At 50.1% G+C, this 143,336-nt stretch overlaps 1 protein-coding gene across 4 annotated transcripts; it reads left to right on the plus strand.

Moving 5' to 3' along the window:
• Window positions 1-30,108: 30,108 nt before the first annotated feature.
• Window positions 30,109-117,680, plus strand: TIAL1 (TIA1 cytotoxic granule associated RNA binding protein like 1). Of its 4 annotated transcripts, none has more exons than XM_073564280.1 (12): window positions 30,110-30,319; window positions 33,182-33,278; window positions 66,473-66,622; window positions 114,099-114,153; window positions 114,586-114,673; window positions 115,901-115,976; window positions 116,044-116,152; window positions 116,222-116,335; window positions 116,499-116,583; window positions 116,699-116,822; window positions 117,053-117,192; window positions 117,276-117,680. In XM_073564280.1, exons 1-12 carry the CDS (start codon window positions 30,291-30,293, stop codon window positions 117,394-117,396), a joined length of 1,188 nt encoding a protein of 395 aa, XP_073420381.1. In that variant the 5' UTR covers window positions 30,110-30,290; the 3' UTR covers window positions 117,397-117,680. The 4 variants fall into 4 exon arrangements, with proteins under 4 accessions (XP_073420383.1, XP_073420381.1, XP_073420382.1 ...); XM_073564281.1 differs by having other exon boundaries at window positions 30,112-30,319; window positions 116,240-116,335; XM_073564282.1 differs by lacking the exon at window positions 66,473-66,622 and having other exon boundaries at window positions 30,109-30,319.
• Window positions 117,681-143,336: the final 25,656 nt, after the last annotated feature.

Here is a 143,336-nt window from a genome sequence, read left to right on the forward strand (position 1 = left end):
GTACGGCGGAGGCTCCGGTGAGGCTCAGTGCTGAGCTGTGTACGGTGGAGGGTCCAATGAGGCCGCGTCTCATCAGTGCTGAGCTGTGTACGGTGGAGGCTCCGGTGAGGCCGCGTCTCCTCAGTGCTGAGCTGTGTACGGCGGAGGCTCCGGTGAGACTCAGTGTTGAGCTGTGTACGGCGGAGGCTCCGGTGAGACTCAGTGCTGAGCTGTGTACGGCGGAGGCTCCGGTGAGACTCAGTGCTGAGCTGTGTACGGCGGAGGCTCCGGTGAGGCTCAGTGCTGAGCTGTGTACGGTGGAGGCTCCGGTGAGGCCGCGTCTCCTCAGTGCTGAGCTGTGTACGGCGGAGGGTCCAGTGAGGCCGCATCTCCTCAGTGCTGAGCTGTGTACGGTGGAGGCTCCAGTGAGGCCGCGTCTCCTCAGTGCTGAGCTGTGTACGGTGGAGGCTCCGGTGAGGCCGCGTCTGCTCAGTACTGAGCTGTGTACGGTGGAGGCTCCAGTGAGGCCGCGTCTCCTCAGTGCTGAGCTGTGTACGGCGGAGGCTCCGGTGAGGCCGCGTCTCCTCAGTACTGAGCTGTGTACGGTGGAGGCTCCGGTGAGGCCGCGTCTCCTCAGTGCTGAGCTGTGTACGGCGGAGGCTCCGGTGAGGCCGCGTCTCCTCAGTACTGAGCTGTGTACAGTGGAGGCTCCGGTGAGGCCGCGTCTCCTCAGTGCTGAGCTGTGTACGGTGGAGGCTCCGGTGAGGCCGCGTCTCCTCAGTGCTGAGCTGTGTACGGCGGAGGCTCCGGTGAGGCTCAGTACTGAGCTGTGTACGGTGGAGGCTCCAGTGAGGCCGCGTCTCCTCAGTGCTGAGCTGTGTACGGTGGAGGCTCCGGTGAGGCCGCGTCTCCTCAGTGCTGAGCTGTGTACGGTGGAGGCTCCTGTGAGGCCGCGTCTCCTCAGTGTTGAGCTGTGTACGGCGGAGGCTCCGGTGAGGCCGCGTCTCCTCAGTACTGAGCTGTGTACGGTGGAGGCTCCGGTGAGGCCGCGTCTCCTCAGTACTGAGCTGTGTACGGTGGAGGGTCCGGTGAGGCCGCGTCTCCTCAGTGTTGAGCTGTGTACGGCGGAGGCTCCGGTGAGGCCGCGTCTCCTCGTTACTTAGCTGTGTACGGTGGAGGCTCCGGTGAGGCCGCGTCTGCTCAGTACTGAGCTGTGTACGGTGGAGGCTCCAGTGAGGCCGCGTCTCCTCAGTGCTGAGCTGTGTACGGTGGAGGGTCCGGTGAGGCCGCCTCTCCTCTGTGCTGAGTTGTGTACGGTGGAGGCTCCGGTGAGGCCGCGTCTGCTCAGTGCTGAGCTGTGTACGGTGGAGGTTCCGGTGAGGCCGCGTCTGCTCAGTGCTGAGCTGTGTACGGTGGAGGCTCCGGTGAGGCCGCGTCTCCTCAGTGCTGAGCTGTGTACGGTGGAGGCTCCGGTGAGGCCGCGTCTCCTCAGTGCTGAGCTGTGTACGGTGGAGGCTCCGGTGAGGCCGCGTCTCCTCAGTAGTGAGCTGTGTACGGTGGAGGCTCCGGTGAGGCCGCGTCTCCTCAGTGCTGAGCTGTGTACGGTGGAGGCTCCGGTGAGGCAGCGTCTGCTCAGTGCTGAGCTGTGTACGGTGGAGGTTCCGGTGAGGCCGCGTCTGCTCAGTGCTGAGCTGTGTACGGTGGAGGCTCCGGTGAGGCCGCGTCTCCTCAGTGCTGAGCTGTGTACGGTGGAGGCTCCGGTGAGGCCGCGTCTCCTCAGTGCTGAGCTGTGTACGGTGGAGGCTCCGGTGAGGCCGCGTCTCCTCAGTACTGAGCTGTGTACGGTGGAGGCTCCGGTGAGGCCGCGTCTCCTCAGTGCTGAGCTGTGTATGGTGGAGGCTCCGGTGAGGCCGCGTCTGCTCAGTGCTGAGCTGTGTACGGTGGAGGCTCCGGTGAGGCTCAGTACTGAGCTGTGTAAAGTGGAGGCTCCGGTGAGGCCGCGTCTGCTCAGTACTGAGCTGTGTACGGTGGAGGCTCCGGTGAGGCTCAGTACTGAGCTGTGTACGGTGGAGGCTCCGGTGAGGCTCAGTGCTGAGCTGTGTACGGTGGAGGCTCCGGTGAGGCCACGTCTCCTCAGGGCTGAGCTGTGTACGGTGGAGGCTCCGGTGAGGCCGCGTCTCCTCAGTACTGAGCTGTGTACGGTGGAGGCTCCGGTGAGGCTCAGTACTGAGCTGTGTACGGTGGAGGCTCCGGTGAGGCTCAGTGCTGAGCTGTGTACGGTGGAGGCTCCGGTGAGGCTGCGTCTCCTCAGTGCTGAGCTGTGTACGGTGGAGGCTCCGGTGAGGCTCAGTACTGAGCTGTGTACGGTGGAGGCTCCGGTGAGGCTCAGTACTGAGCTGTGTACGGTGGAGGCTCCGGTGAGGCCGCGTCTCCTCAGTACTGAGCTGTGTACGGTGGAGGCTCCGGTGAGGCCGCGTCTCCTCAGTGCTGAGCTGTGTACGGCGGAGGCTCCGGTGAGGCCGCGTCTCCTCAGTACTGAGCTGTGTACGGTGGAGGCTCCGGTGAGGCCGCGTCTCCTCAGTCCTGAGCTGTATACGGTGGAGGCTCCGGTGAGGCCGCGTCTCCTCAGTACTGAGCTGTGTACGGTGGAGGCTCCGGTGAGGCCGCGTCTCCTCAGTGCTGAGCTGTGTACGGTGGGGGCTCTGGTGAGGCCGCGTCTCCTCAGTACTGAGCTGTGTACGGTGGAGGCTCCGGTGAGGCCGCGTCTCCTCAGTACTGAGCTGTGTACGGTGGAGGCTCCGGTGAGGCCGCGTCTCCTCAGTACTGAGCTGTGTACGGTGGAGGCTCCGGTGAGGCCGCGTCTCCTCAGTCCTGAGCTGTGTACGGTGGAGGCTCCGGTGAGGCCGCGTCTCCTCAGTACTGAGCTGTGTACGGTGGAGGCTCCGGTGAGGCCGCGTCTCCTCAGTACTGAGCTGTGTACGGTGGAGGCTCCGGTGAGGCCGCGTCTGCTCAGTGCTGAGCTGTGTACGGTGGAGGGTCCGGTGAGGCCGCGTCTCCTCAGTGCTGAGCTGTGTACGGTGGAGGCTCCGGTGAGGCCGCGTCTCCTCAGTACTGAGCTGTGTACGGTGGAGGGTCCGGTGAGGCCGCGTCTCCTCAGTGCTGAGCTGTGTACGGTGGGGGCTCCGGTGAGGCCGCGTCTCCTCAGTACTGAGCTGTGTACGGTGGAGGCTCCGGTGAGGCCGCGTCTCCTCAGTACTGAGCTGTGTACGGTGGAGGCTCCGGTGAGGCCGCGTCTCCTCAGTACTGAGCTGTGTACGGTGGAGGCTCCGGTGAGGCCGCGTCTGCTCAGTGCTGAGCTGTGTGCGGTGGAGGGTCCGGTGAGGCCGCGTCTCCTCAGTGCTTAGCTGTGTACGGTGGAGGCTCCGGTGAGGCCGCGTCTGCTCAGTGCTGAGCTGTGTACGGTGGAGGCTCCGGTGAGGCCGCGTCTGCTCAGTGCTGAGCTGTGTACGGTGGAGGCTCCGGTGAGGCCGCGTCTCCACAGTAATGAGCTGTGTACGGTGGAGGCTCCGGTGAGGCCGCGTCTCCTCAGTACTGAGCTGTGTACGGTGGAGGCTCCGGTGAGGCCGCGTCTCCTCAGTACTGAGCTGTGTACGGTGGAGGGTCCGGTGAGGCCGCGTCTCCTCAGTGCTGAGCTGTGTACGGTGGGGGCTCCGGTGAGGCCGCGTCTCCTCAGTACTGAGCTGTGTACGGTGGAGGCTCCGGTGAGGCCGCGTCTCCTCAGTACTGAGCTGTGTACGGTGGAGGCTCCGGTGAGGCCGCGTCTCCTCAGTCCTGAGCTGTGTACGGTGGAGGCTCCGGTGAGGCCGCGTCTCCTCAGTCCTGAGCTGTGTACGGTGGAGGCTCCGGTGAGGCCGCGTCTCCTCAGTACTGAGCTGTGTACGGTGGAGGCTCCGGTGAGGCCGCGTCTCCTCAGTACTGAGCTGTGTACGGTGGAGGCTCCGGTGAGGCCGCGTCTGCTCAGTGCTGAGCTGTGTACGGTGGAGGGTCCGGTGAGGCCGCGTCTCCTCAGTGCTGAGCTGTGTACGGTGGAGGCTCCGGTGAGGCCGCGTCTGCTCAGTGCTGAGCTGTGTACGGTGGAGGCTCCGGTGAGGCCGCGTCTGCTCAGTGCTGAGCTGTGTACGGTGGAGGCTCCGGTGAGGCCGCGTCTCCTCAGTACTGAGTTGTGTACGGTGGAGGCTCCGGTGAGGCCGCGTCTCCTCAGTACTGAGCTGTGTACGGTGGAGGCTCCGGTGAGGCCGCGTCTCCTCAGTACTGAGCTGTGTACGGTGGAGGCTCCGGTGAGGCCGCGTCTCCTCAGTACTGAGCTGTGTACGGTGGAGGCTCCGGTGAGGCCGCGTCTCCTCAGTCCTGAGCTGTGTACGGTGGAGGCTCCGGTGAGGCCGCGTCTCCTCAGTACTGAGCTGTGTACGGTGGAGGCTCCGGTGAGGCCGCGTCTCCTCAGTACTGAGCTGTGTACGGTGGAGGCTCCGGTGAGGCCGCGTCTGCTCAGTGCTGAGCTGTGTACGGTGGAGGGTCCGGTGAGGCCGCGTCTCCTCAGTGCTGAGCTGTGTACGGTGGAGGCTCCGGTGAGGCTGCGTCTGCTCAGTGCTGAGCTGTGTACGGTGGAGGCTCCAGTGAGGCCGCGTCTGCTCAGTGCTGAGCTGTGTACGGTGGAGGCTCCGGTGAGGCCGCGTCTCCTCAGTACTGAGTTGTGTACGGTGGAGGCTCCGGTGAGGCCGCGTCTCCTCAGTACTGAGCTGTGTACGGTGGAGGCTCCGGTGAGGCCGCGTCTGCTCAGTGCTGAGCTGTGTACGGTGGAGGCTCCGGTGAGGCCGCGTCTGCTCAGTACTGAGCTGTGTACGGTGGAGGCTCCGGTGAGGCCGCGTCTCCTCAGTACTGAGCTGTGTACGGTGGAGGCTCCGGTGAGGCCGCGTCTGCTCAGTACTGAGCTGTGTACGGTGGAGGCTCCGGTGAGGCCCCGTCTCCTCAGTGCTGAGCTGTGTACGGTGGAGGCTCCGGTGAGGCCGCGTCTCCTCAGTGCTGAGCTGTGTACGGTGGAGGCTCCGGTGAGGCAGCGTCTCCTCAGTACTGAGTTGTGTACGGTGGAGGCTCCGGTGAGGCCACGTCTCCTCAGTACTGAGCTGTGTACGGTGGAGGCTCCGGTGAGGCCGCGTCTGCTCAGTGCTGAGCTGTGTACGGTGGAGGCTCCGGTGAGGCCGCATCTGCTCAGTACTGAGCTGTGTACGGTGGAGGCTCCGGTGAGGCCGCGTCTCCTCAGTGCTGAGCTGTGTACGGTGGAGGCTCCGGTGAGGCCGCGTTTCCTCAGTACTGAGCTTTGTACGGTGGAGGCTCCGGTGAGGCCGCGTCTGCTCAGTACTGAGCTGTGTACGGTGGAGGCTCCGGTGAGGCCGCGTCTGCTCAGTACTGAGCTGTGTACGGTGGAGGCTCCGGTGAGGCCGCGTCTCCTCAGTACTGAGCTGTGTACGGTGGAGGCTCCGGTGAGGCCGCGTCTGCTCAGTACTGAGCTGTGTACGGTGGAGGCTCCGGTGAGGCCGCTTCTCCTCAGTACTGAGCTGTGTACGGTGGAGGCTCCGGTGAGGCCGCATCTCCTCAGTACTGAGTTGTGTACGGCGGAGGCTCCGGTGAGGCCGCGTCTGCTCAGTGCTGAGCTGTGTACGGTGGAGGCTCCGGTGAGGCCGCGTCTCCTCAGTGCTGAGCTGTGTACGGTGGAGGCTCCGGTGAGGCCGCGTCTGCTCAGTGCTGAACTGTGTACGGTGGAGGCTCCGGTGAGGCCGCGTCTGCTCAGTACTGAGCTGTGTACGGTGGAGGCTCCGGTGAGGCCGCGTCTCCTCAGTACTGAGCTGTGTACGGTGGAGGCTCCGGTGAGGCCGCGTCTGCTCAGTACTGAGCTGTGTACGGTGGAGTCTCCGGTGAGGCCGCGTCTCCTCAGTACTGAGCTGTGTACGGTGGAGGCTCCGGTGAGGCCGCGTCTGCTCAGTACTGAGCTGTGTACGGTGGAGGCTCCGGTGAGGCCGCTTCTCCTCAGTACTGAGCTGTGTACGGTGGAGGCTCCGGTGAGGCCGCGTCTGCTCAGTACTGAGCTGTGTACGGTGGAGGCTCCGGTGAGGCCGCGTCTCCTCAGTACTGAGCTGTGTACGGTGGAGGCTCCGGTGAGGCCGCGTCTCCTCAGTACTGAGCTGTGTACGGTGGAGGCTCCGGTGAGGCCGCGTCTCCTCAGTACTGAGCTGTGTACGGTGGAGGCTCCGGTGAGGCCGCGTCTGCTCAGTACTGAGCTGTGTACGGTGGAGGCTCCGGTGAGGCCGCGTCTCCTCAGTACTGAGCTGTGTACGGTGGAGGCTCCGGTGAGGCCGCGTCTGCTCAGTACTGAGCTGTGTACGGTGGAGGCTCCGGTGAGGCCGCGTCTCCTCAGTACTGAGCTGTGTACGGTGGAGGCTCCGGTGAGGCCGCGTCTGCTCAGTACTGAGCTGTGTACGGTGGAGGCTCCGGTGAGGCCGCGTCTGCTCAGTACTGAGCTGTGTACGGTGGAGGCTCCGGTGAGGCCGCATCTGCTCAGTACTGAGCTGTGTACGGTGGAGGCTCCGGTGAGGCTGCGTCTCCTCAGTACTGAGCTGTGTACGGTGGAGGCTCCGGTGAGGCCGCGTCTGCTCAGTACTGAGCTGTGTACGGTGGAGGCTCCGGTGAGGCCGCGTCTCCTCAGTACTGAGCTGTGTACGGTGGAGGCTCCGGTGAGGCCGCGTCTCCTCAGTACTGAGCTGTGTACGGTGGAGGCTCCGGTGAGGCCGCGTCTGCTCAGTACTGAGCTGTGTACGGTGGAGGCTCCGGTGAGGCCGCGTCTCCTCAGTACTGAGCTGTGTACGGTGGAGGCTCCGGTGAGGCCGCGTCTCCTCAGTACTGAGCTGTGTACGGTGGAGGCTCCGGTGAGGCCGTGTCTCCTCAGTACTGAGCTGTGTACGGTGGAGGCTCCGGTGAGGCCGCGTCTGCTCAGTACTGAGCTGTGTACGGTGGAGGCTCCGGTGAGGCCGCGTCTGCTCAGTACTGAGTTGTGTACGGTGGAGGCTCCGGTGAGGCAGTGTCTCCTCAGTACTGAGCTGTGTACGGTGGAGGGTCCGGTGAGGCCGCGTCTCCTCAGTACTGAGCTGTGTACGGTGGAGGCTCCGGTGAGGCCGCGTCTGCTCAGTACTGAGCTGTGTACGGTGGAGGCTCCGGTGAGGCCGCGTCTTCTCATTACTGAGCTGTGTACGGTGGAGGCTCCGGTGAGGCCGCGTCTGCTCAGTGTGATGTACAATGTCGGCAAGATATGTTTTCTGTTGCAATGTGCTAACAAATCCTCCATCCTAGGACATTGTAAACTGTCAGTAATAGGAATTCCTTCCCCCCAGGTTTTATCAACCCTGCCACTTCCTCTGGAAGAGCAGGAATGTTAATTAGCTAGACCATCTTCCTCACACCATTTGGCTTCTCTCAGCTGAAAGAGAAAAAAAAGTGCGGGAACTAAACTCTTTGTTTGAAACCAGGAGTTTGAATAAAACAATAAGGGATTGTCCCGCGAAAACCATACCCAGCAGAAATATAAAAATCATATTTCTGCGATCCGAGCAGACCCAGCTTCGCTGTGGTGCCTGTTGCAAAACTCTCGGATGTCCAGAACCTGAGATATGATTTGCGCCCAAATGGACGGTCATATCGCATAGATGTTTGATGTTTTCTTGATGGGCTCATTACGCTGGGAAACATGATACCACTGATGAGTCCATACCAGCTTCTCCCATAAAGTTATAGCTAATCTAAGTTTTGTAGCCAAAACATAACTTGGATAAGAGAGGTGGGATCAACCCAGAATGCACCTCTCTGTGATGTCACCTAGGAAAGTCTATAAGGCATTCCCTGGCAGAACCAGCTCAGAACAGCTCAAGTCGTCGTGCTAGAAGGACCCCAATGAGCGGAGAAGTGCAGCTCCGCCTCCACCCACCTTAGCCGCATGGTCTGCCTAAGGAACAATATGGAACTGTGAGTGTAATCTCTTTGTTTTCTCCACTTTTATTTTATACCTGTACTGTACATATTTTATGTCTCAATTTTATAGCAACTTTTATCTGTAATCACTGTCCTCTTTCGGAAAATAAATGAAATTATTTAGATCTGTCTCTATGCTCTAAGAATCGAACTATACGCCTTTGATAGATAATCGCTACTAATTCAAAGGGTTTGCCACGGACCCTCTTAATTTAACACTGTGAATTAAGTAACCGTGACTGGTGGCAGCGCGTTGTGCACGGCTATTACGGCTTGCTGGCAGTACAGAAGGGTCTTATATTGCTGAATAAGGGTCTGCAGCCACAGCATTGATAATTCCCTTACTGCAGAAGCCTAATTGCCGGTTCACAACAGGCAGCCCGTCCGGCGACCAATTATCCTAGGTGCAGTTCCCTGACTGACCTGAGGGTAAGGGGGGCGCCGGAGAGCTGTGAGTTCCAAAGTGGAACTGAGAAAGTGGGATATACATAAATCCCCGCAGTACTTGGAAGATTGATAGCAGTGGTGGGGCATCCAAATTAAACTCCCCCTGCGGCAAATTGTAGAGCGAGATTAGCTTGCTGGATATTTTTGGTCACATGGTGCCAGTGTTGGGATAACTAAGATAAGCCCCACTGCGCCTGTGATAGCCGTGTGCCGGCATTGTGTCACGCCCCTCCGTCCGCTGATACACCCGTGTCAGTGGTGGGACTGTGACATAGTGGTGACACAGGGTCCGCTGTCCGTCGCGTTTTGGTGGCAGCGGGACTCCCGTTAGTGTCGCCCGTAAGTGGACGAACGGCGGTGGGCTGTTCGTCACATATTGGTGGCAGCGCGGTGGGATAATCCTAGAGCATTAGTGATTTGGTTTGAGCAATCATTCCTCTCACTAAAAACCTGCACGGTTCCTGCGGGAATCCTGCATCATAGGTTTTGGAGAACAGACTCAGTGGTTACTAGTCCTGAGACATTAGTGTGTACTTGCAAGTATCCCCCTCCCGTTTCTTCGTTTTTCTTTTTCTATCTTTTATTTGGCAACCATGGCGGCAAAAGGAGAACCTTGGTACACCCGGCAGACAAAGGAAGTTCTTGCTGCGTTATGCACGTACCAAGGCCTTGACGCCACGAACAAAAACAGAGCTCAAATGATCGCGGCTCTAGTGCAGCTGGACAACGACCAGAATCCAGCGAGCGCAGAAGTTGGCCCAAGTTGCAATGGGGCTGCAGCAGAGGCTCCACTCCTGAGCGCTGGCCCCACATTCAACCAGAACGGGGTGGACCCCTATCTGCAAATGGCCTTGGACGAACTCCCCGCCGAAGACAGTGATGGGCGGGTGAGGCTGATCCAGCAAGCTCGAGAGAGAGCAGAGCAGCGAGCCGAGCGCCAGGCGGAGAGAGCTGAGCGCCAAGCTGAGGCTGAGAGAGCTGAGCGCCAGGCGCAGAGGGCCCATGAACTGGAGGTACTCCAGCGGGGTGGGAATGCCCTCACAGCCTGAAGCCGTGAGCCCAGCAGCGTCCAGACTCCTAAACCCCGGCCAGAGCATTTTCCCGTGATGGAAAAGGACGGGGACTTGGACACATTTCTGCGAGCCTTTGAGAAAGCCTGCAGACAGTACCAGCTGCCTAGAGACCAATGGGCAAGGTACTTGACCCCAGGGCTAAAAGGCAAAGCCCTGGAGGCATTTGCTTCTCTTCCGCCAGAAGCCGATGATGACTATGACGCCATAAAGCAGGCGCTGATCGCCAAATACCGGCTGACACCTGAGGTATACCGAAAGAAGTTCCGACACCTCCAACGTGGCCCACACGATAGCTACAGTGATGTGGTGCAAGGACTCAGGACCCACTTTGACCAGTGGATCCATGGACTGTCCGTTGAAACCTTTGAGCAGCTACGGGACCTGATGATCAAAGACCAGTTCCTGCATCTCTGCCCAGCTGAGGTCCGACAGTTCATCCTGGACCGCGAACCAACGAACGCGGACAAAGCGGCGCAGATCGCCGACAACCACGAGGCCAACCGGAAGCCCGAGACGCGGAGGCCAGTCGCCACCAGCTGGAAAGGGGGTAAGCCAGCAACCAACCCCAATGCCCCAGCTAGCCGTCCCTCCGGAGGCCCTGTCCCTGTTGCCAACAACAGGCCGGCTACTGACAGTCGCCTGTGTCACCACTGCCAGCGGCCTGGTCACTTCTTTTACACCTGTCCGAACAGGCCGAAGAACCCCCCAGCCAAGGCCCCCGGGCCCAATGCCTCTGTTCTTTTGGTGGGAGGTGTGGTTGGGAGGGCTGACGACAACGTTCAACCTGTTCAGGTGGGGGCCCGTCTTGCTACAGGCCTCAAGGACACCGGGGCTGAACGAACCCTCATCCGTCCTGGACTGGCGGCCCCTGAAGAGTTTGTTGAGGGGAAAACCCTGACTGTCACCGGGATTGGAGGCACCCGTTGTCCCTTGCCAGTGGCACGAGTTTTTCTTGACTGGGGTGCCGGGAGCGGGTTGAGGGAGGTGGGAGTGTCTGAAAATTTGCCCACTGATGTTTTATTGGGGACTGACTTGGGGAGGATGGTTGCATACTATGTCCCTGACACCCTTCCCCAAACTGATAATAAGGGTAACGTTAACCCTGATGATGTTGATGATGGGAAACTGAATGTGTTACCTGCTAATGCCTTGATGAGTAATGATGCAACTAACAACCATTCTTTCCCCAGGTACGATGCTGATGCTGATGTGAATGTACCAAAGCAAACTGATAACCATTCTTCTCCTAGGAAGGATGATGATGATGTTGATGTATCTGTGCCGACTGAACCCGTTAACCCTTTCTTTGAAGCGGTAGATGTGTCCACAGGTACCGAAGTGCTCAGCCCCGTCACTCTGCGGAGTGAGACGGCTGAGGAACCCCTGGCAGGAGTAAGCAACGGTGCTCAAGGAAATGGGGAGGTGCATGGGGACCATGAGGAAGGTAATGCCATGCAGCTGACCAGTGCCACCGAGGAAGGTAACTGGCCCATAAGTAGCACTGCTCCTGAAGTGTTGGGGGTGGATGGGGAGGTAGAGCCCAGGGCAGCACCAGCTGGTGGGTCTGCAGAAATCCCCAGGGAGACAGCATACATAGCAGCTGTCACACGCAGTCAGAGTGCCCAGATCGCAGGTAACGCACTGTCTTCTGGACCCTCTGCTGCTACAGGAGAGACTGAACCAGAGGTGAACCCAGAGCCGGTTCCAGAGGGTCCCAGTAAAGAGGGGACCCTGACGTCACTTCTGGCAGCCTCCAGCATGGAGTTCCAGGCTGCTCTGCACTCAGATGCCAGCCTGGAGAAATTGAGATGTCTCGCCGAGACGCCCACCTCCAAGTCTGATAAGGAGAGGGTGTTCTGGGAACGAGGAAGGTTGTACCGGGAGACAGTACCCGGAGATCCTAAAAAGGAGTGGTTGAGGGAAAGACAGCTGGTCGTCCCCTATCAGTTCAGAACTGAGTTGTTGCGGATTGCCCATGAGATTCCACTCGCTGAACACTTGGGGATCAGCAAAACAAAGGCACGGCTGTCTCAACACTTCTATTGGCCCAAGATGGGGACAGATGTAACACACTACTGCCGCTCCTGTGCCACCTGTCAAAAAGTGGGTAAGGCGGGGCCTGCTCTTAAGGCTCCCCTTATTCCTTTGCCGGTGATAGAGGAGCCTTTCCAGAGAATCGCGGTGGACATTGTAGGACCGCTGTCCGTCCCCAGCAGCTCCGGAAAGCGATACATTCTCACCGTGGTAGACTACGCTACCCGGTACCCAGAGGCAGTAGCTCTGTCTTCAACCAGGGCAGATAAGGTGGCTGACGCACTGGTGACCATCTTTTCAAGAGTAGGATTTCCCAGGGAGATGCTTACCGATCAAGGGCCCCAATTCATGTCTCGCCTAATGGAGGCTCTCTGTGAGAAAATGCAGGTGACGCAGCTGGTATCGAGTCCGTATCACCCACAGACTAATGGTTTGTGTGAACGTTTCAACGGTACCCTCAAACAGATGCTCCGCATACTGGTTGAGACCCAAGGGCGCGACTGGGAGCGGTACCTCCCACACCTGCTGTTCGCTTACAGAGAAGTTCCGCAGGCCTCGACCGGGTTCTCCCCCTTCGAGCTCCTGTATGGCAGGCGAGTCCGGGGACCCCTTGGGTTGATAAGAGAATCCTGGGAAGATGAGCCAAACCCCACAGAAGTGTCCATCGTGGATTATGTCATGCGCTTCCGTGACAAGATGCAGACCTTGACGCAGTTGGTGCATGACAACATGACGCAGGCTCAGGCTGACCAGAAGCGCTGGTACGACCAGAACGCCCGGGAGCGGACCTACCAGGTGGGTCAAAAGGTGTGGGCGCTGGTCCCTGTACCAACGGATAAGCTTCAGGCAGCCTGGGAAGGCCCGTACGTCGTCCACCAACAGCTCAACCCGGTCACCTACGTGGTCACGCTTGACCATGCTCGGGGTAGGCGCAAGGCCTTTCACGTCAACATGCTGAAGGCGCACTACGAACGTGAAGCTTGCGTCCTACCGGTCTGCAATCTGCCAGAGGATGGGGAGGAAGATTCCCTCCTGGACATGCTGGCCCAGGCCAAGGCCAATGGGTCCATGGAGGACATGGAGATAAGTGGTTCGCTCACCGTGTCCCAGCGGTTGCAGTTGATGGCCACCCTGGAACTCTTCCGGCCCGTGTTCACCAACCGTCCTGGGAGGACGGAGTTAGCGGTTCATGAGGTGGACACCGGGAATCATGCCCCATTACGGCGAACACCTTATCGGATCTCTGAAACGGTGCAACAAGTCATGCGCCAAGAGGTCGATGAGATGTTAAGGCTGGGAGTGATTCGACGGTCAAAAGGTGCGTGGGCTTCACCTGTAGTCCTCGTGCCTAAAAAGGATCGAACCACCCGGTTCTGCGTGGACTACAGGGGGCTCAACGCCATCACAACCTCTGATGCCCACCCAATGCCGCGCATCGAGGATCTGCTCGAGCGGTTGACAAACGCCAACTACATATCCATCATGGATTTGAGTCGGGGATACTGGCAGATTCCCCTGAGCCCTGAGGCGCAGGAGAAATCCGCCTTTATCACCCCCTTTGGACTGTACGAGTCCACGGTCATGCCCTTCGGCATGAAGAATGCCCCTGTCACTTTCCAGCGGATGGTCAACCACCTGCTTCGGGGACTGGAGGAGTACGCAGTGGCGTACTTAGACGATATTGCCGTCTTCAGTTCCACCTGGGAGGAACACCTTCAGCACCTCCAGGAGGTGCTCAAGCGTCTTCACCAGGCAGGCCTGACCATCAAGCCGGGGAAGTGCCAGATAGGCATGCGCGAGGTCCACTACCTGGGGCACCGGGTAGGCGGGGGTTCCATGAGTCCGGAGCCAGAAAAAGTGGACGCAATCGTGTCCTGGCCCACCCCCAGGACCAAGAAACAGGTGAAGTCCTTCTTGGGCACTGCAGGGTACTATAGGCGGTTCGTACAGGACTATAGCGCCCTTGCCAAACCCTTGACTGACCTCACCAAGCAGAGGCTACCCCAAACAGTCAACTGGACAGATGACTGTGAGGCGGCTTTCCAAGCTTTGAAGCAGCCCTGTGCAACTCTGCAGTGTTGAGAGCAGTCGACAGCAGTCGCCCGTTTCTGGTACAGACCGACGCCAGCGAGTTTGGCCTCGGTGCTGTGCTTAGCCAGGTCGACTCGGGGGACCAAGAGCACCCCGTGTTGTACCTGAGCCGGAAACTTTTGCCGAGGGAAGTGGCATACTCGACCATCGAGAAGGAGTGTCTGGCCATGGTGTGGGCACTGCAGCGTTTGCAGCCCTACCTGTACGGGCGCGCCTTCACGGTGGTAACCGACCACAACCCTCTGAGCTGGTTGCACACAGTGTCCGGAACCAATGGAAGATTGCTCCGCTGGAGCCTTGCCCTTCAACAGTACGATTTTACTGTAAAACACAGGAAGGGCAGTGAAAACGGCAATGCCGATGGGTTGTCCCGCCGGGGCGAACCCGCTGAGGTGCGCATGGCAGATTACCGAGAGGTAATGCCTCCTTAGCGCCCTCTTAAGGGGGGAGGTGTGATGTACAATGTCGGCAAGATATGTTTTCTGTTGCAATGTGCTAACAAATCCTCCATCCTAGGACATTGTAAACTGTCAGTAATAGGAATTCCTTCCCCCCAGGTTTTATCAACCCTGCCACTTCCTCTGGAAGAGCAGGAATGTTAATTAGCTAGACCATCTTCCTCACACCATTTGGCTTCTCTCAGCTGAAAGAGAAAAAAAAGTGCGGGAACTAAACTCTTTGTTTGAAACCAGGAGTTTGAATAAAACAATAAGGGATTGTCCCGCGAAAACCATACCCAGCAGAAATATAAAAATCATATTTCTGCGATCCGAGCAGACCCAGCTTCGCTGTGGTGCCTTTTGCAAAACTCTCGGATGTCCAGAACCTGAGATATGATTTGCGCCCAAATGGACGGTCATATCGCATAGATGTTTGATGTTTTCTTGATGGGCTCATTACGCTGGGAAACATGATACCACTGATGAGTCCATACCAGCTTCTCCCATAAAGTTATAGCTAATCTAAGTTTTGTAGCCAAAACATAACTTGGATAAGAGAGGTGGGATCAACCCAGAATGCACCTCTCTGTGATGTCACCTAGGAAAGTCTATAAGGCATTCCCTGGCAGAACCAGCTCAGAACAGCTCAAGTCGTCGTGCTAGAAGGACCCCAATGAGCGGAGAAGTGCAGCTCCGCCTCCACCCACCTTAGCCGCATGGTCTGCCTAAGGAACAATATGGAACTGTGAGTGTAATCTCTTTGTTTTCTCCACTTTTATTTTATACCTGTACTGTACATATTTTATGTCTCAATTTTATAGCAACTTTTATCTGTAATCACTGTCCTCTTTCGGAAAATAAATGAAATTATTTAGATCTGTCTCTATGCTCTAAGAATCGAACTATACGCCTTTGATAGATAATCGCTACTAATTCAAAGGGTTTGCCACGGACCCTCTTAATTTAACACTGTGAATTAAGTAACCGTGACTGGTGGCAGCGCGTTGTGCACGGCTATTACGGCTTGCTGGCAGTACAGAAGGGTCTTATATTGCTGAATAAGGGTCTGCAGCCACAGCATTGATAATTCCCTTACTGCAGAAGCCTAATTGCCGGTTCACAACAGGCAGCCCGTCCGGCGACCAATTATCCTAGGTGCAGTTCCCTGACTGACCTGAGGGTAAGGGGGGCGCCGGAGAGCTGTGAGTTCCAAAGTGGAACTGAGAAAGTGGGATATACATAAATCCCCGCAGTACTTGGAAGATTGATAGCAGTGGTGGGGCATCCAAATTAAACTCCCCCTGCGGCAAATTGTAGAGCGAGATTAGCTTGCTGGATATTTTTGGTCACATGGTGCCAGTGTTGGGATAACTAAGATAAGCCCCACTGCGCCTGTGATAGCCGTGTGCCGGCATTGTGTCACGCCCCTCCGTCCGCTGATACACCCGTGTCAGTGGTGGGACTGTGACATAGTGGTGACACAGGGTCCGCTGTCCGTCGCGTTTTGGTGGCAGCGGGACTCCCGTTAGTGTCGCCCGTAAGTGGACGAACGGCGGTGGGCTGTTCGTCACACTCAGTACTGAGCTGTGTACGGTGGAGGCTCCGGTGAGGCCGCGTCTGCTCAGTACTGAGCTGTGTACGGTGGAGGCTCCGGTGAGGCCGCGTCTGCTCAGTACTGAGCTGTGTACGGTGGAGGCTCCGGTGAGGCCGCGTCTGCTCAGTACTGAGCTGTGTACGGTGGAGGCTCCGGTGAGGCCGCGTCTCCTCAGAACTGAGCTGTGTACGGTGGAGGGTCCGGTGAGGCCGCGTCTGCTCAGTACTGAGCTGTGTACGGTGGAGGCTCCGGTGAGGCCGCGTCTGCTCAGTACTGAGCTGTGTACGGTGGAGGCTCCGGTGAGGCCGCGTCTCCTCAGTACTGAGCTGTGTACGGTGGAGGCTCCGGTGAGGCCGCGTCTCCTCAGTACTGAGCTGTGTACGGTGGAGGCTCCGGTTGTGCCGCGTCTGCTCAGTACTGAGCTGTGTACGGTGGAGGCTCTGGTGAGGCCGCGTCTCCTCAGTACTGAGCTGTGTACGGTGGAGGCTCCGGTGAGGCCGCGTCTGCTCAGTACTGAGCTGTGTACGGTGGAGGCTCCGGTGAGGCCGCGTCTCCTCAGTACTGAGCTGTGTACGGTGGAGGCTCCGGTGAGGCCGCGTCTGCTCAGTACTGAGCTATGTACGGTGGAGGCTCCGGTGAGGCCGCGTCTCCTCAGTACTGAGCTGTGTACGGTGGAGGCTCCGGTGAGACCGCGTCTGCTCAGTGCTGAGCTGTGTACGGTGGAGGCTCCGGTGAGGCCGCGTCTCCTCAGTACTGAGCTGTGTACGGTGGAGGCTCCGGTGAGGCCGCGTCTCCTCAGTACTGAGCTGTGTACGGTGGAGGCTCCGGTGAGGCCGCGTCTGCTCAGTACTGAGCTGTGTACGGTGGAGGCTCCGGTGAGGCCGCGTCTCCTCAGTACTGAGCTGTGTACGGTGGAGGCTCCGGTGAGGCCGCATCTCCTCAGTACTGAGCTGTGTACGGTGGAGGCTCCGGTGAGGCCGCGTCTGCTCAGTACTGAGCTGTGTACGGTGGAGGCTCCGGTGAGGCCGCGTCTGCTCAGTACTGAGCTGTGTACGGTGGAGGCTCCGGTTTGGCCGCGTCTCCTCAGTACTGAGCTGTGTACGGTGGAGGCTCCGGTGAGGCCGCGTCTGCTCAGTACTGAGCTGTGTACGGTGGAGGCTCCGGTGAGGCCGCGTCTGCTCAGTACTGAACTGTGTACGGTGGAGGCTCCGGTGAGGCCGCGTCTCCTCAGTACTGAGCTGTGTACGGTGGAGGCTCCGGTGAGGCCGCGTCTGCTCAGTACTGAGCTGTGTACGGTGGAGGCTCCGGTGAGGCCGCGTCTCCTCAGTACTGAGCTGTGTACGGTGGAGGCTCCGGTGAGGCCGCATCTGCTCAGTACTGAGCTGTGTACGGTGGAGGCTCCGGTGAGGCCGCGTCTCCTCAGTACTGAGCTGTGTATGGTGGAGGCTCCGGTGAGGCCGCGTCTGCTCAGTACTGAGCTGTGTACGGTGGAGGCTCCGGTGAGGCGGCGTCTCCTCAGTACTGAGCTGTGTACGGTGGAGGCTCCGGTGAGGCCGCGTCTGCTCAGTACTGAGCTGTGTACGGTGGAGGCTCCGGTGAGGCCGCGTCTCCTCAGTACTGAGCTGTGTACGGTGGAGGCTCCGGTGAGGCCGCGTCTCCTCAGTACTGAGCTGTGTACGGTGGAGGCTCCGGTGAGGCCGCGTCTCCTCAGTCCTGAGCTGTGTACGGTGGAGGCTCCGGTGAGGCCGCGTCTCCTCAGTACTGAGCTGTGTACGGTGGAGGCTCCGGTGAGGCCGCGTCTCCTCAGTACTGAGCTGTGTACGGTGGAGGCTCCGGTGAGGCCGCGTCTGCTCAGTGCTGAGCTGTGTACGGTGGAGGGTCCGGTGAGGCCGCGTCTCCTCAGTGCTGAGCTGTGTACGGTGGAGGCTCCGGTGAGGCTGCGTCTGCTCAGTGCTGAGCTGTGTACGGTGGAGGCTCCGGTGAGGCCGCGTCTGCTCAGTGCTGAGCTGTGTACGGTGGAGGCTCCGGTGAGGCCGCGTCTCCTCAGTACTGAGTTGTGTACGGTGGAGGCTCCGGTGAGGCCGCGTCTCCTCAGTACTGAGCTGTGTACGGTGGAGGCTCCGGTGAGGCCGCGTCTGCTCAGTGCTGAGCTGTGTACGGTGGAGGCTCCGGTGAGGCCGCGTCTGCTCAGTGCTGAGCTGTGTACGGTGGAGGCTCCGGTGAGGCCGCGTCTCCTCAGTACTGAGCTGTGTACGGTGGAGGCTCCGGTGAGGCCGCGTCTGCTCAGTACTGAGCTGTGTACGGTGGAGGCTCCGGTGAGGCCGCGTCTCCTCAGTACTGAGCTGTGTACGGTGGAGGCTCCGGTGAGGCCGCGTCTCCTCAGTCCTGAGCTGTGTACGGTGGAGGCTCCGGTGAGGCCGCGTCTCCTCAGTACTGAGCTGTGTACGGTGGAGGCTCCGGTGAGGCCGCGTCTCCTCAGTACTGAGCTGTGTACGGTGGAGGCTCCGGTGAGGCCGCGTCTGCTCAGTGCTGAGCTGTGTACGGTGGAGGGTCCGGTGAGGCCGCGTCTCCTCAGTGCTGAGCTGTGTACGGTGGAGGCTCCGGTGAGGCTGCGTCTGCTCAGTGCTGAGCTGTGTACGGTGGAGGCTCCGGTGAGGCCGCGTCTGCTCAGTGCTGAGCTGTGTACGGTGGAGGCTCCGGTGAGGCCGCGTCTCCTCAGTACTGAGTTGTGTACGGTGGAGGCTCCGGTGAGGCCGCGTCTCCTCAGTACTGAGCTGTGTACGGTGGAGGCTCCGGTGAGGCCGCGTCTCCTCAGTACTGAGCTGTGTACGGTGGAGGCTCCGGTGAGGCCGCGTCTCCTCAGTACTGAGCTGTGTACGGTGGAGGCTCCGGTGAGGCCGCGTCTGCTCAGTACTGAGCTGTGTACGGTGGAGGCTCCGGTGAGGCCGCGTCTCCTCAGTACTGAGCTGTGTACGGCGGAGGCTCCGGTGAGGCCGCGTCTCCTCAGTACTGAGTTGTGTACGGTGGAGGCTCCGGTGAGGCCGCGTCTCCTCAGTACTGAGTTGTGTACGGCGGAGGCTCCGGTGAGGCCGCGTCTCCTCAGTACTGAGCTGTGTACGGCGGAGGCTCCGGTGAGGCCGCGTCTCCTCAGTACTGAGCTGTGTACGGCGGAGGCTCCGGTGAGGCCGCGTCTCCTCAGTACTGAGCTGTGTACGGTGGAGGCTCCGGTGAGGCCGCGTCTCCTCAGTACTGAGCTGTGTACGGTGGAGGGTCCGGTGAGGCCGCGTCTGCTCAGTACTGAGCTGTGTACGGTGGAGGGTCCGGTGAGGCCGCGTCTGCTCAGTACTGAGCTGTGTACGGCGGAGGCTCCGGTGAGGCCGCGTCTCCTCAGTACTGAGCTGTGTACGGTGGAGGCTCCGGTGAGGCCGCGTCTCCTCAGTACTGAGCTGTGTACGGTGGAGGCTCCGGTGAGGCCGCGTCTGCTCAGTACTGAGCTGTGTACGGTGGAGGCTCCGGTGAGGCCGCGTCTGCTCAGTACTGAGCTGTGTACGGTGGAGGGTCCGGTGAGGCCGTGTCTCCTCAGTGCTGAGCTGTGTACGGTGGAGGCTCCGGTGAGGCCGCGTCTCCTCAGTACTGAGCTGTGTACGGTGGAGGGTCCGGTGAGGCCGCGTCTCCTCAGTACTGAGCTGTGTACGGTGGAGGCCGCGTCTCCTCAGTGCTGAGCTGTGTACGGTGGAGGCTCCGGTGAGGCCGCGTCTGCTCAGTGCTGAGCTGTGTACTGTGGAGGGTCCGGTGAGGCCGCGTCTCCTCAGTGCTGAGCTGTGTACGGTGGAGGCTCCGGTGAGGCCGCGTCTCCTCAGTACTGAGCTGTGTACGGTGGAGGCTCCGGTGAGGCTCAGTACTGAGCTGTGTACGGTGGAGGCTCCGGTGAGGCCGCGTCTCCTCAGTACTGAGCTGTGTACGGTGGAGGCCGCGTCTCCTCAGTGCTGAGCTGTGTACGGTGGAGGCTCCGGTGAGGCCGCGTCTCCTCAGTGCTGAGCTGTGTACGGTGGAGGCTCCGGTGAGGCCGCGTCTCCTCAGTACTGAGCTGTGTACGGTGGAGGCTCCGGTGAGGCTCAGTACTGAGCTGTGTACGGTGGAGGCTCCGGTGAGGCCGCGTCTCCTCAGTACTGAGCTGTGTACGGTGGAGGCTCCGGTGAGGCCGCGTCTGCTCAGTACTGAGCTGTGTACGGTGGAGGCTCCGGTGAGGCCGCGTCTCCTCAGTACTGAGCTGTGTACGGCGGAGGCTCCGGTGAGGCCGCGTCTGCTCAGTACTGAGCTGTGTACGGCGGAGGCTCCGGTGAGGCCGCGTCTCCTCAGTACTGAGTTGTGTACGGCGGAGGCTCCGGTGAGGCCGCGTCTCCTCAGTACTGAGCTGTGTACGGCGGAGGCTCCGGTGAGGCCGCGTCTCCTCAGTACTGAGCTGTGTACGGCGGAGGCTCCGGTGAGGCCGCGTCTCCTCAGTACTGAGCTGTGTACGGTGGAGGCTCCGGTGAGGCCGCGTCTCCTCAGTACTGAGCTGTGTACGGCGGAGGGTCCGGTGAGGCCGCGTCTGCTCAGTACTGAGCTGTGTACGGCGGAGGCTCCGGTGAGGCCGCGTCTCCTCAGTACTGAGCTGTGTACGGCGGAGGCTCCGGTGAGGCCGCGTCTCCTCAGTACTGAGTTGTGTACGGCGGAGGCTCCGGTGAGGCCGCGTCTCCTCAGTACTGAGTTGTGTACGGCGGAGGCTCCGGTGAGGCCGCGTCTCCTCAGTACTGAGCTGTGTACGGCGGAGGCTCCGGTGAGGCCGCGTCTCCTCAGTACTGAGCTGTGTACGGCGGAGGCTCCGGTGAGGCCGCGTCTCCTCAGTACTGAGCTGTGTACGGCGGAGGCTCCGGTGAGGCCGCGTCTCCTCAGTACTGAGCTGTGTACGGCGGAGGCTCCTGTGAGGCCGCGTCTCCTCAGTACTGAGCTGTGTACGGCGGAGGCTCCGGTGAGGCCGCGTCTCCTCAGTACTGAGCTGTGTACGGTGGAGGCTCCGGTGAGGCCGCGTCTCCTCAGTACTGAGTTGTGTACGGCGGAGGCTCCGGTGAGGCCGCGTCTCCTCAGTACTGAGCTGTGTACGGCGGAGGCTCCGGTGAGGCCGCGTCTCCTCAGTACTGAGCTGTGTACGGCGGAGGCTCCGGTGAGGCCGCGTCTCCTCAGTACTGAGCTGTGTACGGCGGAGGCTCCGGTGAGGCCGCGTCTCCTCAGTACTGAGCTGTGTACGGTGGAGGCTCCGGTGAGGCCGCGTCTCCTCAGTACTGAGCTGTGTACGGTGGAGGCTCCGGTGAGGCCGCGTCTCCTCAGTACTGAGCTGTGTACGGTGGAGGCTCCGGTGAGGCCGCGTCTCCTCAGTACTGAGTTGTGTACGGTGGAGGCTCCGGTGAGGCCGCGTCTGCTCAGTACTGAGCTGTGTACGGCGGAGGCTCCGGTGAGGCCGCGTCTGCTCAGTACTGAGCTGTGTACGGCGGAGGCTCCGGTGAGGCCGCGTCTCCTCAGTACTGAGCTGTGTACGGCGGAGGCTCCGGTGAGGCCGCGTCTCCTCAGTACTGAGCTGTGTACGGTGGAGGCTCCGGTGAGGCCGCGTCTGCTCAGTACTGAGCTGTGTACGGCGGAGGCTCCGGTGAGGCCGCGTCTGCTCAGTACTGAGCTGTGTACGGCGGAGGCTCCGGTGAGGCCGCGTCTCCTCAGTGCTGAGCTGTGTACGGTGGAGGCTCCGGTGAGGCCGCGTCTCCTCAGTGCTGAGCTGTGTACGGTGGAGGCTCCGGTGAGGCCGCGTCTCCTCAGTGCTGAGCTGTGTACGGCGGAGGCTCCGGTGAGGCCGCGTCTGCTCAGTACTGAGCTGTGTACGGCGGAGGCTCCGGTGAGGCCGCGTCTCCTCAGTACTGAGCTGTGTACGGTGGAGGCTCCGGTGAGGCCGCATCTGCTCAGTGCTGAGCTGTGTACGGTGGAGGGTCCGGTGAGGCCGCGTCTCCTCAGTGCTGAGCTGTGTACGGTGGAGGCTCCGGTGAGGCTGCGTCTGCTCAGTGCTGAGCTGTGTACGGTGGAGGCTCCGGTGAGGCCGCGTCTGCTCAGTGCTGAGCTGTGTACGGTGGAGGCTCCGGTGAGGCCGCGTCTCCTCAGTACTGAGTTGTGTACGGTGGAGGCTCCGGTGAGGCCGCGTCTCCTCAGTACTGAGCTGTGTACGGTGGAGGCTCCGGTGAGGCCGCGTCTCCTCAGTACTGAGCTGTGTACGGTGGAGGCTCCGGTGAGGCCGCGTCTCCTCAGTACTGAGCTGTGTACGGTGGAGGCTCCGGTGAGGCCGCGTCTGCTCAGTACTGAGCTGTGTACGGTGGAGGCTCCGGTGAGGCCGCGTCTCCTCAGTACTGAGCTGTGTACGGCGGAGGCTCCGGTGAGGCCGCGTCTCCTCAGTACTGAGTTGTGTACGGTGGAGGCTCCGGTGAGGCCGCGTCTCCTCAGTACTGAGTTGTGTACGGCGGAGGCTCCGGTGAGGCCGCGTCTCCTCAGTACTGAGCTGTGTACGGCGGAGGCTCCGGTGAGGCCGCGTCTCCTCAGTACTGAGCTGTGTACGGCGGAGGCTCCGGTGAGGCCGCGTCTCCTCAGTACTGAGCTGTGTACGGTGGAGGCTCCGGTGAGGCCGCGTCTCCTCAGTACTGAGCTGTGTACGGTGGAGGGTCCGGTGAGGCCGCGTCTGCTCAGTACTGAGCTGTGTACGGTGGAGGGTCCGGTGAGGCCGCGTCTGCTCAGTACTGAGCTGTGTACGGCGGAGGCTCCGGTGAGGCCGCGTCTCCTCAGTACTGAGCTGTGTACGGTGGAGGCTCCGGTGAGGCCGCGTCTCCTCAGTACTGAGCTGTGTACGGTGGAGGCTCCGGTGAGGCCGCGTCTGCTCAGTACTGAGCTGTGTACGGTGGAGGCTCCGGTGAGGCCGCGTCTGCTCAGTACTGAGCTGTGTACGGTGGAGGGTCCGGTGAGGCCGTGTCTCCTCAGTGCTGAGCTGTGTACGGTGGAGGCTCCGGTGAGGCCGCGTCTCCTCAGTACTGAGCTGTGTACGGTGGAGGGTCCGGTGAGGCCGCGTCTCCTCAGTACTGAGCTGTGTACGGTGGAGGCCGCGTCTCCTCAGTGCTGAGCTGTGTACGGTGGAGGCTCCGGTGAGGCCGCGTCTGCTCAGTGCTGAGCTGTGTACTGTGGAGGGTCCGGTGAGGCCGCGTCTCCTCAGTGCTGAGCTGTGTACGGTGGAGGCTCCGGTGAGGCCGCGTCTCCTCAGTACTGAGCTGTGTACGGTGGAGGCTCCGGTGAGGCTCAGTACTGAGCTGTGTACGGTGGAGGCTCCGGTGAGGCCGCGTCTCCTCAGTACTGAGCTGTGTACGGTGGAGGCCGCGTCTCCTCAGTGCTGAGCTGTGTACGGTGGAGGCTCCGGTGAGGCCGCGTCTCCTCAGTGCTGAGCTGTGTACGGTGGAGGCTCCGGTGAGGCCGCGTCTCCTCAGTACTGAGCTGTGTACGGTGGAGGCTCCGGTGAGGCTCAGTACTGAGCTGTGTACGGTGGAGGCTCCGGTGAGGCCGCGTCTCCTCAGTACTGAGCTGTGTACGGTGGAGGCTCCGGTGAGGCCGCGTCTGCTCAGTACTGAGCTGTGTACGGTGGAGGCTCCGGTGAGGCCGCGTCTCCTCAGTACTGAGCTGTGTACGGCGGAGGCTCCGGTGAGGCCGCGTCTGCTCAGTACTGAGCTGTGTACGGCGGAGGCTCCGGTGAGGCCGCGTCTCCTCAGTACTGAGTTGTGTACGGCGGAGGCTCCGGTGAGGCCGCGTCTCCTCAGTACTGAGCTGTGTACGGCGGAGGCTCCGGTGAGGCCGCGTCTCCTCAGTACTGAGCTGTGTACGGCGGAGGCTCCGGTGAGGCCGCGTCTCCTCAGTACTGAGCTGTGTACGGTGGAGGCTCCGGTGAGGCCGCGTCTCCTCAGTACTGAGCTGTGTACGGTGGAGGCTCCGGTGAGGCCGCGTCTCCTCAGTACTGAGCTGTGTACGGCGGAGGGTCCGGTGAGGCCGCGTCTGCTCAGTACTGAGCTGTGTACGGCGGAGGCTCCGGTGAGGCCGCGTCTCCTCAGTACTGAGCTGTGTACGGCGGAGGCTCCGGTGAGGCCGCGTCTCCTCAGTACTGAGTTGTGTACGGCGGAGGCTCCGGTGAGGCCGCGTCTCCTCAGTACTGAGTTGTGTACGGCGGAGGCTCCGGTGAGGCCGCGTCTCCTCAGTACTGAGCTGTGTACGGCGGAGGCTCCGGTGAGGCCGCGTCTCCTCAGTACTGAGCTGTGTACGGCGGAGGCTCCGGTGAGGCCGCGTCTCCTCAGTACTGAGCTGTGTACGGCGGAGGCTCCGGTGAGGCCGCGTCTCCTCAGTACTGAGCTGTGTACGGCGGAGGCTCCAGTGAGGCCGCGTCTCCTCAGTACTGAGCTGTGTACGGCGGAGGCTCCGGTGAGGCCGCGTCTCCTCAGTACTGAGCTGTGTACGGTGGAGGCTCCGGTGAGGCCGCGTCTCCTCAGTACTGAGTTGTGTACGGCGGAGGCTCCGGTGAGGCCGCGTCTCCTCAGTACTGAGCTGTGTACGGCGGAGGCTCCGGTGAGGCCGCGTCTCCTCAGTACTGAGCTGTGTACGGCGGAGGCTCCGGTGAGGCCGCGTCTCCTCAGTACTGAGCTGTGTACGGCGGAGGCTCCGGTGAGGCCGCGTCTCCTCAGTACTGAGCTGTGTACGGTGGAGGCTCCGGTGAGGCCGCGTCTCCTCAGTACTGAGCTGTGTACGGTGGAGGCTCCGGTGAGGCCGCGTCTCCTCAGTACTGAGCTGTGTACGGTGGAGGCTCCGGTGAGGCCGCGTCTCCTCAGTACTGAGTTGTGTACGGTGGAGGCTCCGGTGAGGCCGCGTCTGCTCAGTACTGAGCTGTGTACGGCGGAGGCTCCGGTGAGGCCGCGTCTGCTCAGTACTGAGCTGTGTACGGCGGAGGCTCCGGTGAGGCCGCGTCTCCTCAGTACTGAGCTGTGTACGGCGGAGGCTCCGGTGAGGCCGCGTCTCCTCAGTACTGAGCTGTGTACGGTGGAGGCTCCGGTGAGGCCGCGTCTGCTCAGTACTGAGCTGTGTACGGCGGAGGCTCCGGTGAGGCCGCGTCTGCTCAGTACTGAGCTGTGTACGGCGGAGGCTCCGGTGAGGCCGCGTCTCCTCAGTGCTGAGCTGTGTACGGTGGAGGCTCCGGTGAGGCCGCGTCTCCTCAGTGCTGAGCTGTGTACGGTGGAGGCTCCGGTGAGGCCGCGTCTCCTCAGTGCTGAGCTGTGTACGGCGGAGGCTCCGGTGAGGCCGCGTCTGCTCAGTACTGAGCTGTGTACGGCGGAGGCTCCGGTGAGGCCGCGTCTCCTCAGTACTGAGCTGTGTACGGTGGAGGCTCCGGTGAGGCCGCATCTGCTCAGTGCTGAGCTGTGTACGGTGGAGGGTCCGGTGAGGCCGCGTCTCCTCAGTGCTGAGCTGTGTACGGTGGAGGCTCCGGTGAGGCTGCGTCTGCTCAGTGCTGAGCTGTGTACGGTGGAGGCTCCGGTGAGGCCGCGTCTGCTCAGTGCTGAGCTGTGTACGGTGGAGGCTCCGGTGAGGCCGCGTCTCCTCAGTACTGAGTTGTGTACGGTGGAGGCTCCGGTGAGGCCGCGTCTCCTCAGTACTGAGCTGTGTACGGTGGAGGCTCCGGTGAGGCCGCGTCTCCTCAGTACTGAGCTGTGTACGGTGGAGGCTCCGGTGAGGCCGCGTCTCCTCAGTACTGAGCTGTGTACGGTGGAGGCTCCGGTGAGGCCGCGTCTGCTCAGTACTGAGCTGTGTACGGTGGAGGCTCCGGTGAGGCCGCGTCTCCTCAGTACTGAGCTGTGTACGGCGGAGGCTCCGGTGAGGCCGCGTCTCCTCAGTACTGAGTTGTGTACGGTGGAGGCTCCGGTGAGGCCGCGTCTCCTCAGTACTGAGTTGTGTACGGCGGAGGCTCCGGTGAGGCCGCGTCTCCTCAGTACTGAGCTGTGTACGGCGGAGGCTCCGGTGAGGCCGCGTCTCCTCAGTACTGAGCTGTGTACGGCGGAGGCTCCGGTGAGGCCGCGTCTCCTCAGTACTGAGCTGTGTACGGTGGAGGCTCCGGTGAGGCCGCGTCTCCTCAGTACTGAGCTGTGTACGGTGGAGGGTCCGGTGAGGCCGCGTCTGCTCAGTACTGAGCTGTGTACGGTGGAGGGTCCGGTGAGGCCGCGTCTGCTCAGTACTGAGCTGTGTACGGCGGAGGCTCCGGTGAGGCCGCGTCTCCTCAGTACTGAGCTGTGTACGGTGGAGGCTCCGGTGAGGCCGCGTCTCCTCAGTACTGAGCTGTGTACGGTGGAGGCTCCGGTGAGGCCGCGTCTGCTCAGTACTGAGCTGTGTACGGTGGAGGCTCCGGTGAGGCCGCGTCTGCTCAGTACTGAGCTGTGTACGGTGGAGGGTCCGGTGAGGCCGTGTCTCCTCAGTGCTGAGCTGTGTACGGTGGAGGCTCCGGTGAGGCCGCGTCTCCTCAGTACTGAGCTGTGTACGGTGGAGGGTCCGGTGAGGCCGCGTCTCCTCAGTACTGAGCTGTGTACGGTGGAGGCCGCGTCTCCTCAGTGCTGAGCTGTGTACGGTGGAGGCTCCGGTGAGGCCGCGTCTGCTCAGTGCTGAGCTGTGTACTGTGGAGGGTCCGGTGAGGCCGCGTCTCCTCAGTGCTGAGCTGTGTACGGTGGAGGCTCCGGTGAGGCCGCGTCTCCTCAGTACTGAGCTGTGTACGGTGGAGGCTCCGGTGAGGCTCAGTACTGAGCTGTGTACGGTGGAGGCTCCGGTGAGGCCGCGTCTCCTCAGTACTGAGCTGTGTACGGTGGAGGCCGCGTCTCCTCAGTGCTGAGCTGTGTACGGTGGAGGCTCCGGTGAGGCCGCGTCTCCTCAGTGCTGAGCTGTGTACGGTGGAGGCTCCGGTGAGGCCGCGTCTCCTCAGTACTGAGCTGTGTACGGTGGAGGCTCCGGTGAGGCTCAGTACTGAGCTGTGTACGGTGCAGGCTCCGGTGAGGCCGCGTCTCCTCAGTACTGAGCTGTGTACGGTGGAGGCTCCGGTGAGGCCGCGTCTGCTCAGTACTGAGCTGTGTACGGTGGAGGCTCCGGTGAGGCCGCGTCTCCTCAGTACTGAGCTGTGTACGGCGGAGGCTCCGGTGAGGCCGCGTCTGCTCAGTACTGAGCTGTGTACGGCGGAGGCTCCGGTGAGGCCGCGTCTCCTCAGTACTGAGTTGTGTACGGCGGAGGCTCCGGTGAGGCCGCGTCTCCTCAGTACTGAGCTGTGTACGGCGGAGGCTCCGGTGAGGCCGCGTCTCCTCAGTACTGAGCTGTGTACGGCGGAGGCTCCGGTGAGGCCGCGTCTCCTCAGTACTGAGCTGTGTACGGTGGAGGCTCCGGTGAGGCCGCGTCTCCTCAGTACTGAGCTGTGTACGGCGGAGGGTCCGGTGAGGCCGCGTCTGCTCAGTACTGAGCTGTGTACGGCGGAGGCTCCGGTGAGGCCGCGTCTCCTCAGTACTGAGCTGTGTACGGCGGAGGCTCCGGTGAGGCCGCGTCTCCTCAGTACTGAGTTGTGTACGGCGGAGGCTCCGGTGAGGCCGCGTCTCCTCAGTACTGAGTTGTGTACGGCGGAGGCTCCGGTGAGGCCGCGTCTCCTCAGTACTGAGCTGTGTACGGCGGAGGCTCCGGTGAGGCCGCGTCTCCTCAGTACTGAGCTGTGTACGGCGGAGGCTCCGGTGAGGCCGCGTCTCCTCAGTACTGAGCTGTGTACGGCGGAGGCTCCGGTGAGGCCGCGTCTCCTCAGTACTGAGCTGTGTACGGCGGAGGCTCCGGTGAGGCCGCGTCTCCTCAGTACTGAGCTGTGTACGGCGGAGGCTCCGGTGAGGCCGCGTCTCCTCAGTACTGAGCTGTGTACGGCGGAGGCTCCGGTGAGGCCGCGTCTCCTCAGTACTGAGTTGTGTACGGCGGAGGCTCCGGTGAGGCCGCGTCTCCTCAGTACTGAGCTGTGTACGGCGGAGGCTCCGGTGAGGCCGCGTCTCCTCAGTACTGAGCTGTGTACGGCGGAGGCTCCGGTGAGGCCGCGTCTCCTCAGTACTGAGCTGTGTACGGCGGAGGCTCCGGTGAGGCCGCGTCTCCTCAGTACTGAGCTGTGTACGGTGGAGGCTCCGGTGAGGCCGCGTCTCCTCAGTACTGAGCTGTGTACGGTGGAGGCTCCGGTGAGGCCGCGTCTCCTCAGTACTGAGCTGTGTACGGTGGAGGCTCCGGTGAGGCCGCGTCTCCTCAGTACTGAGTTGTGTACGGCGGAGGCTCCGGTGAGGCCGCGTCTGCTCAGTACTGAGCTGTGTACGGCGGAGGCTCCGGTGAGGCCGCGTCTGCTCAGTACTGAGCTGTGTACGGCGGAGGCTCCGGTGAGGCCGCGTCTCCTCAGTACTGAGCTGTGTACGGCGGAGGCTCCGGTGAGGCCGCGTCTCCTCAGTACTGAGCTGTGTACGGTGGAGGCTCCGGTGAGGCCGCGTCTGCTCAGTACTGAGCTGTGTACGGCGGAGGCTCCGGTGAGGCCGCGTCTGCTCAGTACTGAGCTGTGTACGGCGGAGGCTCCGGTGAGGCCGCGTCTCCTCAGTGCTGAGCTGTGTACGGTGGAGGCTCCGGTGAGGCCGCGTCTCCTCAGTGCTGAGCTGTGTACGGTGGAGGCTCCGGTGAGGCCGCGTCTCCTCAGTGCTGAGCTGTGTACGGCGGAGGCTCCGGTGAGGCCGCGTCTCCTCAGTACTGAGCTGTGTACGGCGGAGGCTCCGGTGAGGCCGCGTCTGCTCAGTACTGAGCTGTGTACGGCGGAGGCTCCGGTGAGGCCGCGTCTCCTCAGTACTGAGCTGTGTACGGTGGAGGCTCCGGTGAGGCCGCGTCTCCTCAGTACTGAGCTGTGTACGGTGGAGGCTCCGGTGAGGCCGCGTCTGCTCAGTCCTGAGCTGTGTACGGTGGAGGCTCCGGTGAGGCCGCGTCTCCTCAGTACTGAGCTGTGTACTGTGGAGGCTCCGGTGAGGCCGCGTCTCCTCAGTGCTGAGCTGTGTACGGTGGAGGCTCCGGTGAGGCCGCGTCTCCTCAGTACTGAGCTGTGTACGGTGGAGGCTCCGGTGAGGCCGCGTCTGCTCAGTCCTGAGCTGTGTACGGTGGAGGCTCCGGTGAGGCCGCGTCTCCTCAGTACTGAGCTGTGTACTGTGGAGGCTCCGGTGAGGCCGCGTCTCCTCAGTACTGAGCTGTGTACGGCGGAGGCTCCGGTGAGGCCGCGTCTCCTCAGTACTGAGCTGTGTACTGTGGAGGCTCCGGTGAGGCCGCGTCTCCTCAGTACTGAGCTGTGTACGGCGGAGGCTCCGGTGAGGCCGCGTCTCCTCAGTACTGAGCTGTGTACGGTGGAGGCTCCGGTGAGGCCGCGTCTCCTCAGTACTGAGCTGTGTACGGTGGAGGCTCCGGTGAGGCCGCGTCTCCTCAGTACTGAGCTGTGTACTGTGGAGGCTCCGGTGAGGCCGCGTCTCCTCAGTACTGAGCTGTGTACGGCGGAGGCTCCGGTGAGGCCGCGTCTCCTCAGTACTGAGCTGTGTACGGTGGAGGCTCCGGTGAGGCCGCGTCTCCTCAGTACTGAGCTGTGTACGGTGGAGGCTCCGGTGAGGCCGCGTCTCCTCAGTACTGAGCTGTGTACGGCGGAGGCTCCGGTGAGGCCGCGTCTCCTCAGTACTGAGCTGTGTACGGCGGAGGCTCCGGTGAGGCCGCGTCTCCTCAGTACTGAGCTGTGTACGGCGGAGGCTCCGGTGAGGCCGCGTCTCCTCAGTACTGAGCTGTGTACGGCGGAGGCTCCGGTGAGGCCGCGTCTCCTCAGTACTGAGCTGTGTACGGCGGAGGCTCCGGTGAGGCCGCGTCTCCTCAGTACTGAGCTGTGTACGGCGGAGGCTCCGGTGAGGCCGCGTCTCCTCAGTACTGAGCTGTGTACGGCGGAGGCTCCGGTGAGGCCGCGTCTCCTCAGTACTGAGCTGTGTACGGCGGAGGCTCCGGTGAGGCCGCGTCTCCTCAGTACTGAGCTGTGTACGGTGGAGGCTCCGGTGAGGCCGCGTCTCCTCAGTACTGAGCTGTGTACTGTGGAGCAGCAGCGGCCGCGCACGCGCAGAAGCCGCTCCTGCGTGGTCTCCGCTGTCACGTGACGTCACCGTATCAGTTTCCCGCCCACAGGCCAGGACGGGAACGCGGAAGCCACTGGGAGCACGCAGTGGGGACGCGCAGTAGGCGGGTCTTGCGCCTGCGCAGTGAAGTTCTCTGGCTAGTAGCTGCTGCCAGACGCCATTTTGCTGGGCACCGCACGGAGGGTTGCGGGGTTTGTGTCACCCGCGGTGTAGCCGCGTCTCCTCCCGGGACGGTTCTTCTTTGAGGAAACTTCTCATAAAACGTAGCCGGGAGCCTGGAGGAGCCATGGACGATGACGGGCAGCCGCGCACCTTGTGAGTGTCAGGCAGCTGGCGGCCTATGTGTCTGTCAGCCGAGCTGTGAGGTGTCAGCGAGGAGAGCTGCTCTGTCAGCTCCTCCTGTCACTGGGGCCTCTATCGGCTCCTCCTGTCACTGGGGCCTCTATCGGCTCCTCCTGTCACTGGGGCCTCTATCGGCTCCTCCTGTCACTGGGGCCTCTATCGGCTCCTCCTGTCACTGGGGCCTCTATCGGCTCCTCCTGTCACTGGGGCCTCTATCGGTCGGCTCCTCCTGTCACTGGGGCCTCTATCGGTCGGCTCCTCCTGTCACTGGGGCCTCTATCGGCTCCTCCTGTCACTGGGGCCTCTATCGGCTCCTCCTGTCACTGGGGCCTCTATCGATCGGCTCCTCCTGTCACTGGGGCCTCTATCGGTCGGCTCCTCCTGTCACTGGGGCCTCTATCGGCTCCTCCTGTCACTGGGGCCTCTATCGGCTCCTCCTGTCACTGGGGCCTCTATCGGCTCCTCCTGTCACTGGGGCCTCTATCGGCTCCTCCTGTCACTGGGGCCTCTATCGGCTCCTCCTGTCACTGGGGCCTCTATCGGTCGGCTCCTCTTGTCACTGGGGCCTCTATCGGTCGGCTCCTCCTGTCACTGGGGCCTCTATCGGTCGGCTCCTCCTGTCACTGGGGCCTCTATCGGTCGGCTCCTCCTGTCACTGGGGCCTCTATCGGTCGGCTCCTCCTGTCACTGGGGCCTCTATCGGTCGGCTCCTCCTGTCACTGGGGCCTCTATCGGTCGGCTCCTCCTGTCACTGGGGCCTCTATCGGCTCCTCCTGTCACTGGGGCCTCTATCGGCTCCTCCTGTCACTGGGGCCTCTATCGGCTCCTCCTGTCACTGGGGCCTCTATCGGCTCCTCCTGTCACTGGGGCCTCTATCGGCTCCTCCTGTCACTGGGGCCTCTATCGGCTCCTCCTGTCACTGGGGCCTCTATCGGCTCCTCCTGTCACTGGGGCCTCTATCGGCTCCTCCTGTCACTGGGGCCTCTATCGGCTCCTCCTGTCACTGGGGCCTCTATCGGCTCCTCCTGTCACTGGGGCCTCTATCGGCTCCTCCTGTCACTGGGGCCTCTATCGGCTCCTCCTGTCACTGGGGGAGGTGTCGGCTCCTGTCACTGGGTGAGGTGTCGGCTCCTCCTGTCACTGGGGCCTCTATCGGCTCCTCCTGTCACTGGGGGAGGTGTCGGCTCCTGTCACTGGGTGAGGTGTCGGCTCCTCCTGTCACTGGGGCCTCTATCGGCTCCTCCTGTCACTGGGGGAGGTGTGGGCTCCTCGTGTCACTGGGGGAGGTGTGGGCTCCTCGTGTCACTGGGGGAGGTGTGGGCTCCTCGTGTCACTGGGGGAGGTGTGGGCTCCTCGTGTCACTGGGGGAGGTGTGGGCTCCTCGTGTCACTGGGGGAGGTGTGGGCTCCTCGTGTCACTGGGGGAGGTGTGGGCTCCTCGTGTCACTGGGGGAGGTGTGGGCTCCTCGTGTCACTGGGGGAGGTGTGGGCGGTGTTGGCTCCTCCCGTCACTGGGGGATGTGACATCGGGGAGGTGCTGAGGTCCAGCTTTAGAGGGCCAGGTAACGTGTATGTGACATCGGGGAGGGGCTGACGTCCAGCACTAGAGGGGCAGGTAACGTGTATGTGACAATAGGGAGGAGCTCTAGAGGGGCAGGTGACGTGTATGTGACATCGGGGAGGGGCTGAGGTCCAGCTCTAGATTGGCAGGTAACGTGCATGTGACATTGGAGAGGAGCTGGCGTCCAGCTCTAGAGGGGCAGGTAACGTGTATGTGACATCGGGGAGGGGCAGGTAACGTGTATGTGACATCAGCGAGGAGTTGTGGTCCTGCTCTAGAGCGGCAGGTAACGTGTATGTGACATTAGGGGACGGGCTGAGGTCCTGCACTAGACGGGCAGGTAACGTGTATGTGACAATAGGGAGGGTCTTGGGTCCAGCTCTAGATTGGCAGGTAACGTGTATGTGACATCGGGGAGGGGCTGAGGTCCAGCTCTAGAGGGGCAGGTAACGTGTATGACTTCAGGGAGGGGCTGAGGTCCAGCTCTAGAGGGGCTTGTAACGTGTATGTGACATCGGGGAGGAGCTGTGGTCCTGCTCTAGAGGGGCAGGTAACGTGTATGTGACATCGGGGATGGGCTGAGGTCCTGCTCTAGAGGGGCAGGTAATGTGTATGTAACATCGGGGAGGGGTTGGTAACGTGTATGTGACATCGGGGAGGAGCTGTGGTCCTGCTCTAGTGGGGCAGGTAATGTGTATGTGACATCAGGGAGGGGCTGAGGTCCAGCTCTAGAGGGGCAGGTAACGTGTATGTGACTTCGGGGAGGGGCTGAGGTCCTGCTCTAGAGGGGCAGGTAATGTGTATGTAACATCGGGGAGGGGCTGGTAACGTGTATGTGACATCGGGGATGAGATATGATCCTGCTCTAGAGCGGCAGGTAATGTTTGTGCCATTAGGGAGGGGGTGAGGTCCTGCACTAGAGGGGCAGGTAACGTGTATGTGACATCGGGGAGGGGCTGAGGTCCAGCTCTAGAGGGGCAGGTAACGTGTATGTGACATTAGGGAGGGGCTGAGGTCCTGCACTAGATTGGCAGGTAACGTGTATGTGACAATAGGGAGGAGCTCTAGAGGGGCAGGTAACGTGTATGTGACATCGGGGAGGTGCTGAGGTCAAGCACTAGAGGGACGGGTAACTTGTATGTGACAATAGGGAGGAGCTCTAGAGGGTCAGGTAACGTGTATGTGACAATGGGGAGTGGCGGCGTTCCTCTCCCCTCTTTATGCCGGTGATCTTATACTGTTGCTGTCCTGAGCGGATTTCTCTCTCTTCTGCAGGTATGTGGGGAATCTCTCCAGAGACGTCACTGAAGTTCTTATCCTCCAATTATTCAGTCAAATTGGTCCTTGTAAAAGCTGTAAAATGATCACTGAGGTATGTTAGTGGCCAGTAATGTAAGCCCCCGGCTGCAGTGTCAGTGTGCAGTGCCCCAGTGTCTCAGTACCTGCTTATCCTGGCTGCTGACACTTGTAGTGCTTTCTCCGACTCCCTCATGCACAATAGTGATAGCTTAAGCATCTATGTACTCGATGGGGCAGCAGAGAAAGCCCCATTCGGACCCCTGTCTGGCAGCAGATTCGCAGCCCTGTGAAATCGTCAGATTTTTATTTCCTGTATAATGACCATCTCTCTCACCAGATCGGCGGCCAGTTACAGACTCATCTTATGTGTATAGGGCCGTCAGGTCAGACAAGCCAGAATTAGTCCTTGATCCCTCATCTCTCACCAATTGTATTTGTTATTTAGTATGTGCCCCCTGCCGGCTGCTCTCACCACAGTACAGGTGAGCTTGGGGTTCCTGTAACGTTCATTACAAACACAGCTGCTGTAATCTGCAATAAGCAGTACTTACTATATGATCTGTTTAGAAGAACGCGGTGACCCATCTGATATGGAAGGCAAACAGCGACTAGTCATCAGTATAGCAAGCAGCAGCAGGCCAAACATTTCCTTCATGGTCATCTCAGGTCTGTTCTGGTTGTGTCCTTCATGGTCATCCCGGGTCTGTTCTGGTTGTGTCCTTCATGGTCATCCCGGGTCTGTTCTGGTTGTGTCCTTCATGGTCATCCCGGGTCTGTTCTGGTTGTGTCCTTCATGGTCATCCCGGGTCTGTTCTGGTTGTGTCCTTCATGGTCATCCCGGGTCTGTTCTGGTTGTGTCCTTCATGGTCATCCCGGGTCTGTTCTGGTTGTGTCCTTCATGGTCATCCCGGGTCTGTTCTGGTTGTGTCCTTCATGGTCATCCCGGGTCTGTTCTGGTTGTGTCCTTCATGGTCATCCCGGGTCTGTTCTGGTTGTGTCCTTCATGGTCATCCCGGGTCTGTTCTGGTTGTGTCCTTCATGGTCATCCCGGGTCTGTTCTGGTTGTGTCCTTCATGGTCATCCCGGGTCTGTTCTGGTTGTGTCCTTCATGGTCATCCCGGGTCTGTTCTGGTTGTGTCCTTCATGGTCATCACGGGTCTGTTCTGGTTGTGTCCTTCATGGTCATCACGGGTCTGTTCTGGTTGTGTCCTTCATGGTCATCACGGGTCTGTTCTGGTTGTGTCCTTCATGGTCATCACGGGTCTGTTCTGGTAGTGTCCTTCATGGTCATCACGGGTCTGTTCTGGTAGTGTCCTTCATGGTCATCACGGGTCTGTTCTGGTAGTGTCCTTCATGGTCCTCACGGGTCTGTTCTGGTAGTGTCCTTCATGGTCCTCACGGGTCTGTTCTGGTTGTGTCCTTCATGGTCCTCACGGGTCTGTTCTGGTTGTGTCCTTCATGGTCCTCACGGGTCTGTTCTGGTAGTGTCCTTCATGGTCATCACGGGTCTGTTCTGGTAGCGTCCTTCATGGTCCTCACGGGTCTGTTCTGGTAGTGTCCTTCATGGTCATCACGGGTCTGTTCTGGTAGTGTCCTTCATGGTCCTCACGGGTCTGTTCTGTAGTGTCCTTCATGGCAGGGCTGTGGAGTCGGAGTCGTGGAGTCGGAGTCGGTGCTCATTTTGTTGGAGTCGGTATAAAATCGACCGACTCCTAAAATATATAATAAATTGGGTACAGTAATTCAATGCAGAATGTGCTGAATATTTTTTCATAGGAATTTGTGAAAGTTATGAAATGTCCTATAAATGACTGTCCTATTCCTGATCTAAGGCTACGTTCACACACAGCGTTTTTGCTGTGTTTTTTGTGGATACGTTTTTCAGCTGCAAAAGCCGATCAGATTTTTAAAAAACCGCATCCCCTGAAAGGTTTTTGAGCTCATAGCTAATGTTTTCAATATCAAAAGCGGATTAGAAATCTGCGCTATCTATCCATTTGTCCATATGTCTCCATATCTTATCTCTACCAAAAAGAATGAAAGCGGGTAGCACACAGACTAAAGGTACTGTCACACTTAGCGATGTACCAGCGATCCCGACCAGCGATATGACGCGGTCAGGATCGCTGGTACATCGCTAAGTGGTCGCTAGTGAGCTGCCACACAGGCAGATCTCACTAGCGACATCGCTGGGGACGGGGATCGCTACTTACCTGTCACACCAGGCGATCCTGCGTCCTCCCGCCCGGCTCCACGCGTCGCTCGTCCTCACAGCAGGAAGCGCCACAGGAAGCTGACGACGAGAAACAGTCCTGAACGTTCTCGCGCGATCAGCGATAAGCAGCGGGGGAGCCGGTCGCTGGTAAGTATCAGACACAGAGATATCGCTAGCAATATCGCTATAACGTCACTAGTTATAGCGATATTGCTAGCGATATCTCTTAGTGTGACATGCCCTTAACACTTCCTGCCAGGCAAAGGAGGAGGAAAGAGCGTCTCAAACATCATTAACAAGATATTTTGTAAGTGACAAAGTTACTGTAACAATGACAGCAGATGTGTCTAAAAAACAGCTCATGCAGCTTGTTGTGAAGGACGGTGTACCATTATCACTATTGGTACGACCTGCTTTTACAGCTCTTAATGGAGAAATGGCCGCAAACTTGGTGTTTCTCTGGAGAGAGAAAGTATTAGAAAATTAGTGATTGAAGAAGCCCTTAAACAAAAGGAAGATCTTAAAAAGACGCTTCATGTTTCTTAAAATGGATGCCTGCACACGTCACAGAGTGAACTATTTTGCCATCAATGTTCGATATGTTTGTGACAAAAATTGTTACCAACACGCTGGCAGTAAAAGATACTAAAGCTCCTCACAGCAGCCAGTTTCTCCAGGCCTTAGTGGAAAAAGTTCTGCAAGTTTACGAACTCAAAAAAGAACAGGTTCTTTCTATTGTAACGGACAATGCTTCAAACATAAGTACAATTACACTGATGAATGAGAGTAATGAACAACAGCTAGAAGAACATTTAGGATTCAGTATGTTGGAGATGGAAGGCCACAGTGCTGTTCATGTAACTGAGGAACAAACATATTACTACAGAAGAACAGCAACATTATACAGTAGAAATAGATGATCTTGTTGAAGCTGCTTCACACCTCTTTCCTATTCATCACATGCGCTGTGTTGTGCACACGCTGCAGCTGGCAATAAGAGAGAGTCTGCAAGAGGGACATGTTGGAAATCTGACTGGAAAAGTAAGGAAATTGGTTATTGCGGCCAGAACCCCTAAAATTGATTCCATCTTGAAGAGACGTGCTGGAAAAGGGCAATTGTTGATCAACTAAAACCGTTTCTTATCGATATGGCGAACCCTCAGGTAACCCTAAATGAAGGTCAATGGACACAGGTGGCTGAATTGAAGGAATTGCTTAATCACCCATTTACTGTGACTAAAAAATTACAAGCTGAGGATTTAACTCCTGGCATTTTCATGAGGGAGCGGAAGAACTTGTTATTTTGCTGTTTAATCGCAGATGGCATTTCTGCTTCAATGAAACGGAGAGAGACACAGCTATTGGAAAATACAATTTTTCTGGCAGCTGTTTATGTGGACCCAAGTCATCGTATATTGCTTGATGATCAACAGCTTACTAAAGGAAAAGAAGCTCTGACTGAGGTAGCAGTTAAGATGAGTGGCCTACAGGAGGACTGCCAGGCGCAAGAGGACTTGGGTCCTGACAGTGCTACTGCTGCCATATCTTCATCCTCATCAGATGAGGAGTTTGACTTTGACAAGTATTTGTATGACATGGAGCAGGCAAAGCGTTGCCGCAAGGAAAAAGATTTCACTGTCTCCTATAGCAAGCAGATTGACCATATTTCAGCAAAATGTTTCACTTGTTCTCAGAGAAATAGAAAAATTCAACCGTTCATCAAAACTGACTGTGCATGAGCAATTCCTTTATACCCAGAAATTGTTAGAGATGTTGTCCATGTGGTTACGGCTTTGCCTCCAACCCAAGTTACTGTAGAGAGGTTGTTCTCTGGCCTTAAAATTTAGGTCAGTTTTGAGGTCATCTATGAAGGAGGATCTGATGGAGGCAATTCTATTTCTTAGAACAAATTCATAGACTGCACAAATGTTATTTAGTATGTTTTTGTTGAAAACTGTTTTTTGCCACTTATAGTTTATTACATATCTTGATTATTGTATCATAAAAGTGATTTAATGTCTGATGTTCACATTGTACTAGAATACATTTTTCACTTAAATATAAGCAATATATGTCAGAGTCGGTGTAAGGGAAATTGAGGAGTCGGAGTCGCAGGTTTGGCTTACCGACTCCACAGCCCTGCTTCATGGTCGTCCCAGGTCTGTTGTTCTGGTAGTGTCCTTCATGGTCATCCCAGGTCTGCTCTGGTTGTGTCCTTCATAGTCATTCCAGGTCTGCTTTAGTTGTCCTTCATGGTGAGCCCAGGTCTGCTCTGGTTGTGTCTTTCATAGTCATCCCAGGTCTGCTTTAGTTGTGTCCTTCATGGTGAGCCCAGGTCTGCTCTGGTTGTGTCCTTCATAGTCATCCCAGGTCTGTTCTAGTTGTGTCCTTCATGGTCAGCCCAGGTCTGCTCTGGTTGTGTCCTTCATAATCATCCTAGGTCTGTTCTGGTTGTGTCCATCATGGTCATCCCAGGTCTGTTCTGGTTGTATCCTTCATGGTCAGCCCATGTCTGCTTTGGTTGTGTCCTTCATGGTCAGCCTAAGTCTGCTCTGGTTGTGTCCTTCGTGATGAGCCCAAGTCTGCTCTGGTTGTGTCCTTCATTGTTAGCCCAGGTCTGTTCTGGTAGTGTTCTTCATGATCAGCCCAGGTCTGCTCTGATCAGGTTCTTCTTGATCAGCCCAGGTCTGCTCTGATCAGGTCCTTCATGATCAGCCCAGGTCTGCCCTGATCGGGTCCTTCATGATCAGCCCAGGTCTGCTCTGATCGGGTCCTTCATGATCAGCCCAGGTCTGCTCTGATCGGGTCCTTCATGATCAGCCCAGGTCTGCTCTGATCGGGTTCTTCATGATCAGCCCAGGTCTGCTCTGATCGGGTCCTTCATGATCAGCCCAGGTCTGCTCTGATCGGGTTCTTCATGATCAGCCCAGGTCTGCTCTGGTCGGGTCCTTCATGGTCAGCCCAGGTCTGCTCTGGTCGGGTCCTTCATGGTCAGACCAGGTCTGCTCTGGTCGGGTCCTTCATGGTCAGACCAGGTCTGCTCTGGTCGGGTCCTTCATGGTCAGACCAGGTCTGCTCTGGTCGGGTCCTTCATGGTCAGACCAGGTCTGCTCTGGTCGGGTCCTTCATGGTCAGACCAGGTCTGCTCTGGTCGGGTCCTTCATGGTCAGACCAGGTCTGCTCTGGTCGGGTCCTTCATGGTCAGACCAGGTCTGCTCTGGTCGGGTCCTTCATGGTCAGACCAGGTCTGCTCTGGTCGGGTCCTTCATGGTCAGACCAGGTCTGCTCTGGTCGGGTCCTTCATGGTCAGACCAGGTCTGCTCTGGTCGGGTCCTTCATGGTCAGACCAGGTCTGCTCTGGTCGGGTCCTTCATGGTCAGACCAGGTCTGCTCTGGTCGGGTCCTTCATGGTCAGACCAGGTCTGCTCTGGTCGGGTCCTTCATGGTCAGACCAGGTCTGCTCTGGTCGGGTCCTTCATGGTCAGACCAGGTCTGCTCTGGTCGGGTCCTTCATGGTCAGACCAGGTCTGCTCTGGTCGGGTCCTTCATGGTCAGACCAGGTCTGCTCTGGTCGGGTCCTTCATGGTCAGACCAGGTCTGCTCTGGTCGGGTCCTTCATGGTCAGACCAGGTCTGCTCTGGTCGGGTCCTTCATGGTCAGACCAGGTCTGCTCTGGTCGGGTCCTTCATGGTCAGACCAGGTCTGCTCTGGTCGGGTCCTTCATGGTCAGACCAGGTCTGCTCTGGTCGGGTCCTTCATGGTCAGACCAGGTCTGCTCTGGTCGGGTCCTTCATGGTCAGACCAGGTCTGCTCTGGTCGGGTCCTTCATGGTCAGACCAGGTCTGCTCTGGTCGGGTCCTTCATGGTCAGACCAGGTCTGCTCTGGTCGGGTCCTTCATGGTCAGACCAGGTCTGCTCTGGTCGGGTCCTTCATGGTCAGACCAGGTCTGCTCTGGTCGGGTCCTTCATGGTCAGACCAGGTCTGCTCTGGTCGGGTCCTTCATGGTCAGACCAGGTCTGCTCTGGTCGGGTCCTTCATGGTCAGACCAGGTCTGCTCTGGTCGGGTCCTTCATGGTCAGACCAGGTCTGCTCTGGTCGGGTCCTTCATGGTCAGACCAGGTCTGCTCTGGTCGGGTCCTTCATGGTCAGACCAGGTCTGCTCTGGTCGGGTCCTTCATGGTCAGACCAGGTCTGCTCTGGTCGGGTCCTTCATGGTCAGACCAGGTCTGCTCTGGTCGGGTCCTTCATGGTCAGACCAGGTCTGCTCTGGTCGGGTCCTTCATGGTCAGACCAGGTCTGCTCTGGTCGGGTCCTTCATGGTCAGACCAGGTCTGCTCTGGTCGGGTCCTTCATGGTCAGACCAGGTCTGCTCTGGTCGGGTCCTTCATGGTCAGACCAGGTCTGCTCTGGTCGGGTCCTTCATGGTCAGACCAGGTCTGCTCTGGTCGGGTCCTTCATGGTCAGACCAGGTCTGCTCTGGTCGGGTCCTTCATGGTCAGACCAGGTCTGCTCTGGTCGGGTCCTTCATGGTCAGACCAGGTCTGCTCTGGTCGGGTCCTTCATGGTCAGACCAGGTCTGCTCTGGTCGGGTCCTTCATGGTCAGACCAGGTCTGCTCTGGTCGGGTCCTTCATGGTCAGACCAGGTCTGCTCTGGTCGGGTCCTTCATGGTCAGACCAGGTCTGCTCTGGTCGGGTCCTTCATGGTCAGACCAGGTCTGCTCTGGTCGGGTCCTTCATGGTCAGACCAGGTCTGCTCTGGTCGGGTCCTTCATGGTCAGACCAGGTCTGCTCTGGTCGGGTCCTTCATGGTCAGACCAGGTCTGCTCTGGTCGGGTCCTTCATGGTCAGACCAGGTCTGCTCTGGTCGGGTCCTTCATGGTCAGACCAGGTCTGCTCTGGTCGGGTCCTTCATGGTCAGACCAGGTCTGCTCTGGTCGGGTCCTTCATGGTCAGACCAGGTCTGCTCTGGTCGGGTCCTTCATGGTCAGACCAGGTCTGCTCTGGTCGGGTCCTTCATGGTCAGACCAGGTCTGCTCTGGTCGGGTCCTTCATGGTCAGACCAGGTCTGCTCTGGTCGGGTCCTTCATGGTCAGACCAGGTCTGCTCTGGTCGGGTCCTTCATGGTCAGACCAGGTCTGCTCTGGTCGGGTCCTTCATGGTCAGACCAGGTCTGCTCTGGTCGGGTCCTTCATGGTCAGACCAGGTCTGCTCTGGTCGGGTCCTTCATGGTCAGACCAGGTCTGCTCTGGTCGGGTCCTTCATGGTCAGACCAGGTCTGCTCTGGTCGGGTCCTTCATGGTCAGACCAGGTCTGCTCTGGTCGGGTCCTTCATGGTCAGACCAGGTCTGCTCTGGTCGGGTCCTTCATGGTCAGACCAGGTCTGCTCTGGTCGGGTCCTTCATGGTCAGACCAGGTCTGCTCTGGTCGGGTCCTTCATGGTCAGACCAGGTCTGCTCTGGTCGGGTCCTTCATGGTCAGACCAGGTCTGCTCTGGTCGGGTCCTTCATGGTCAGACCAGGTCTGCTCTGGTCGGGTCCTTCATGGTCAGACCAGGTCTGCTCTGGTCGGGTCCTTCATGGTCAGACCAGGTCTGCTCTGGTCGGGTCCTTCATGGTCAGACCAGGTCTGCTCTGGTCGGGTCCTTCATGGTCAGACCAGGTCTGCTCTGGTCGGGTCCTTCATGGTCAGACCAGGTCTGCTCTGGTCGGGTCCTTCATGGTCAGACCAGGTCTGCTCTGGTCGGGTCCTTCATGGTCAGACCAGGTCTGCTCTGGTCGGGTCCTTCATGGTCAGACCAGGTCTGCTCTGGTCGGGTCCTTCATGGTCAGACCAGGTCTGCTCTGGTCGGGTCCTTCATGGTCAGACCAGGTCTGCTCTGGTCGGGTCCTTCATGGTCAGACCAGGTCTGCTCTGGTCGGGTCCTTCATGGTCAGACCAGGTCTGCTCTGGTCGGGTCCTTCATGGTCAGACCAGGTCTGCTCTGGTCGGGTCCTTCATGGTCAGACCAGGTCTGCTCTGGTCGGGTCCTTCATGGTCAGACCAGGTCTGCTCTGGTCGGGTCCTTCATGGTCAGACCAGGTCTGCTCTGGTCGGGTCCTTCATGGTCAGACCAGGTCTGCTCTGGTCGGGTCCTTCATGGTCAGACCAGGTCTGCTCTGGTCGGGTCCTTCATGGTCAGACCAGGTCTGCTCTGGTCGGGTCCTTCATGGTCAGACCAGGTCTGCTCTGGTCGGGTCCTTCATGGTCAGACCAGGTCTGCTCTGGTCGGGTCCTTCATGGTCAGACCAGGTCTGCTCTGGTCGGGTCCTTCATGGTCAGACCAGGTCTGCTCTGGTCGGGTCCTTCATGGTCAGACCAGGTCTGCTCTGGTCGGGTCCTTCATGGTCAGACCAGGTCTGCTCTGGTCGGGTCCTTCATGGTCAGACCAGGTCTGCTCTGGTCGGGTCCTTCATGGTCAGACCAGGTCTGCTCTGGTCGGGTCCTTCATGGTCAGACCAGGTCTGCTCTGGTCGGGTCCTTCATGGTCAGACCAGGTCTGCTCTGGTCGGGTCCTTCATGGTCAGACCAGGTCTGCTCTGGTCGGGTCCTTCATGGTCAGACCAGGTCTGCTCTGGTCGGGTCCTTCATGGTCAGACCAGGTCTGCTCTGGTCGGGTCCTTCATGGTCAGACCAGGTCTGCTCTGGTCGGGTCCTTCATGGTCAGACCAGGTCTGCTCTGGTCGGGTCCTTCATGGTCAGACCAGGTCTGCTCTGGTCGGGTCCTTCATGGTCAGACCAGGTCTGCTCTGGTCGGGTCCTTCATGGTCAGACCAGGTCTGCTCTGGTCGGGTCCTTCATGGTCAGACCAGGTCTGCTCTGGTCGGGTCCTTCATGGTCAGACCAGGTCTGCTCTGGTCGGGTCCTTCATGGTCAGACCAGGTCTGCTCTGGTCGGGTCCTTCATGGTCAGACCAGGTCTGCTCTGGTCGGGTCCTTCATGGTCAGACCAGGTCTGCTCTGGTCGGGTCCTTCATGGTCAGACCAGGTCTGCTCTGGTCGGGTCCTTCATGGTCAGACCAGGTCTGCTCTGGTCGGGTCCTTCATGGTCAGACCAGGTCTGCTCTGGTCGGGTCCTTCATGGTCAGACCAGGTCTGCTCTGGTCGGGTCCTTCATGGTCAGACCAGGTCTGCTCTGGTCGGGTCCTTCATGGTCAGACCAGGTCTGCTCTGGTCGGGTCCTTCATGGTCAGACCAGGTCTGCTCTGGTCGGGTCCTTCATGGTCAGACCAGGTCTGTTCTGGATGGGTCCTTCATGGTCAGACCAGGTCTGTTCTGGATGGGTCCTTCATGGTCAGACCAGGTCTGTTCTGGATGGGTCCTTCATGGTCAGACCAGGTCTGTTCTGGATGGGTCCTTCATGGTCAGACCAGGTCTGCTCTGGTTGTGGTCATGGTTAGCCCCGCTCTGCGGACCGTCAGACTAGGTGATACTACATAGCTTATCCTAGTACGAGATCATTCTCTGTATAATTTAGACCCCCGTACTGCGGACCCCCATACTGGACTGTACTGCAGAGCTTGTCTTAGTTTTTACTGATCAGCCCAGGTGTAATGTAGACCCCCATACTGCAGACCCTCATACTAGACTGTGCTGCAGCGCTTGTCCTAGTCCTCACAGATCAGCTCCTGTGTAATGTAGACCCACATACTACAGACCCTCATACTAGACTGTACTGCAGAGCTTGTCCTAGTCCTCACAGATCAGCTCCTGTGTAATGTAGACCCCCATACTGCAGACCCTCCTACTAGACTGTACTGCAGAGCTTGTCCTAGTCCTCACAGATCAGCTCCTGTGTAATGTAGACCCCCATACTGCAGACCCTCCTACTAGACTGTACTGCAGAGCTTGTCCTAGTCCTCACAGATCAGCTCCTGTGTAATGTAGACCCCCATACTGCAGACCCTCCTACTAGACTGTACTGCACAGCTTGTCCTAGTCCTCACAGATCAGCTCCTGTGTATTGTAGACCCTCATACTAGACTGTACTGCAGAGCTTGTCCTAGTCCTCACAGATCAGCTCCTGTGTATTGTAGACCCTCATACTAGACTGTACTGCAGAGCTTGTCCTAGTTCTCACAGATCAGCTCCTGTGTAATTTAGAACCCCCGTACTGCGGACCCTCATACTAGACTGTACTGCTGGGCTTCCCCTAGTTCTCACAACTTATTATTTATTATTATAGCGCCATTTAGTCCATGGCGCTTTCCATGTGAGGAGGGGTGTACATAATACATACAAGTACAGTAATCTTAAACAATACAAGTCACGACTGGTACAGGAGGAGAGAGGACCCTGCCAGCGAGGGCCCACAATCTACAAAGGATGGGTGAGGATACAGTTAGTGAGGGTCGTGCAGCAGTTTGGTGGATTGGTGGTTACTGGAGGTTGTAGGCTTGTCGGAAGAGGTAGGTCTTCAGAGTGGGCAGCCGTTTACTTTAATGAATAGGTCCGTTGGGGGGGTCGAGTGAGATGGGGGAAAGATGAATTCTGTTTTGTCCATATTAAGCTTTAGAAATCTAGCGGAGAAGAAGGATGAAATAGCAGACAGACATTGAGGGATTCTGTTCAGTAGGGAGGTGATATCTCGTCCAGAGATGTAGATCTGTGTGTCTTCTGCATAGAGATGATACTGAAAGCCATGAGATTCTATGAGATGTCCGAGGCCGAAGGTGTAAATGGAGAAGAGCAGGGGCCCTAGGACTGAACCTTGCGAGACTCCGACAGATAGGGGGCTCGGTGAGGAGGTGGTGTGCGAGTGGGAGACGCTGAATATCCGGTCTGTTAGGTATGATGCGATCCAAGATAGGGCCAAGAGATGAGAGGGTCTGTAGTAATAGGGAATGGCCCACTGTGTCAAAGGCAGAGGACAGGTCCAGGAGGAGGAGGACAGAGTAGTGCCTCTTGGCCTTGTCGGTTAATAGGTCATTGGTGACCTTAGGTCAGATTCAGTGGAGTGGTGCGCTGGAAACCAGATTGTAAGTGGTCAAAGAGGGAGCAAGAAGAGAGATGGGAGGACAGTTCTAGATGGATGTGGTGTTCCAGTAGTTTTGAGGCATAGGGGAGAAGTGATATGGGACGATAGCTAGATACAGAGGATGGGTCAAAAGAGGGCTATGTGAGGATAGATGTGAATGAGGCATGTTTAAAGCTTGAGGGGAAAACACCAGTTGTTAGTGATAGGTTGAAGAGATGGGTTAGGTTTGGGATGAAGTGGGATGGGATCTGGTCAAGTGCACAGGTAGTGAGATGTGATCTTGAGAGTAGAGTGGAGAGTCGATCTTCTGTAATAGTGGAGAAGTTGGTTTTGGAGGAGGAGGGCAGGGCCATTAGGAGAAAGGGCTTTGGGGGTTGTCGACCAAAACTGTCTCTGTTATCAATCTTCTCCTTGAAAAATGAGGCAAAGTCTTCAGCTGAGATGAGTGGGGAGGGAGGAGGTGCTGGGGGGCGGAGGAGAGAATTGAAGGTGTTGAATAACTGTTTAGGGTTGTGAGACAGGGAGGATATGAGAGATGAGCAGTCGGTTTGTTTTGCTGCAGCGAGTGTGGCCTTGAAAGCAGTGAGGGACTGTTTGAATGTGATGAAGTCCTCATTGGAGTGGGATATTTTCCATCTCCGCTCAGCAACCCTGGAAGCCTGCCTCAGTTCTTTGGTCAGGCTGGTGTGCCAAGGCTGTCTTTTGATTTTGCGAGCTTTGGTATGTGTGAGAGGGGCAACTGATTCCAAAGCTGCAGCTATTGTGGTGTTATATAGAGCGGCAGCGGCATCCGCATTGTGTAGGGAACTTATGTCTGTAAGAGGGATTCAGACAGTGAGTGTAGATTGAGGTGTTGAAGTTTTCTGCAAGGGTGTGCAAGTTTGTGGGGTGGGGATTGTGGACCTGGAGAGGAGAGGGAAGAGAATGTAAGTAGGCTGCGGTCAAAAAGAGGTAGAGGTGGGTTAGAGAGGTTAGATAGGGAGCAAAGGCAGGTGAAAATGAGGTCTAGTGTGTGGCCATCTTTGTGAGTAGCTGCAGAAGACCATTGAGTGAGGATGTTGAAGTCACCCAAGATGATAGTGGGGATGTCAGTGGAAAGGAAATGAAGTAGCCAGGTGGTGAAGTGGTCAAAGAATGTGGTGGCTGGCCCTGGAGGGCGGTAAATGACAGCAAGTTGGAGGGGGAGTAGATGCGCACTGAGTGCACCTCAAAGGAAGGGAGGGTAACAGAGGGTGGCAGTTGGATTGGGGGTGAAGGAGCAATTATTGGACAGGAGAAAACCAACTCCTCCTCCATGCTTGCTGCTGGGGCAGGGGGTGTTGGAAAGGTGGAATCCACAATACAAAAGTGCAGCAGTAGAGGCTGTGTCAGATGGGGTGAGCCAGGTTTCGGTGATGGCAAGGAAGGAAAGTTTGTTAGTAATAAAAAGATCATGGATGTAGGAAAGTTTGTTGCAGACAGAGCGAGCGTTCCACAGAGCCTCCTGTTAGTGGGACTGGGGAAGCGGGGGCCGGGCGAATGGGTATAAGGTTAGAGAGGTTACGGAAAGTTGTGTTAGAGCGTGGAAGGGAGGTAAAAATGTAGACCCCCCCCCCCCTCGTACTAAGGACCCCCATACTGGACTGTAGTGCAGAGCTTGTCTTAGCCCTCACAGATCAGCCCCTGTGTAATGTAGACCCCCCTCATACTAAGGACCCCCATACTGGACTGTAGTGCAGAGCTTTTCTTAGCCCTCACAGATCAGCCCCTGTGTAATGTAGACCCCCCCTCGTACTAAGGACCCCCGTACCGGACTGTAGTACAGAGCTTGTCTTAGCCCTCACAGATCAGCCCCTGTGTAATGTAGACCCCCCCCCTCGTACTAAGGACCCCCATACTGGACTGTAGTGTAGAGCTTGTCTTAGCCCTCACAGATCAGCTCCTGTGTAATGTAGACCCCCCCCCCTTCGTACTAAGGACCCCCATACTGGACTGTAGTGTAGAGCTTGTCTTAGCCCTCACAGATCAGCCCCTGTGTAATGTAGACCCCCCCCCCCCCCCTCGTACTAAGGACCCCCGTACCGGACTGTAGTACAGAGCTTGTCTTAGCCCTCACAGATCAGCCCCTGTGTAATGTAGACCCCCCCCTCGTACTAAGGACCCCCGTACCGTACTGTAGTACAGAGCTTGTCTTAGCCCTCACAGATCAGCCCCTGTGTAATGTAGACCCCCCTCGTACTAAGGACCCCCGTACCGGACTGTAGTACAGAGCTTGTCTTAGCCCTCACAGATCAGCCCCTGTGTAATGTAGACCCCCCCCTCGTACTAAGGACCCCCATACTGGACTGTAGTGTAGAGCTTGTCTTAGCCCTCACAGATCAGCTCCTGTGTAATGTAGACACCCCCCCCCCCCTCGTACTAAGGACCCCCATACTGGACTGTAGTGTAGAGCTTGTCTTAGCCCTCACAGATCAGCCCCTGTGTAATGTAGACCCCCCCCCCTCGTACTAAGGACCCCCGTACCGGACTGTAGTACAGAGCTTGTCTTGGCCCTCACAGATAAGCCCCTGTGTAATGTAGACCCCCCCCCCCCCTCGTACTAAGGACCCCCGTACTGGACTGTAGTACAGAGCTTGCCTTAGCCCTCACGGATCAGCTCCTGTGTAATGTAGACCCCCCCCTCGTACTAAGGACCCCCATACTGGACTGTAGTACAGAGCTTGTCTCAGCCCTCACAGATCAGCTCCTGTGTAATGTAGACCCCCCTCATACTAAGGACCCCCGTGCTGGACTGTAGTTCAGAGCTTGTCTCAGCCCTCACAGATCAGCCCCTGTGTAATGTAGACCCCCCCCCCCTCGTACTAAGGACCCCCATACTGGACTGTAGTGCAGAGCTTGTCTTAGCCCTCACAGATCAGCTCCTGTGTAATGTAGGTGTTTATTATGTGTAGATACATCACATGGCACAACTACGCTACATTACAAAACATAAGAACAAAGCTTCAATCAGAGAAGATGATAAAATCTGACACGAATCACAAAGAAATAAACCAGTAATGGAAACAATATGAAGGAAAGTTCTCGACCTACAAAAAGGGAAAAAAGAAAAATTGAGAATAAAATTAAAGAAACAAAATAATAAAGAAAATAAAACTTAAAAGGAAAATAACCATAACTACATGAATACCTCTATAAAATAATGAATAGTATAAAATCATGTAAAATCACCGGCCCATCTTCATTCTTACTACTATATACAACCCCGACTACATTCACACCGTCCTATATACAATATAAAACATTACACTAAACCGAGTATTATAGAAGACACCGAAACACAACAAATACCTACTGGTCTCACTGCTTTACCTTACAGCCACCCCCTTACATCACCACATTCACACTACAACATACCTCAATATAACACAATATACATAATTAAGAAAAATTCTTTATATATAGTAAATAAAAAAATAAAATAAACACATTTACACTAACTATTAGTGATGAGCGAGTATACTCATTGCTCGGGTGACCTCCCGAGTATTTTGGCGTGCTCTGAGATTTAGTTTCTGTCGATGCAGCTGCATGATTTACAGCTGCTAGCCAGCCTGAATACATGCGAGGAATGCCTGTTTGTTAGGGAATTCCCACATATATTCAGGCTGGCAAGCAGCCATAAATCATGCAGCTGAAGCGACAGAAACTAAATCTCCGAGCACGCCAAAATACTCAATCACCCGAGTAACGAGTATACTCGCTCATCACTACCAATTATCCTGCCACCCCGCGATCCAGCTCTGGCCACAAAGTTCAGGAATTCTCCAAGCTAGGATCAGGCCCCAAAGTTTTTCTCCAGTTGGGGCCTGGGCCAGACCAGATCAGATCAGTCTCTTATCACCGCTGTTGAACCCCCAATCCCCCCACTCAACCTAAGACCCTTTTATTATACACAATATATACAAATACATAAAGCCAACGTCCCAGAACACAACCTACGTACTCACCACCCAAGGCTCAAGTTCGATGCCTGCAAACCTCCTATTTCAGGAGACAGAAACACAAAACAAAAATCTATGGTGGAAAGACATCAGCCCACCACCAGGATATGAGTTCTAACGGACTAAGGCACCCCGAAGGAGCAACCTCTCCAGAAATGGGGCCCCCCTTAGCAAAAGGCTAAGAGGGCAGCCCTGGCAGACACCAGATCCTACCCAGAAAGGTTGCCAATCCACCCGTTAACCAGAGGGAAAGTTTCAGCCCCTGCGTACAAGGTCTTAAGCCAGTCCATAAACCCCCCAGGCAGACCATACCTCAAGAGTGGACCAGAGGTACTTGTGGTCGACCCGATCAAAGGTTTTTGCCTGATCCAGGGTCAGCAAGAACCCCTTCCAAAGGCCCGCCCTGCCTTGCTCCAAGGCCTCTCGGACACCTAGAACAGCACTGAAAGTGCTACGGTCAGGAACGCAACAGTCCTGACCCTCTGAAAGGAGCCGCGGTGTAAACTTCACCAGCCTGTGGAAAAGTATCTTAGCCAAAACCTTCCTGTCCACATTGAGATGTGCTATGGGACGCCAATTCTCAATGCGTGACGGATCCTTACCCTTTGACATATTGATCAAAGCTGACCTCAATGATCTCTGCAGTGTGCCTGGGGAGAGACACTCATTAAACACCTGAGTCAAGAGGGGGACCAGGGAGTCCCTAAAGGACCTACATAACTCGGATGTTAAATCATCGGGACCTGGCGATTTTTTTTTTTTTTTTTTTTTTTTTTTTGAGGGGGGCCTGAGGCTATATATCACCAGTCTCACTTCCTCTTCTTTGATAGTTTCTGTTAAAACGTCCAGCTAGAGGTCAGCCCCTGGCTCAGGAAGCACTTCAGCCAGGAAAGCTGACATCCTGTCATGATCCGATTCCCTCCTTCCCAAGAGGTGCGAGTAGTGTGAACAGGCGACCTCCAAGATGCCTCATCTGGACCTTCTCAGGGATCCCGTACTGTCTATCAGCCCTGTCACTATATTACAATTCACTGACATCTTGCAGCTTCTGTAAGGGTCGGGCGAGTAGTACTTCCCTTAGTCCCTCTCAAAAACCAAAGATGTATGCCTATCGTACTGACACCTCTTCATCAAGGACTTCACACCAGAGATCTCCTCACGGCTACCTCCAGTCGAGACAAGATGCTCGAGTTCCCTCCTCAGGCTCTGATACAGGCGATCCATGTTCAGGCTTCTGAGATTCGAGAGTTACCGGAAGAATCTCTCCACCCGATGTTTGAACATCTCCCACCACTCTGACTTAGTGTTACTTAGGCCCAGAAGCGGTACCTGGCTTTGAAAAAATTCCTCAAAGGACCATCTCACAGCTTCTTCCTCAAAGAGTGACGAATTCAGCTTCCAATAACCTCTTCCCATCTGAGGAGTCTCTGTAACGTTAAGAGAAAACATAATCAAACAGTGATCGTAGAACTCCACAACCGACAACTATCTACTCCTTTCAATAAAACTTGTCTATCCTAGACCTGCACTGACTAACTCTAAAGAAGGTGAATCCCATGTGGCCTGTGTTGTCGGATGTGGACATCCACCAGGCTTACTATCCTATCCCATGTGGCCTGTGTTGTGTCGGATGTGGACATCCACCAGGCGTGCTTCACTTACTACCCTATCCCATGTGGCCTGTGTTGTCGGATGTGGACATCCACCAGGCGTGCTTCGCTTACTATCCTGTTTAGCACAATGCAATCGTAAGCCAGCTGGTCTCCGGAACCTCCTATCACAGGGTCCCGTGACATTGTTGAAATCCCCTCCAAAGATCACCTGCCGACTTGAAAATAAGAAAGGTTTGATCTTCCTTAAGAGACATCTGCGGTCCCACTTGGACTGGGGACCGTAGATGTTAATGAGCCGAAGCTCCTGTTCCCCATGGAGACATCTAGGATCAAGCAACTCCCCACTTCTAATTCGATTAATCGTCTGCATTCAACCGCTGCAGTCTTAAAAAGGAGCGCCAACCCGCTATACGGCTCGGCCGCAAGAGACCAGTAAGGCGGAACCATGCCTCGACTTCCGCCTTGCTTTATGCATGGTTGATAGGTCAGTCAACCTGGTCTCCTGCAAAAACAAAATGTTGGCGTCAAGTTGGCCGACAAAAATGAAAGGCTGTGTGTACCTTGCCGCTTCTGACTTTATGCTGGCAAAATTAATGGTTGCCATTGTCAGTGGGGTGGGTGCTGCCATCATGATTGAGTTAGATAGCCTTTTTCTTCCCACCCCCCCCAACAGTTTCACCCTCTCCCTCTGACAATGATGAGCTTTTAGTGCGCTTAAGACAGACTCCTCCATTCTCTCCTTACATACACTCTGGCCCTTGTCTGGTGGTCCTGAGGTAGTCGCCCCCCCCCCCCCCCCCCTCAGAGGGCCCCCTGGGAAGAAGACTCAGCGACCTCCTGAGCCCCAACAACCTTGTTTGCAACCTCCGGCTTCGGGTTCCCGTCCTCCCCCTCTGGAGGGGAGTTTTGGAGTGCCCGGAACCGGTTGGAGAGATCCACCAGGGGGGTGGCTGGACTTTCCAATGGCACCTGGATCAGGGCTAGAGAGTCAGAGGGGTCGCACTCCAAGGAGGAGGCTCGAGCCCCGGACCACTTCCTATCCTTGATTGTTTTCCTGTTACCCCTTTTCTTTTCCTGTGACCATTCCCCCTGTCCCTCATCCAGACTGTCACCAGATGAAGGTTCCTGGGAAGACATGGCGTCCGCCTGCTCCTCCCTTTCAAGTCTCTTGACTTCCTCGCTCAATTCGCTGTCGTTAGGATCCTCAGCTGCAAGTGAAATAACCAGGTCAGGGTTTAGGGTCATTACTCCCTGCCCCCCTGTTCCCATGGCGCTGCTCCTGCCGCCTGATATTGGTTCCATACCTCCTCCACCCCTACTGTTCCCTTCACCAACAAGATTAGTCCCGGCTTTCACCTGTCCCGCACTCGCCGCTTTCAGAACCGCATTGGCAAAGGAACGCGGACAGCGGCTAAATGGGTAACCGAGGTCACCACACAAGTTACACCTAATCCTGCTACAGGTAGCAGCAAGATGGCCGAGGTCCCCACATAGTGCGCATTTCTGGGTGGTACACTGCGCACTAAAGTGTGTGGGTCTGCCGCATCTGTGACAAACCTTAGGCTGCCCCTGGTAGAAAATCAAGATCGTGTCCCTCCCCAAAAATGTTGAGGAAGGGATGTGGGTAACTGTCTTCCTGAAACCTTCAATTTCACCATGAGGGTCCAGGCCCCTGACCAGATGCCATGGTCGTCGCGGGTCTTCTCGGGAAGACCAATGATATCACCGTATCGACCAACCCAGGTGGAGATGTCCATGCAGGAAAGTGATTCATTACTGGTGAAACTGGTCACCTTTCTGACTGTGTTCTGGCAGGATATTGTGACAAAGTAAACCTTGCCATTTGGGGCGACCCCCGAGCCAGCTCATGGCGAGACCAGAAAAGCACAAGGCCCTCCGGTCTCAAGAAGCTGACATCGAAGTAGGAGGTCCCATAGGGGCGGTTCAAGGCAAAGATGTCATATGCCAGAAAGCCCATCCCCATCAGGAGCTCGGCAACCTTCGACCAATCAGGACAGGCATACTTGCTTACGTACTGGAGACGGGCCACTTTCCTACGCTTATTCCTGTGCCCCGGTGTTGGCAGAGACCAGACAGTCTCTGGCCCTTTATCTCAGAAGGCGGAAAGACTATCCAGAAATGAAAAGAAAAAGTGGTCTTTAAAGGGAACCTGTCCCCCCTGCAGACGTTTTTAAGTAAAAGAGCCACCTTGTGCAGCACTAATGCTGCATTCTGTCAAGGTGGGTCTTTTATTTAGCATCCCTTCCACCGCAGAAATAATCGTTTTTAAAATTGGTCAGACATACCTGATATTTGTCAGGTGGGCAGGACTTTCCCCCTCTGACAGACGCCTCCCATACATCAGTCATGTCCTGCTTTTGAATCTGGCGCCGCCTCCTCAGCATTCATTTCTTCTTGTGCCTGCTGCACCGCTGCCCTGCTTAGCTTCGCCCCTACTGGTCACATGGTGCTGATATCACAGGCCCTGCTGGCACCACTGCTTGCTGAGCTCCGCCCCTACTGGTCACATGGTGCTGACGTCATCACAGGTCCTGCTGCACCACTGCTTGCTGAGCTCCGCCCCTACTGGTCACATGGTGCTGATGTCATCACAGGTCCTGCTGCACCACTGCTTGCTGAGCTCCGCCCCTACTGGTCACATGGTGCTGACGTCATCACAGGTCCTGCTGCACCACTGCTTGCTGAGCTCCGCCCCTACTGGTCACATGGTGCTGACATCATCACAGGTCCTGCTGCACCACTGAAAGAATATTACAGCGCAGGTGCAGCATTCATTTCTTTTTCTTGCACCTGCGCTGTAATAATCTTTCAGTGGTGCAGCAGGACCTGTGATGACAACAGCACCATGTGACCAGTAGGGGCGGAGCTAAGCAGGGCAGCAGGCACAAGAAGAAATGAACGCTGAGGAGGCGGCGAAGCTCACCAGAGCAGTGGGTGCAAGCAGGACCTGTGATGACGTCACACCATGTGACCAGTAGGGGCGGAGCTAAGCAGGGCAGCGGTGCAGCAGGCACCAGAAAAAGAAATGAACGCTAAGGAGGCGGCGCCAAATTCAAAAGCTGGACATGACTGACGTATGTGAGGCGTCTGTCAGAGGGGGAAAGCCCTGCCCTCCTGACAAATATCAGGTATGTCTGACCAATTTTAAACGATTATTTCTGCGGTGGAAGGGACGCTAAATAAAAGAGCCACCTTGACAGAATGCAGCATTAGTGCTGCACAAGGTGGCTCTTTTACTTAAAAACGCCTGCAGGGGGGGACAGGTTCCCTTTAAGGAGCGCTAAAATGGAAATGGAGGAGGCAATTGTAGGTTAAAAAGGTGCAAACCTTTATTAAGGAGGTAATATCCACAGCGTGTTTGAACGGCAATCTGCCATCTTCATCAAGTGTCACCTGATCAAGACGGCACGCTCCCCCCTTGTTTTTTCTCTATCCAGAAAGACCCATCAACCTCCCTCCCCTCTACATTGATGGAGCTCTCCCCTTTCCTCAGGGTGTCCAGTTAGCGCTTCTGCAAGTCGCCGTCCGCAGGGCCACCAGACAAGGGCACACTACTACCCCCAGCAGTGACAGCTGCTGAATAGCTTGGGCTGAAGCCATCGCTGGGGGGGCAGTGGGACCACTACCTACTTCCCCTCCACCAACACCAGTGCTGCTTAACTCATTCACTCCACCCCTACTCCCATCATTTGCTGCACAACTCCCATCATTCGCTCCACTACTACCCCATCATTTTCTGCCCAGCTCCTTTCACTCCCATCCTGTCACCCCACTGCCACTATTCTCACCACTATTTGTTCCACTGTTCTCTGTACCTTCCACAGTAACATCCATTTCTTCTTCCCTTGTGTCTCTGTACTCACACCTGCTGGACTGGGGGAGGGGTGCAGCACCACATCCGGTTTCCCTTGATTAGTGTTGTCTCTCTTGTGTCCCTGGAGTGCTGCCTCCTACTACAGCGGTTTGCACTTTATTATCCTGGGCCCGCTGCTTGTCAGGCACCGTCGCCTGCCATGTACCCATAGACTTCGGGGTTCTGGTGACACATTTAGGTGGTGGGACACACTGTCCCCCCCCCCCCCCCCCCCCAATCACGGCAGAACGCCTAGTGTTCCTTGCAGATGATTTTCCCTGCTTTTTCTGTGTATTCTTGACACGCGGCTCTGTCCCAGCCACGTGCCTCTTCTCTGTTGCCCACTGCGCCCCTGTCACGACAGTGCGCCTCCCTTTTGCCGCAACATGCTCCTTGGCCCTGCCCCCCCACAATGTCGGCCGGCTCAGCTGCAGTGAGCAGGGATAGAGTCTGCCCACACCTTCCCCCTTTCGCAACGGCGTGGACATCCCTCTCTCCTTCCTTGACCTCAGTGATAACCGGCCTAGCCACCGAAGGCAGGGCGGAAAACTCCACAGGGTCCCCTATGTACAGCGCCATGAGTACCTCCACAGCCTCGCCCCCTGCCCTGTTCTCCCCGCACACTCTCCCTACCTTGTTCATGTCCCGGACCCACTGCAGAGCCTGTGCCTGTGACGCTAGTCACTTTTCACGGCCAATCCGTGAGTCGGAGTGGTCAAGGAGTCCAAGGTCAGAAGTCGGGAGGATATGTCATAAACAGCAGGAAGAGACAAAAGCGTAGTCCGGTAACATTCCGAGGTCAGAGTACCGGGAGGTTAACTGATCAGAGCTGAAGGGGCTAAACAGGCGGATGGTCAGAACAAAATCCAAAGTCAGGCAACAAATGTCCATCAAAGTACAGCTTCAGCACGTTCCTGTATCAGATTGGATGGCTTTGCTGTCCATCAGACTACTGACATCTTCAGCACGCCCCTGTACCGGATTGGACGGCCGAGCTGTTAGTAGCTGTATCCCAAACACCCAGAGGGCTGGAACTGTGACAGTACCCCCTCTTCTAGGGGGCGCCACCGGGCCCCCAGGCTTTCCAGGAAATTTTTTTTTTTTTTTTTAATTCTTTATAAATTTTAAACATACAATGAAGGTAAACTCACAGCTCGATAGATCACAGAGAATGTTGTCTCCAGTATAAACATAGTTATACACGTGAGCTTGTACAAATAAGGGGAATGTAAAACAATAATAAACAGAATAAAAGGAACAATGCATATACCAGGTGTATCCATAAACTTACAGACGGCGTATATTCATCGAGTAAACAATTATTTGTGATTAATATGTTAATAGAATCAAACTTGGAATCCTGAAAGAGATATTGTGGCTAAAATCAAGAGTCGAGTAAACTATAGAAGGAAAAACAAGGGAGGGGGTGCAGACATAGGGCTTTACCTGGTATAAATCAATGAAAATGAAAAAAGTACTCTGAAGTACTCACCCTTTATGGGTTGTGTTCAGACACAACCACTCACAACATTTTTTGCAGTTCTATAGCTGCTGCAGACCTCGTGCAGGTGGAAACGTCCACTAAGAATCACAAGTTGAGGATCAACTGTAGCAGCGCGGTTGCTCAGAAGTGCTTTTCTTGATCCTCAACTTGTGAGTAAACTATAGAGGGAACACCGGCTCACCCGAAGGGGCCCTTCCCTCAAGGGAGCTCGACCAGTGCGGCATCCAGGAAGAAACTAGTGACCCCAATCTTTTCCGGACCATCCAGTCCAGGGAGCCCAGATCTTAAGACAATGGTCGTGAGAGAAGGTCTCCCAACTCGAGAGTTCCTCCAGTCTGTAGATATCTTTAATCTTCTCTAAACATTCCCTTATAGTTGGTTGGGTTTGTTGTTTCCATTTTAAGGCAATTAGATGTTTTGCGGCTCTTAACATTAAAGGGAGAAGGTCATGTTTTTTGGGTTTGAAATTATGTGTGGGGAGGGACAGAAGTACTTCTGGGGCAGTAAGTTCCGATTTCGTCACCCCTAGGGCTTTCAAGGTATCATTATCTTTAGACCAGAAATGTTGAAGTTTCTGACATGTCCAGAATATGTGAGTTAATGTGCCTCTTGATGTCCCTCATCTCGGTAGAGAGATTGGGGCCATGTTCATTACAAAAAATATTTTGGGAAGGATATACGATTTGATTACGTTAACCCTACCTAACCAGGACAAAAAGGGAAGGTTGAAGGAATTTAGGAGGTTCCTGATTTACCCCAAAAGGGGAACAAAGTTATGCTGGAAAAGGGAGCACGGATCATCAGTGATAAAAATCCCCAAATATTTAATTTTCCCACTGGGCCATTTGAAAGGAGTAGAGGCTTTAAGTGTCCAAATGTCCTTCATGTCGGCTGAAACGTTAAGGGCTTCGGACTTGTCAAGGTTTATTTTAAAATTGGAAAGCTCCCCAAATAGAGAAAAGATCTCTATCAGCTTTGGGATGGCAGTCCCTGGGTTGGAGATCAACAGCAAGAGATCGTCTGCAAAAGCGGCGGCCTTCACTTCCAACTGATTAACCCTAATTCCCTTAATGTCTCTATTTTGCCTTATGGCTTGTATCCGGGTCTCTATAACCAAGACGAACAAGGATGGGGAGAGAGGGCAGCATCCCTGCCTGGTACCGTTGCAAATCTTAAAGGACTCCGATAGGATTCCATTCACCCTGACTCTGGGCCTAGGGTTTCCCAGGAAATTTTAGATGGAAGGCCCTGACTAACCGATTGGCCTTCACATCTCGAGCAGGGACCCAGGATCTCTCTTCTGGTCCGTATCCACTCCAGTGGATGAGGTACTGGAGGGAATTACCGACCCTCCGAGAATCCACAAGCCTCTGAACCTTGTACTCCGGGCCACAGTCTACGGAAAGCGGAGGAGGCGGGGATGAAGGAGACAATGCGGAAGGGACATACTCCTTTAATAGGGACTTATCAATCAATCAAATTTATTATCGCCAAGTACATATTACATATATACAAGGAATTCTTTGTGGCAAAGAGGCAACATAATATATAACAACAGATACAGCAAGTAACATCTAACAAGACAGATACAGTATATAGTCTACACATGACGATTTAATTGTTGAACAGAGAGTGGATAGAAGCTGTTCATATGGCGGTTGGTGCTGCATTTGGGGACTCTGAAGCGACGTCCTGAAGGGAGTAGTTGGAATGAGGAGTGTCCCGGGTGAGAGGGATCGGATGAAATTTTCAATTCGTGGGATCGAATACTCTTATCATAAAGATCCTGGATTTTAGGCAGGGGGGAACCTATAATTCTCTCTGCTGTTCTGAAAGTCCTTTGTAAGCGGAGTTTGTCATGCGCAGTAGCTCCCCCATACCAGACTATCAGAGAGGAACAAATTACAGATCTGATGACAGCATTAAAGAATAAGATCAGCAGATTCTTAGACAAACCATATCTTTTCAGCCGACGCAGGAAGAACATCCTCTGTTGTGCTTTTCTTATAACAGCATCCACGTGTTTCCCCCATTTAAGATCATGAGAGATGATAACACCAAGGAATTTGGTCTCTGTGACCCTAAGAACCACTTCGTCATGGATGTAGATTGGAAGTATCTCATGTTGATCTTTCCTAAAATCCACAACCATCTCAGCAGTTTTTTTAGTGTTGAGTACAAGATTATTGGCTTTACACCAGTCACATATTCTTTTCACCTCACTCCGATACAAGTCTTCAGCCCCTGATGAGACCAATTAGTGTCATATCTGGCAAATTTCAAGATTTTTACTGAGTCTGCTGAAGAGATGCAGTTATTCGTATAGAGTGAAAACCGTAACGGGGACAAAACACCTCTGAGGTGCCCCGATGTTTGTGACCAAGGTGTTCGAAGTGAATGGTCCAACTTTTACACTTTGTATCCTGGCTGTCAGGAAGTTATAAATCCACAAGCATAAGTTGAGAGGGACTCCAAGAGCTACCATTTTCTTATGAAGTAAATTCGGATCGATGGTATTGAACGCTGAGCTAAAGTCCATGAAAAGAATCCGGACACATGAGTTCGTCAGGGATGCGAAGGGACGGAAGAAGCTTTAATCTAAATGACACAAGATTGACCACCTCTAGGATCTCATATGGACCAATAAACTTTGGACCTAACTTCGCTGACGGCACTTTAAGTTTAATGTTCGTAGATGTCAACCAAACCTTATCCCCAATCTTAAAAACAGGATCCACCGAACGTCTTCTATCGGCCTTTTCGTTTTTGGTGAATCTGAGCAGTCCCAATATTCTTCTGAACCTCCCTCCCTCCAGACATCCCCATGTCTCTGCACAGTGACCTCCACCCCAGGGCATTTAGAACTGATCCTGGAAAATTCACCAAAATGGGGATGAAAACCATAATTACAGAAGAATGGTGAGGCTCCGGTAGATTGATTTACTCCACTATTAAAAGCAAACTCAGCTAGAGGTAAAAACGAAGACCAGTCCTCTTGTCTCGCTGCCACAAAGCACCTTAAAATTTGTTCCAAAGATTGATTTGTCCTCTCAGTCTGACCATTGGTTTCAGGGTGATAAGCAGATGAAAATGACAAGTTAATCCCTAGTTTATTGCAAAAAGCTCTCCAAAATTTAAAGACAAAATTGTACTCCCCTATCAGACACAATGTTCAGGGGGATCACATGTAGGCTTACAATATGAGAAACAACCTGAAGAGTGTCTCCTGCATTAGGTAATCCTGACAAAGGAACAAAATGAGTATGTTTGCTGAATTGATCAACTACCACCCAAATAGCAATTTTCCTATCAGACAGAGACAAATCTAATGAAATCCTTGGACACATGAGTCCATGGTCTTTCAGGAATAGGCAATGGAGCCAATTCCCCTGCCGGCCGACTATGACTGACTTTGGCATGTGCCAGACTTCACAAGCAGATACAAAATTTTTAATATCATTATGCACGGGCGGCCACAAAAAAAGTCTAGCAATGACTTTCCTTGTGGCATTAACCCCAGGATGACCACTTAAAACAGAATCATGAATTTCCTGTAACACTTGCAATCTTAGGTACACAGGCACAAATAATTTGGACTCCGGGGAAGTGAAAGGAACCAATGACTGGACTTTACGAATCTCCTCTTCCAGTTCCGAGGTTACCATAGACACCACAATACCCTGAGGAATAATGGAGGTTCTGGAGGAGAAATGGAATCTAGACTACGAGAGAAAGCATCAGCTTTCACATTCTTAGACGCAGGCCTAAATGTAATAGAAAAATTAAATCGAGAGAAAAATAAGGGCCATTTGGCCTGTTTAGGAGTTAACCTTTCAGCCGATTCATTGTAAGCTAAATTCTTTTGATCTGTGATCACCGTAACTGGATGAACCGCCCCCTCCAAAAAATGCCTCCATTCCTCAAAGTAATTCCTGTTTACCAAGATCATAATTTCTCTCAGCCGGTGAATTTTTTTTTTTTTTTTTTTTAGAAAGAAAAGCACATGGATGCAGTTTAGTCAGAGTTTTTGGCCCATGGAATAAGACTGCCCCCACCCCGATCTCCGAAGCATTCACCTCCACAATGAATGGTTCTTGAAGATCAGGCTGGATCAGAATGGGTGCGAACATACAACACTCTTTTAATCTTTCAAAAGCCCTGATAGCACCTGGCGACCAAACCTTGAGATTCTCCCCCTTACGTGTAAAGTCAGTAAGTGGTTTAGCAATCTGTGAAAACTCCTTGATAAATTTTCTATAATAGTTGACAAATCCCAGAAAGCGCTGCAAAGCCTTAAGATCACAAGGTTGAACCCAATCAATTATGGCCTGCACCTTCCCAGAGTCCATCTTAAACCGTTCTGCTGACAAGATAAACCCCAAGAAATATTTCTGGCACAGACAAAACATGTTTCTCTAATTTAGCAAACGGAGAGTTCTCCCTTAGCCTCTGTAACACCACATGGACATGTTCCTGGTGAGTGTCCAAGTCTGGCTAGAAAATTAAAATGTCATCGAGGTAAATCACAACAAATCTTCCAATGCAATCAGAGAAAATATCTTTCATAAAATTTTGAGACACAGCAGGTGCATTAGATAATCCAAAATGCGTGACAAGGTTTTCAAAAAGACGCTCGGATGTTAAAAACGCCATTTTCCACTCATGATCCTTCCGTATGCGTATCAAATTGTAAGCCCCTCTAAGATCTAGTCCTGGTCTCCAGAAGCTGATTGTATAGGTCGTGGATGAGTGGAAGTGAGTAAATATTTTTAACCGTGATCTTGTTTAGTCCTCGGAAATCAATGCAAGGACGGAGACGCCAATCTTTTTTTTTTTTTTTTTTTTTTTTTTTTTTTTAACAAAGAAAAATCCAGCAGCTACAGGGGAGGAGGAAGGACTGATATGACCCTTCCGTAAACTTTCGTTAACATATGGCAGCTCGTTCAGGCCTCGACAAATTGTAAAGGTGAGCTTTTGGCAACTTGGTGCTAGGAATAAGATCATTAGCACAATCATACGGACGATGAGGAGGTAGTATCTCCTCCTCTTTTTCCGAGAACATATCTCCTTCAGGTACTCCAGAATACCCTCCAGACTAGTAGCGGAGCATATTTGTACATTTTTTAAACACTTGGGGCTCCATTTCACTATCTCCTTTTGACACCAATTAAAAACTCGATTGTGAATCTGCAGCTATGGAAACCCCAGTACCAATCCAGCAGGTAAATTATCCAACACAAAACAGGACATGGATTTAGAGTGGAGAGCTCCCATTTGGAGAGTGAAATCCACCGTTGCTCTCTCGACCATTGTGAGCTAACGGTGTCTTGTCAAGGGTGATGACTTGAATGGGTCTTTTCAATCGCCTAACTTCAGAACCAGTCCCGAATCAATACAGTTAGCAGACCCACAGTCTATGAACGTCAATGTTGATAACACCTGGTTCTCGAAGGAAATCATCAAATTTATCAGTACCTTATCAGAGGAAGAAAAAGGTTACCTGGGAGTCTGGGTGACCACCTCGGCCGTCACCGACTCAGACGTTCTCCTGATGGTTTGATAGCTTGAGGACGAGTTGTGCAATTCTTAGGCTGTGTTCACACACAGCGTTTTTTTCGCGTTTTTTCCCATGGATTTGCCAAAAAATCCGCGGGAAAAACGCGAAAAAGCTTCCCATTAATTTCTATACTTTAAGCACTTTTTGTGCACATTGATGCGTTTTTTACAGAGAAAAACGCATCGCGGTAAAAAAACACAGCATGCTCATTAATTTCGCAGCTTTTTCCACGTTTCTGACTAGTTCAATGCGTTTTGAAAACGCGCCGGAAAAACCGCGCAAAAACCGTGACGAAAATGCGAAGACAAAGGCGCGGTTTCTGGGAAGGGAGTCAGGTTTTTGAGCAGAAATTTTCTGCTATGTGTGCACTTAGCCTAAAGAAAATGTCCAGAGAGACCACAGTATAGACAAAGTGCAAGATCTTGCCTCCGTCTTCTCTCTGCAGATCTCGAAGACTGGCAACTCTAACCTTGGGTAAATGGACCTGCTTCTGGGGGAGTAGTACATGCGGCCTGCAGTTCACCATGTCTCTCAAGGATTCTGCGGTCCATTCGTATTGCATGAGTCATGGCCTCCATCAGGGAATAAAAGACGTCATGGAGGACCAGAGCATCCTTGAGTCTCTCAAAAAGGCCTCTTTAGAACTGGCACCTGAGAGCAGCATCGTTCCATAGAACTTCGGCGTACCACTGCCGGAACTCAGTACTGTAATCCTCAGCTGTGCGACCCCCTCCTGTGCCAGGTATATGATCTTCGCCTCTGCGACCTGGATTGTCGGGTTCATCATATATCAGACATAAACTGTCGAAAAAACCGGAAAACTGTTCTGGGGCTTGTGGAGATAAAGAAAATGCTCAGGTCTGAGGACTCCCTCGCAGTAAGGACATGATTATTCCCACCCGCTGGAACTCCTCCTCTGACAACTGGGGGAGCAGGGTAAAAAATAACTTACAGCTTTCCCGGAATACCCTCAACTGGTCTTTCTCTCCCGAAAACTTATCAGGGAGGCATATATCAGGTTCGGTAGAGAAGAACTGTACGTCAGCGGGTACTGACGTCACAGCCACTGCCGGCAGTGGGGGGGCTATGGGAGGTCTTCATCAAGTTATTTATCTGACCCTGCAACTGATATTGAAAAGACTCTAAGCTCTGGCAATCCTTCGCCAGATCCTGAGTCATCTTCAAATACACCACCTGGTCACAAAGCGTGTGAACAGGATCCATACTGGCGAAAAAGAAAAAGGTAGCGGCTAGGCATAATGTGACGCTAGTCATTTCTCATGGCCAAGCCGTGAGTCAGACTGGTCAAGGAGTCCAAAGTCAGAAGCCGGGAGGATATTTCATAAACAGAAGGAAGAGACAAAAGCGTAGTCCGGTAACGTTCCGACGTCAGAGTACCGGGAGGTTAACGGATCAGAGCTGAAAGGGTTAAACAGGCGGATGGTCATCACAAAGTCAGGCAACAGATCAAGCATACAGAACACAAGGCACAGGGATCACAAAGCACAAACCTCACAAGATTGTACGTCTGGCAGTGGTCTGCGAGAAGCTGCTGAGTTAAGTAGGCATGGCAATTACCTGGGATAGTGAACACCTGAGACAGCCGACGCCTCCCTGTCACAGATTCGCTAGTCGAGCTGTCAATCAACAGACTGACAGCTCAGCACGACCCTGTGCCAGACTGAATGGCCATGCTGTCCATCAAAGTACTGACCGCTTCATCACGCCCCTGTACCGGATTGGACGGCCGAACTGTCAGTAACTCCATCCCAGACACCCTGAGGGGTGGAACCGTGACAGTGCTTTAGGTTTGGTGGGGTTTACACAGGAGGTGGTAGGTGTAACATCAGACATTGGTACGTATTTGTAACTCCCCACCTCCCCGTGCAGTCTCCTTCATCTTCCTCTTTTTGGTCTCCGCTTGGTCGTCCACGCCAAAAGAAAAACTATTCAGGTCAACAGGAGACTCCAGCTCTCTGATATCCCTCAGCAGACCCACGCTCCTCCGCTGATACTCTAGCCTGTGCTGTCGGAGTTCTCTGCCATGCTGGGTGGCCGCTTCCTTGTTGTCGGCCCTGTGACTCTCCCCTGTGTAATGTAGACCCCCGTACTGCGAACCCTCATAGTGTAATACACAGTTTGTCCTAGTCCTCGCAGTTCAGTTCCCGTGTAATGTAAACCCCCGTACTGCGGACCCTCATAGTGTCATACACAGCTTGTCCTAGTAGTCACAGATCAGTTCCTGTGTAATGTAGACCCCCGTACTAACATAGTAACAAAGTTTTGAAGGCTGAAGGAAGACCTTATGTCCATCTAGTTCAGCCTATTTTTAGTGCAGCTGTTCTGCATTGTTGATCCTGGGGAAGGCAAAAAACCCACAGAGTAGAAGCCAATTTTCTCCATAGGGAAAAAAATTCCTTCCCCTAAGCTGGGTCAACCATCTGCCTATAATATTCTGTTATTCGTAACCTTCTATACTGTTACAAGAAAAGCCTCCATTCCTTTCTTACATTCATTCAGTGAGTTGGCCATCATCACTTCCTCAGGAAGAGAATTCCAGAGCCTCACTGCTCTTACAAAGAAGAACCCTCTTCTATGCTGGTGCAGAAACTGTCTTTCCTCCAAACGAAGAGAATGCCCCCTTGTTCTTGTCACAGTCCTTGGTACAAACAGTTCACTGGAGAGATCTCTGTATTGCCCTCTGATATACTTGTACATATATATTAAGTCTCCCCTAAGTCTTCTCTTTTCTAGAGTAAATGGACCTTATTTTGATAACCTTTCTGGGTATTGTAGTGAACCAACTCCATTTATCATTTTAGTAGCCCGCCTTTGAACCCTTTCAAGTTCAGTAATGTCTTTCTTGAGCATCGGCGTCCAAAATTGCACACAATCCTCCAAGTGTGGTCTGACGAGTGATTTGTACAGAGGGAGAATTATGTTTTCATCTCGTGTCCCCAGACCTCTTCTAATGCATCCCATGACCCTATTTGCTTTGGTGGCAGCTGCCTGACACTGGGCACTCCAATTTAGCTTCTTATTGACTAAGATGCCAAAGTCTTTTTCCATGTCTGATTTCCCCAGCAGTTTCCCATTTAGTAAGTAATTGTAGCATCTGTTTCTCCTTCCCATGTGCATAACCTTACACTTATCTGTGTTAAACCTCATTTGCCATTTTTCAGCCCAATTCTCTCAAATCTGTCTGTAGTTGCAAACTGTCCTTTGTGTTAACTACCTTACATAGTTTTGTATCATCTGCAAATACTGATATTTTACTGTGTAAGCCATCCACTAGATCATTAATAAATATATTAAATAGTAGGGGGCCCAATACAGAACCCTGTGGTACCCCACTAGTAACCCTGGCCAAATCTGAGGATGCCCCCATTAATAACCACTCTTTGTTTTCCATCACTAAGCCAGCTACCTACCCATCTACACACATTTTCCCCAAGCTTTCTCATCTTACTTACCAATCTTTTATGTGGGACAGTGTCACATGCTTTAGAGAAGTCGAGATAAATGACATCCAATGATTCTCCTTGGTCCATTTGAGAGCTTACATCCTCATACTGCGGACCCTCATACTGGACTGTACTACAGATCTTGTCCTAGCCCTCACAGATCATCCCCTGGTAAATTTGCCCCCCGACCCCCCCCCCCCCCCCCCCCGTACTGCGGGCCCCCATACAGGTTTGTATTACAGAGCTTGTCCTAGTCCTCACAGATCAGCTCCTGTGCAGTGTAGACCACTGTACTGCGGACCCCCATTCTGGACTGTAGATTTTCCTATGTCTCACAGATCAGCTCCTGTGTAATGTAGACCCCCGCACTGTGGACCCTCATATTGGGCTGTACTGCACAGCTTATCCTAGTCCTCACAGATCAGTTCCTGTGTAATGTAGACCCCCCCCCATACTGTGGACCCCCAGACAGGACTGTAGTACAGAGCCTGTCCTAGTCCTCACAGATCAGCCCCTGTGTAATGTAGACCCCCCCCCCCCATACAGGTCTGTACTACAGAGCTTGTCCTATTCCTCGCAGATCAGCTCCTGTGCAGTGTAGACCCCCGTACTGCTGACCCCCATACTGGGCTGTACTGCACAGCTTGTCCTAGTCCTCACAGATCAGCCTCTGTGTAATGTAGACCCCCTTACTGCGGACCCTCATAATGGACTGTACTGCAGAACTTGTCCTAGTCTTCACAGATCAGCCTCTGTGTAATGTAGACCCCCGTACTGTGGACCCTCATACTGGACTGGACTGTAGAGCTTGTCCTAGTCTTCTCTGATCAGCTCCTGTGTAGTGTAGACCCCCGTATTGCGGACCCTCATATTGGGCTGTACATAGCTTGTCCTCGTCCTCGCAGATCAGCCGCTGGGTAATGTAGACCTCTGTACTGCGGACCCTCATATTGGGCTGTACATAGCTTGTCCTAGTCCTTGCAGATCAGCCGCTGGGTAATATAGATCTCCGTACTGCGGACCCTCATATTGGGCTGTACATAGCTTGTCCTAGTCCTCGCAGATCAGCCGCTGGGTAATGTAGACCTGCGTACTGCGGACCCTCATATTGGGCTGTACATAGCTTGTCCTAGTCCTTGCAGATCAGCCGCTGGGTAATGTAGACCTCCGTACTGCGGACCCTCATATTGGGCTGTACATAGCTTGTCCTAGTCCTCGCAGATCAGCCCCTGGGTAATGTAGACCTCCGTACTGCGGACCCTCATATTGGGTTGTACATAGCTTGTCCTAGTCCTCGCAGATCAGCCGCTGGGTAATGTAGACCTGCGTACTGCGGACCCTCATATTGGCCTGTACATAGCTTGTCCTAGTCCTCGCAGATCAGCCGCTGGGTAATGTAGACCTCCGTACTGCGGACCCTCATATTGAGCTGTACATAGCTTGTCCTGGTCCTCACAGATCAGCCCCTGGGTAATGTAGACCCCCCGTATTGCGGACCCTTATACTTGACTCTACATATGAAAGCCTTAGGACTTATGTAATATTGTGAAGCACCACAAGTATACACTTAGGTAGGAAGGAAGGATCATCCCGCGCTGCCGCAAGAAGAATTCCAAAAATTGTAGAAGTTTCAACGTGGTTTATTCTACGCGTTTCAGGGTTCAGGTGACCCCTTCATCAGGACATACCACAAATATTGTATGTATTGTACAATATTTGTGGTATGTCCTGATGAAGGGGCACCTGAACCCTGAAATGCGTACAATAAACCATGTTGAAACTTCTACAATTTTTGGAATTCTTCTTGCGGCAGCGCGGGATGATCCTTCCTTCCTACCTAAGTGTATGTTTCAACCAGGTCCTGCACTGACCTGTAGATCTGCAGCAGCTGCCATTAAAATGTCTTTCCTTCTCTCTCATCAGGTGAATGGTTCTCTTGGTGGGCAACTCTGTGTAATGTGTGATAAGACCCTATTTGCGCTTTTGTGTCTCCCTCTTTTCTCTGAAGCACCACAAGTAGCAGAATTACCTTTTCTCCTTCCACAGCAAACTGAGAGCAGGAGAGTGGCCTCGTCTGTCGGGTTCCCCGTCCTGCCCAATGCCAGCAATGATCCCTACTGTTTTGTGGAGTTTTTTGAACATCGAGATGCCGCAGCTGCGCTGGCCGCCATGAATGGAAGAAAGATTTTGGGGAAGGTAAGTGCAAAAAGGGGTCTGGGAGACAGAGATCCGTATATGAACCGACCATGCTGCTCCTTCATCTGCCTCCACTCGCACTTCATGATGTAGTGAAGAGATTTTGTTTCACACACAATAAAGAGAAAAGTATTGTGCCCCAAGTCTGAATTAAGGAATTTGGGTTTGGTTGGGTTGTATCACACACTGCCTCTCACTCCCCCTCCCCCAGGGTGTAACATCCTTCCCCTGTTACCGTCCTCTGGGGTACAATATCCAGCCCCTTGGTGCCCCCATGGGGTTACAACCTCCATCTCCTTACTACCCTCCCCCAGGGGGTATAACATCTGGCCCCTTGTACCCCAGTGTATACACTCCGTGTAATGCCGCCAGCCCCTCGTAGCCCAGTGTATAACCTTCTGCCTCTCCTCCGTGCAGTCTCTCCAGTCCCCAGTGTGTATACCCTCCGGCCCCCCACATGCCATCACCTTTACTACCATGTGACAGAGCTCCTGTTACCAGCGTGGTCCTGTAATAGGGGCCACCAGGGTAACAAGTCCGTCCATGACATTTCTTCCCCATCACCTGTGAGTGATATTATTGAGACGTGGAAGGAACCGCAACAACTCAGCCATGAAGTTACAGGTCAGGGACGGAGTACTGAGGAGCAGAAAAGTCACCACCTCTATGCTGACCCCATAACTACAGAGTCCAGACCTCCTCTGGTATCAGCACAAACACTGCACCCCCACCGGGAGCGTCATGGCTTAGCAGCTGCATTCAGCCGTATATCAGCAAGCACAATGCCGAGCGTCGGATGCAGTGGTGTAAAGCCGCCACCACTGGACTCCTGAGGAGTCCTGACGCATCGCATTTTTCTATCTGGGTCTGATGGAGGTGTCTGGGTGTGGTGATTACCCTTTGACTGCGTTGTGCCCCCTGTATAGCTGGTGGAGGGGGATAATGCTATGGCAGTGGTGTACCTACAGTTGTGGCCAAAAGTATCGACACCCCTGCAATTCTGTCAGATAATACTCAGTTTCTTCCTGAAAATGATTGCAAACACAAATTCTTTGGTATTATCATCTTCATTTAATTTGTCTTAAATGAAAAAAACACAAAAAGAATTGTCCTAAAGCCAAATTGGATATAATTCCACACCAAACATAAAAAAAAACAACCACATTGAGCACGGAGAAAAGAAAGAAGACCAAAGAGCTGTCTTGAGGACTTGAGAAACCAAATTGTGAGGAAGCATGAGCAATCTCAAGGCTACAAGTCCATCTCCAAAGACCTGAATGTTCCTGTGTCTACCGTGCGCAGTTTCATCAAGAAGTGTAAAGCCCATGGCACTGTGGCTAACCTCCCTAGATGTGGACGGAAAAGAAAAATTGACAAGAGATTTCAACGCAAGATTGTGCGGATGTTGGATAAAGAACCTCGACTAACATCCAAACAAGTTCAAGCTGCCCTGCAGTCCGAGGGTACAACAGTGTCAACCCGTACTATCCGTTGGCGTCTGAATGAAAAGGGACTGTATGGTAGGAGACCCAGGAAGACCCCACTTCTTACCCTGAGACATAAAAAAGCCAGACTGGAGTTTGCTAAAACTTACCTGAAAATGCCTAAAACGTTTTGGAAGAATGTTCTCTGGTCAGATGAGACAAAAGTAGAGCTTTTTGGGCAAAGGCATCAACATAGAGTTTACAGGAGAAATAAAGAGGCATTCAAAGTAAAGAACACGGTCCCTACAGTCAAACATGGCGGAGGTTCCCTGATGTTTTGAGGTTGCTTTGTTACCTCTGGCACTGGACTGCTTGACCATGTGCATGGCTTTATGAAGTCTGAAGACTACCAACAAATTTTGCAGCATAATGTAGGCCCCAGTGTGAGAAAGCTGGGTCTCCCTCAGAGGTCATGGGTCTTCCAGCAGGACAATGACCCAAAACACACTTCAAAAAGCACTAGAAAATGGTTTGAGAGAAAGCACTGGAGACTTCTAAGGTGGCCAGCAATGAGTCCAGACCTGAATCCCATAGAACACCTGTGGAGAGATCTAAAAATGGCAGTTTGGAGAAGGCACCCTTCAAATATCAGGGACCTGGAGCAGTTTGCCAAAGAAGAATGGTCTAAAATTCCAGCAGAGCATTGTAAGAAACTCATTGATGGTTACCGGAAGCGGTTGGTCGCAGTTATTTTGGCTAAAGGTTGTGCAACCAAGTATTAGGCTGAGGGTGCCAATACTTTTGTCTGGCCCATTTCTGGAGTTTTCATAGAATCGTAGAATTGGAAGGGACCTCCTGGGCCATCTGGTCCAACCCCCTGCTCAAAGCAGGATTCGCTAAATCATCCCAGTCAGATGTCTGTCCAGCCTCTGTTTAAAGACTTCCATTGAAGGAGAACTCAACACTTCTCGTGGCAGCCTGTTCAACTCATTGATCACTCTAACTGTCAAAAAGTTTTTTTCTAATACCTAATCTGTGTCTCCTCCCATTCAGTTTCATCCCATTGCTTCTACTCTTTCCTTGTGCAAATGAGAATAAAGTTGATCCTTCTACAATGTGACAGCCTTTGAGATATTTGTAGACAGCTATTAAGTCTCCTCTCAGTCTTCTCTTTTGCAAGCTAAAAATTCCCAAATTCCTCATAAGACAGGGATTGCAGACCGGTCGCCATTCTGGTCGCTCTTTTCTGAACTTGCTCCAGTTTGTTGATGTCTTTTTTAAAATGTGGTGCCCAAAACTGGACACAATATTCCAGATGAGGTCTGACCAAAGAGTAGAGGGAAATAACGACTTCACGTGATCTAGACTGTATGCTTCTGTTAATACATCCTAGAATTGCATTTGCCTTTTTTGCTGCTGCATCACACTGTTGACTCATATTCAGTCTGTGATCTATTAGTATACACAAGTCTTTTTCACATGTGCTGTTGCTTAGCCCTATTCCTCCCATTCTATATATGCTTTTTTCATTTTTATTGCCCAGATGTAGTACTTTGCATTCTTCCCTGTTAAAAACCATTCTGTTAGTTGCTGCCCACTTCTCCAGTTTATTTATATCTTTTTGAATCCTCTCTCTCTCTTCTCTAGTATTAGCTATCCCTCCTAGCTTTGTGTCATCAGCAAATTTAATCAGTTTACCCTCAATTCCTTCATCTAAATCGTTGATAAAGATGTTGAACAATACAGGGCCCAGGACAGAGCCCTGTGGTACCCCACTTGAGACATTCTTCCAACTGGATGTGCAGCCATTTACGACCACTCTTTGGGTCCGATCACTAAGCCAGTTATGAATCCACCTAACAGTTGCCTTGTCCATTCCATACTTAGTCATTTTTTCAATAGGGATTGTATGAGAGACTTTGTCAAATGCTTTGCTGAAGTCAAGATATACTATACCTACAGCATTTCCTTGATCCACCCAATCAGTGATTCCGTCATAGAAGGAAATTAAGTTAGTCTGACATGACTTATTTTTGTGTGAAATGATCAATGTTTTGCTTTTTGCTTCATTCTCTTTTGTATTTTTTCATTTAAGACAAATTAAATGAAGATAATACCAAAGAATTTGCGTTTGCAATCATTTTCAGGAAGCAACTGAGTATTATCTGACAGAATTGCAGGGGTGTCAATACTTTTGGCCACAACTGTAGAATCTGATAGGTTCCGATACAAGATTTGGACCTGCTCCACACCTTCGCATGTTGGTCAGATGTGTGGGCCTTTGTAGCAATCTAAATCCTATAAGGACAAAGAAGCTGCACCCTATTTAGTATTGTCCCCCATTCTGGGACCATCCTAGTATGTATGTCTCTCCTGCTGGTATAGATGACCCCCATCTTGGTATATACAGTGTGGAAAATAAGTATTTTTGATACGCTGATGATTTTGCATGTTTTCCCACTTACAAAGAATGGAGAGGTCTGTAATTTTTATCGTAGGTACACTTCACCTGTGAGAGAAAATCCAGAAAATCACATTGTAGAATTGTTACATAATTTGCCTTTTATTACGTGAAATAAGTATTTGATACAGTAAAAAAGCAGAACTTAATATTTGGTGCAGAAACCTTTGCAATTGCAGAGTTCAGACCTTTCCTGTAGTTCTTCACCAGGTTTGCACACACTGCAGCAGGGATTTTGGCCCCCTCCTCCATTTCAGCTCCCTCCAAAGATTTTCTATTGGGTTCAGGTCTGGAGACTGACTAGGCCACTTCAGGACCTTGAAATGCTACTTACGGAGCCACTGCTTAGTTGCACTGGCTGTGTGTTGCTGGTCATTGTCATGCTGGAAGATGCAGCCACGACCCATATTCAGTGCTCTTATTGAGGGAAGAGATTTTTGTCAAAAATATCACGGTACATGATCCAATCCATCCTCCATTCAATACGGGTGCACTCACCCTGTCCCCTTAACCGAAAGGCACCCTCAAAGTATGATTTCCACCCCCCCCCCCCCCATGCTTCACGGCTGGGACTGTGTTCTTGGGGTTATACTCATCCTTCTTCCTCCAAATACAGCGAGTCTTATCTGACCACATGACCTTCTCCCACCGAAGCCTCCTCTGGATCATCCAGATGGTTATTGGTGAACTTCAAATAGGCCTGGACAAGTGGTAGTGTGAGCAGGGGGACATTGGTAATGTTTGAGACTGTGGCCCCTAGCCTCTCTTCAGGTCATTGACCGAATCCTACCGTCTAGTTCTGGGCTGATTCCCGACCTTTCTCAGTCATCCTTACCCCACAAGGCGAGAACTTGCATTGAACCACCCTGGTGTATGTGTGTGTCCTACCCTGGTGTGCAGGGCTGTGGTGTCAGTAAGCCAAACCTCCAACTCCGACTCCCCTATTCCCATGAACTCCCTCATACATGGCTCATGTTTAAGTGATAAATGTACTGTAGTAAAATGGTAGCATCAGGCTTTTAATCGTTATTATGATACCATAATCAAGCCATTTAGAACATAAAATACATTTATTGGAATACATCTTTAGAACAAAAACACTTTGCATATTTACAATTACACACTGCAGTAAATGGGGAAAAAAAACAGTTTTTAACAAAACCGTACTGAGTAGCGTGTGTGCAGTCTATGAATGTGTTCTGAGAAATAGTATTGCCTCCATCAGACCCTCCCTCATAGATGACCTCACATCTGACCTCATCATTATTCTAAGGTTAGAGAACAACCTCTCTACAGTAACTTGGGCTGGTGGCAAAGTAGTAACCACGTGGGCAGCATCTCTAACAATGTCAGGGTGGGATGGAATTGCCTCGTGCACAGTCAGGTTTCATGAACGATTGAAATCTTCTACTTCTTTGCTGAAATCTGGTCACTGTTTTCTATGGCAGTGGAATCTTTTTCCTGCAGCAACGCTTTCCCTGCTCCATGTCGTCCAAATACTTTTCGAAATCAAACTCCTCATCTGATGAGGATGAAGGAACGGCAGCAGCAGCATTGGCAGGACCCGAGTCCTCTTGCTCTTGGCCGTCCTGTAACCCTGGGTTCCCCAACTCCAGTCCTCAAGGCCCACCAACAGATCATGTTTTCAGGATTTCCTTAGTATTTCTCTGGTGATAATTGCTTCACCTGTGCAATACAAAGGAAATCCTGAAAACATGATCTGTTGGTGGGCCTTGAGGACTGGAGTTGGGGAGCTCTGCTGTAACCCACTCATCCTAACTGCTACCTCAGTCAGAGCTTCTTTTCCTTTAGTAAGCTGTTGATCATCCAGCAGTATACGATGACTCGGGTCCACATAAACAGCTGCCAGAAGAATTTTATTTTCTAATAGCAGTGTCTCTCTCCGTTTCATTGAAGCAGCAATGCCATCTGCGATTAATCCCCTTTGGGACAGACAAAACAACAAGTTCTTCCACTCCTTTATAAAAATGCCAGGAGTTAAATCCTCAGCTTGTAACTTTTTAGTCACTGTAAATGGGTGATGAAACAATTCCTTCAATTCAGCCACCTGTGTCCATTGACCTTCATGTAGTGTTACCTGAGGGATGTCCATATCTACAAGGAAGGGTTTCAGCTCAAGCAAATGGCTCAATCATTAAATAGGTGCTGCCCCACTGAGTGGCTTGATCCACAATTGCCCCTTTTCCAGCACGTCTCTTCAAGATAGTATCAATTTTAGGGGTTCTGGCAGCAATAGCCAATTTCCTCACGTTGCTATTCAGAGTTCCAGCATGTCCCTCTTGCAAACTGTCTCTTATTGCCAGCTGCTGCATGTGCACAACCCAGCACATGTGATGTATAGGAAAGAGGTGTGAAGCAGCTTCAACAAGTTCATCTAACTGTAAAGAATCATTTTGCTGTTCTCCTGTAGTAATATCTGTTTGTACTAAATGTGAAATGTTCTTCTAGCTGCTGTTCACCTTCATTCTTCTCATTCATCAGTGTAATTGTACTTATATTTGAAGCATTATCATTTACAATAACAAGAACCTGTTCTTTTTGGAGTTCGTAATCTTACAGAATTTTTTCTACTAAGGCCTGGAGAAACTGGCTGCTGTGATGAGCTTTAGTATCTTTTACTGCCAGTGTCTTGGTAACAATTTCTTTGTTGTCACCAGGGCTGTGGAGTCGGTAAGCCAAACCTGCGACTCCGACTCCTCAATTTCCCTTACACCGACTCCGACTCCCACACATATTGCTTATATTTAAGTGAAAAATTTATTGTAGTACAATGTGAATCTCAGACATTTAATCATTTTTATGATCCAATAATCAAGATATTTAGAACAGAATATATATTGGTGTACTACCCGGCTTTCATTCTTTTTGGTACAGATACGATATGGATAGACAGATATGGATAAATGGATAGATAGAGCAGATTTCTAATCTGCTTTTGCTATTGAAAACATTATCTATGAGCTCAAAAACCTTTCAGGTGATGCAGTTTTTTAAAAAGATGATCTGCTTTTGCAGCTGAAAAACGTATCCTCAAAAAACACAGGAAAAACGCTGTGTGTGAATGTAGCGTTAGATCAGGAATATAACAGCCATTTATAGGACATTTCATAACTTTCCCAAACTCCTATGAAAAAATATTCAGCACATCCTGCATTGAATTACTGTACCCAATTTATTATATATTTTAGGAGTCGGTCCATTTTATACCGACTCCAACTCCGACTCCACCAAAATGAGCACCGACTCCACGACTCCGACTCCACAGCCCTGGTTGTCACAAACTTATCGAACATTGAAGGCAAAATGGTTCACTCTGACGTGTGCAGGCGTCCATTTTAACACTAGAACTACCGCATGTTTCATAATACCTATAACTACCATTAGGGGTCATTTTGACCCCCATTCAAAAGTACTGACTCTGGAGTAAAAATAACTTTTTTGTTGCCAACAAATTAAAGAACATTTATTTTAACGTAGTAGAAACAGTGTTAAAGGGAATGTGCCACCCTAAAAAAAATTTTTCACCAATTGAAAAAATGTAAAGAATTAATGTTTACATTTTCTTAAAAAATATCATTTGTTTTTAATTTTGAAAAATAATTTTAAAAAGTTTGGCATTTCCACTTGTTAACACTAGGGGGAGCAGCTACTGAAATTTGGCACAAAAACCTAGTGTATAACTAGCTCAGATTACTGCCCTGCAGTAATTATGGGCGGATCTGCTGACATGGGTGTGATGTCACTCCTCTCCTCCCCTTCTGGGTGTTTGCTAAGGGAAAAGAGAGGATGACATCTAGGAACACAGTGAGCAGCCATTTTGATGGGGCCTGCAATGTTACTGGCTGTCTTTGCATGTAAAGTCTGGATCCGAACAGGTCATCAATCAGAAGAAATGTTTCCTGGATTTCTGTGCAGCAGACAAGAAGACGGTCCATCCATGTGTATATAACACAGCGCTCTATGTACAATCCCTGGCACCGAACAGGGCGCCCCCCATAGTCCAGCACACTGCTCTCCTGAAATACTCTGCTCCTTCCACCATATATCAGGCCCGTCGCCTCACTTTCACACATCGCCAGGACAGGATCTGAGGCGAGGAATGGGGTCTTCGATCACTGAGGATGGCAGGCAGCAAGGATTCTGGGAGCAGTGACAGCAGCACAGAGTATTTCAGGAGAGCAGTGTGCTGGCCTATGGGGGGCACAGAGGGAGGTATATGGTGGAGGGAGCAGGGTGACAGCACAGAGTATTTCAGGAGAGCAGTGTGCTGGCCTATGGGGGGCACAGAGGGAGGTATATGGTGGAGGGAGCAGGGTGACTGCAGCACAGTATTTCAGGAGAGCAGTGTGCTGGCCTATGGGGGGGCACAGAGGGAGATATATGGTGGAGGGAGCAGGGTGACAGCATCACAGAGTATTTCAGGAGAGCAGTGTGCTGGTCTATGGGGGGCACAGAGGGAGATATATGGTGGAGGGAGCAGGGTGACAGCATCACAGAGTATTTCAGGAGAGCAGTGTGCTGGTCTATGGGGGGCACAGAGGGAGATATATGGGGGAGGAGCAGGGAGACAGCAGCACAGAAATCCAGGAAACATCTCTGCTGATTGATGGCCTGTTCTGATCCAGACTTTGCATGCAAAGACCCCATTCCCCTCCTCAGATCCTGTCCTGGCGATGTGTGACAGCGAGGCGACAGGCGCAGTCCGGAGTGACACTGGGAAGCAGGCTGGGGGGGAATGGAGCCATACAGTAACGATAAAAATGAGACCCCTCTCTTCAGCTGCCTCCCCAGCCCTCCCCTAACTGCACCTATTACCCCTGACCCGTGTGCAGGTGCTCAGCCAGAACCTCCCCAAAATGGGTCCCCTTTTAGCAGATAATACTGCCATGGTGTTCTCACATAATGCCGCCATATACTTCACACATCATACCGCCATATAGATCATACACAATACCACCATGTAGATCACACATAAAACCAGCAGGGTGACAGCAGCACAGAGTATTTCAGGAGCGCAGTATCACACGGGATAGGATTAGATACACAGCTCAGCAATCAGTATCACACGGGATAGAATTAGATACACAGCTCAGCAGACAGTATCACACAGGATAGGATTAGATACACGAATCAGCAGTCAGTATCATACGGGATAGGATTAGATACACGGATCAGCAGACTATCACACAGGATAGGATTAGATACACGGCTCAGCAGTCAGTATCATACGGGATAGGATTAGATACACGGATCAGCAGACTATCACACAGGATAGGATTAGATACACAGCTCAGCAGTCCGTATCACACAGGAGAGGATTAGATACATGGCTCAGCAGTCAGTATCACACAGGAGAGGATTAGATACAGCTCAGCAGTCAGTATCACACAGGATAGGATTAGATACACAGCTCAGCAATCAGTATCACACAGGATAGGATTAGATACACAGCTCTGCAATCAGTATCACACAGGATAGGATTAGATACACAGCTCAGCAGACAGTGTCACACAGGAGAGGATTAGATACATGGCTCAGCAGTCAGTGTCACACAGGAGAGGATTAGATACACGGCTCAGCAGTCAGTATCACACAGGAGAGGATTAGATACACGGCTCAGCAGTCAGTATCACACAGGAGAGGATTAGATACACGGCTCAGCAGTCAGTATCACACAGGAGAGGATTAGATACACGGCTCAGCAGTCAGTATCACACAGGAGAGGATTAGATACACGGCTCAGCAGTCAGTATCACACAGGAGAGGATTAGATACACGGCTCAGCAGTCAGTATCACACAGGAGAGGATTAGATACACGGCTCAGCAGTCAGTATCACACAGGAGAGGATTAGATACACGGCTCAGCAGTCAGTATCACACAGGAGAGGATTAGATACACGGCTCAGCAGTCAGTATCACACAGGATAAGATTAGATACACGGCTCAGCAGTCAGTATCGCACAGGATAGGATTAGATACACGGCTCAGCAGTCAGTATCGCACAGGAGAGGATTAGATACAGGGCTCAGCAATCAGTATCACACAGGTTAGGATTAGATGTCCAGCAGATTGCCAAGTGTTTTGAAACAGCAGGAAGCAGCTCCTCCTATGTTTTGCAGGGGCTGCAGCTGGTCGGGTGTTTTGGAAAGAGCAGCTCGGTCTTCAGCAGCTCGTCCAGGTTCCTCTCCGGCAGCTGTATGTGCAGAGTGAACATCCAAGCCCTGTTATGCTGGAACAGTACAGCATCCAGGGCTTGCAATAGTGTACATGGAGCTAAGAGGAAGCACGGGGCTCTAATAAGATGGCGTCTGGCCACACCTACAGCTGTGAATTGAGCCTCCCACAGAGGCGGGCCCAGTTCACTCCTGATGCTGCTGCAATGATACAGATAGGGTCGGGAGCCGACCGTTATGTCTTATGTCCAGGGACTGCCGTAAATGAGCATGGAAAGTGTCGTTCAGCAGCCAGAGAGGTAAGATGGCAGCCCCCAGTGGCTGCATTAATACAGTAAAAAAACCAAACCATACACACCACGGAGTCAAGCTTAGGGGACAATATCTTTTTATACTGTTTTCTTTTTTGCATTAAATTATGAAAAAACACGGCACCTTCCCTTTAAGGTCAAGTACAGCACGCAGTTTCCTTTTACATGGTCATAGCAGGCTGTTGTGAACTCATTTTCTGGTTTACCTCTGGCTTCTGGTGAGGGTGGTGGAGCTGGCTGTGTTGACAGGAGTCGTGAGTTCTCCATCCGGGCTCCCTCTAGTGGTGACAGGAGGTAATGAAGCTGATCTAAATGGCAGAGACCTGCCACCTGAGGAGGAGGACTGTGAGTGGACATCAGGAGTCTCTGACTGGATTTAAGACAGCCGACTCCCTAATTTTGTGCTGGTGATTTTTTTCCTGCCCTGAGGTTCTGGTTTCCAGTTCTGTTCCTGCCTTCTCAAGCTAAGTGTGCGCTGTTATTTTTTCACATGAGATTTGGTCTGGTTTACTCAGTGCTTGTGGTCAGCCAGCCCCTGCTGGGGCTGTGCTGAATTTCTGTTCTTATGTCTGTTTATGCCAGTTTGCTTTTTGTCCCTGATCAGATTGGTCTCTTTTTGCTCTGTCTTCAGAATATACCAGAGTGCTGATATAGGGAATTGAAGTCTAGCGACTTCAGGGTTTTTTGTTATCAGAAAGTGTTGGACACTTTTGGTAGGGTTTTTTGCGTGATTGCATACAGCATCTTTCCTTTCCTGTCCTTTGTAGTTAGTGTGGGCCCCATCGTTTGCTCAGCCTATTTTTCTATCTGTGTTTGTGTTTTCATCTTGTCTCACCGACAATACATGTTGAGGGTTGTCTATTGCTTTGGGGTCTGCTCTGGGGCAGTTCAGATTTCCCCTTTTCTTGCTTTAGGCTTATTTAGTTCTCCGGCTGTGACAAGGCGTCAAGGATCATCGTAGGTACGCTCCACGGCTACTGCTAGTTGTGTGGATAGGATCAGGGGTCTGAAATCCGCTTAGTTCCAACCTCTCTGGTTTTCTGTGGCTTAGCTTGTTTTTGTTTTTCCTCCTCGGTGACTCATACATAACATCAGGCGGTGTCCAACAGTTAACACAAACAGTACTTTCTTCCACTTTCCCAGTGCATTTTCCACAAACTGGTTTGTTACAGCTTGCGCAAGTTTTAGTAGTTTTGCTTTCGTTGCATCTTCCAACTCCACGTTTTCGACGCTTGCGGATTTCTTGTCCTTTTGTTTGTGGTTCAGACATTGCGGATGATGGGCCACGTCTTCTGACTCATTTTCAGATAAATTCTGAAGACATTTCAAAATTTCATCACTTGTCAGACCCCTCTGCTTACTCATGCTTCAAATATACGTCACAAAAAGGGACTTGTAAGATCGCAGAAGTAATAAAACGACACTGTACAAACATGCAGAGTTGTAGCTTCAACTGTAATGTTTGCTACTGAAGTGCAGACAGAAATCGCTGCAAGAGACATGGATCAAACATGTTCAGACAAAACAAAATGCTGAATCATCCCTGATATGCAAAGATACAATTACACTCTACAACTAGGGAGAAGCACTGTGATTTTCTGTACTCTGTAATATTAGGTGACTTGCTTACTACTACTTTTATGTATGGGGTCAAATTGACCCCTTCAGTACTTATAGGTATGAATTGTAAAATCCAGGCCCCTGAAAAAGTTACAATTCATTTTTGTGTCCTAAAATATACACTACCATGAATAAATAAGTCACAAAGTCATAACTCATTTGTTAAAATTTTAGAAATTATAGGAAAAAGAAATAGCAAAAGGGTCAAAATGACCCCTCCGGTAGTTCTAGTGTTAAGAAACACAAAGCGTCTCTTGAGAGTCTTTTTAAGATCTTCCTTCTGGTTAAGGGCTTCTTCAATCACTAATTTTCTAATACTTTCTCTCTCCAGAGAAACACCAAGTTTGCTGCCATTTCTCCATTAAGAGCTGTAAAAGCTGGTCGTGCAAATAATGTTAATGGTACACCATCCTTCACAACAAGCTCGATGAGCTGTCTTTTGCACACATCTGCTGTCATTGTTACAATAACTTTGTCACTTACAACATATCTTGTAACTGATGTTTGAGACAATCTTTCCTCCTCCTTTGCCTGGCAGGAAGTGCTGGGCTCTGGGTGCTGCTGTGATCTTTTTCAGTCACAGCTTTGTAAACTTCTGGGTGGCAGCGTTGTAAATGTCTTTTTAGATCTTGAAGGAGCACTTTTACCACTGCCTGAGTATGCACTGATTTTGGCATCACAGCATTTGTTTTCATCTGGGTCACTTGTACACTGAGACACAAAATGTTGATTATCTTGAGTCACTGTGAAATGCCCAAATACAGCTGACTTCATAAGATGCTTCTTAGACATTTTGTAATTATGTAAATTGGCTCTCAAAATTTTGTCCTGTAAATAAAAAAGTATATTGTAATTCTTGAAAGAATAGGGAATTATGCACTGTATAATTTGGGATAGAAATAAAACTTTGCATAAATCAATAGGACAGATAAGTATAAAGTTTGTAAAATGTGTTAGATAGCTTTACTCTGAACTTTCAATGTCAGGCTTGTCTCGGGATACAGCTCACTAAATCCTTCACATCATATTTCTTCACAGTCTATGAAGAGGGGAGGAGGGAGGGAGCATGTTGGTGCTGAGTCACATTCCAGAAGACACACAAATATATATGCCCTCATTGATCCTGTTACTTAGTGTATTTCTGAATTTGAGATGTTAGAAAATAATTTTTCCTCTTATATTCTATGTATAGTGTATATAAGTCATCAGAGCAGCTAATTTCTGCAAACATGAACTAAGCGGAAAAACAAACTAAAACATCAAATATACAGAGATAACAAATACTGGACTATTGATTTATGCACAGTTTATTGAAAGTTTAGATACGCTTTAAGCAGTGCTTACCTTAATCCTGCTTTCCTGTTCACTCCAGAAGTTCTGAGATGAATACAGGCATTCCTTCCCTGTGTGTGTTATTTTTTTCCCCCGTATCTGTAGAGGAGGAGCTTCACTACTTATCATGAACAGAAATTGCAGCAGATTCATCTCAGCTAAGTCTACACCATAGATCAGGAATAGGACAGACATTTCTAGGACATTTGATAACTTTACCAAATTTTTATGAAAAAAATATTCTCCATAAACTGCATTGAACTACTGTACCAAATTTATTATATATTTTAGGAGTCGGTCCATTTTATTCCAACTCCGATACAACCAAAATGGACTCTGACTCCACAGCTCTACTGGTGTGTGTGTGTCCCACCCTGGTGTGTGTGTGTGCGTGTGTGTGTGTGTCCCACCCTGGTGTGCGTGTGTGTGTCCCACCCTGGTGTGCGTGTGTGTGTGTGTCCCACCCTGGTGTGCGTGTGTGTGTGTGTCCCACCCTGGTGTGTGTGTGTGTGTGTGTGTCCCACCCTGGTGTGTGTGTGTGTGTGTGTGTCCCACCCTGGTGTGTGTGTGTGTGTGTGTGTCCCACCCTGGTGTGTGTGTGTGTGTGTGTGTCCCACCCTGGTGTGTGTGTGTGTGTGTGTGTCCCACCCTGGTGTGTGTGTGTGTGTGTGTCCCACCCTGGTGTGTGTGTGTGTGTGTGTGTCCCACCCTGGTGTGTGTGTGTGTGTGTGTGTGTGTCCCACCCTGGTGTGTGTGTGTGTGTGTGTCCCACCCTGGTGTGTGTGTGTGTGTGTGTCCCACCCTGGTGTGTGTGTGTGTGTGTCCCACCCTGGTGTGTGTGTGTCCCACCCTGGTGTGTGTGTGTGTGTGTGTGTGTGTGTGTGTGTGTGTGTCCCACCCTGGTGTGTGTGTGTGTGTGTGTGTGTCCCACCCTGGTGTGTGTGTGTGTGTGTCCCACCCTGGTGTGTGTGTGTGTCCCACCCTGGTGTGTGTGTGTCCCACCCTGGTGTGTGTGTGTGTGTCCCACCCTGGTGTGTGTGTGTGTGTCCCACCCTGGTGTGTGTGTGTGTGTGTGTGTGTCCCACCCTGGTGTGTGTGTGTGTGTGTCCCACCCTGGTGTGTGTGTGTGTGTGTGTGTGTCCCACCCTGGTGTGTGTGTGTGTGTGTGTGTGTCCCACCCTGGTGTGTGTGTGTGTGTGTGTGTGTCCCACCCTGGTGTGTGTGTGTGTGTGTGTGTGTGTGTGTGTGTGTCCCACCCTGGTGTGTGTGTGTGTGTGTGTGTCCCACCCTGGTGTGTGTGTGTGTCCCACCCTGGTGTGTGTGTGTGTCCCACCCTGGTGTGTGTGTGTGTCCCACCCTGGTGTGTGTGTGTGTGTGTGTGTCCCACCCTGGTGTGTGTGTGTGTGTGTGTGTCCCACCCTGGTGTGTGTGTGTGTGTGTGTGTCCCACCCTGGTGTGTGTGTGTGTGTGTGTCCCACCCTGGTGTGTGTGTGTGTGTGTCCCACCCTGGTGTGTGTGTGTGTGTGTGTCCCACCCTGGTGTGTGTGTGTGTGTGTGTCCCACCCTGGTGTGTGTGTGTGTGTGTGTGTGTCCCACCCTGGTGTGTGTGTGTGTGTGTGTGTCCCACCCTGGTGTGTGTGTGTCCCACCCTGGTGTGTGTGTGTGTGTGTGTGTCCCACCCTGGTGTGTGTGTGTGTGTGTGTGTGTCCCACCCTGGTGTGTGTGTGTGTCCCACCCTGGTGTGTGTGTGTGTGTGTGTGTCCCACCCTGGTGTGTGTGTGTGTGTGTCCCACCCTGGTGTGTGTGTGTGTGTGTCCCACCCTGGTGTGTGTGTGTGTGTGTCCCACCCTGGTGTGTGTGTGTGTGTGTGTGTGTCCCACCCTGGTGTGTGTGTGTGTGTGTGTGTGTGTCCCACCCTGGTGTGTGTGTGTGTGTGTGTGTGTCCCACCCTGGTGTGTGTGTGTGTGTCCCACCCTGGTGTGTGTGTGTGTGTCCCACCCTGGTGTGTGTGTGTGTGTCCCACCCTGGTGTGTGTGTGTGTGTCCCACCCTGGTGTGTGTGTGTCCCACCCTGGTGTGTGTGTGTGTGTGTGTCCCACCCTGGTGTGTGTGTGTGTGTGTGTCCCACCCTGGTGTGTGTGTGTGTGTGTGTCCCACCCTGGTGTGTGTGTGTGTGTGTGTCCCACCCTGGTGTGTGTGTGTGTGTGTGTGTCCCACCCTGGTGTGTGTGTGTGTGTGTCCCACCCTGGTGTGTGTGTGTGTGTGTCCCACCCTGGTGTGTGTGTGTGTGTGTCCCACCCTGGTGTGTGTGTGTGTGTCCCACCCTGGTGTGTGTGTGTGTGTGTGTGTGTCCCACCCTGGTGTGTGTGTGTGTGTGTGTGTCCCACCCTGGTGTGTGTGTGTGTGTGTGTGTCCCACCCTGGTGTGTGTGTGTGTGTGTGTGTGTGTCCCACCCTGGTGTGTGTGTGTGTGTGTGTGTCCCACCCTGGTGTGTGTGTGTGTGTGTGTGTCCCACCCTGGTGTGTGTGTGTCCCACCCTGGTGTGTGTGTGTGTGTGTGTCCCACCCTGGTGTGTGTGTGTGTGTCCCACCCTGGTGTGTGTGTGTGTGTCCCACCCTGGTGTGTGTGTGTGTGTGTGTGTCCCACCCTGGTGTGTGTGTGTGTGTGTGTCCCACCCTGGTGTGTGTGTGTGTGTGTGTCCCACCCTGGTGTGTGTGTGTGTCCCACCCTGGTGTGTGTGTGTGTGTGTGTCCCACCCTGGTGTGTGTGTGTGTGTGTGTCCCACCCTGGTGTGTGTGTGTGTGTCCCACCCTGGTGTGTGTGTGTGTGTCCCACCCTGGTGTGTGTGTGTGTGTGTCCCACCCTGGTGTGTGTGTGTGTGTGTCCCACCCTGGTGTGTGTGTGTGTGTGTCCCACCCTGGTGTGTGTGTGTGTGTGTGTGTCCCACCCTGGTGTGTGTGTGTGTGTGTGTGTGTCCCACCCTGGTGTGTGTGTGTGTGTGTGTCCCACCCTGGTGTGTGTGTGTGTGTGTGTGTGTCCCACCCTGGTGTGTGTGTGTGTGTGTGTGTCCCACCCTGGTGTGTGTGTGTGTCCCACCCTGGTGTGTGTGTGTGTCCCACCCTGGTGTGTGTGTGTGTGTGTGTGTGTGTCCCACCCTGGTGTGTGTGTGTGTGTCCCACCCTGGTGTGTGTGTGTGTGTCCCACCCTGGTGTGTGTGTGTGTGTCCCACCCTGGTGTGGGTGTGTGGGTGTCCCACCCTGGTGTGGGTGTGTGGGTGTGTGTCCCACCCTGGTGGGTGTGTGTGTGTGTGTCCCACCCTGGTGTGGGTGTGTGTGTGTGTGTCCCACCCTGGTGTGGGTGTGTGTGTGTGTGTCCCACCCTGGTGGGTGTGTGTCCCACCCTGGTGTGAATGTCCCTTATCCTTAGCCCCATGCCTGTGTACAGTTATGGCCGAAAGTGTTTTCACCCTCTAAATTGTTTCAAAAAATAAATTATTTTACCCGAAAAGTATTGCAGTTACACATGTTTTGTTATACACATGCTTGTTTTCTTTGTGTGTATTAGAAAACTCAAAAAGCAGAGGAAAGAAAGGCAAATTGGACATAATTTTCGCACAAAAAACAAAAATGGTCCGGATGATATTGTTGGCATCTTCATCTAAATTTTTGACTGCACACCCTTTGGAATAAATAATTGCAATCAATCTTTTCCTAAACTATGAATAAGGTTCTTACACCTCTCAGCTGGAATTTTGGACCACTCATTGTTTGCAACGTTTTAGGTTATTGTCCTGCTGGTAGACACATGACCTAGGATACAAACCTCTGACATTGGGCACTATATTGCCACCCACAACCTTTGGTAAGCTTCAGATTTCATGATGCCTTGCACACAGTCAAGACACCCGGTGCCAGAGGCAGCAAAACAACCCCAAAATATCTTTGAACCTCGACCATATTTGACTTTAGGTAGTGTGTACTTTTCTTTGTAGGACTCATTCCATTGTCGTTAAATAGTAGAATTATGTGTTTTACCAAAAAGCTCCATATTGGTCTCCTCTGTCGACAAGATGCTTTCTCAGAAGGATTTCGGCTTACTCACGTACAACTTAGTAAACTGCAGTCTTGCTTTTGTATGTCTTGTGTCAGCAGTGAGGTCCTCCAGGGTCTCCTGCCATAGCGTTTCACTTCATTCACATGTGAATTGACACTGAGGCCCCCTGAGCTAGCATGACAGCTTTGATTTATTTGTAACTTGTTTGGGGCTGCTTATTCACTCCCAGCATTACAACCGTTTATCAATTTTTCTGTCGTCCACGTCCATAGAGATTATCTACAATGCCATGGGGTGTAAACTTCTTGATTATGTTGCTTCCCATGGACAACAGAATACTTTTCTCCATATTAATGTCTATGGATGTAGATGACGACAGTGAAGCCCCCGGAGGTGGATGTGGGGGGCACACACTTTCTTCATATTAATGTCTATGGATGTAGATGAGGACAGTGAAGCCCCCAGACGTGGATGTGGGGGACACATACTTTCTCCATATTAATGTCTATGGATGTAGATGAGGACCGTGAAGCCCCCGGAGGTGGATGTGGGGGGCACATACTTTCTCCATATTAATGTCTATGTATGTAGATGAGGACAGTGAAGCCCCCGGAGGTGGATGTGGGGGGCACACACTTTCTTCATATTAATGTCTATGGATGTAGATGAGGACAGTGAAGCCCCCGGAGGTGGATGTGGGGGGCACATACTTTCTCCATATTAATGTCTATGGATGTAGATGAGGACAGAGAAGTCCCTGGAGGTGGATGTGGGGGACACATACTTTCTTCATATTAATGTCTATGGATGTAGATGAGGACAGTGAAGCCCCCGGAGGTGGATGTGGGGGACACATACTTTCTTCATATTAATGTCTATGGATGTAGATGAGGACAGTGAAGCCTCCGGAGGTGGATGTGGGGGGCACATACTTTCTTTATATTAATGTCTATGGATGTAGATGAGGACAGTGAAGCCCCCGGAGGTGGATGTGGGGGGCACATACTTTCTCCATATTAATGTCTATGGATGTAGATGAGGACAGTGAAGCCCCCGGAGGTGGATGTGGGGGACACATACTTTCTTCATATTAATGTCTATGGATGTAGATGAGGACAGTGAAAGCCCCTGGAGGTGGATGTGGGGGGCACATACTTTCTCCATATTAATGTCTATGGATGTAGATGAGGACAGTGAAAGCCCCTGGAGGTGGATGTGGGGGACACATACTTTCTTCATATTAATGTCTATGGATGTAGATGAGGACAGTGAAAGCCCCTGGAGGTGGATGTGGGGGGCACATACTTTCTTCATATTAATGTCTATGGATGTAGATGAGGACAGAGAAGTCCCCGGAGGTGGATGTGGGGGGCACATACTTTCTTCATATTAATGTCTATGGATGTAGATGAGGACAGTGAAAGCCCCTGGAGGTGGATGTGGGGGACACATACTTTCTTCATATTAATGTCTATGGATGTAGATGAGGACAGTGAAAGCCCCTGGAGGTGGATGTGGGGGACACATACTTTCTCCATATTAATGTCTATGGATGTAGATGAGGACAGAGAAGCCGCCCCCGGAGGTGGATGTGGGGGGCACATACTTTCTTCATATTAATGTCTATGGATGTAGATGAGGACAGAGAAGTCCCTGGAGGTGGATGTGGGGGGCACATACTTTCCTCCATATTAATGTCTATGTATGTAGATGAGGACAGAGAAGTCCCTGGAGGTGGATGTGGGGGGCACATACTTTCCTCCATATTAATGTCTATGTATGTAGATGAGGACAGAGAAGCCCCCGGAGGTGGATGTGGGGGACACATACTTTCTCCATATTAATGTCTATGGATGTAGATGAGGACAGAGAAGCCCCCGGAGGTGGATGTGGGGGACACATACTTTCTTCATATTAATGTCTATGGATGTAGATGAGAACAGTGAAGCCCCCGGAGGTGGATGTGGGGGACACATACTTTCTCCATATTAATGTCTATGGATGTAGATGAGGACAGTGAAGCCCCCGGAGGTGGATGTGGGGGACACATACTTTCTTCATATTAATGTCTATGGATGTAGATGAGAACAGTGAAGCCCCCGGAGGTGGATGTGGGGGACACATACTTTCTCCATATTAATGTCTATGGATGTAGATGAGGACAGAGAAGTCCCTGGAGGTGGATGTGGGGGGCACATACTTTCCTCCATATTAATGTCTATGTATGTAGATGAGGACAGAGAAGTCCCTGGAGGTGGATGTGGGGGGCACATACTTTCCTCCATATTAATGTCTATGTATGTAGATGAGGACAGAGAAGCCCCCGGAGGTGGATGTGGGGGACACATACTTTCTCCATATTAATGTCTATGGATGTAGATGAGGACAGAGAAGCCCCCGGAGGTGGATGTGGGGGACACATACTTTCTTCATATTAATGTCTATGGATGTAGATGAGAACAGTGAAGCCCCCGGAGGTGGATGTGGGGGACACATACTTTCTTCATATTAATGTCTATGGATGTAGATGAGGACAGTGAAAGCCCCCGGAGGTGGATGTGGGGGACACATACTTTCTTCATATTAATGTCTATGGATGTAGATGAGGACAGTGAAAGCCCCTGGAGGTGGATGTGGGGGACACATACTTTCTTCATATTAATGTCTATGGATGTAGATGAGGACAGTGAAAGCCCCTGGAGGTGGATGTGGGGGGCACATACTTTCTTCATATTAATGTCTATGGATGTAGATGAGGACAGAGAAGTCCCCGGAGGTGGATGTGGGGGGCACATACTTTCTTCATATTAATGTCTATGGATGTAGATGAGGACAGTGAAAGCCCCTGGAGGTGGATGTGGGGGACACATACTTTCTTCATATTAATGTCTATGGATGTAGATGAGGACAGTGAAAGCCCCTGGAGGTGGATGTGGGGGGCACATACTTTCTCCATATTAATGTCTATGGATGTAGATGAGGACAGAGAAGCCGCCCCCGGAGGTGGATGTGGGGGGCACATACTTTCTTCATATTAATGTCTATGGATGTAGATGAGGACAGAGAAGTCCCTGGAGGTGGATGTGGGGGGCACATACTTTCCTCCATATTAATGTCTATGTATGTAGATGAGGACAGAGAAGTCCCTGGAGGTGGATGTGGGGGGCACATACTTTCCTCCATATTAATGTCTATGTATGTAGATGAGGACAGAGAAGCCCCCGGAGGTGGATGTGGGGGACACATACTTTCTCCATATTAATGTCTATGGATGTAGATGAGGACAGAGAAGCCCCCGGAGGTGGATGTGGGGGACACATACTTTCTTCATATTAATGTCTATGGATGTAGATGAGAACAGTGAAGCCCCCGGAGGTGGATGTGGGGGACACATACTTTCTCCATATTAATGTCTATGGATGTAGATGAGGACAGTGAAGCCCCCGGAGGTGGATGTGGGGGACACATACTTTCTTCATATTAATGTCTATGGATGTAGATGAGAACAGTGAAGCCCCCGGAGGTGGATGTGGGGGACACATACTTTCTCCATATTAATGTCTATGGATGTAGATGAGGACAGAGAAGTCCCTGGAGGTGGATGTGGGGGGCACATACTTTCCTCCATATTAATGTCTATGTATGTAGATGAGGACAGAGAAGTCCCTGGAGGTGACATACTTTCCTCCATATTAATGTCTATGTATGTAGATGAGAACAGAGAAGCCCCCGGAGGTGGATGTGGGGGACACATACTTTCTCCATATTAATGTCTATGGATGTAGATGAGGACAGAGAAGCCCCCGGAGGTGGATGTGGGGGACACATACTTTCTTCATATTAATGTCTATGGATGTAGATGAGAACAGTGAAGCCCCCGGAGGTGGATGTGGGGGACACATACTTTCTCCATATTAATGTCTATGGATGTAGATGAGGACAGTGAAGCCCCCGGAGGTGGATGTGGGGGACACATACTTTCTTCATATTAATGTCTATGGATGTAGATGAGAACAGTGAAGCCCCCGGAGGTGGATGTGGGGGACACATACTTTCTCCATATTAATGTCTATGGATGTAGATGAGGACAGAGAAGTCCCTGGAGGTGGATGTGGGGGGCACATACTTTCCTCCATATTAATGTCTATGTATGTAGATGAGGACAGAGCAGCCCCCGGAGGTGGATGTGGGGGACACATACTTTCCTCCATATTAATGTCTATGTATGTAGATGAGGACAGAGCAGCCCCCGGAGGTGGATGTGGGGGACACATACTTTCTCCATATTAATGTCTATGGATGTAGATGAGGACAGAGAAGTCCCTGGAGGTGGATGTGGGGGGCACATACTTTCCTCCATATTAATGTCTATGTATGTAGATGAGGACAGAGCAGCCCCTGGAGGTGGATGTGGGGGGCACATACTTTCCTCCATATTAATGTCTATGTATGTAGATGAGGACAGAGCAGCCCCTGGAGGTGGATGTGGGGGCACACACTTTCTCCATATTAATGTCTATGGATGTAGATGAGGACAGTGAAGCCCCCGGAGGTGGATGTGGGGGGCACATACTTTCTCCATATTAATGTCTATGGATGTAGATGAGGACAGAGAAGACCCCGGAGGTGGATGTGGGGGGCACATACGTTCTCCATATTAATGTCTAGAGGGTCACATACTTTTGAAGTTTGAAGGGAAATAAATTGCGTGTTCCTGGTGCATTCTGGAAAAAGTGAAGCGTTGCCACGAGTCTGAGGATCTTTGGGTGTAGCTTGATTTGAGCTGCTTGGAGGAAATCGTTAGATCTTCACTGTGATTCCACAGACATTCATTTTGTTCCACATGAAGATGATGACTCATGGTGTGCTGCAGTGTGTGCTCTATGGTTACAGACTTGCCAGAGGAAAAGACAAACTTTACGTGCCAGAAATGCAAGCTTGTGACTGTCAGATGAAAAGGAGGAACGGGAAGAGGAAGAATGATCTCCAGCGTGAAGACTTGGATAAAAGTTCAAATTTATGGGACTCTGCCCATTTGCTGTATCACTATGGATGTCTATTTTTAATATATTTTTTGAATAAATTTGAACTTTTATCCAAGTCTTCACGCTGGAGATCATTCTTCCTCTTCCCGCTTCTCCTTGTTGTGGACAACGCCTCTGATCAAGGCACCTCTGTGCGTTTATTACTTTTACACTTCTCTGGGACTGACGCCCTGTGCGTGTTATGAGGTTGGATTCCTGCTGAAATTGGTGAGCTGAGTTTTTCCCTTTTCCCTTTCCTTGTTTGCAATGTCAGATGAAAAGTTGCAAAAACTTCAGGAGAGAATAGCATCTCTGAAGCTCATCAAAGAAGATGAGGAATTCCTTGACAGAAGAATCTCTTTGGAATGTTCCAATAGAAGAGCTTTTCAGTGTTCCTGCAGAAAATGATGACAGCAGAAATCACTATTCAGAGTGTTCGAAGAGAAGCATCTTTCAATGTACCTGCAGTAAAAGTGAATTGGAAGCATGTGACCCAAAGAATGAGGAGGCAGTCAGCACCCATACCGCTGAAGAACCGCTACCAGGCTCTCACGCAGGACAACTATGAAGATGTTCATCAAAAAAAATGCTTTGCCCACAAAGAACACTCCTGTAAGAAGTCAGAAGCCTCTTGAAGGGAGAATAAGAAACGCTATGGTGAAAAGAAAAGCAGAGTGGTGGTCGTGGTGGATTTCCTACTGAGAGGAACAGAAGCCGCTATCTGCTGACTGGACACGAAGTCTGCTGTCCTCCAGGTGCCCAAATCAAAGATGCCTGATAGGGTATCAAGACTCTTCAATGTTACAGACGACTATAGATGTCCACTAATACACGTAGGAACAAATTAAACAGCAAAAAAAGACCTGGGAACTATATGCAGAGACTTTGAAGACCTAGGCTGGAAAGTGAAGGAACTGGGAGCGCCGGTCGTGTTCTCATCCATCCTCCCAGTGGATGGACATCTGGACCAAGAAGATTGAACAGGATTCTATAGGTGAGCAACTGTCTACAGTCTCCATCAATGGTGCAGTGAGCCACGTTTTTGGTTTCTTAACCAGGGAGTTTATTACAGTGGGGAAAAAAAGTATTTAGTCAGCCACCAATTGTGCAAGTTCTCCCACTTAAAAAGATGAGAGAGGCCTCTAACTGACATCATAGGTAGACCACAACTATGAGTCACAATGAGAAAAACAAATTCAGAAAATCACCTTGTCTGATTTGGCAAGATTTATTTTGCAAATTATGCTGGAAAATAAGTATTTGGTCACCTAAAATCATGCAAGATTTCTCACTCTCACAGACCTGTAACTTCTTTAAGAGGCTCCTCTGTCCTCCACTCATTACCTGTAATGGCTCCTGTTTGAACTTATCAGTATAAAAGACACCTGTCCACAACCACAAACAGTCACACTCCAAACTCCACTATGGTGAAGACCATAGAGCTGTCGAAGGACACCAGAAACAAAATTGTAGCCCTGCACCAGGCTGGGAAGACTGAATCTGCAATAGGCAAGCAGCTTGGTGTGGTGAAATCCACTGTGGGAGCAATAATAAGAAAATAAAAACAAGACCACTGATAATCTCCCTCAAACTGGGGCTCCACTCAAGATCTCACCCCGTGGGGTCAAAATGATCACAAGAACTGTGAGCAAAAATCCCAGAACCACACGGGGGGACCTAGTGAATGACCTGCATAGAGCTGGGACCACCGTAACAAAGGCTGCCATCAGTAACCCACTATTCCGCTAGGGACTCAAATCCTGTAGTGCCAGGCATGTCCCCCTGCTTAAGCCAGTACATGTCCAGACCGGTCTGAAGTTTGCTAGAGAGCATTTGGATTATCCAGAAGAGTATTGGAAGCATGTCATATGGTCTGATGAAACAAAGTAGAGCTGTTTTGGTAGAAACAAAACTTGTCGTGTTTGGATGAGACAGAATGCTGAGTTGCTTCCAAAGAACACCATTCCTACAGTAAATCATGGGGGTGGCCACATGCTTTGGGACAGGGGCTAAGATGACTGATCCGTGTACATAAAAGAATGATTGAATTGGGCCATGTATAGTGAGATTTTGAATGCAAACCTTCCATCAGAAGAGCATTGAAGATGAAATATGGATGTGTCTTTCAGCATAATGATCCCAAGCACACCACCAGGGTAACAAAGGAGTGACTTCGTAAGAAGCATGTGAAGGTCCTGGAGTGGCCTAGCCAGGCTCCAGATTTCAACCTCATAGAAAACCTTTGGAGGGATTTGAAAATCCGTGTTGCCCAGCGACAGGCCCAAAACATCACTGCTCTAGAGGAGATCTGCATGGAGGAATGTGCCATCATTGTGAAGACTTACATAAAACGTTTGACCTCTGTCATTGCCAACAAATGAACTTTTGTTAATGACCAAATACTTATTTTCCACCATAATTTGCCAAATAAATCTTTCCAAATCAGACAAGGTGACTTTCTGGATTTGTTTTCTCATTTTGACTCTCAGTTGTGGTCTACCTGTGGTGTCAATTACCGGCCTCTCTCATCTTTTCAAGTGGAAGAACTTGCACAATTGGTGGTTGAATAAATACTTTTTTTCCCCACTGTACCTGTATGATGGACTCCTTGCTAAATGTAAGATTGCATCTTATGAAAACAGGGAAACGCATATTTGGTAGACACCTTGCTACACATCAGGAGAGCTTTAAACGAGCAGGATGGGATGGGAAATATGTGGCCAGGAAGAAATATGCAGCTAATGAATTATTTTGAGAACCCTGTTATTAGACGTGGAAAGGAAGAACAAAAACAACAAACTATATGAATGAAAATAAGGAGCAAGGGCAGCCGACTACAAACTAAAATGTATGTATAGAAATGCACAGAGCATGGGACACAAACAATGAGAAATGGACCTGCTAACACAAGAGATATGATGTCATAGGCATCACTGAAACTTGGTGGGATGATGCACAGGATTGGAATACAAACCTTGAAGGCTACAACTTATTTATGAGAAATAGGATTAACAAGAAGGGAGGAGGAGTTGCATTGTATATTAGGAAAACATATGACTCCACAGAGCTCCAAGCTTCAGAGAGTGGTAGCTCTGTAGAAACTGTTTGGGTAAGAATACAAAGAGAGAATAACATAAAGGACACTATTGTAGGTGTTTACTATAGGCCACCTGAACAGACTGAAGATATGGATGAACTCATTTTACGTCAGATGTCTCTGTTCTCAAAGTATGACAGTGATCATGGGAGATTTTAACTATCCAGATATTGGTAGAGGATCTGTCAGGCAAACGTACTGGGTCCAGAAAATACACATCTCTTGCTGACAGCTTTATCTTTCAAAAGGTAGAAGCAAGAGGATTTGCAATCTTGGACCCAATTCTTACCAACAGGGAAGAAATGGCTGAGGATGGCGGTAGCGATCATGCTATCCTTGAATTTTGGATTGCAAGAGGAGGAAGACCACCGAGGACTCAGACTTTTAGGTTGGACTTTAGAAAGGCAGATTTTAACCCCTTCATGACCGGAGGTATTTTAGGTTTTGCTTTTGTTTCTCGCTCCCCTTCTCATAGCCATAACTTTTTTATTGTTCCATCAATATGGCCAAGTGAGGGCTTATTTTTTGCAGGATGAGTTGTACTTTTGAACGACACCATTGGTTTTACCATATTGTGTACCAGAAAACGGGAAAAAAAATTTCCAAGTGTGGTGAAATTGCAAAAAAAAAGTGCAATCCCACGCTTTATTTTTTGTTTGGCTTTTTTACTAGGTTCACTAAATGCGAAATCTGACCTGCCATTATGATTCTCCAGGTCATTACGAGTTCATAGACACCAAACATGTTTAGGTTTGTTTGTTTTTTTATCTAAGTGGTGAAAAAAAATCCAAACTTTGTTTAAAAAAAGAGGAAAAATTGGGCCATTTTCCAATACTCATAGCGTCTCCATTTTTCATGATCTTGGGTTGGGTGTTGGCTTATATTTTGTGTGCCGTGCTGACATTTTTAATGATACCATTTTGGTGCAGATACTATCTTTTTATCGCCCGTTACTGCATTTTAATGCCATGTCGCAGTGACCAAAGAAACATAATTCTGGTGTTTTGACTTTTTTTCTCGCTACGCCGTTTAGCGATCAGATTAATCCTTTTGTTTTATTTATAGATCTGGCGATTATTGATATTCTTTGCACTTGGAAAGACTAGAAGCAATGGGATGAAACTGAATGGGAGGAGACACAGATTAGATATTAGAAAAAACTTTGACAGTGAGGGTGATCAATGAGTGGAACAGGCTGCCATGAGAGGTGGCGAGTTCTCCTCCAATAGAAGTCTTCAAACAGAGGCTGCGCAGACATCTGTCGGGGATGATTTGGTGAATCTTGCTTTGAGCAGGGGTTTGGACCAGATGGCCCAGGAGGTCCCTTCCAATTCTACCATTCTATGATTCGGAACGCGGCGATACCAAGTATTTGTGATTTTTTTTTTTAATGGGGCGAAGGGGGGGGGTGTGATTTGAATATATATAATTTTTTTGTTTTTTTTCTCTAGTCACCTTCCACGACAGCTACATCGGTGGATGTCTTCCCCGCCCTAATAGGGGACAGGAAGAGGTTAAATACCCCTCCCCTTCCTGCAACCACTAGTGTTTTCCTGTCCCCTATGGAGCATGAAGAGGTCTACGATGGTGCTGCCGTGGCCGGCGATCGGGAGCACCCCACGCCCAGTATCAGCTGGGATACCTGTCGGATGCCGGGCAGCCGAGGTCGGGGGCCTTGCTCTCCTCCGGTGGCTGCTCCCGTCTCCGCCTGCATGGTGGGGCTCGGGACTCTCCTGCGCCTCCTTCGGGGGTAAAGCGAGGCGGTGATATGCGCGCCGGGGTCCTTCAGATAGCTCCCCGGCTTCCTCCGAGCTGCCGGTTCCCGGGGGCTCACGCTGGCCCGGGGTGACGTTCCTCCACTCCGGGCATTACTGGGCTTTCCACTGGGGCACGCGTCACTTCCGGTCTGTCCCTATGCGTTCCACGGTGGAGCGCGCGCCGAGGGGCGCGCTACTCCTGGGACTGGCGGTCACATTCTGGGGCGTCCTCATGTGGTTCCCTCCATTGGGCCAAAGGGAGGAGGAGGTGCACAAACAACGCTGGACCCTCGATCTTTCAAGGTCCGGGTGAGGAGACCACCAGGTAAGACCTGTCTGACACTGACTGTAGACGGCATGGACGGTGACAAGCCCTCTCTGCGTCGGCAGAGCCCAGCGTACCCCCTCCTACTGTAAGTGGCAGGCGTCGGCCCTCTCTATCCAGCATTATTTACTAAAATGGCGTAGCATACATCTCCCTCTCTAATATGGGGAGAAAAGGTCTCTGACCCTATGAGACCAGCCACAAGTGTAAAATGTGTGCTGCCAAACTTCCTCGACATACGGGGAAAGCTCTGCCTGTCCTGTACGGAGAGGTTCTTTGCGCTGAGCAGCCCTCTCTCCTGGATAGCATCAAATCCCTCATAATACAGGAGGTTCACTCCTCCATGGCTGCCTTCTCCCAGACCGCCTCCCTCTAGGAGGAGGAAGAAAGCTCTGATAGAATCAGACTCAGACGAATTCAGTCTTCGGATTCAGAGGATGCTTGGGAGATTGAGGGTTCCTCTTCCACGTCCACCCCTAAAACCAGGGAACAAGAAATAACACTTGGTTCCGAGAATGTGGGTGAGCTAATCAGTATGGTTAAGAGCACCAGAGGGGTGGAGGAGGAAGGAGTTAAATACACTGTACAGGATGAGATGTTGGGCTGCAGCCCAAAGAAGGTGTCCTGTACACGAGAACGTACAGAATCTGATCCTCCATAAAAGGAGGCCTCCATATAAAAAAAAAAAAAAAAGCCTATCCCTTTGAGGGCTCCTCCCAGCTCAAAGATCCAATGGATCGAGGAAAAATATATATATATTTGAGAGCTTATCAAGGAAGTCCTGGGACACCTCTACAAATCTGCTAGAAGCTAATATGGCTTTCACATGCCCTGTTTCTGTGATTACGCACAGACTCAGGGTACCTTAGGGGGAAAGATACCTGACGCCCTACCCCTACTACAGAAAGCAACGAGGTTCCTAGCCGATGCTTCCGCTGGCCGTCACTAGGCAACTTGAGACCAGGCCGGGACCAGGAAGACCAGCCTGTAATTCGCAGGTCTCTGGTAATTCTTTAATGCATCGGCTCTTCTAGGCTGAGCGTGACTGCTCTCACCAGGTCTGGGTAGCCGCAAAAGCGGCCGTCCTTTCTAACTCCTCTAGAGGAGTGCCCTGGTTAAAATCCTAAGGGAGGCGACATATCTCCAAATGGTGCGCCATCCCCTTCCAGGGCCACTATGGGTTCAAGCCTGTCCTGGACACAGCTTCAGACAAAAGGATCTCTAACAAAACATAGAAATCCTAGGAGACGGATTTTTCGTCCCTCCCGTGACCAAACCTCTGTCAACAGCTAATCTAAGTTGAATTTGTATGCCCTCATCAGATCACAGCCGCTAAGCAGCTTGAGGCTGGGCCAGTACCGGCATGAGAGTCTGGCTGGGAATCTCTGGTCCTGTTGACATACTCAAGAAGAGTATAGGGGGGCAAGGGCAGGAACCTCCTTATCCCTAACCATCAACAGACCCCAGATAAGCAAGAACGCCCGGTTGGGGGTCGTCTCTCGCTCTTTTTTTTTACCCGCTGGCAGTCCATCTCCACAAATCAGTGGGTCCATCGTACCATATGAGATGGACTAAAAAATTGGGTTCGAGAGTCCTTCCCCGTAATGCTTAGGGGTAACCTCCCTACAGCCTCCACTCCTTCAGTGCTCCTTACCAAAGATCTGCTCTGGTAAAACGCGCGGGTGCCAAAGCGGGAGAAGGACACGGCCATTACGCACGTCCCTTCCTGGTGAGGAAGCCATCAGAGAAGAACCGAATCATCATAAACCTGAAGCCATTAAACAAATCGTTCCGGTACAGGCAATTCAAAATGGAGCCAATCAGGGGCAGTCCCGCTCATCGGACAGAGCTGGGTAATGGCAACGGTAGAGCTGAAGGGTACATATTACTATGTGTCAATCCATCCGACCACGTATCTCTCCAAGATCATGGCGGAAGCAGTGATTTTCATCCGGTGCCAGGGGATAGGCATTATCCCATATCTGGACGACTTCCTCTTCTCTATACCATCTATACCATGTCAGAAGATGGACATAGGAAAGACCCCGGGGATATTAAGATCCCTGGGTTTGATACCGAACCTGGTCTATCCCTCCACGAGAAGGAAGCTTCTGGGAGTTCTCTCGGACTCAAGGGGAAAGACATCCTTCCTACCTATGGTTTGTCAGGTCAACCTTGTCCACCAAGGACCTGGTTCAGGACTAGCGGGCCCTGACCCTCAGTCAATGTATGCTCTAGGATCTCGGACCACATGCACCCAGGCGGTTTCTTGGGCTCAGGCCCACAAAGCCACGTGCTTTTACATTCCAGGATCTGCCTGGCCTACGCGGCTACAAATTCCATTGTCCTGAAGGATTCCCCCTCCCTGGTCAGGTTAAACCGGCCCTGAGGTGGTGGTTGAACTACCGAAATATTCAGAAGGGAGTCAGCCGGATTCAGCTTCCCCTGAAAATACTTCGCTCAGATGCCAGCCAACGAGGCTGGGGCGCAGTAGTAGAGAGATCCTATTTTCAGGGGCGATGGCTGCCGAGCATCAGCACCAGTTCCTCAAATCTGAGAGAACTGAAAACGGTAAAAGACGTCATTATCACTAATCCAAAATCGCCACGTCTGCATCTGCTCAGACAACATGACCACAGTGGCCTATCGCCGGCCTGAAGGCAATAGCAGCAAGGATCTTCTCCTGGTCAGTGCGTCTGAAAGGATCAGACAACACCCACGCAGATTGCCTCAGTCGAGAAGATGTTCATCCGGAGGAGTGGCGCCTGGACCAGACGGTATTCGTGTCCCTAGCCTCAAGATGGGGCGGAGGTGGACAAAGTCGCCAACAGGCAAAATGCGAAGACAGGGGTATTCGTCTCCCTCAACCACATGGACGGAGTGCAAGGAATAGGTGCCCTTCACCCAATGGTGGGATTCAATACTCGCATGTACCTGCCCACCCATATTGATGCGGGCAAAAAAAATTAAAAAAAAAAAAAAAAAATCTCAGGAAATCCAGACGGACCGAATTCCCACAATACTAATCGCCCCGCTGTGGCCCGGAAGAAGTGGTACAGTGCCATACCTGCCATGGCCCAGGAAGGTCCTGGCTTCTGCACCAAAAAGGGCGACCTCCTTCACCAAGGTCCTCTGCTACACCCAGGCAAAGGGAACCTGGCAGCATGGTTATTGAGGCCGAATTCCTAAGAGCCAAATGGCTCGCGGATAGGGTAATCCAAACCTTTCAGGAAAGCCAAAAACCAATAACCAAGCCAATCTATGCCAAGGTCTGGGAAAGGTTTACGCCCTGGTGCTCTCCAGGCACCCCTGACCCCTTCCATCTCAGTGCAGCACAGACCCTAGACGTTTACAAAAGGTCTGGAACAGAGCCTTATCTCCAGCACACTAAAGGTATAAATATCAGCTCTTGGCACTTTTTTGATCTTGACCTGGCCAGCCACCGCTGGATCCTACGGTTTATGGTTTCGGTAGCCGGGATTCGTCCTATACTCCCCAGTCAGGGGCCTCCTTGGGATCTCAACACCATGCTCAAACCTAAGATCCATTTGAGCCTCTAGATTCCTTGACCACGGAAACCTAACCCTTTAACCGTCCTCTTAGTCGCAATTACTGCGGCTAGACGTACAGGAGAATTGCAGGCCCTGTCAATTCAAGAAGCTTACCTTGCAATCATTATAGATATTAAATTGAGATTAGATCAAGCCTTTCTACTCAAAATTTCATAGGGATCAGGACATTGTACTGTCCTCATTCGGCCCAAGCTCTTCCAACCCTAAGCAAGAGACCCTCCACACTCTCGACATTTGCAGAGTGGTCCTGTCTACCGACAATATAGTGGAGCCTAGCGGATTCACCAGAATTTATTCATCCAGTTCTCAGGACGAAATAAGGCAGGAAGGCGTCAAAGAACACGATCGCGAATTGGATCACACAATCTATCTGCCTGACTTACGCATCACAGGAGCTGGCTCCACCCGCCTCACTGAGGGCATATTCTACCCATGCGGTAGCACCATCATGAGCAAAAAAGGAGAATGCTTCGTCAGAGCAGATATTCAGAACCGCCCCTGGTCGTCCATCCGCACGTTCATCAGGCGTTACAGGCTAAATTTCAATGGGGATTTAACGTTTGGCAGACGAGTGCTGCAGGCCGTGATTGCTCCCCTAGAGAAATTAGCTGTTGGTATTACTCCGATGTAGCTGTCATGGAAGGTGACTAGAGAAAGTAGAATTACCGGTAATTCGGTTTCTAGGAACCTTCCATGACAGCACTAATTTCCCCCCTATCTGATATTCTTATTGGATGATTCCTGCACTTTGATGGTAACTATTCATACTGGTGGTTGCAGGAAGGGGAGGGGTATTTAACCTCTTCCTGTTCCTGTCCCCTATTAGGGCAGGGAAGACATTCTCCAATGTAGCTGTCGTGGAAGGTTCCTAGAAACCGAATTACCGGTAAGTCTAATTCTATATTTTTATTTTTTACTTTTGGCATGCTTCTTTAGTCTCCTTTTGAGACTAGAAGCTTCCATAACCCGATGGGCTCTGCTACATACAGGCGATGATCAGTTCACCTGTATGTAGGTAAATTAATCACTTGCAATCCAGCACTGACAGCCATAGAGGTCTCTAGAGACCTCTGGTTGTCATGCCAATCCACCAGTGCCCCACGATCACGTGACGGGGCTCACCGGTGGGCAGATTTCTGGAGCGATTGCCGAAAGCACATGTGACAGCAGCATTTAACTGTTTAATAGTTTAATAGCCGCGGGTGGACCGCAATTCCACACGTGGCTATTACAGGTACATGTCAGCTGTTCAAAACAGCTACATGTACCAGGAAAGATGTGGGCTCACCACCGGAGCCCACATCAAAGGGAGGGGAGTCCGATATTAGCGTAAATGTCTGCCCGATGTAGGAAAGAGGTCAATGGGCTTAGAAGGTAGGGAAGGTCCAATAACTGAATGTTCTAAAGGACAGAAATGTCCAAGAAGGATGGGAGATTACTAAATGAAATTCTCACTGCACAATCGTTAACTATCAGTAAGTGAAAGAATTGGAAGCATTTAAAGAGGCCAGGATGAATGAACACAGAACTTAATCACTTGTTAAAAAGGGAAATGGAAAGAGGGGGCATATCTAAAGAAGAATATAATGCTGTCTGCAGGGAATGTAGGGCAAGAGTTAGAAGAGATAAAGCCAGTAATGAAGTGAGGCTTGCAAGGGAGACCAAAAGTAGCAAAAAAGGATTTGGGGATATGTCAAAAGCAAACGAAAATTCATAGATGCTATAGGATTTTTACAGGATGAAAGTGATGAAATCATAGAGTTGGAAGGGATCTCCTGGGTCATCTGGTCCAACCCCCTGCTCAAAGCAGGATTTGCTAAATAATCCCAGACAGATATCTATCCAGCCTCTGTTTGAAGACTTCTATTGGAAGAGAACTCACCACATCTCGTGGCAGCCTGTTCCACTCATTGATCACTCTGTCAAAAAGTTTTTTCTAATATCTAATCTGTGTCTCCTCCCATTCAGTGGTAAGACAGGATGTTGAGAAGGCAAACTTTTACATTCCTATTTTGCATCTATATTCTCTAATAAAGCAGTAGCATTGAAGGAATAAACTATACATAAACAGAAAGATGATGAGGGAACACTTAGCTAATTTACCTGAATTTACCGTATTTTTCGGACTATAAGACGCACCCCAATCTTCAGAAGGAAAATAGGGAAAAAAATAATGTGTCAAATGGGGGTCCGTCTTACAGTCCGAATTCAGCTTACCTGGGAAGGGATCTGGCACAGGTGGAGGAGTAGTCACAGGGGTCATTCAGTGGTCCAGGCTCGTGCGGTGGCGGCTCTGTGCTGGGGCAGCTGGGCAGGGGCAGGTGGGCTCTGCGGGGCGAGGGTGGCGGCGGGCTGTGCTCCGGTGCAGGGGCGGCGGCTCCGCCGGCATTTCCTCGCAGCCCGGAGGCCCCCGCACATCCCTTGCTGGCCGCCGCCATTTTGCGGTGGCCTCCGGGAACATGGGCGCCGGAAAGATGGCCGCCGGTCCGGGGACTGCGCATGCGCGGGTTCAGATCTCGTCCCGAGATCTCGGGGGGCGAGATTCAAATCTCGGCAACAAGATCTCGTGCAGGGGCCTCCGGGCTGCGAGGAAGCCCGCTGCCACCACTGCACCGCAGAGCCCCGCCCGCTGCAACCACCGCACCGCAGGTTAGTATATTGCGACCATAAGACGCACCCCCCTCTTTCCCCAAAAAATTTTTGGGGAAAAAAGTGCATCTTATGGTCGGAAAATGGTCAGAAAAATACGGTACATCTCCTCGTCCAGATGATTTACATCCTAGGGTACTGAAAGGAAATTGCAGAGCCACTAGCCAGAATCTTGGAAAAGTCCTGGCAAACAGGAGAAGTCCCAGAAAAAGGGTAAATGTTATCCCTATCTTCAAACAGTGAAAAAAGATGGAGCCAGGAATATTCCAGGCCAGTGAGCCTTACTCCTATACAAGGAAAGATCTTTGAACAAATTATTAAACAGCATGTACAGCTCTACCAAAAATTAAGAGACCACTGCAAAATTTTCAGTTTGTCTGATTTTTTTTCTCTTTATAGGTATATGAGTAAAATGTAAATTGCTCTTTTATTCTATAAACTACTAACAACATGTCTCTGAATTTCCAAGCACTAAATTTTGTATTTATTTTCAGAAAGAGAAATGGTCAAAATAACAAAAAAGGCAGAGTGCTTGCAGACCTCAAATAATGCTAAGAAACAAGGTCATAATCATTTAGAAACAACAATTCTAATGTTTTACCTCAGGAAGAGTTCAGAAATCAATATTGTGTGGAATCCCCATGATTGTTAATCCCAGCTATCCTGCGTCTTGGCTGCTTTCCACCAGTCTCTCACATGGCTTTTGGGTGACCTTATGCCACTCCTGGTACACATATGTAAGCAGTTCTTCTTTGATGGCTTGTGATTATCCATCTTCCTCCTGATTACATTCCAGAGGTTTTCAGTGGGGTTCAGGTCTGGAGATTGGGCTGGCCACGACAGGGATTTGATGTGGTGGTCCTTCATCCACACATTCATTGACCTAGCTGTGTGGCATGGTGCATTGTCCTGCTGGAAAAATCAGTCCTCCAGAGTTGGGGAACATTGCCTGAGCAGAAGAAATCAACTGTTTTTCCAGGATAAGCTTGTATGCGGCTTGATTCATACTTCCTTCACAAAGATTAACCTGTCCAATTCCAGCCTTGCTGAAGCCTCCCCAGATCATCAGCGATCCTCCACCAAATTTCACAGTGGGTGCAAGACACTGTGGCTTGTATGCCTCTCCAGGTCTCCGCCTAACCATTAGACGACCAGGTGTTGGGCAAAGGATGAGAGATGATCTTGGTGCAATAACTGGGACGATATCATGAGCAATAAAAGTACACAAGGAAAAGGGGAGACGTTTATTATCCTCCTGAATAGGACCTGTGCACAATATATACCGTATGTGAATACTAGAAATAGGAGGAAACCACTATGGCTAAATAGAGCTGTAAGGGGCGCAATAAGGGACAAAAAGAAAACATTTAGAGAATTAAAGCAAGTAGGTAGTGATGAGGCATTAACTAAATACAGAAGATTAAATAAATTCTGTAAAAAGCAAATCAAGGCAGCAAAGATTGAGGCAGAGAGACTCATTGGCAAAGTAAAAATAATCCCAAAATATTCTATACTACAAAAATAGTAAGATACTAAAAAAAATGATGGTGTTGGTCCCCTTAAAAAATAGTCTGGGTGAAATGGTGGATGAGGACGAGGAAAAAGAAAATATGCTAAATGACTTTTTTCAACTGTATTTACACAAGAAAATCCCATGACGGATACCATGATCAGGGATAAAAATTCTCCATTAAATGTCACCTGCTTAACCCAGCAGGAAGTACGGCGGCGTCTAAAAATCACTAAGAAAATGTGAAAAATGAGGATGGATGACCTCATGGAGATCAACATCCAACACTGCGGGGACACCATCACATGTTTCTCAACGCAGTGATGCTAGAGCAATGCCCCCATCCCTTATGGGAAATATGCAAAAACATGTAAATCAACTGCCGCGGAGACACCATCACATGTTTCTCAACACAAGCAATGACTAGCCAGGCATGAGGATGAATGACCTATTTCCCATAAGGGATGGGGGCAATGCTCTAGCATCACTGCGTTTAGAAACATGTGATGGTGTCTCCGCAGTGTTGGATGTTGATCTCCATGAGGTCATTCATCCTCATTTTTCAGTCTTTACTAGGCATTGCTCCTACTAGCCAGTTTCCTACTCCACACTGATGAGGGGCAATACCCTGAAATAGCTGTCTGTGGATGGATACCATGTTTTGGCATAGGTGGTTTCCTTCATTGGAGACTGCCCTTCCCGTGGTTGTTCCTTCCCAGTGAAAGACCTGGCTAGTCATTGCTTGCATTGAGAAACATGTGATGGTGTCTCCGCGGCTGTTGATTTACATAAAAATCACTAAGATTGACAAATCCCCGGGCCCTGATTGGATTCACCCCCGAGGACTGCAGGAATTAAGTACAGTCATAGACCATTATTCTTAATCTTTAAAGATTCCATAATAACAGGGTCTTTACCACAGGACTGGCGTATAGCAAATGTGGGGCCAATATTCAAAAAGGGGACAAAAACTGAACTAGGAAATTATAGGCCAGTGAGCTTAACCTCAACTGTGGGTAAAATCCTGGAGGGTTTTCTAAAAGACGCTATACTGGAGTATCTGAAGAAGAAGAACCTCATGACCCAATATCAACATGTGTTTATGAGGGACCGTTCCTGTGAGACCAATCTGATAAGCTTTTATGAAGAGGTAAGTTCCAGACTGGACCAAGGAAATGCAGTGGCCGTGGTGTACATGGACTTTTCAAAAGCTTTTGATACTGTGCCACTCAAAAGGTTGATACATAAAATGAGAACAATGGGGATAGGGGAAAATGTGTAAGTGGGTTAAGAGCTGGCTCAGGGATCGGAAACAAAGGGTGGTTATTAATGGAGCACACTCGGACTGGGTCACGGTTAGCATTGGTTTACCACAGGGGTCAGTATTTGGTACCACAGGGGTCAGTATTGGGCCCGCTTCTTTTTAACATATTTATTAATGACCTTGTAGGGGGCATAGAGTAGAAATTCAATATTTGCAGATGACACTAAACTCTACAGGGTGATCAATACAGAGGAGGACAATTTTATATTACAGGAGGGTTTATGTAAACTAGAAGCTTGGGCTGATAAATGACAAATGAGCTTTAATGGGGATAAATGTAAGGTCATGCACTTGGGTAGAACGAACAAGATGTATAATTATGTGCTTAATTGTAAAACACTGGGCAAAACTGTCACTGAAAAAGACCTGGGGGTATGGGTGGACGACAAACTCACATTTAGTGGCCGGTGTCAGGCAGCTGCTGCAAAGGCAAATAAAATAATGGGATGCATTAAAAGAGGCATAGATGCTCATGAGGAGAAGATAATTTTACCTCTATACAAGTCACTAGTGCGACCACACTTAGAATACTGTGTACAGTTCTGGTCTCCGATGTATAAGAAAGACATAGCTGAACTGGAGCGGGTGCAGAGAAGAGCGACCAAGGTTATTGGGGAACTGGGGGGGTCTGCAATACCAAGACAGGTTATTACACCTGGGGTTATTTAGTTTGGAAAATCGAAGGCTTAGGGGTGATCTTATTGCAATGTATAAATATATGCGGGGACAATAGAGACCTTTCTAATGATCTTTTTACTCCTAGACCTGAGACGGGGACAAGGGGGCATCCTCTACGTCTGGAGGAAAGAAGGTTTAAGCATAATCAACGACACGGATTCTTTCCTGTAAGAGCAGTGAGACTATGGAACTCTCTGCCGTATGATGTTCTAATGAGTGATTCCCTACTAAAATTTAAGAAGGGCCTGGATGCCTTTCTTGGAAAGTATAATATTACAGGGTATATAAATTAGTCTCCTTGATATTGCGTTGATCCAGGGAGCTAGTCTGATTGCCGTATGTGGAGTCGGGAAGGAATTTTCTCCCCCAATGTGAAGCTTACTGTTTGCCACATGGGGTTTTTTTTTTTTGCCTTCCTCTGGATCAATATGTTAGGGCAAGTTAGGATAGGATATGGGTTGAACTAGATGGACTTAGTCTTCCTTCAACCTTAATTACTATGTTACTAAAGTTGAAAACTCAACTCATCAGAGAAGATTTCCTTACTCCACTCCTCTATGGTCCAATCGTTATGGTCTTTGGCAAACTTCAGCCTGGCTCTCCTTTGCTTCTCATTGAGGAACGGCTTTTTTCTAGCTTTACATGACTTGAGTCCTGCCTCTAGGAGCCGATTACGAACTGTTCTTGCCGTGCACTTCACCCCAGCTGCCATTCCTTTTGTAGGTCACTTGATGTCATCCTGCAGTTGCTGAGTGATATTTGAATAAGATGAGTCATCCAGTCAGTGGAGAGTCGTTTTCGCCCTCTGCCAGTCTGTAGCTTTGTTGTCCCCAATGTCTACTGCTTGACCTTCTTGTAATGGACTGCCATCTTAGAAATGTTAAGGATGGGAGGTAACATGACGCTCACTGTATGCTTCTGCTAGTAAAGCCAGAATTGAGCCGCCCTTTTCCTCACTCAAGACTTTTCAATTCCTTTGACATGGTTAAAAGTTATCTTTTCATTCCTATCACTTTTGGGATATTACTAGTACTTGTTTTGCCATCCAGCTTGTCCTACTGCAGGAGGACTGTGAACACCACAGCAGGGTTTTTTATTCTTTCCTTCTTTAAATAAGATTTGGTTCAGGTGATCACCTGATCAGAAGCACAGTAAGTAGAATGAGGTGTACTCTGGTTGGAATTCAGCTGACACTGCAATAGAATGGCTGTCAGACCTGGAGAGAAGCGGATTCTTATGAAATTGTGCAGTGCGCTCTTAATTCTTGCCTGAGCTGTGTGTACAGGTGTAACTCACACGATTAGAATATCATCAAAAAGTTAATTTATTTCAGTTCTTCAATACAAAATGTGACACTCCTATACTCTAGAGAGTCATTACACACAGAGTGATGTATTTCAAGTGTTTGTTTCTGTTAAAGTTGATGTTTATGGCTTACAGCCAATGAAGAACAGAAAAAATTGTAGGATCCAGCAGGAACAAAGTTCCATGATTAAGACGTTTTTTCGAAACGCTGTTCTATGTGCATAATGCTGTAACGTAATCAAAATTTTAATAATGTGGTTTACCTAAAGTTATATTTTTTAATATGATGAATAAACAATGGAATTTTTAGCATCCTTGGTTCCTGCTGGATCCTACACTTTTTTCTGTTCTTGGACTGGTTGCTCAACTTCTTATCCGTGCGGGAACAGATGAGGAAAAAGCCCGCATATAGGTGAGCTGACTCTGGTTCTTTATTACAGCCAATGAAAACCGAAAAGTCACTCAGTAAATTACAATACTTTATAACACCAGCTTGAAAAAGTGATTGTAAAATCTGAAATGTTGGCCTACTGAAATGTATGTTCAGTAAATGCACTCAATACTTGGTCGGGGCTCCTTTTGCATTAATTTGCATCAATGCGGCATGGCATTGAAGGCGATCAGCCTGTGGCATTGTTGAGGGGTTATGGAAGCCCAGGTTGCTTTGATAACAGCCTTCAGCTCGTCTGCAATAGCCCATATATTCTCTATGGGGTAAGGTCAGGTAAGTTTGCTCGCAAATGAAGCACAGTGATGTTTTTACACCAGGTATTGGTACTTTTGGCAGTGTGGACAGGGGCCAAGTCCTGCTGGAGAATGACATTTCCATCTCCAGAAAGCTTGTCGGCAGAGGGAAGCATGAAGAGCTCTAAAATGTCCAGGTAGACGGCTGCACTGACTTTGGTCTTGATAAAACACAGTGGACCTACACCAGCAGATGACATGGCTCCCCAAACCATCACTGGTGGTGGAGACTTCACACTAGACCTCCAGCAGCTTGGATTGTGGTCTCCACACTCTTCCTCCAGACTCTGGGACCTTGAGTCAATACATCACCCTGTTTTTAATGACTGTCTAATATGAGTTTCATTTTTTGTATTGAAGAACTGAAATAAATTAACTTTTTGATGATATTCTAATTTTGTGAGATGCACCTGTAAGTACTTGGATAAGAATACTGTAATTAACCAGAGCCAGCATGGGTTTGTAGCAAAGAAGACATGCCAGACTAATCTAATTTCCTTCTATGATGGAATCACTGACTGGGTGGATATAGTATAGCTAGACTTCAGCCAACCAAGCATACTATCCTTATTGAAGAAATGACAAAGGATAAGGCTATGGTTTGGTGGATTCCTAACTGACTCAGTGATTGTACAGTGTGTATGGAAAGTATTCAGACCCCTTTAAATTTTTTACTTTTTGTTTCATTGCGGCCATTTGGTAAATTCAAAAAAGTTATTTTTTTTTTCTCATTAATGTACACTCTGCACCCCATCTTAATAGAAAGAAACAGAAATGCAGAAATTGCAAAGGTATTAAAAAATAAAAACTGAAATATCACATGGTCATAAGTATTCAGACCCTTTGCTCAGTGTTGAATAGAAGCACCTTTTGAGCTAGTACATCCATGAGTCGTCTTGGGAATGATGCCACGAGTTTTTCACCCCTGGATTTGGGGATCCTCTGCCATTCTTCCATGCAGATCCTCTCCAGTTCCGTCAGTTTGGATGGTGAACATTGGTGGACAGCCATTTTCAGGTCTCTCCAGAGATGCTCAACTCGGTTTAGGTCAGGGCTCCGGCTGGGCCAGCCAAGAATGGTCAGAGTTGTTCTGAAGCCACTTCTTTGTTATCTTAGCTGTGTGCTTGGGGTCATTGCCTTGTTGAAAGGTGAACCTTCAGTCAAGTCTGAGGTCCAGAGCTCTCTGGAAGAGTATTTCATCCAGGATATCTCTGTACTTGGCTTCATTCATGTTTACTTCAATTGCAAGCAGTCGTCCTGTCCCTGCAGCGGAAAAACACCCCCATAGCATGATGCTGCCACCACCATGTTTCACTGTTGGGATTGTATTGGGCAGGTGATGAGCAATGTTTTCTCCACACATACCGCTTAGAGTTATCACCAAAAAGGTGTATTTTCGTCTTATCAGTCCAGAGAATCTCATTTCTCATAGTCTGGGATTCCTTCATGTGTTTTTTTTTTTTTGTTTTTTTTTTTTTAGCAAACTCAATGCAGGCTTTCATGTGTCTGGCACTGAGGAGAGGCTTCCATCAGTTCACTCTGCCATAAAGGCCCAACTGGTAGTTGGCTTTGTGGAACTTTCTCTCATCTCCCTACTGCATCTCTGGAGATCAGCCACAGTGATCTTGGGGATCTTTTTTTACCTCTCACCATTGCTCTTCTCCCACAATTGCTCAGTTTGGCTGGATGGCCAGGTCAAGGAAGACTTCTGGTGGTCCCAAACTTCTTCCATGTAAGGATTATGGAGGCCACTGTGCTCTTAGGAACCTTGAGTACTGCAGAAATTCTTTTGTAACCTTGGCCAGATCTGTCCCTTGCCACAATTCTGTCTCTGAGCTCCTTGGCCACTTCCTTTGACCTCATGATTCTCATTTGGTCTGACATGCTGTGAGGTCTTATATAGACAGGTGTGCGCCTTTACAAATCAAGTCCTATCAGTTTAATTACACACAGCTGGACTCCAATGAAGGAGTAGAACCATCTCAAGGAGGATCACAAGCAAATGGACTGCATTTGATCTCAAGGAGGATCTCGAGTAAAGGGACAGCATGTGACTTACATATGAGTGTCTGAGCAATACTTGGGACCATGTGATATTTTGGTTTTTCTTTTTTAATACATTTTGAAAAATTTCTACATTTCGGTTTTTTCTTCTGTCAAGATGGGGTGCAGTGTGTACATTAATGAGAAAAAAAATGAACTTTTTTGAATTTATCAAATGGCTGCAATGAAACAGTGAAAAATTTGAAGGGGTTTGAATACTTTCCGTACGCACGGGACTCAGAGTGGTACTAAATAGTTGCACATCCAATTGGAAGTGTTTCAAGTGGGGTACCACAAGGGTCTGTCCTGGCCCCAGTAGTGTTCAACATTTTTATAAATGATCTAGGTTGACAGATTACTGGGAGGGGCTGGTGAGGATCCAGCGGTCATGGTGCACATTGGCACAAATGACAAAGTTAGAGATAGGTGGAAGGTCCTTAAAGATGATTTCAGGGAATTAGGCTGTAAGCTTAAAGCAAGGACCTCCAAGGTGGTATTTTCGGAAATACTTCCTGTTCCACGCCAGAGAGGCAACGGGAGATTAGGGAGGTTAATAAGTGGCTCAGGAATTGGTGTAGGAAGGAGGGTTTGGGTTCCTGCAGAACTGGGTCGACTTCTCGTGTGGCTACAGGTTCTACGCTAGGGACGGGCTGCACTTCAATGGGGAGGGTGCAGCTGAGCTGGGGGAGAAAATGGCTAGAAGGTGGGAGGAGTGTTTAAACTAGGGACGGGGGGGAGGGTATTCCTTTTATAGGAGGGGAAGACAGTGCAGATAGAGACCTGGGCACAAATGATGACATTGGAGGTGGAGGTGGCATGGGGGGTGGGGTTATAACAGTTAATAATTTAAGAATGAATAGAGGTACAGAGAGATGCATAAAGTGCATGTATACTAATGCCAGAAGTCTCGCCAACAAGATGGAGGAATTGGAGTTAATGTTGTTGGAACATGATTCTGACATGGTGGGGATATCTGAGACATGGCTGGATGAGAGCCGTGACCGGGCGGTTAATTTACAGGGCTATAGTCTGTTCAGAAATGACCGTACAAATAAGCGAGGGCGAGGCGTGTGTTTATATGTAAAATCATCCTTAAAACCCATCCTTCGTGATAATATATATGAATCTAATGAGAATGTAGAGTCCCTGTGGGGGGAGATAAGGGGAGGGGGGAAAAATAATAAATTACTGATAGGGGTTTGTTATAAGTCTCCAAAAATAATGGAAGCAACAGATAATATCCTCATAAAGCAAATAGATGAAGCAGCGACTCAAGGAGAAGTCATTATTATGGGGGACTTCAACTACCCTGAAATACATTGGGGAACCGAAACCTGCAGTTCAGCAAAGGTAATAGATGTCTGACCACAATTACCTTTCACCACTGGTTCAGGACCCAACAAGAGGGGGGGCACTGCTAGACCTAATATTAACCAACAGGCCAGACCGCAGATCAGATATAAGGGTTGAGGGTCACTTGGGTAATAGTGATCACAAATTAATAAGTTTTCATGTATCCTTTAATAAGATGTGTAGTAGAGGGGCTACAAGGACACTAAACTTCAGGAAGGCAAATTTCCAACGGATGAGAGATGATCTTGGTGCAATAACTGGGACGATATCCTGAGACATAAAAATACACAAAGAAAATGGGAGACGTTTATTAGCATCCTGAATAGGAGCTGTGCACAATATATATTGTATGGGAATAAACATGCTAGAAATAGGAGGAGACCACTATGGCTAAATAGAGCTATAAGGGGCGCAATAAGAGATAAAAATAAAGCATTTAAAGAATTAAAGCAAGTAGGTAGTGATGAGGCATTAACTACAGAAGATTAAATAAATTCTGTAAAAAGCAAATCAAGACAGCAAAGATTGAGACAGAGAGACTCATTGCCAGAGAAAGTAAAAATAATCCCAAAATATTCTTTAACTACATAAATAGTAAGAAACTAAAAAATGATCGTGTTGTCCCCTTAAAAATAGTCTGGGTGAAATGGTGGATGAGGATGAGGAAAAAGCCAATATGCTAAATGACACTTTTTCAACAGTATTTACACAAGAAAATCCCATGACGGATAACATGATCAGTGATAAAAATTCTCCATTAAATGTCACCTGCTTAACCCAGCAGGAAGTACGGCGGCGTCTAAAAATCACTAAAATTGACAAATCCCCGGGCCCGGATGGGATACACCCCCCGAGTACTGCAGGAATAGATAGACCATTATTTTTAATCTTTAAAGATTCCATAATAACAGGGTCTGTACCACAGGACTGGCGTATAGCAAATGTGGTGCCAATATTCAAAAAGGGGACAAAAACTGAACTTGGAAATTATAGGCCTGTAAGTTTAACCTCAACTGTGGGTAAAATCCTGGAGGGTTTGCTAAGAGATACTATACTGGAGTATCTGGAGAAGAATAAACTCATGACCCAATATCAACATGGGTTTACGAGGGACCGTTCCTGTCAGACTAATCTGATAAGCTTTTATGAAGAGGTAAGTTCCGGACTGGACCAAGGGAATGCAGTGGACGTGGTGTACATGGACTTTTCAAAAGCTTTTGATACGGTGCCACACAAAAGGTTGATACATAAAATGAGAACAATGGGGATAGGGGAAAATTTGTGTAGGTGGGTTAAGAGCTGGCTCAGGGATAGGAAACAAAGGGTGGTTATTAATGGAGCACACTCGGACTGGGTCACGGTTAGCAGTGGGGTACCACAGGGGTCAGTTTTGGGCCTGCTTCTTTTTAACATATTTATTAATGACCTTGTAGGGGGCATAGAGAGTAGAATTTCAATATTTGCAGATGACACTAAACTCTGCAGGGTAATCAATACAGAGGAGGACAATTTTATATTACAGGAGGATTTATGTAAACTAGAAGCTTGGGCTGATAAATGGCAAATGAGCTTTAATGGGGATAAATGTAAAGTCATGCACTTGGGTAGAACGAACAAGATGTATAATTATGTGCTTAATTGTAAAACATTGGGCAAAACAGTCACTGAAAAAGACCTGGGTGTATGGGTGGACGACAAACTCACATTTAGCGGCCAGTGTCAGGCAGCTGCTGCAAAGGCAAATAAAATAATGGGATGCATTAAAAGAGGCATAGATGCTCATGAGGAGAACATAATTTTACCTCTATATAAGTCACTAGTGCGACCACACTTAGAATACTGTGTACAGTTCTGGTCTCCGGTGTATAAGAAAGACAAAGCTGAACTGGAACGGGTGCAGAGAAGAGCGACCAAGGTTATGAGGGAACTAGGGGGTCTGCAATACCAAGACAGGTTATTACACTTGGGGTTATTTAGTTTGGAGAATCGAAGGCTTAGGGGTGATCTTATTACAATGTATAAATATATGAGGGGACAGTACAGAGACCTTTCTAATGATCTTTTTACTCTTAGACCTGTGGCGGGGACAAGGGGGCATCCTCTACGTCTGGAGGAAAGAAGGTTTAAGCATAATCACAGACGCGGATTCTTTACTGTAAGAGCAGTGAGATTATGGAACTCTGCCATATGATGTTGTAATGAGTGATTCCCTACTAAAATTTAAGAAGGGCCTGGATGCCTTTCTTGAAAAGTATAACATTACAGGGTATATACACTAGTATCCTTAATATTGCGTTGATCCAGGGAGCTAGTCTGTATGCCGTATGTGGAGTCGGGAAGGAATTTTTTTCCCCAATGTGAAGCTTACTGTTGCCACATGGGTTTTTTTTGCCTTCCTCTGGATCAACATGTTAGGGCAAGTTAGGATAGGATATGGGTTGAACTAGATGGACTTAATGTCTCCCTTCAACCTTAATAACTATGTTACTATGTTAGATAAGTGAACTGACGGTAAACTCATCACATTTGCAGACGATGCAAAGCTAGGAGGGATGGCTAAGAGAAGACAGAGAAAGGATTCAGAAGGATCTAGATAAGCTTGAACAATGGACAGCGACTAATAGAATGGTATTTAACAGGGAGAAATGCAAGATTCTACATCTGGGCAAGAAAAACGAAAATTACATCTACAGAATGGGAGGAAAAGAACTAGGCAACAGCATGTGTGAAAAAGACTTGAGTATACTAATAGATCAGACTGCACTTGTGTCAACAGTGTGATGCAGCAGCAACAAAGGGAAACACTGTTCTAGGATGTATTAAGAAAAGCATAGAGTCTAGATCACGTGAAGTAATTATCCCCCTCTACTCCTCGGTCAGGCCTCATCTGAAATACTGTGTCCAGTTCTGGGCACCACATTTAAAAAGAAATAAAACATTAAAAAAATTGAAGCAAGTTCCGAGAAGAGCTACCAGGATAATTATCAGACTGCAAAGTATGTCCTACGAGGAACGGTTAAAGGATCTGGGAATTTTTTGTGTAAGGCAGCGGTGACACCGTACGCAGTAAAGAGGCAGTGACCCACAAAGTTCAAACTTAAAAGTCCCTTTAATTTGTTTCCTCACAGCATTAAAGTCCAATTCACACAAGTGCAAATAATATTACTGTTCAATTCACACCAGTCAATAGCACTTCATAGTACATGGCTTTGTATCTCAGTACCTAAACATGCCGGACTTCACCTTGTCCAGTTTCCATGGGCGACTGCACGCCCTGCCAATGTCTTTCACTTACAGCCTCCTTTAGTCTGCAGTCACGACACACACGCTAGTCCTCTTCTGACTAGTTCCCGTGGGTGTCCTGCACCGCTGTATCAGTCTCTCATCACAGCCGTACACAGACCTTGACATCCTCCTGTCTGCAGCTGTGACACACACCAGTCCTTCCTTCGGGCACAAGACCTGTCCATATCCGATACCAGTCACCGTGGACGGCATCACCACTGTGTGGGTTGCCAGGCCTCACTCTGGCCCTGAGACTCACTAAGCACTCACTACCCTTTCCTGCAGAGTTTAGCATGGCAACCTGTGGCTTTCAGCCACGTGGAAAACCTGGGTCTGGAATGGAACAAACTGCAACACTATTATACTTCATTCTGTTTCATACACACATCCAGAGCAGCTTTTCCGCACATCCGCCTTGGACACTAACATGTCCAAGACTAACACTTCTATTATCAGTCTGCATTGCAGTCACAGCTACGCCCGTGACTGCCATGCACACCTATGGTCTTCATGCACCTCCGTGCATATCCTGGGGAGACTACACAGCGACACCTACCTGTGACGTCAGTCACTGCTTCACCATTGCAAACCCAACTACGCCTGTGACCGCAATGCATTCCCATAGCCTCAATTTGCCTCTGTGCGTATCCTGGGGAGAACACAGTGTCAGTGTAGAAGGATCATCATTGTTATTTGCACACGGAAAGCAATGGAATGAAACTGAATGGGAGGAGACACAGATTAGATATTAGAAAAAACTTTTTGACAGAGTGATCAATGAGTGGAACAGGCTGCCACGAGAGGTGGTGAGTTCTCTTTCAATAGAAGTCTTCAAACAGAGGCTGGACAGACATCTGACTGGGATGATTTAGTGAATCCTGCTTTGAGCAGGGGGTTGGACCAGATGGCCCAGGAGGTCCCTTCCAACTCTACCATTCTATGAGGACAGAGAAGCCTCTGGAGGTGGATGGGGGGCACATAATGTAGAGAAAAGTAATGTCTACTGTCAGCGTCAATTAGTGGCGATGTTATGAGATGTAGTACCTGTTCCAAATACTTGCACGTAATAAGCCACGCTGGTATCACAGCAGATCTGTTTATTACATCGTCGGTCACTCATCTATATAGACATTATAGCTGACATTAGCAGACCTACATCTCATTGGCTAAAGGTAAGATCAATTACACCCACCTTAAGGGTCTTGGGTTTCACTTTTCTTTCACTTTCATGTGGAAAGAGAAGCCGTTGGAGGTGGATGTGGGGGGGCACATACTTTCCTCCATATTAATGTCTATGGATGTAGATGAGGACAGAGAAGCCCCCAGAGGTGGATGTGGGGGGCACATACTTTCCTGAGTAGTCTGTGTTTTTCTGTGTTTTCGGCCAGTCTCTGATAAGTCTTATGTTCCTGCAGGAAGTGAAGGTGAATTGGGCCACGACTCCGAGCAGCCAGAAGAAGGACACATCCAGTAAGTAGTGGCGCCCCCTGCTGACCCTGCATGCGCGCTCTCCACTATCTTGTCTGCCACGTGACTGTGCGATGCTGCTATTAATCCCTTTTTGTTGCAGGCCCCTCCAGCAGAGAAGGGGTTAAGAGGCTGGGCGCTAGCATTTTCACATCCGGTGCTGGTTAGGCGGCCTCTCTTGGTATTCTCTCTCATTTATCTAAATTTTACGCAGTTCTCTTTGTTACTGGTGGTTTCTGCGGGGGCTGGAGTTCGGCTCCTCTCTTCTTGCCCTCAGACTCTTGTTTCTGAAGTTGGACATTAAGCCCCCATGTGTGTCACGTGGCACCACGTCCTGTGTAGACCCCGCATTGTTCTGGGGACCCCACATTGTGGTGGAGAGCTGTGTGAGGCGGGATGTCTGCAGACCACTAACGTGATGCGCTTTCCTTGCAGATCACTTTCATGTTTTTGTTGGAGATCTGAGCCCAGAAATCACCACAGAAGACATAAAATCTGCTTTTGCTCCATTTGGTAAAATATCGTAAGTATTTTGTGGGCCGCCATGTGGATGCGGTTTCGATGCTTCTCTGCGTGTCGTCCTTTCATGATTTGATGCCTTTCTCGTGACCGGTCATTGGAGACTTCTATGGTGCCCGATGTGCTTGTCCTCCCTGCGGGGCACACTGGACGTGTCCTAGCCGATGCTCTGCTCCTACTGGCGGCTCTGGGCCTTTTTCCCACCACATTTTGTGTTGCAATCTTTAACCACCATTCATTGCTCATAGTCGTGAAGTATTGGGGGGTTGGTGGGTTCTCCATGACGCTGTGTATAGGATGTAAATGGCCGACTTTGCTGTCTGCGGTGCTTGGGATCTCTGGTGGTGGCCGCTCGCACTGAGGCCGCTCACCGGTGCTCAGCTGCCGCCCTTCTGTTCTGTCCATGTGTTGGAGACAGCAAGTATCTGGGAAATGCTGCTTGGTAAGTCGGACCGATTAGCGGGTGTAAGTCTTTCCTCACTCCCACTCGCCATTAAACTGAATAGCATTCTGATTATTTTGCAGAATTGCTGGTAGATGGACAGAATCTTGAAGGCTTTCAGCAAGGATCTGTGCACACTGGACTCAGTTGTAGATTTTTTTATTCTCCTTTCTATTTATCTCCGTTTCTATCTCTCACATTCTCTATTCAGTGCAGATTGATTTTACACATACATCTCTGTGTACGTTTTGCTGTTTTGTACTGGTGTGCTGAAGTTATTGTTCTATAGTATTATTCACCTTTCTTAAATTTTCTGAAAATGTCAATTTTTCAAAATTTACAGCTGCCCAAACTCCAAAATGGTGGTAAAGAATTGAGCAAGAAAAATAAAGAGATCTGTTAACAGGCCATGTATGCCTTTTAATTCCTACTTTTTCCTCTTTTTTCAATTTTGATATTTGATATATTCTGCAGCCATTGATATTAGTGAGTGCATGGTGACCAGGACTGAGTGCTGCTTAGTGTAGACAGAGCGTTTCTGATGTCGCGTAACTGCTAGGATGCATGTCTATTCCTGTTATTATTAGAGCTGTGTGCTGTAGCCAGAATGTAGACCGTGTCTGGCCGGCCGGCCAGGGAGCTAGCCATGGTAGATGGAGGCTAGCCATGAAGCCGCAGGGCCATCTCCACCAGACAGTGTGTGTGATCCTTCTAGATCTGCATTGATGATTTACACCATGGTCTCTCTCTGCTTCCTTCATCTCATCAGTCCATGCTCTCTTCTTTCAGAGACGCCAGAGTCGTAAAGGATATGGCAACGGGAAAGTCCAAGGGCTACGGCTTTGTGTCCTTCTACAACAAGCTGGTAAGTAGAGGTTCTTCACACGGCTCTTCTCTCCTAATTATGTGAGCTCATCCATACTCTCTCTCAGGATGCAGAAAATGCCATCGTCCACATGGGAGGTCAGTGGTTGGGAGGGCGGCAAATAAGAACCAACTGGGCAACGCGCAAACCCCCAGCACCAAAAAGCACACAGGAAAGTGAGTGTCACGGTCCTACCTCCGTCAGCCTTATTAGCTAGACACGTAAAGCTGACCATTAATATGCAGACTTTTCTCTCACATCAGATACATCAAAACAGTTACGCTTCGAAGATGTCGTCAATCAATCCAGCCCAAAAAACTGCACGGTGTATTGTGGCGGCATCGGCTCCGGTCTAACAGGCGAGTCCACGCGTGTGGCAGTCCTGACGTTTGGGGTGCAGCATGAATCGGTGGCTCTTTCTGGGTTTTTAGACCTTTCCCTTTTCTTCTTGTGTTGCTGGAAATGTCCACAGTTTGTTACTTCATGATGATTGGGTTATCGTTCTGCTCATGTCTCTTATAGATCAGCTCATGCGACAGACGTTTGGGGTGTTTGGTCAGATAATGGAAATTCGAGTTTTCCCTGATAAAGGCTATTCCTTCATTAGGTGAGTTTACTAGGAAGCCTCTTCTGTGCCGCAGCCATCCCCTGACGTCAGCCGCCCTGAGGTCACCACACATTTCTCAGGCTCCAGTAATCGCTATACTCTTCCTGGTCTTTAGGTTTTCCAGCCATGACAGTGCTGCACACGCCATTGTATCTGTGAATGGAACAACCATAGAGGGTCATGTGGTGAAGTGTTACTGGGGCAAAGAGACGCCGGACATGACAAAAAACTTCCAGCAAGTAAGAAACAAATTCCGGCCGTAGTGTTGTGGGGACCGTTCTTCTGACATTGGTTACATGATGACTGAACACATGGTGGAAGAAGGGACCATGTTCTTTTTTGGCTTTTCTTGATGTTCTTGTTTCACTTTCCCACTCTCTGCAAATTTGAGTTCCTGAGACTTGTGTATGTGTCTGGTGCTCAGTCCTGATACCGTCTCTGGCTTTAGAATATCTTACATCTCTTCTAGGTGGATTATGGTCAGTGGGGTCAGTGGAGCCACATGTACGGGAGTCCTCCGCAGTACGGGCAGTATGTCACCAATGGTTGGCAAGTACCGTCATACGGCATGTACGGACAAGCATGGAATCAGCAAAGCTTTGGAGTAGAGTAAGTGATGTGCCACGGTGATCATGGGTGACACTACACTAGATGGCTTTTGTCAGTACTCATTGGCTAATCTTCTATTACAGACAATCCCAATCGGCTACATGGATGGGAGGCTTCAATGCTCAACCCCCTCCTCCCACACAGGGGCCACCAGTGATACAGAACCCACCAGGGTACAGTATGGCCAGTTACCAAACACAGTGAAAGAACTCTTCCTAATACGTGTAATCCACAACGCTGGTGACCTGGAGGATATGAACTGGGGTTTGATGGAAGGAGAGGATTCCATAGATACAATATTTATTTCCAGCCGCATCCGTTGTGGAGTTGCCAGCACTGCTCACATGTAATTGGACTCGTCTTCAGAGATTTTTTTTTGTTTGTTTGTTTTTTTTTTTTTGCTTTTTATGAAATATTTTTACCCTGAAGTTCAGGACTGGTCTTAAATTCAGTTTTCTTTCTGTACACAATAAAAGCCATTTCCAACATCTGGCTGGAGGAGTATAAGTCATGGGTGCAGCGGCCGAGAGCACAGCTCAATTTCTCATTGCTTGTAGTCCAGCCTCTGAGGTCTGGTAAGGTGGAGACTACCAGCATGTCGCTGGTCCTCATCCACAATATGGTATTTGTAAAGTCACTTATCTAAGGAGAAGCCTGAAAGGGTGGTTGTACAAACTACATTTATTACCTACGTATTGGATCGAATCCCCATGGTCACTAGACCCCAGCCTAAGTGAAGTGCCGCTTGAGCAGTGAGTGCTGGACCGCCAAGCAGTGCAAGCTTCTCCCTGCTGCTCTTGAGTACCAGGACCGCCACACAGTGCAAGGTCCTCCCTGCTGCTCTTGATTATCAGGACCGCCACACAATGTAAGCTCTTCCCTGCTGCTCTTGAGTATCAGGACCGCCACGCAGTGCAAGCTCCTCCCTGCTGCTCTTGAGTATGAGGACCGCCACGCAGTGCAAGCTCCTCCCTGCTGCTCTTGAGTACCAGGACCGCCACACAGTGCAAGCTCCTCCCTGCTGCTCTTGATTATCAGGACCGCCACACAATGTAAGCTCTTCCCTGCTGCTCTTGAGTATCAGGACCGCCACGCAGTGCAAGCTCCTCCCTGCTCTTGAGTATGAGGACCGCCACGCAGTGCAAGCTCCTCCCTGCTGCTCTTGAGTATGAGGACCGCCACGCACTGCAAGCTCCTCCCTGCTGCTGTCAAGGAGTGAAGAGGAACAGAGGGCATAGTGACCAGTGTGGGGTCATCGGTGATCATCAGACGCTTATAATCTTATCCATTGGTAGGGGGGTGAGGAATGGCCTTTATAGACGGCTTTTTGTCTCAATATTGTGCTGCCCATTATGTAAATGGTTATTGTTTATTGGGGTTAATAGGAAGTAGAGCTTTTTTTTTTTTTTTTTTTTTTTTTTACCAACATCACGAAACAATCACTGACCTCAGGGAGACCAGTCAAAGAAAACACTGCGGCAGCCGGCAAAGGCGCTCAATCAGTGAAATCCTAGGTGCATTGCTCCCTGGGAAATACGAATATGCAAATAAAGTCCGTGGAGCCTCATTTAAGAGTCTGAAACACGGGACTAGCCAGATCTTCCTCCAGGGAAGGACCCAGCCAAGGAGTGTCTCCTTTCGGAAACTACCATACCACCTGAGGTCAGTGATTGTTTCGTGATGTTGGTCTACTAGGCATTGCTCCCGCCTCGCCAGAATCCTACTCCACACTCATGAGGGGCAACACCCCGAAACAGCGGTCTGTGGATGGATACCTGGCCTTGGTTATTTTCCTTGTCATATCTGTAAACTCGTAAAGAGCTGGATATTGACTTAACCCCTTCACCCCCAAGGGTGGTTTGCACGTTCATGACCGGGCCAATTTTTACAATTCTGACCACTGTACCTTTATGAGGTCATAACTCTGGAACGCTTCCATGGATCCCGGTGATTCTGACATTGTTTTCTCGTGACATATTGTACTTCATGTTAGTGGTAAAATTTCATTCAAATAACTTGCGTTTATTTGTGAGAAAAACGGAAATTTGGCGAAAATTTTGAAAATTTCGCAATTTTCCAACTTTGAATTTTTATGCCCTTAAATCACAGAGATACGGCACACAAAAAACTTGATAACTAACATTTCCCACATGTTTACTTTACATCAGCACAATTTTGGAACCAAAATTTTTTTTTGTTTAGAAGTTATAAGGGTTAAAAGTTGACCAGCGATTTCTCATTTTTACAACACCATTTTATTTTTAGGACCACATCACATTTGAAGCCACTTTGAGGGGTCTATATGATAGAAAATACCCAAAAGTGACACCATTCTAAAAACTGCACCCCTTAAAGTGCTCAAAACCACATTCAAGAAGTTTATTAACCCTTTAGGTGCGTCACAGGAATTTTTTTGAATATTTAAAAAAAAATGAACATCTAACTTTTTTTCATAAAAAAAATACTTCAGGTTCAAATTTTTTTATTTTACCAAGGGTAACAGGAGAAATTGGACTGCAAAAGTTATTGTGCAATTTGTCCTGAGTACGCAGATACCTGATATGTGGGGGGAACCACTGTTTCGGTGCATGGCACAGCTCAGAATGGAAGGAGCGCCGTTTGACTTTTTCAATGCAAAATTGGCTGGAATTCAGATTGGACGCCATGTCACGTTTGGAGAGTCCCTGATGTACCTAAACAGTGGAAACCCCCTACAAGTGACCCCATTTTGGAAACTAGACCCCCCAAGGAACTTATCTAGATATGTGGTGAGAACTTTGAACCCACAAGGGCTTCACAGAAGTTTATAACATAAAGCCATACAATTAAAAAATCATATTTTTTCCACAAAAATGATCTTTTCACCCTCAATTCTTATTTTTCCAAGGGTAACAGGACCCTAAAAGTTATTGTGCAATTTGTCCTGAGTACGCTGATACCCCACATGTGGGGGTAAACCACTATTTGGGCGCATGGCAGAGCTCGGAAGGGAAGCAGCGCTATTTGACGTTTTTGGCTGGAATTGAGATCGGACACCATGTCGCGTTTGGAAAACTCCTGATGTACCAAAACAGTGGAAACCCCCCACAAATGACACCATTATGGAAACTAGACCCCCTAAGGAACTTATCTAGATGTGTGGTGAGCACTTTGACCCCCCCAGTGCTTCACAGAAGTTTATATTGCCCGGGCGTGAAAATAAAAAATTCGTATTTTTTCCACAAACATGATCTTTTAGTCACCATTTTTTTTATTTTCCCAAGGGTACCAGGAGAAATTGGACCCCAAAAGTTGTTGTCCAATTTGTCCTGAGTATGCTGATACCTCATATGTGGGAGAAAACTACTGTATGGGCACACGTCGGGGCTCGGAAGGGAAGTAGTGACGTTTTGGAATGCAGACTTTGATGGAATGGTCTGCGGGTGTCATGTGTGTTTGGAGAGCCCCTGATGTACCTAAACTATTGAAACTCCCCACAAGTGACCCCATTTTGGACACTAGACCCCCCACGGAACTTATCTAGATGTGTGGTGAGCACTTTGAACCCCCAAGTGCTTCACAGAAGTTTATAACACTCGGACGTGAAAATAAAAAAATCATTTTTTTCCACAAAAATGATATTTTTGCCCCCAATTTTTTATTTTCCTAAGGGTAACAGGAGAAATTGGACCCCAAAAATTGTTTTGCAATTTGTCCTGAGTAGGCTGATACCCTACATGTGGGGGTAAAACACTGTTTGGGCGCATGGCAGAGCTTGGAAGGGAAGGAGCACCATTTGACTTTTTCAACTCAGAATTGGCTGGAATTGAGATCAGACGCCATGTTGCATTTGGAGAGCACCTGATGTGCCCAAACAGTGGAAACCCCCAATTATAACTCCAACTCTAACCCCAACACACCCCTAACCCTAATCTGAGCCCTAACCCTAATGGGAAAATGGAAATAAATACATTTTCTTTTAGTTTTATTATTTTTCCCTACCTAAGGGGGTGATAACGGGGGGTTTGATTTACTATTTATGGCGGTTTTTATGTTTGGCGGCTGTCACACGCTAAAAGACGCTTTTTATTGTAAAAATAGTTTTTGCATCACCACATTTTGAGAGCTATAATTTTTCCGTATTTTGACCCACCGAGTCATGTGAGGTCTTATTTTTTGCGGGACGAGTTGACGTTTTTATTGGTACCATTTTCGGGCATGTGACATTTTTTGATCGCTTTTTATTCCGATTTTTGGGACGCAGAATGAACAAAAACCAGCGTTTCATGAATTTCTTTTGGGGGGTGTGTTTACACCGTTCCGCGTGCGGTAAAATTGATAAAGCGGTTTTATTCTTCGGGTCAGTACGGTTACAGCGATACCTCATTTATGTCATTTTTTTTTGTTTTTGTCGGTTTTATGCAATGAAAACTATTTTATATAAAAAATAATTATTTTTGCATCGCTTTATTCTGCGAGCTATAACTTTTTTATTTTTTCGCTGATGATGCTGTGTGGCGGCTCGTTTTTTGCGGGACAAGATGACGTTTTCAGCGGTACCATGGATATTTATATGCGTCTTTTTGATCGCGCGTTATTACACTTTTTGTTTGGCGGTATGATAATAAATCATTATTTTTTGCTTGTTTTTTTATTTTTTAAGGGGTTCGCTAAAGGGGTTAACTAATGGGACAGTTTTATAGGGCGGGTCGTTACGGACGCGGCGATACCTAATATGTGTACTTTTATTGTTTTTGTTTTTTTTTATTATTTCCAAAAAATGGATTTATTGGGGGAATATTTTTTTTTTTTTTTCTAATTTATTTGGCGATTTTTTTTTTTTATTTTTTTTTTTTTTTTATTTTTTTTTTTTATTATTTTAACACTTTTTTTAACTTTTTTTTTTACTTTATTAAATAGTCCCAGGTGGGACATCACTGTCCTGTGACAGATCGCTGATCTGTCACATCACAGATCACTGTGACAGATCAGCGATCTGACACAGGCACTGCAGAAGGCTTCCTCATGCCTGTGCTTTGCAGGCACTGAGGAAGCCAGCTTCCTCAGGCCCCCGTCGCCATCTTGGATTCGGGGGCCTGGAGGAAAGGAGCCCCCCGCAGCAGCGCTGCACATTGCGCTGCCGTGGGGGGCTCAGGGAAGCACGGAGGGAGCCCCCTCCCTGCCGATGCTTCCCTTGAACCCCCGGTACACCGCAATCATGTTTGATCGCGGTGTGCAAGTGGTTAACGTGTCGGGGGCGGTCCGTGACCGCCCCTGACACACTGTGCTGGGTGTCAGCTATGATAATTAGCTGACACTCGGCCGCGATCAGCGGCGCTCACCACGTGGGCGCCGCTGATCGCGCTAGACGTACTATCCTGTCCATGGGCATAGGGGCCCAGGTCCCATGGACGGGATAGTACGTCGGATGGCAGAAAGGGGTTAAAGGGCCACTTAATATGGTGGTTTCCGAAAGGAGCCACTCCTTGACTGGGTCCTTCCCTGGAGGAAGATCTGGCTAGTTCCGTGTTTGAGACTCTTAAATGAGGCTCCACGGACTTCATTTGCATATTCGTATTTCCCAGGGAGCAATGCACCTAGGATTTCACTGATTGAGCGCTTTTGCCGGCTGCCGCAGTGTTTTCTTTGACTGGTCTCCCTGAGGTCAGTGATTGTTTCGTGACATTGGTCTACCAGGCATTGCTCCCGCCTAGCCAGAATCCTACTCCACACTGATGAGGGGCAACACCCCGAAACAGCTGTCTGTGGATGGATACCTGGCCTTGGTATTTCCTTTGTCATATCTGTAAACTCGTAAAGAGCTGGATATTGACTTAACCCCTTAAGCCCCAAGGGTGGTTTGCACGTTCATGACCGGGCCAATTTTTACAATTCTGACCACTGTCCCTTTGAGGTTATAACTCTGAAACGCTTTCATGGATCCCGGTGATTCTGACATTTTCTCGTGACATATTGTACTTCATCTTAGTGGTAAAATTTCATTCATATAACTTGCGTTTATTTGTGAAAAAAAAAAAGGAAATTTGGCGAAAATGTTGAAAATTTCGCAATTTTCCAAATTTGAATTTTTATGCCCTTAAATCACAGAGATACGGCACACAAAAAACTTAATAAATAAGATATCCCACATGTTTACTTTACATCAGCACAATTTTGGAACCAAAATTTTTTTTTTTGTTAGGAAGTTATAAGGGTTAAAAATTCACCAGCGATTTCTCATTTTTGCTACACCATTTTATTTTTACGGACCACATCACATTTGAAGCCACTTTGAGGGGTCTATCTGATAGAAAATACCCAAAAGTGACACCATTCTAAAAACTGCACCCCTTAAGGTGCTCAAAACCACATTCAAGAAGTTTATTAACCCTTTAGGTGCGTCACAGGAATTTTTTGAATATTTAAAAAAAAAAATGAACATTTAACTTTTTTTCACAAAAAAAATACTTCAGGTTCAATTTTTTTTATTTTACCAAGGGTAACAGGAGAAATTGGACTGCAAAAGTTATTGTGCAATTTGTCCTGAGTACGCTGATACCTGATATGTGGGGGGGGAACCTCTGTTTCGGCGCATGGCAGACCTCAGAAGGGAAGGAGCGCCGATGGACTTTTTCAATGCAAAATTGGCTGGAATTCAGATCGGACGCCATGTCGCGTTTGGAGAGTCCCTGATGTACCTAAACAGTGGAAACCCCCCCACAAGTGACCCCATTTTGGAAAATAGACCCCCCAAGGAAATTATATATGTGGTGAGAACTTTGAACCCACAAGGGCTTCACAGAAGTTTATAACGTACAGCGGTACAATTAAAAAATCATATTTTTTCCACAAAAATGATCTTTTCACCCCCAATTTTTATTTTTCCAAGGGTAACAGGACCCTAAAAGTTATTGTGCAATTTGTCCTGAGTACGCTGATACCCCATATGTGGGGGTAAACCACTATTTGGGCGCATGGCAGAGCTCGGAAGGGAAGCGGCGCCATTTGACGTTTTTGGCTGGAATTGAGATCGGACACCATGTCGCGTTTGGAAAGCCCCTGATGTACCAAAACAGTAGAAACCCCCCACAAATGACACCATTTTGGAAACTAGACCCCCCCAATGAACTTATCTAGATGTGTGGTGAGCACTTTGAACCCCCCAGTGCTTCACAGAAGTTTATAACGCCCGGGCGTGAAAATAAAAAAATCGTATTTTTTCCACAAACATGATCTTTAGTCACCAATTTTTTTATTTTCCCAAGGGTACCAGGAGAAATTTGACCTCAAAAGTTGTTGTCCAATTTGTCATGAGCACGCTGATACCTCATATGTGGGAGAAAACTACTGTATGGGGGCACGTCGGGGCTCGGAAGGGAAGTAGTGACGTTTTGGAATGCAGACTTTGATGGATTGGTCTGCGGGTGTCGTGTGTTTGGAGAGCCCCTGATGTACCTAAACTATTGAAACTCCCCACAAGTGACCCCATTTTGGAAACTAGACCCCCCCGACGGAACTTATCTAGATGTGTGGTGAGCACTTTGAACCCCCAAGTGATTCACAGAAGTTTATAACGCTCGGACGTGATAATTAAAAAAAAAATTTTCCACAAAAATATTTTTGCCCCCAATTTTTTATTTTCCTAAGGGTAACAGGAGAAATTGGACCCCAAAAGTTGTTTTGCAATTTGTCCTGAGTAGGCTGATACCCCATATGTGGGGGTAAAACAATGTTTGGGCGAATGGCAGAGCTTGGAAGGGAAGGAGCACCATTTGACTTTTTCAACTCAGAATTAGCTGGAATTGAGATCAGACGCCATGTTGCATTTGGAGAACCCCTGATGTGCCCAAACAGTGGAAACCCCCCAATTATAACTCCAACCCGAACCCCAACACACCCCTAACCCTAATCTCAGCCCTAACCCTAATGGGAAAATAGAAATAAATACATTTTCTTTTAGTTTTATTATTTTTCCCTACCTAAGGGGGTGATATCGGGGGGTTTGATTTACTATTTATGGCTGTTTTTATGTTTGGCAGCTGTCACACGCTAAAAGACGCTTTTTATTGTAAAAATAGTTTTTGCATCACCACATATTGAGAGCTATAATTTTTCCGTATTTTGACCCACCGAGTCATGTGAGATCTTATTTTTTGCGGGACTAGTTGACGTTTTTATTGGTACCATTTTCGGGCACGTGACATTTTTTGATCGCTTTTTATTCCGATTTTTGGGACGCAGAATGAACAAAAACCAGCGTTTCATGAATTTCTTTTGGGGGGGTGCGTTTACACCGTTCCGCGTGCGGTAAAATTGCTAAAGCGGTTTCTTCGGGTCAGTATGGTTACAGCGATACCTCATTTATGTCTTTTTTTTTTTTATGTTTTGGCGGTTTTATGCAATGAAAACTATTTTATATAAAAAATATTTATTTTTGCATCGCTTTATTCTGCGAGCTATAACTTTATTTTTTTGCGGATGATGCTGTATGGCAGCTCGTTTTTTGCGGGACAAGATGACGTTTTCAGCGGTACCATGGTTATTTATATGCGCCTTTTTGATCGCGCGTTATTGCAATTTTTGTTCGGTGGTATGATAATAAAGCATTATTTTTTGCTTCGTTTTTTATTTTTTAAGGGGTTCACTAAAGGGGTTAACTAATGGGACAGTTTTATAGGGCGGGTTGTTACGGACCCGGCGATACCAAATATGTGTACTTTTATTGTTTTTTTTTTTTTTTAAAAATGAATTTATTGGGGAGTTTTTTTTTTTTGCTAATTTATTTGGCAATATTTTTTAAAAATTATTTTTACTTTTTTTTTTAACTTTATTACATAGTCCCAGTTGGGACATCACTGTCCTGTGACAGATCGCTTATCTGTCACATCACAGATCACTGTGACAGATCAGCGATCTGTCACAGGCATAGACGCAGACTTCCTCATGCCTGCGCTTTGCCGGCAGTGAGGAAGCCAGCTCCCTACAGGCCCCCGTCGCCATCTTGGATCCGGGGGCCTGTAGGGAAAGAGCCCCCCGCAGCAGCGCTGCACATTGCGCTGCCTAGGGGGGCTCAGGAAAGCACGGAGGGAGCCCCCTCCCTGCCGATGCTTCCCTTTAACCCCCGGTACACCGCGATCGTGTTTGATCGTGGTGTACAAGGGGTTAACGTGTCGGGGGTGGTCCGTGACCGCCCCTGACACATTGTGCTGGGTGTCAGCTGTGATAATCAGCTGACACCCGGCCGCGATCAGCGGCGCTCACCATGACGTACTATCCCGTCCCTGGGAATTAAGTCCCAGGGCACATGGACAGGATAGTACGTCATATGGCAGAAAGGGGTTAAAGGGCCATGTGATGAAGGAGCGGCTGCCATCTTAGATGTGGGGCCACATATCTGAGCTTGGCATCCATTTTGGTCTAAGTTCAGAAATTACAGGCAGCTAAAGGCTTCTATACCCCCAGGCGCTGTGTACTTAGTGAATACAAGCAGGATTTAGTGTTCCAATGCTAAATAGCCAGGGCATTGGTGTGATAATGAGGATAGGCCCAAAACAGAGCTTCAAAGCCCAGGTACGGAGCCGTGCCAGCAGGGGGCCAGATGAAGCCTGAGGGCTTCAATTAGAATGTGCCTGCTAGCAGACGCAGGAATATGCATCCTTTGTGTGTCCCAGACACTGTGGCTCCATCCTATGAACACGAATTATGAACTCATCTTTCGAGTTATGGACGCATGAAAATATCCGAGTGACCCTGAGGGAATCGTGCAACTGGCAGTGTGACTCCCGAGTCGATGAGAGCACTGATTCCTGAGAGATAGAGATTGGCCCTCTACAGTGACCCAATGGGGCCATGTTTGCACTCCACACGACCGGCAAAGCAAACCGCATTCACTGGTACCTCTCATGTTCTGATCCGATCATGCTGTAGAAAGTTATCCCCTTTCTTAGATATTGGAATTAAGTTCTGCAAAGAGCTAAAGGGTGGAGATTATTAGCCCACCCTCTGACACAGGGGGAGGAACCCAGCGTGTTTAAGGGCTGGCAGCCCCTGGCATTCAGTGATTCACAAAGAAGATCCAGACGATGATGATCGAAGAAGGACCTGGGGACAGACCTGCCGAGGGGAGCAGCGGCCCATGCTTTGGGGGTCTGTCCAGCAACTAAGATTATTGTACCTGTGGACTGCAGAGCTCCCCGGCAACCGCATGCACCCTACAATACAATCTGGTAAATTGACCTCCAGCTTAATATCTCTAAGCCTTGTACCCTATTGTTATATCTTTTCTCTGACTGCAAATTTACTGTATATTTCTGTAATTATCTAGTGCGCCCTTAAGGCAATTAAACTATAAACTTAATCTTGGGCTGATGCTTTTACTCTGATCACGAATCTTAGAACCCCCAGCGGGTAACAGGACCTCCTTCCCGGCGACCATTTGCTCTAGGTGCAGTTCCCTTACTGACCTGAGAGACAAAGGGGGCGCCGGAGAGCTGTGCCTGTGTAGTTACGTCACGGTGGTGACGTGGGAGGAACGGGTCCGCGTGTGTGTTCCTCCACAGGCCACGTAATATGGTGGTAATGGTGTTTTCCGAAAGGAGCCACTCCTTGGCTGGGGCCTTCCCTGGAGGAAGATCTGGCTAGTCCCGTGTTTGAGACTCTTAAATGAGGCTCCACGGACTTTATTAGCTTTTTTTTTTATATGCTCACGGCTAATTTTTTAACTTTTTTATTGTGGGGATTTTTAACCTATAATGGGAAAAGGGAAAAACATAATAAACACTAATAATGATGTAAATTGTCACCCTAACTTTTTAACCCCTTAACTACCGCCGATACGTCTTTTAACGGCGGTAATTAAGGGTACTTAAACCACAGCGCCGTGAATTCACGGCGCTGTGGAGTAAGTAAATAGCGCCCCCCAGTGTCTGATTTTCTCCGGGGTCTCGGCTGCAGGGGGTAGCCGAGACCCCAGAGAACACGAATTGGGTCGTTTTTTACCGACCCCGCTTTTGCGATCGCCGTTATTAACCCTATATCGGCGATCGCAAAAAAAAGCCGTGATTTTGCATTTAATTTCTCTTTCCTCTGATGTGATCGCACATCAGAGGAGAGAGAAATGGGGTCCTCCGATCCCTCCACCCCGGTACCTCTCCGTGGTCCGGGGTCCCCTCCCAGTGGTCCTGCGTCCCGCCGATGTCCTCCGGTGGGAGCCGCCATCTTGGATCCGGGGAAAATGGCGGGCGCATGCGCAGTGCTCCCACCGGGAATCTGCAGGCTTCGGCTGGCAGATTCAATTAATTCATTTTGATCACTATCATAAACTATCATAGTGATAAAAATAAAAAAAATAGTGAATAACCTCCTTAGATAGGCAAACATAATGAAATAAAGAAAATATTTTTTTTTCCATTAGGGTTAGGGCTAGGGTGAATTAGGAGTTGGAATTAGGGTTAGGGGTGTGTTGGGGTTAGGGTTGGAGCAATAATTGAGGGGTTTCCACTATTTACCAACTTTGGGGGTCTAAAAATTGGGGGCTAAAAAAATCACTTTTGTGGAAATAAAAAAGACTTTTTATTTTCACGGCTCTACGTTTATAAACTGTGAAGCACTTGGGGGTTCAAAGTGCTCACCACACATCTAGATAAGTTCTTTAAGGGGTCTAGTTTCCAAAATGGGGTCACTTGTGGGGGGTTTATACTGTTTAGTCACATCAGGGGCTCTGCAAACGCAACATGATGCCCGTAGACCATTCCATCAGTCTGCATTCCAAAACCGCGCTCCTTCCCTTCCGAGCTCTGCCATGCACCCAAACAGTGGTTCCCCCCACATATGGGGTGTCAGCGTACTCAGGACAAATTGCACAAAAACTTTTATGGTCCAATTTCTCCTGTTAGCCTTGTGAAAATAAAAAATCATTTTTGAGTAAAAAAAATTTTTTTAATTTTCATGGCTCTACGTTATAAACTTCGGTGAAGCACTTGAAGGTTCAAAGTGCTCACCACACATCTAGATAAGTTCCTTGGGGGGGTCTAGTTTCCAAAATGGTGTTGTTGGAGGTTTCCACTGTTTAAGCACATCAGGGGCTCTCCAAACGCAACATGGCATCCGATCTCAATTCCAGCCAATTCTGAGTTGAAAAAGTCAAACGGCGCTCCATCCCTTGCGAGCTCTGCCGAGCGCTGAAAAAGTGGTTTACCCCCACATATGGGGTATCGTCGTATTCAGGAGAAATTGCAAAACAAATTTTGTGGTTGATTTTCTCTTTTAACACTTGTGAAAATAAAAAAAAATTGGTTCTGAAGTAAATTTTTTGCAAAAAAAAAGTTAAATGTTAATTTTTTCCTTCTACATTGCTTTAGTTCCTGTGAAGCACGTAAAGGGTTAATAAACTTCTTGAATGTGGTTTTGAGCACCTTGAGGGGTCTAGTTTTTAAAATGGTGCCACTTTTGGGTATTTTCTGTCATGTACACCCCTCAAAATGACTTTAAATATCATGTGGTCCCTAAAAAAATGGTTTTGTAAATTTTCTTGTAAAAATGAGAAATTGCTGGTCAACTTTTAACCCTTATAACTTCCTTACAAAAAAAAAATTTTGCATCCAAAATTGTGCTGATGTAAAGTAAACATGAGGGAAATGTTATTTATTAAGAAATGTGTGTGCCGTATCTCTCTGATTTAAGGGCATAAAAATTTAAATTTTTAAAATTTCAATATTTTCGCCATATTTCCATTTTTTTCATAAATAAACAAGACATATCGAAGAAATTTTATCACTAACATGAAGTAAAATATGTCACGAAAAAACAATCTCAGAATCAGAGGATCCGTTAAAGCGTTCCAGAGTTCTAACCTCATAAATTGAGTGGTCAGAATTGTAAAAATTGGCCCGGTCATTAAGCTGCAAACTGGCTCTGTCACTAAGGGGTTAAGGGAGGGGAAAAACAAGGAAAAAAAGTGAGGAGTAAAGAGGGAGGAAAAAAGGAGAGAAAAGAGGAAGAAATGAACAAGGAAAAAAGGGAAGAATAAAAATAAACTGGAAAAGAGGGAAAGGGAAAACGGAAAAGGTTCATCTGAAAAAAAAACTGAATAAGGCTAGTTTCACACTAGCGTTTATGAGCGCAGCGACGGCCTGCGCACGGCCGCCACTAAGCCCCGCCCCCTGCCGCGCCTCCGCCGGTAGCTCGGCCTACCGGCGCATGACGCTGCATGCGTCCTGCGTCCCCTATCTATCACAGGGGGCGCAGGCCGTGCGCAGTATGCGTTTGGCGGCGCATGCGCCTTTTTGACGGTGCGCCAAGCGCAACCAAACTGCAGCAGGTTGCGTTTGGCGCAGGTCGGCGCACTGTCAAAAAGGCGCATGCGCCGCCAAACGCATATTGCGCACGGCCTGCGCCCCCAGTGATAAAGATAGGGGACGCAGAACGCATGCAGCGTCATGTGCCGGTAGGCGGAGCTACCGGCGGAGGCGCGGCAGGGGGCGGGGCTTAGCGGCAGCCGTGCGCAGGCCGTCGCTGCGCTCAAACGCTAGTGTGAAACTAGCCTAAAACATTCCTCATATGGGAAGTTTGGAAAATGTATTCCAAAAAATCCTACTGGCTAACAATTGAGTTTTATCAAGAACATGGTAATCCGCATTTAAAGGAAAGGTTCCATGAAGACCGCTGTTCAGCCTCTGCCTGCCTGATCAGGACATCACGGATAATAACAATCTTTATTTCTATAGCGCCAACATATTCCGCAGCGCTTTACAGTTGAACAGTTTCAAAACACAAGTCATAAGTAACAACGTTAACAATACAGTAATTAAAGCAAAATTAGACGACCCTGCTGGTGAGAGCGTACAATCTACAATGAGGTGGGGGAGATACAAAGTACAGGTGTGTATTTACAATTGTATATTTACAATGAAGGTCCAGCCATCTTGAGGGAGTGAGGGATGGATGGAGATAGTGAATGGGCTACACACGCACACTTGCACATAAAATAACTTTGATTAGTGAACGTGATAGGCCGCTCTGAACAGATGTGTTTTGAGGGAGCGCCTGAAACTATGCAAATTGTGGCTAGTCCTAATTTCTTGGGTTAGAGCATTTCAGAGGATTGCCGCAGCGTGGGAGAAGTCTTGGAGTCGGGAGTGGGAGGTACGGATTAGTGCAGAGGTTAGTCGAAAGTCTTTTGCAGAGCGCAGCGGTCGGTTAGGCCGATAGACTGAAATAAGGGGGGAGATGTAGGGGGGTGCCGCACTGTGGAGAGCTTTGTGGGTGAGAACAAGTACTTTGAATTGGATCCTATAATGAATGGGCAGCCAATGTAAGGACTGATGAAGAGCGGACGCGTCCGAGTACCGATTAGCCAGATGGATGATCCTGGCTGCTGCATTAAGTATGGATTGGAGAGGGGATAGTCGAGTGACGGGGAGGCTAATTAATAGAATGTTGCAGTAGTCCAGGCGGGAGTAGAACAGTGCTACAGTGAGGGTTTTTGTTGTTTCCATGGTGAGAAAAGGGCGGATTCTAGAGATGTTCTTTAGGTGTAAGCGGCAAGAGCGGGCAAGAGATTGTATATGGGATGTGAAGGAGAGATTGGTGTCAAACATAATACCCAGACAGCGCACCTGCTGCCGGGGTGTTATGGTGCCACCCACGGAGAGGGAGATGTCAGATTTAGGGAGGTTAGTATACGGCGGGAGCAGAAGAAGTTCAGTTTTGGAAAGGGTGAGTTTCAGATAGAGAGTGGACGTGATGTTGGAGACTGCAGACAGACAGTCACTGACGTTCTGTAGTACAGCGGGGGTAAGGTCAGGGGATGATGTGTATAGTTGTGTGTCATCAGCATAAAGATGGTACTGAAAGCCAAATCTGCTGATGGTCTGTCCAATTGGGGCCATGTAGAGAGAGAAGAGAAGGGGGCAAAGGACTGAGCCCTGAGGTACCCCGACAGCGAGAGGAAGAGGAGATGACGTAGAGCCAAAGAACAAAACACTGAAGGAGCGGTCAGTGAGATAGGAAGAGAACCAGGAGAGAGCAGTGTCCTTAATGCCTAGTGACTGTAGCCTAGAGAGTAGGAGATGGTGGTCTACAGTGTCGAAAGCTGCAGAAAGGTCGACAAGAATGAGCAGAGAGTGTTCACCATTACGTTTTGCTGTCAGAAGGTCATTGGTAACTTTGATGACAGACATCTGTCTGGGATGATTTAGCGAATCCTGCTTTGAGCAGGGGGTTGGACCAGATGGCCCAGGAGGTCCCTTCCAACTCTACGATTCTATGACTCTATGATGAGTGGTTTCAGTCGAATGTAAGGGTCCGAATTTGGACTTTGAAGGGTCTAGAAGAGAGTGAGTGGAGAGGTAACGGGTAAGGCGGGAGTAGACCAGGCGCTCCAAAAGTTTAGAGATGAAGGGGAGATTGGAGACTGGTCTGTAGTTGTTTGTGCTGGATGGGTTGAGAGCGGGTTTCTTTAATAATGGAGTAACGATAGTGTTTGAAGGAGGATGGGAACATGCCCGAGGAGAGGGAGAGATTAAAGATTGTAGTTAGGTGAGTTGTGATGACTGGAGAGAGAGACTGGAGGAGATGTGAGGGGATGGGGTCAGTAGTGCATGTAGTCTTACGAGAAGGAGAGAGGAGTCTGGAGACTTCTGTGATGGGATCAAATGTGGAAAGTGAGCCAGGGGAGATGCAGGAAGGGATGGGAGTCACAGCACTTGGTGGTTGGGAGCAGATTTCCTGACTGATAATGTCTATTTTCTCTATAAGGTCATCTGCACAAATGTTTGAGATAGGGGCTTGTGCTTTTGGCCTGAGGAGGGAGTGAAAGGTGTCAAAAAGTTTCTTGGGGTTGTTGGCTAGTGAGATCAGGTTGGTGTAGTAGGTCTGTTTGGCGAGGTGAAGGGCAGAGTTATACGTTCTTAACATAAATTTGAAGTGGATGAAGTCTTCTGGTGTGCGGGTTTTTCTCCATAGGCGTTCAGCACACCTAGAGCATCGCTGGAGAAGTCGAGTTTGCGATGTGAGCCAGGGCTGTTTTACTCTGCTTGGAGGTTTTGAGGGTGAGGGGAGCTACTTGGTCAAGGGTGCTGCTAAGAGTGTCATTGTAGTGATGAACAGCCAGATCAGGACAGGAAAAAGGGGAGATTGGGGACAGTGATGAGTGTAGGGAGTCTGAAAGTGTCTGAGGGTTCAGGGAATCGGGTGGGCTGCCCACAGTGGGAAGGTAAGCGGGATTTTACCCACTACAACCGGGTCGGTACCGCATGTAATGGTACAAGGCAAGGCAGATCTGCAGCAGGTCGCCCAGCGGTGGGTCGGTCAGTGCTGTAGATTGGTTTCCTTTGGCCTCAGTTGTAATGGTGACTTCATTCATCTTCTGCTGTTTGGTGAGCAGATCTAGCTGGGGGATCACCTTGATTAACCCCTTATTATCCATCTCAGGCAGGTAAATGGGCTGTGTGTTCTCCCCACCTCTGTTGTATATTGCTGGGATTGCAATGATCGGTGCAGATCTCGGGAGCCCATTGACTCCTATGGGGGGCAGCTCCTGTACAGGAGCTAATTTCCCCTTTTTGTACGTGGAGGATAAAAACATAATGCCTGCACCTGTCTTTTACACTTTTCTAATGCAATTTCTTGATATTTGGTTACTAAAATCACACAATGCTCCAGGAGTGTGCGGTAATCCATTAACCCCTGATGTACCCCATCTGGCAGGGTGGAGATATATCTTACAGTAGATGTAAGGCCCCTTGGTTCTGAAATGTCACCAGTTTCTGGGACACCCGCTGATCCTGTGATGTAATCCGGAGGTCTGGCCGGCAGCCTGTATTTTGGTGTGTAGTGAAAAGACAAAACTCGTCAATGACGGGTCAGAGACCGCTCATCGGGGGCGCGGGAAACACATCCGTCATAGCCTAAGCAATCCATAGACAAAGTCGTCATGATGTTAGAAAACTTTCAGATTTTTTTTCTCCCCATCTTTCAAGAGCCATAACTTTTTTTTTCATGAACATGAAGGAGGGATTGTTTCATTTTATTTTTTTCTGAGAAGGATAGTTGTTTTGAATGAGATCATCCATTTTATCATGCACGATACTGAAGATGGGGAAGCCAAGTGGGGTGAAAGGTCACTGTCTTTTTTTGTGGTTTGCTTTTGCGGTATTCATTGTGTAGTGGCAACTATGTGGTAACGTGATAATCCAGGTCTGTGGATTACAGCAATCCCAAACCTGCGTGAGATATATATATATATTTATGCATGTATACTTTTTTTTTCCTTTGGAATTTAGGAATTGGCAACAAACCAAGCATTTCTCTTGTATTGTATGGGAATTCTGCCTGCAGTTGGATTTTTTGCAGGGTCATTGTTTGGTCTCGGCCATCCTGGCCACACCGTGGGGTCCTGTAGCTTTCATGCCTTGGGCCTTGTTGAATGCCGTTCATGTGCAGATGTCCCACTCTCTGACCATGTATACAGACGTGATTAGAGGCTTGTGTTGTTTGGCGCATTTGTTTCCCGTCCACCAGAATACAATTGTCACTTGTTTTCAAAACTTTATATCTCTAGTGGGGATGTTGCTTCAGGGTTTGTGTCTTAAAGGGCTAGTGCTGTCTGGAAGGAGAAGTCTGCCGTTACTTTGACTGCAGACTTGCGAATCCTCCCAGGGCAAGAAATGCACGTTGTAGGGATTCACTACTGTCGGCGCTGGGAACGGCGGTCACATGATCGCTAGTATGCGATATGCAAACTGCCTCCCAGAATCTGACGAGACTGCTTCCAGTGAGGCCAGCGACAGTTGTTATGATGAGTCACCGAAGGAGGAAAAAACAAAATACCAGCTAAGTCCAGAAAAACCAGAGAGGTTGGCAGCTATCGGATTGCAGACCCCTGAACCTATCCACAACAACTAGCAGTAGCCGTGGGGGGTTCCTACGGTGCCCTAGACCCCTCGATCACAGCCGGAGAACTACATAGCCTAAAGACAGGGAAAAACTAAACTGCCCCAGAGCAGACCCCAAAGCAATAGGCAGCCCCCAACATATAATGACGGTGAAGCAAGATGAAAACACACAGATAGAAAGATAGGTTGAGCAAATGATGGGGCCCAAGCTAACTACATAGGACAGGATAGGAAAGCTGCTGTCTGCCATCCGCAAAAACCCTATCAAAATGAGCCAACCGACTGATAGGAAAAACAGGCCCTGAAGTCGCTAGGCTTCAAAAGACTATATCAGCACTCAGGTATATTCTGAAGACAGAGCAAAAGATCAACAGATCAGAGACAAAAATGGAATTCAGCTCACCCCCGGCCGGGGATGGCAGAACTCCCAAAAAACAAGGCAAAACAAAAACAAAACTGAAGAGTACAAAGCAGAGCAGAAAAACTTAGCTTTGAGATGCAGGAATCAGACTGGTCTCCAAGAATCCAGCAGGAAAATCACCAGCCAGGAAGAAGGGCGTCGGCAGCCTTATATCCAGTCCTCAATTCCAGCCACCCAGTCATGATCTAGCTGCCCAGGTGTTTGGTAATCAGTCTCACTACCTTCCTTCACTAGAGGAGGGAGTTCATCAGACCTCAATGGTGAAGGGAAAAATGAACTCACAACAGACAGTCTAGTCAGGTTTTGGCCAGGAATATGCGTGTTGCATGCTTGCGGACACGCGACCGCTGTTTCGGCACTGACACCGGCTAGTCCTCACAGTGTGCACTGGGGGATTCCCAAGTCTACAGTCACAGTTTCTGCAGACTTGTCATTTTAGACAGGACTTCCCCTTTAAGGTCGTATTAGAGTAACGTTATCCCAAACTCTCCATCAACAAATGATGTTTGTGGAGAGAAGGATCCAGCATGTACGAGTTTTGATGGGCGATCCCTTTGCTCTCTGAGTGGTAAGTCTGGCATCAGCTCTGTCTTAGAGAATATAGGCGCGCTTAGCGTATGTTCACACTACGTCTTTTTTTTTTTTTCATTCCCCCTGAAATATGCCAAAAACAATTAACATATTTACAGCAAGGTCACAATAACCTGCTGTGCGCATGCTCTGTCTTCTCACTTCTTTTAACCACTTCAGGCTTCGAAAGCCGCATAATGACTAAGTGACCGCTCGTTTCTGTATGTGGCTTATATGAAATTAAAAAAGTACACTTGAGGAAAGCCCCGGCCAGCGTTTCCTGAGGCATTTTCAGCTTCAAAAACGATACGGATCCCCCATGTAAAAGACGTTGTGTGCACATACCCTTGGCTGACCTTCTCGAGAGCGTCAGCCATGTAATGTGCATGGGGGCTCTAATCTGCCCATAAACATGAGGTAAAAGGCAGCTGAGACTGGTAATTGTGACCCACTCGGCCGACCGTCGTTTTAGGAGTATTGTCTGACAAAAAGTGATCTGCAATTCAGAATTTTTTTGTCGTTAGCTGAAAATACTGACGGCGTCCTTTCCCTCTGCGTGCAGGCCTACTGTGATGCCTTTTTCTTCCCTTTTGTCCCCCATGCGGTCAGGTATTTGGTGGACAGACCATTCGTATGGCCGCTGTGAGGAAGTATCGGATTCTTTGGTGCATGGTGAGCACCAGGCTCGGGCCACACGGTGACACAGTGTCACATTGCGATCTGTGACATCATAAATCGACCTCCTCTCCTCCACACTTATACGCTCCTCACCCAACCACCTCCAACACTTCTCCTGAATAGCCCCCATCCTCTGGGATTCTTTACCCCAACTCGTCCGGCTATGAACCACACTCGGATCCTTCAGATGGAACCTGAAAACCCACCTCTTCAGGAAAGCCTACAGCCTGCAGTGATCCCCACTGCCTCCTCACCACTACTGGAGATACCGCCTCAACCAACACCGGAACTGCTGCAACCCCCCGACCTACTGTGTCCTTCCCCACCATCCTGTAGCATGTAAGCCCCCAAGGGCAGGGTCCTCTCTCTCCTGTGTATCAGTCTGTGATTGTTACCTTACTGTAAGTGATATCTGTAATTTGTATGTAACCCCTTCTCGTGCAGCACCATGGAACCAATGGGGCTATAGAAATAATAATGATGATGAAGACCATCTGACCTCCTATTTGGAGAGTTGCTTTCAAGAGCAAATGTGAATTCAAAATTTTGAACAGCGATTGTCGATGCCAACTATCGTAGGGAGAACAGATGATTTCCATTTGGCTACAATCAGCATTTTGGTAACTGCAAAATTATATACAATGATGTCACTATTTTCTCTAGGAAGCAAATCTGCATGAAGAGAAAGAAGGTGAATTGGGGGAGAAGGGGACACTTTGCCTTTCTCTACCTTATTCGATAATGCATTTATCACTTTTCAGAGAGGTTTTAATGTCAGGAAAGCCCAGAAGATCTGAATGGTGCGGCCTCGCTGTCCAGAGAGCTCTGAGAAGGCTTCCTAAGGCCTAACAGGTGTAAAATGCCATCATCAAATATTTTAACCCCCTTCAAGACGGAGCCCCTTTCGGTTTTGCGTTTGTATTTTGCTCCTTCTTTCCAGAGCCATAACTTTTCTATTTTTCCGTCAATATGGCCATGTGAGGGCTTATTTTTTGCGGGACGAGTTGTACTTTTGAACAACACCATTGGTTTTACCATGTCGTGTACTAGAAAATGGGAAAAAAATTCCAAGTGCTGTGAAATTGCAAAAAAGTGCAATCCCACACTTGTTTTTTGCTTGGCTTTTTTGCTAGGTTCAGTAAATGCTACAATTGCCCTGCCACTATGATTCTCCAGGTCATTACGAGTTCATAGACACCAAACAAGTCTAGGTTTCTTTATCTAAGTGCTGAAAAAAATTTCCAAACTTTGTTAAAAAAAACAAAAAAACAATTGCGCCATTTTCCAATACCCGTAGCGTCTCCATTTTTTGTGATCTGGGGTTGGGTGGGGGCTTATATTTTGTGTGCCGAGCTGATGTTTTTAATGATACCATTTTGGTGCAGATAAGATCTTTTGATCGCCCATTATTGCATTTTAATACAATGTCGCTGCGACCAAAAAAGCGTAATTCTGCCATTTTTTCTCACTACGCCGTTAAGTGACCGGGTTAATCCTTTTTTTAATTGATAGAGCGGGCGATTCTGAATGCGGCGGTACCAAATATGTGTATGTGTGATTTTTTTTTTAATTTTATTTTGAATGGAGCGAAAGGGGAGTGATTTGAACGTATATTTTTTTTATGTTTTTAAAAACTTTTTTTTTTTTTTTTTACTTTTGGCATGCTTCAATATCCTCCATGGGAGACTTGAAGCTGCCATCACCCAATCGGCTCTGCTTCATACAGATGATGAGCAGATCGCCTCTATGTAGCTGAATTACTGACTTGCTATGAATGCCAACCACTGTGTGGCGCTCACAACAATCTGGCAGTGACAACCATAGAGGTCTGCAGGAGACCTCCGGTTGTTATGACAACACACCAGTGACTCACGATCACGTGACGGGGTCACCGGTGTGCGTTTTTCTGGCCCTATAGCTGGAAGCACATGTTAAATGCCGCTGTCAGCTGCATTTAACTGGTTAATAGCTGCGGGCGGATCGCGATTCCACACGTGGCTATTGCAGGCACATATCAGCTGCACATGTCCCGTGAAAGATGTGGCTCACCGCTGGAGCCCACATCAAAGGAGGGGACACAACATGCGCTGTACTAGTACGGTACATGTCGTAAAGGGGTTAAAATGGATCTCGTGAATGTTGGTGTTTATATTAAATCAATATGTGATTCCGAGCCCTTGTTGCCAGTTCTTGAAGGAAAATTTTTGATTGAACTCTGATTTCCATTTAATCATGGGTTTAGATTTGCTAGATTCCAGATGTTCAGGAACATGCATATATTGTTCATACTCCAGATTGAATCTGTTGTAATATTGACCAATAGGGTAATGGATTTCGGTAGGGACAGTGTAATGTAAACTTGCTCCTTATGTATTTTCTGAGACCAGATAAATTTAGTAGTTCCACATCGGGGAGACCATGAGAGATTTTTAGAGCTTGAAAGTTTATAATATCCTTATTTGTTCCCAGAAATAAAAAGGAGAAGTTTTTGATCCCAATTTCATCCATTTTTCAAATGGAAAATTGGGAAAAACATGAAAGATGTTGATAGGAATCTTTTCCAATGGATATGTGTGGAGAAACGGGGTCAGTGGGTGCTCTCGTCCGCTGGCTCGACTGCCTTTAGAAAGACTGCATGGACCAGGCCTCATACCACTGAACACCCGCTCTATCTCCCCATGGGTAACATACTACACAGACAACACAAGGTTAGGGTAAAACAGTGTGGCAATGCTTTATTGAACCACAACACCCAATAGCAAACAACAATCCCAGCAATTACCCCCAACATGGTGCACATTACCGTGTCTAACCCTTCCGCTGACTCGCCTGGATAATGGTAGATGTTACGTTAGAGCTCCCAGCGTCGATATTCCACCTGTGATATACACACAGAGAGGAGATAACAAAAAGCGTAGAGAGGTGACTGTCCATACAAGGTCCAAAGCCAGTTGACACGAGAGTCACCACCTGGCTTAACTGACCACCTCCAAGGAACCAGTTGACCAGCAGGTCCCAAAACCTGGCTTTCTCCAAACATATCCATGGTTCAGAGATGGTCACTGGATCAGATCTGTGTCCTTCCAACCGGAGCCGATCACTCCTAGGTTGTTTCCCTTAGAATCATAGATCCGTGTCCCTCGTGATGGTGCCATGATGAATTGGCTGCAGTCCTCTCTTTCGTCCGTTGAGTGTTGTGCAGACTGGTAGCTCTTCATGTGATGAGATGAGATTTGGTCTCTCCATCTCAGGGTCTTTTTATACCCCAGAAAGGTAAGCTATTTTTAGAATTACCCAGTGTCCTTCAGTACACCCTCACATTCTGTTCCCTCTTTACTTTAGAAGTCAACAAACTAGTTTCATAATACAATGCACAATTAGCATATCAGTACCCATCAACAGACAAAGATAAACACAATGTACAGTCACTATTACAGACTTAAGAAGGGCCTGGCACACTAAGCGATATCGCTAGCAATATCGCTATAACGTCACTGGTTTTTGTGACGTAGCAGCGATATTGCTAGCGATATCGCTATGTCTGATACTTACCTCCGACTGCTCCCCCGCTGGTTATTGCTGATTGCGCGAGAACGTCCTGAACCGTTTCTCATCGTCAGCTTCCTGCTGAGCTTCCTGCTGTGGAGACGAGTGACGCGTGGACGCGGGCGGACGTCAGGATCGCCTCGTCTGACAGGTAAGTAGCGACCGCCGACCCCTGCAATGTCGCTGGTGAGATCTGCCTATGTGGCAGCGACCACTTAGCGATGCACCAGCGATCCTGACCGGGTCATATTGCTGTATGATATGCAAGTCTGTCTTCTTGACCCACCAGACATAAACACTTAAATCCACAAGCCAATATACAGATAAAAAAACAACAACTCCACTTGGCCTGCAAAAACACAGTCGTCTGGGTAATTAAGATATAATCTGGTTTCTTCACAATATGTTCCTATTATTCGATGTCATTGTGTACAGTTTTCTCCATTGACTGTAGATTTCAAGGTTAGTTGCTCAGGGAGAAGTAAAATCAATATAAGAAATATCAGAGAAGAGTTTCTGAACATTTCTTCTTCCAAGGAAACCCAATTTGGTTTATTGTTGGTTAAAAACCAATTTCTACTTTGAACGATAATGTTAGATTGATAGTAGGCCTGGATATTGGGGACACTTGGCCTCTGAAGAGGAGACATCTGGATGTTCTGGGAGGTTTGTTTTGCCAAATATAATTGGAGTGTTGCTTATGAGTCCAGGAAAGTGGCGTCTTTAGAAGGATAAGACCCAGAAACGTATAATAATGTACGCAGCACCGGCATCTTACAGATAATAACTACCTAACCAGGAAGTATTGACTTTGTGGAAGTTGCCTAAAAAAGATTGGATTTATTTGAGGATAGCCAAGAAGTTCACTTCTACAATGTGTTTTAACCCATTTACCCCCGAGGGTGCCCGTTGATGACCGTGCCAATTTTTACAATTCTGACCACTGTCACTTTATGAGGTCATAACTCTTTAGCGCTTCCATGTATCCCGCTGTGACGGGGTATACGGCAGAGCAGGAAGGGACAACAGGCCTGGGAACGATCCAACAGATTTATTGACCAGAAAACAGGAACAACACGAAGGTAATTTGCAGAGTCCCAAAATAAGTCCACAGGAAACTGATTCAGGGGCACCTCCCGACAATCTTTGTGCCAGATCACAAAACCATAGTCCTTTAAGAGTCCCAGAAATCCACCACGATCACACAGAGGCCGAGGCTTCCTCAGACAGCCTCGTCCTTCTCTTTCAGCATCCAACTCACATCTGACTTGAGTTGCACAGGGATCTAGTGTCTCTGCTCCTGGATCAACCCATGTGTGTAGTGGAGGAGGGTTCCACTCCTCCTATGCAATGGTTTGGCCCACAGCAAGGCACCTCTGTGTCTATGAGGATGTGCACTGAAAGCAGTCCTCTGCTTACTAAACAATAGCTAATCTCTCCCAATCTGTTGACCAAGTTAATTACATTATAGTCTCAGGAATGAAGTCAGGTTAGTTACAGCTAATAGAACCAGAGAACAATTACGTGGCATATTATACAAATACAGGACAGGGAAAAATATATACATCATGACATTCCCTTCCCCCTGCAATTGGTGTACGTACTAGGGACCTCTACAGGTCACTGGTTAAGTACACACAGGCATGGCTGACAGGACTCAGGGCTCCTCCTGCCTGGACAGTCCATCTGCATTTTGGTGTTGGCTGCCTCTTCTATACTGTATGGTAAAGTTATAGGGCTGCAGAGCCAGGCTCCATCGTAGTAAGCGTCCATTGTCCCCAGAGACTCTGTTCAGCCAGGTGAGGGGATTGTGATCAGTAACCACAGTGAATTCTCGTCCATACAGATACGGCCTTAGTTTCCTAAGGGCCCACACTACAGCCAGACATTCTTTTTCAACAGTTGCATAGGCCACTTCTCGGTCCAGCAGTTTCCGGCTGAGGTAGGCAATGGGGTGCTCGTCCCCAGCTGCATTCACCTGGCTGAGTACAGCTCCCAGTCCATAAGCAGAGGCGTCCGTCTGCACAATGAATCTCCTCTTGTAGTCAGGAGCAGCCAGAACAGGGTCACAGACCAGAGCGTCCTTCAGCTGGTTAAAAGCCTCATCACAGGCTGGAGTCCAGATCACCAGCTGGGGCATTACTTTCTTGGCCAGGTCGGTAAGAGGCTTGGCCACAGTGCTGAAATGAGAAACAAATTTTCGGTAATAACTGGCAGTGCCCAAAAAAGCCATAACTTGTTTCTTAGTTTGGGGTACAGGCCAGTCTCTAATAGCCTGGATTTTGGCAGGTTCAGGATGGAGCTTCCCTCCTCCTACTCTATGCCCTAGGTACTGGACTTCACCCATCCCCAATTGGCATTTATCTGGTCAAATGGTTAGGCCTGCTGCAAGAAGCAGGTCAAGAATAACGGCTACTTGGTTCAGATGTTCCTCCCACGTCTGGCTGAAGATGGCGATATCATCCAAGTAGGCACAAGCAAAGTCACCACATCCCCGGAGGATCTGGTCCACCATTCTCTGGAAGGTGGCCGGGGCATTCTTCATTCCAAAGGGCATATTTAGGAATTCATACAGACCAAAGGGGGTTATAAAAGCGGACCGGTCTCTCCCCTCCTCCGTCTGAGGGATTTGCCAGTATCCCTTACTGAGATCCAAGATAGTGACATATCGGGATCCAGCCAGTTAGAATCATAGAATCGTAGAGTTGGAAGGGACCTCCTGGGCCATCTGGTCCAACCCCCTGCTCAAAGCAGGATTCGCTAAATCATCCCAGTCAGATGTCTGTCCAGCCTCTGTTTGAAGACTTCCATTGAAGAACTCACCACTTCTCGTGGCAGCCTGTTCCACTCATTGATCACTCTAACTGTCAAAAAGTTTTTTCTAATATCTAATCTGTGTCTCCTCCCATTCAGTTTCATCCCATTGCTTCTAGTCTTTCCTTGTGCAAATGAGAATAAAGTTGATCCTTCTACAATGTGACAGCCCTTTAGATATTTGTAGACAGCTATTAAGTCTCCTCTCAGTCTTCTCTTTTGCAAACTAAACATTCCCAAAT

The sequence above is a fragment of the Dendrobates tinctorius genome, unplaced genomic scaffold (assembly GCF_039654945.1).
Source record: "Dendrobates tinctorius isolate UK_male_01 unplaced genomic scaffold, ASM3965494v1 ptg000443l, whole genome shotgun sequence".
NCBI classification, from domain to species: Eukaryota; Metazoa; Chordata; class Amphibia; order Anura; family Dendrobatidae; genus Dendrobates; species Dendrobates tinctorius.

Excerpts from the sequence above, each read along its gene's own strand:
- TIAL1 (XM_073564280.1), top strand. The coding sequence starts at position 30,291 with ATGGACGATGACGGGCAGCCGCGCACCTT. Across the intron at positions 114,154-114,585 it reads CCAGAAGAAGGACACATCCA|ATCACTTTCATGTTTTTGTT; the intron begins GTAAGTAGTGGC and ends CTTTCCTTGCAG. Across the intron at positions 116,584-116,698 it reads AAAGGCTATTCCTTCATTAG|GTTTTCCAGCCATGACAGTG; the intron begins GTGAGTTTACTA and ends CCTGGTCTTTAG.